The sequence below is a fragment of the Musca autumnalis genome, unplaced genomic scaffold (assembly GCF_047663935.1).
Source record: "Musca autumnalis isolate F117 unplaced genomic scaffold, ASM4766393v1 scaffold_3, whole genome shotgun sequence".
Taxonomy (NCBI): domain Eukaryota; kingdom Metazoa; phylum Arthropoda; class Insecta; order Diptera; family Muscidae; genus Musca; species Musca autumnalis.
In genome coordinates, this window is record NW_027411866.1 from 157,941,854 (window position 1) to 158,086,032 (window position 144,179).

At 37.3% G+C, this 144,179-nt stretch overlaps 1 protein-coding gene across 13 annotated transcripts; it reads right to left on the reverse strand.

The window, feature by feature from the left end:
- Positions 1 to 39,131: 39,131 nt before the first annotated feature.
- Positions 39,132 to 119,341, reverse strand: ewg (DNA-binding protein Ewg). Of its 13 annotated transcripts, none has more exons than XM_073975108.1 (8): positions 119,020 to 119,341; positions 74,050 to 75,157; positions 73,179 to 73,421; positions 69,028 to 69,501; positions 67,793 to 67,924; positions 67,567 to 67,711; positions 60,096 to 60,223; positions 39,132 to 39,458 (listed from the first exon to the last, which is right to left on the reverse strand). In XM_073975108.1, the coding sequence occupies exons 2-8, from the start codon at positions 74,827 to 74,829 to the stop codon at positions 39,261 to 39,263; spliced, it is 2,100 nt and encodes a 699-aa protein (XP_073831209.1). In that variant the 5' UTR covers positions 74,830 to 75,157; positions 119,020 to 119,341; the 3' UTR covers positions 39,132 to 39,260. The 13 variants fall into 13 exon arrangements, with proteins under 13 accessions (XP_073831209.1, XP_073831210.1, XP_073831204.1 ...); XM_073975109.1 differs by having other exon boundaries at positions 73,185 to 73,421; positions 119,020 to 119,337; XM_073975102.1 differs by lacking the exon at positions 39,132 to 39,458 and having other exon boundaries at positions 58,169 to 60,223; positions 73,278 to 73,421.
- Positions 119,342 to 144,179: the final 24,838 nt, after the last annotated feature.

Below are 144,179 nucleotides of genomic sequence, written 5' to 3' on the forward strand. Positions count from 1 at the left end.
AATACCAAATTTCAGCCATTTCGATGGGATATGGGGGCTGAAAGTTGTTTACCCCGACGAAACTAAATTCTAAATTTCAAACTTCAAAATACGGAAAATAGAGAGTTAACGCTCTATGGGGGCTATATGAAGGCGTGTACCCATACCGACAAATTTCAGGTGGAAAGTTTTATACCCCCAACGAAGACTAAATACCAAATAAGAGCCATTTTGATGGGATATTGAGGCCGCAACCTTCAAAACACCGAAATTAGGGAGGTGCCGTCCTATCTGGGATATACAAAGGCGTGGACCTATACCAACAAATTTCATGTAGAACGTTTTAAAGCCCCAATGATGACTAAATACCAAATTTCAACCATTTTTGGGTAATAATAAGCAACTACCTTCAATATACCGAAAATCGGGAGGTACCGTTCTATGGGGTTATATGAAGACTTGGACCTAAACCAACAAATTTCAAGTTGAAATTTGTATGCCCCAACGAAGACTAAGTTCCAAATTTCAGCCATTTCGGTGGGATATTGAGGCCACAACTTTCAAAATACCGAAAACCGGGAGGTACCGCTCTATGGCGGCAATATGAAGGCGTGAACCTATATTGCAAAATTTCAGGTTGAAAATTTAATACCCCCAACCAAACAAAAACTAATTACCTTCCTTAAAAATACCGAAAATCGGGTGGTAGCGTTCTATTGGGGCTATATGAAAACGTGGACCTATACCAACAAATTTCAGGTGGAAAGTTTTATACTCCCAATGAAGATATAATAATAAATTTCAGCCAATTTGGTGTGATATTGAGGTAACAACCTTCAACATACCGAACATCGGGAGCAACCGTTCTATGGGGGCTATATGCTGACGTGGACCTACACCAACAAATTTCTAGTGAGAAAGTTGTATACCCCCATGGAAAACGAAATACCAAATTACAGCTATTTCGGTGGGATATTGAGGCCTACTTACTTACTTACAGAACATTTGTTCTATAGACCGAACTAAGAAAAGATCTCCTATCCTCTCTGTTTTTCGCTTCGCTTTTTGGAATACCGCGCCTTTTCATTTCTTCATCCACTTGTATGCTCCATCGAAGCTAAGGCCTGCCGATTCTGCGTGCACCGCCATGTGGCATGTATTCATACGCCTTTTTAGCGGGTTCATCATCGCTCATTCATGGTCCGTAGATCTTTCGAAGAATTTTCCTCTCAAACACAGCAAGAACTGCCTTATCTGCTTGCGCAAGTACCCATGCTTCGGAGCCATATATTAGCACGGGTAGTATCAGCGTTTTGTATAGTGTTATTTTTGTTTGACGGGATGTGGCTTTGTTTTTAAATTGCTTACTTAGACCATAGTAGCATCTGTTGGCCAATACAATTCTTCTTCTTATTTCACAACTGATGTTGTTTGTTGTGTTTATGCAGTGCCGAGGTAGACGAAGTCTTTAACTACCTCAAAATTGTAGGTAACAACTTCCACAGTTGGTCCGAGCTCTATGGACGCTTTGCGCGTCGACACCATCTTTTCGCCGTTTACCGCCAGACCCACTTTCGCAGATTCTGCTTCGACCTTCCTAAAGGTATCAGTTACTTCCTTTACTGATCGTCCCATGATGTCTATGTCATCAGCATAGGCAAGTAACATGTGACTATTGGTGTAAATTGTGCCATTTCTTTTGACATTTGCATCTCGTATTACCTTTTCCAGCAAAATGTTGAATAGGTCACACGAAAGGCTGACTCCTTGTCTGAAACCTCTTTTGGTACAAAATTCTTCGGAGAGGTTCTTTCCAATTTTAACTGAGGACCTAGTATCAGTTAAAGTCATCTTACAAAGCCGGATGAGCTTTGCGGGGATACCAAATTCAGACATTGCATGGAATACCTTGGATCGGAGGGGACTGTCGAATGCTGCTTTATAATTGACAAAAAGGTGAAATGTGTCGATCTGCATCTCTTGGATCTTCTCAAGGATTTGCCGCAGGGTAAATATCTGATCAATGGTGGACTTGCTAGGTCTAAAGCCACATTGGTATGGTCCAATTATTTCGTTGACCATTGGCTTCAGTCGTTCGGACAATATCCCTGACACTATCTTATAGGCAATAGGGAGAAGACTTATGCCCCTATAGTTAGAGCAAACGGTCTTACCTCCTTTCTTGTGGACGGGACACTGGATGCTCAGGTTCCAATCGTCGGGTACGCGTTCTTCCTGCCAGATGGTGCTATCTAGCTGATGCATACACCGGTTCTAAACAGCTCGGCTGGTAAGCCATCGGCTCCTGCTGATTTATTATTCTTCAGCCGGTTGATTGCTGTTTTTACCTCATCTTGGCCGGGTGGTATACTTTCTATACCATCTTCTGGGATTGGATCTGTGGTGTCATCGTCTTCGCTACTATTGGATACCAGCATATTGGAGAAATGCTCCTTCCATATCCTGAGCACGCTATCTGTATCTGTTACCAGATTACCTTGTTGGTCTCTACAGGAGGATGTGCCTGTACCAACGCCATCTGTTTGATGTTTCACTCTTTGGTAGAATTTTCGGACTTCATTCTGGCTCCTGTACATCTCGATTTTTTCACCCGCCCGCTTTTCCATTTTTCTCTTTTTCTTGCGGAAATTGAGCGTGTAAAAACATTTAAATACCTTGGTGTCCTAATAAACGACAACTGGAATAATTCAAATGAAATCAATCGTCGAGTGGAGATGGCTAGAGATACCTTTTTCAAATATAAAACCGTGCTAACAAATCATGACATAAGCTTAGCAACAAAGATAAGATTTGTGAAATGTTTACATTTGGTCAGTGCTACTATATGCAGTCGAAACCTGGACTATTAAAAGTGCAGATGAGAAGAAACTCGAAGCTTTCGAAATATGGATATATCGACGAATTTTAAGAATACCATATACTGCACATATAACAAACCAGGAAGTTCTTCGAAGAATGAACCATGACAGACAACTCCTGCATACTGTTAAATCGCGAAAAATCTCATACTTAGGTCATCTAATGAGAAATGAAAAATACAAATTTATACAAAACATTATAAAAAGCAAAATAGAAGGAAACCGAAACAGAGGCAGGAGGGAGACATACTGGCTAAAAAATATTCTAGATTGGACGGGATACAGAGATGAAACCAACTTACTATATGCCGCTAAAAATCGAGAGCTTACATACACTTAGATAATATCTATATTTTGAAATATATTTTTGAATATGTAAACAATAATATTGTATGATCGCTTTACATCCGAATATCGGATACGCAAATAAAGAAGAAGAAGCAGCACGACACTCCTGGTCATACCATGAATTCCTTTGTGGAGGTCTCTGGAATCCAAGTATGGATTTTGCGGCTGTTTGCATGGAGTGGGCAATATTTTGCCATTGTGTTGTTATGTTATCGGGACAAGGAGTGCTCTCATTAAGCTATTGGGCCCGTTGATTGGAATATGCTGTGGCTATCTGTTGTGTTTGCAGCCTATCGATGTCCAACTTCCGCGTTGTGTCTGTTCGTGCTTTATTTGCAACGTTTAGACGGGTACGTACCTTTGCTTCAATGAATGTCTTCCATCTATCACAACGTGATCAATTTGATTTCTTCTTCTTTGATCTGGCGACAGCCAGGTGCCCTTATGAATATCGAGATGATTAAATCTGGTGCTCAAACTACCATGTTTTTGTCGCTGCGAAGTCTATAAGCCTCATACCATTGTCAGATGTTTTTGCCGCTGCGAAGTCTATCAGCCTCATACCATTGTCAGATGTTTCACTGTGGAGACTGAATTTCCCGACTGTTGGGCCAAAGATATTCTCCTTTCCAATTTTGGCATTAAAATCGCCTAGTATAATTTTAATCTCATTGGCAGGGCAACAACGGTCATTAGTTTCTTCTAAGCGCTCGTAAAATATATCTTTGGTCTGTTCGTCCTTGTCTTCAGTGGGAGCATGAGCGCAAATAAAGCTGATGGTGAAGAATTTTGCTTTTAATCGAATTGTAGCGAGTCTTGCATTCACTGGGGTGAAGCTGGAGTCCAGTTGTTTTAACCTCCGACCAACTACAAAACCGCAACCAAACTCATGTTTTGTGTCTTGGCAGCTATGAAACAGTGCGTCACCTTAAGGTGTTGTTGTCACGTCTTTCACAATCCATCTTATTTCCTGTATGGCAGTAATGTCGGCCTTGTACTTTTCAAGTACATCTGCCAATGCGTAAACTGCACCTTCTCTATACAGAGTGCGAACATTCCAGGTGCAGATTCGCAGATCATGGTCCTTAAAACGTTTGCGGGGGTCGTCAACTTTTGAGGGATTTGTTTTTCTTTTCTTTCGTTTTTTCATAGTAGGCTGTTTTTTCTAGGGGAGGGTTACTAACCCAACGCCCAAACCCAAGTTTTTAACGTTCTTATGGGTGAATGTTACACCCAATATTTTGAGGGGGTAACTGGTCGTAATCAGTCACCTTAGACCATTATGTTAGGGCGCAGCTAAATAATTTCCTATTCCTCATATGGACGAACAGCTCTATGTCATCTATGAAGATATTTAATCACCGACCCTTATGTAATCACCGACCCTCCAAGATCGTACAATCATCCGCATACATTACAAATTTTATGTCATCTGGAGGGTGTGGAATATCAGAAAGGTAGAAGTTAAACAGTATTGTAGATATTGCCCTGACTTAGGGGACTCGCTGTTTCACACCAAGGGTCTTTGAATGTTTATTTCCCAATTCCACGAACGACTGGCGTCCACATAGTTGATTATCCAACATTTCAATCATGGCTTGTTGGCTATGACATCGAACAGCTTGGCATGGTATGGATATGGAAAGCCTTCGATAGGTCAAGAGCCACCATAACTGCGACCGAACGCACAATCTATTCTGGTTCCGTTCTAGATTGATATGTGTATATATGGGGTGTAATGCTGTTGTGATACTGCGGATATTCCGGAATCCATGCTGTGATTGGGAAACTGCTGCTACTTGTCATGGGTAAGAGCAATGCCTTTGGAATCTTTACAACTGGCGACAGGAAAGAAATACGCGATACGATTCGCCTATGCTGCTATCCTTGCCTGGCTTCAGTAGCTGAACCAACCTGCGAACTATCCACATTTCTAGCACAATATAGGTTACTAACGATAAATTGGGACACTTGCCAAATACTCAACTCCGAGCTTATTCAGCATTACCATTGAGCTTCCGTGTGGGCCCAATAATTTGTATGATTTCGCGTTTTGGGTGACCTCTGCAACAGCGCTCATCGTAAATGGTGGTGGTTTCTGCTCTAGTGGGAAGGGTCTTATACGGCGTACCACACTCCTCTCTATAAATTGCAGAATAGAATAACACACGCACATCTTTCTATCTCTCACTGTCAATACGTTGAAAGTAGCAGCCGTTCTCTACCCTTCAATCTCGGATTCGAGAGTGATTTAGCTGTTGTCCAAAATTTGTTCAATCCTCTACCAAGGTTGTATTACTTCAGGTGGTCTAGCCACTTTTTCCGCTTATGCTCGGTTACCAGTCTGTTGACTTTAAGAATAAGTTTCCTAACTCTTGAGCTCTCTGAAGCGGTCATTAGTAAATTTTCGGAACATTTGCCAATCAGCTTTTCCATGGTTCAGAGATGAACTGCGGTCAGAGTTTTTAAAGTCGGATGGTCTGTTAACTGAGACGATAATAGGGCGGTGGTCTGAGACAAGGGAAATTACACGTTGCCAGGACACATGATTTATCAGATGCCACAATGGTGATGTTTGTTGTGGCAATCTTGTCCTCGTAAAAGCGTCTTCGTTGACCATGCAAAATGTGGAGCTTTCAGTTTGCTCGGCCAGCACTTTACAAGTCTGGTTCTTGTCTAGGATGAAATGCCAAAGTTCATATTGGCTTACAAAGGCGAACTAATATCCGGCCATCAACTATACCTGGACAGTCTCACACTTTACTGCTACCCCCATACATTCCATGTATAGGTCACTACAGTCGAGCTCATCCGAGATGTACGGGGCAGACTGGTGTATAAGGAAGACAAATTCCTCATCCGCCGCTTCTTGTACGATCCTTCCGCAAAACGATGTAACCAACGCAATTTTGCAAGCAACAGGTACGGTGGGCATTGTTTCCTTGATTGCGACTTTGTTGAGGTGACGGCGCCTGGTCTAAGATTCCGTCGAGTCAATCTGGAAATAAGATGGAAACAATCGAGGACACGTTGGGGCTTTTGATGAAGACGCATTTCCCGCCGAGCACTGCGGTACACGCAGGAGTGCCGGTAGTTAGGGAAGATGTTACAGACGAAGCAACAGCAAACTTAGAAAACGCAAAGCCACTAAATTCGTCTCGTCCAGAGTTAAAAACTGGGGCAAAAAATGCCCACTTATCCCTATGGAATAGAGAGGAAATAGCCTAATAAACCTATTACTGCTAGGTAAGGCAGAGTTGAGTAGGCTTACAGGTGTCCTTACAGGTAACCTGGGTTTACAAGCTCATCTGCACAAAATTATTTGTGCAGATAACAGCATATACAGGGCATGCGGAGAAGATTACGAAACAATGGAACATTTTCTCTGTCAATGTCCCGCTTTCGCAATCATCAGTTCCCAGTTTTTAGGGAACGACACAATGCCAGATCTTAATCAGATAATGGTAAACGACCTGAAACAATTAAGGGATTTTGTCACATAAATCTAGTCTAGAGCACACAACAGGCCTATTTCTGGCTTAAGTGTATGTCCACCAGGGGGCATTTGGCGATTACTCGCCCCTCTTTTCAACCTAACCTAACCACAAATGCCTAAAAATTGACTATGGAAACATCCAACGCTTCTCTGCCTCTCCACCAAAAGTCAGCCTTGTGGGAATTTTAGCTGTTTATACCCCCCACCATAGTGAAGGGCATAATTAAAGTTGTCATTCCATTTGTAACACATTGAAATATTCATCGGAGACCCTATAAGTATATATATTCTTGATCCAAGATGATTTAACCATGCCCGCCTGTCCGTCCATCCGTCTGTAGCAATCAAGATAAAGCTCGCAATTTGAAAGATAGAGCTTTATATGTCGGTATAGAAGTTTCTATTACTCCTAGGATGTTTGCTATAAAAATCCACGTTCCATCCATATAGCCCTCATAGAACTGTAGTTCTCAGCATTTTCGGTATTTTGGAGGTTTTTGCAGGTTTTAGCCTCATTATCACACCAAAATGGCAGAAATTTGGTATTTAGTCTTCGTTGGGTGTATAAAACTTTCATATAGCCCCCCATAGAAGAGTACCTCCCGATTTTCGGTATTTTAAAGTTTGTGGCCGCAATATCCCACCGAAATGACTAAAATTAGGAATTTGGACTTCGTTGGGGGCATACAACTTTCCACGTGAAATTTGTCGGTATAGGTCCACGTCTCCATGTACCTCCCAGTTTTAGGTATTTTGAAGGTGGATGCCTCAATATCCCACCGAAATTATTGAAATTTGCTATTTAGTCTTCGTTGGGGGTAAAATACTTCCCACCTGAAATTTGTCGGTTTAAGTCCACGCCTCCATGTAACTCCCATAGAGCGGTACCTCCCGAATTTCGGTATTTTGAAAATTGTGGCCTTAATATCCCGCCGAAATGGCTGAAATTTGTTATTTAGTCTTCGTTGGCGATATTAACATTCTCCCCAAAATTTGTCGGTATAGGTGCACGCCTTCATATAGCCCCATAGAACGGTACCTCCCGATTTTCGGTATTTTGAAGGTTGTGTCTTCAATATCCCACCGAAATGGCTGAAGTTTGGTATTTAGTTTTCGTTGGGGATACAAAACTTTCTCCCTAAAATGTGTCGGTATAGCTCCACGCCTTTATATAGCTCCCATAGAAGAGTACCTCCCGATTTTCGGTATTATGAAGGTTATGTAGGGTTTTGGGTAGGGAAATCCCGCACCGGGAATTCCCGGGAATTCTCGGTTTTTTGGTTACGGGATTTTCTCGGGAAACAAAATCATATTTCCCGGGAAATCGGGAAATATATTTTCACATTTGTCACAACTAATATTGAATTAATGAAAAAACTATGCCATTCACTTTTATACCATAGCCCAGCAAAAATACTCATTACAAATTGGCCTACTTTCTCATTATTTTAACACGGGTATGTCATAGGGAGTAAGTACTTATTTTTTGGCACTTAAAAGTAAATAAATAAGTAGTTACGACTTGAAGCAACCAGGGAGTAACTACTTATTTATCTACTTTTTAGTGGCCAAAAAATAAGTACTTACTCCCTATGACATGCCCGTGTTAAAATGAGAAAGTAGGCCAATGAGAAAGTAGGCCAATTTGTAATGAGTATTTTTTCTGGGAGAATCAGAATTCGAATAGATTTTACAAACTTAGTTTAAGTTCGAAGATGGACCATATCGGTGGTCCATTACTTCCTGTACCTTCCCCACAAAAGTTTAACAATTATCGCTAAAATGGTGCGCACCACAACTCTCGAAGGGAATAACCGAATCGGTCACAATTTTGCATATGGTAATATTAGTTCCAAGTATACAACGGGTTCCACACAAAATTCGGAAAAAGTGAAGTTAAAGAGCTCCTCTCGGATCGATTCGATTTTTTTCAGCTGTTTGTGTTTACGGCCCCTTTTACAACGGTACACATTTTGTCGGACGGCAAGTTAATACTTCCTGAGATAATGCCTTAAAAGCTCCATGAAACCTTGACGGCAACAACTAAAATGGAAAATTGGCAAGATAACTCCCGCAGGAAGTTTCTGATTGGTTCTGGTTTCATCTAGTCATGTATCAGGTTGGAATGTGGATTATATGGGTCCAGCCCTTCGGGTACCTTCAACACAAAATTTAGGAAAAGTGCAGTTTAACAGCTCATCTCGAATCGTTTCGAAATTCTTTCCAATAAATTCTACTTGAAGGCCCTGTTACCACGGCGCAACTTTTATTGGGAGGGCAAGTTCACTCTTCCTGAGGTAAAGGCACAAAATCTCAAAAAAGCCTGCCGATACCAACTACATTGGGTAGTACGTATGATAACCGTCGAAGGGTGAAATCTCCCACACTCTCTCTTTTAAATGTTTGGCAACATGTTTTGTGTGCGACCCTATTTATAACGGTATTTTCTTTTTCGGGGCAAATCCATATTCCTAAGAAATTTACTCAAAAACTCAAAATGCACCTATAAACGTCAGAAGTATTGCGTTTGCTTCTTTTCTTTAGGTTCGAGGCTGAGGGTATATCTCAGTCGGAACAGCTGACTGATACTTTCTTTCTTGTTTCAAGAAATCTTAAGCATAAGAATAAAACATACGATTTTCGAGGTCCATAAACATGGCATGGAATTTCTGATCAATAACTTCATTTTATGAGCCAAATCACATTCCATTGAGCGATTTCATTAGCTTTGAATAATGGAAATGGTAGGTGTGGGCAAAATCCGGGCAATACGGTGCATTTTTCTATATTTTTTCGTTTTTAATCGATAGAGTGAAAACGTGTCATCCATTTTTGAGCACGCAACTCTTTGAAAATATTGAATTTCATATAAGTTACTATGGGAAGATAAAAAAAATTAGGGAAATATTGATCCACTCTCTTTTTTAAAAATTTCCCGGGAAATCCCGGATTCCCGGGAATGGCGATTTTTTGATTCCCGTTTCCCGGGAATGATAAAAACCGGGAAAACCCAAAACCCTAAGGTTATGACAACAATATCCCACCCAGATGGCCGAAATTCGGTATTTGTTCTTCGTTGGGGGTATACAATAAGAGGAAGAGCTTAGTACTTTCATAAACGAAAGGTTGCTAATTGTTCCTATTCATTTCAATACAGTTCCTTGTGGAGGGTGTAAAACGTTTGGCCCGGCTGAACCTAACACGCTGCTACTTGTTTAATGTTAACTTTATCTATACTAAGAATGTTATAGTATTTCCTAACACATTTCGCTTGGTTTCGGAACACTATTAAAATATTCCCCGTAAATGCAATCAAATGTGAAAAGCTTTTATTTCGTTCTTACATCAACCATCATACCACCATCCATCCACCAAACTTTACGCTCGCCCTCGCTCTAATGAAATTACCCTCATAATTTAATTTTATTTCGTCGAACAATTTGAACGACACCACCAAACAAAGTGAAAATGACCATCAGGCAGCTGCATTCCTTCACGCATTACAAATACAAATTGGCAACAATTGAACTTTGGCAATTTCGACAAACTCCTGTTGCAAACCAAAAAACCACTGAGAATCGCCATGTGGGGGCATGATTTTTTGAGTAATTTGAAGCTACTGCAGCAAATATCCGTCCAAAGTGAATAAAAATAAATTTTTAATTTCTTTTCGTTGTGTTCTGCAATTTGACAAAATAATCAAATTCTAAAAACCAATAATTTACAGTTAAATGGCGATTTCATAAATTGTTGATTTTAATGGAATCGATCTAGTGTGAATTTTATCACCCATCGCCATTAAATGCATAAAAAATTCACAAAGTGGAAATTGCAGTAAACTTGAATTGGAATTTTAAATCTCAAATGTTTGTGATTTGATTTGATTGTTTATAGTTTTAATGGATAAATTGTTGAAATGACAAAAAAATATTTATGTACACTTTTTGACATTTCAATTTAGATGAAATTTCTAATAATCTGTTTAAAAAGAAAACAAGTAAAAAGTCGTTAAGTTCGGCCGGGCCTGTCCACAATTTTAGATGCAACATTTTTTCGACCATTGATACCACAAATGAATAATTTATTATCTAATCTAAAAGAATGTACTTACTTACTTACTTAGCTGGCCCATTACAGAACATTTGTTCTATAGGCCGAACTAAGAAGAGATCTCCATTCCTCTCTATTTGTTGCTTTGCTCTCTGGAATACCGCGCCTTGTCATCTCATCATCCACTTGTTTGCGCCATCTATTCCTTGGCCTGCCAATTCTGCGTGCACCGCCATGTGGCATGTATTCATACGCCTTTTTAGTGGGTTCATCATCGCTCATTCTTTTGATATGGCCTAGCCAACGCAATCGCTGCATCTCGATACGTTTAACAATATTGATGTCGTTGTATAGCAGATACAGCTCGTGGTTCATGCGACGTCGATATTCACCGTCAACGCAGATTGGTCCGTAGATCTTTCGAAGAATTTTTCTCTCAAACACACCAAGCACTGCCATGTCTGCTTGCGCAAGTACCCAGGCTTCGGAGCCATACATCAGCACGGGTAGTATCAGTGTTTTGTAGAGCGTTATTTTTGTTTGACGAGATGTGGCTTTGTTTTTAAACTGCTTACTTAATCCAAAGTAGCATCTGTTGGCCAATACAATTCTTCTTTTTATTTCACAACTGATGTCGTTTGTTGTGTTGACGGAGGTGCCGAGGTAGACGAAGTCTTTTACTACCTCAATATTATAGGAACCAACTTCCACAGTCGGTCCGAGCTCAATGGACGCATTGCGCGTCGACACCATCAACTTGGTCTTCTCACCGTTTACCGCCAGACCCACTTTAGCAGATTCTCCTTCGACTTTTATAAAGGTATCAGTTACTTCTTTTACTGATCGACCCATGATGTCTATATCATCAGCATAAGCAAGTAACATGTGACTATTGGTGTAGATTGTGCCACTTCTTTTGACGTTTGCCTCTCGTATAACCTTTTCTAGCAGGATGTTGAAGAGGTCACACGAAAGGCTGTCTCCTTGTCTGAAACCTCTTTTGGTACCAAACTCTTCGGAGAGGTTCTTTCCTATTTTAACTGAGGACCTCGTGTCAGTTAAAGTCATTTTACAAAGCCGGATGAGCTTTGCGGGAATACCAAATTCAGACATGGCTTGGAATACCTTTGAGCGCAGCGGACTGTCGAAGGCTGCTTTATAATCGACAAAAAGGTGGTAGGTGTCGATCTGCATCTCTTGGGTCTTCTCCAGGATTTGCCGCAGGGTAAATATCTGGTCAATGGTGGACTTGCCAGGTCTAAAGCCGCATTGGTATGGTCCAATAATCTCGTTGACCATTGGCTTTAGTCGTTCGCACAATATCCCTGACACGATCTTGTAGGCAATAGGGAGTAGACTTATGCCCCTATAGTTAGAGCATACAGTCTTATCTCCCTTCTTGTGGACGGGGCACAGGATACTCAGGTTCCAATCGTCGGGTACTCGTTCTTCCTGCCAGATGGTGCTAACTAGCTGATGAATACACCTTATCAGCGTGTCGCCTCCGGTTTTGAACAGCTCGGCTGGTAAGCCATCGGCCCCTGCTGCCTTATTATTCTTCAGCCGATTTATTGCTGTCTTTACCTCATCTTGGCTGGGCGGTATACATTCAATACCATCTTCTGGGATTGGGACTGTGGTATCTTCGTCGTCTTCGCTGCTATTGGATACCAACAGATTTGAAAAATGTTCTTTCCATATCCTGAGTACACTATCTGTATCAGTTACCAAATTACCTTGCTGGTCTCTACAGGAGGATGTGCCTGTACCAAAGCCATCAGTTTGATGCTTGACTCTTTGGTAGAATTTTCGGACTTCATTCTGGCTCCTGTACATCTCGATTTTTTCACACTCCCGCTTTTCCATCTCTCTCTTTTTCCTGCGGAAAAGACGTTTCTCCTCTCTCCTTTTCTCCCTGTATCTCTCTCGTGCGCTACGCGTTGCTACGGATTGTAAAGTAGCCTTATATGCCGCATTTTTCTCTTCGGTGGCAGCACGACACTCCTCATCATACCATGGATTCCTTGGTGGAGGTCTCTGGTATCCAAGTATGGATTTTGCGGCTGTTTGCATGGAGTGGGCAATGCTTTGCCATTGCGCTGATATGTTATCGGGATGAGGAGGGCTTTGATTAAGCAATTGGGCTAGTTGAGTGGAATATGCTGTGGCTATCTGTTGTGATTGCAGCTTACCGATGTCTAACTTTCGTGTTGTGTCTGCTCGTACTTTGTTTGCTACGTTTAAGCGGGTGCGTACCTTTGCTGCAACAAGGTAGTGGTCCGAATCAATGTTTGCGCCTCGGAACGATCGTACATCCAACACGCTCGATGAATGTCTTCCATCTATCACAACATGATCAATTTGGTTTCTTGTTTTCTGATCTGGAGACAGCCAGGTGCCCTTATGAATATCGAGATGATTAAATCTGGTACTGCTAACTACCATGTTTTTTGCAGCTGCAAAGTCTATCAGTCTCATACCATTGTCAGATGTTTCACTGTGGAGACTGAATTTCCCGACTGTTGGGCCAAAGATATTCTCCTTTCCAATTTTGGCATTAAAATCGCCTAGAATGATTTTAATGTCATGGGCAGGGCAACGGTCATATGTTTCTTCTAAGCGCTCGTAAAATATATCTTTGGTCTGTTCATCCTTTTCTTCAGTGGGAGCATGAGCGCAAATAAAGCTGATGTTGAAGAATTTAGCTTTTATTCGAATTGCAGCAAGTCTTTCATTCACTGGAGTGAAGCTGGATACAAGATGTTTTAGTCTCCGACTAACTACGAATCCACAACCAAACTCATGCTTTACGTCATGGCAGCTATAATACAGTGCGTCACCTTTAGGTGTTGTTGTGACGCCTTTCCCAATCCATCGTATTTCCTGTATGGCAGTAATATCGGTCTTGTACTTTTCAAGTACGTCTGCCAATGCGAAGACTGCACCTTCTCTATAAAGAGTGCGAACATTCCAGGTGCAGATTCGCAGATCATGGTCCTTAAAACGTTTGCGGGGTTCGTCAACTTTAGAGGGGTTTGTTTTTCTTTTCTTTCGTTTTTTCATAGTAGGCTGTTTTTTCTAGGGGAGGGTTACTAACCCGACGCCCAAACCCAAGTTTTTAACGTTCTTATGGGTGAACGCGCGGCACATGTTAGCTCACTACCTTTAACGGGTGTTAAAGGCAGTTCCCCAGGTGACACCACGGGGAGGTCAGTGTCCACTTGGGATGAAAGAGGGACCAAGATAAATCCTGGGCTTTGCCATGTTAAAACCGGTCAGGACCGTTCCTTGGTATCTTCCATCCCCTACGTCACCCAATCTAAAAGAATGTGTTTACCCAAAATGTGGACCTATCTTGATAATTTTTGGTGGACAAGTATTGCAACTGTAGGAAACCTCAAATGTCAAATTACGGGTATTTCCGTCAAACAAAATAGCTAAGACCCTTAAAATACTGAAAATCAGGGGTACGGCTATATTGGGGCTATACCAAAACATGGACCTATGTTGACAGTTTTTGGTGGTTAAAAATTGTACCTAAAATCCTCAAAATTCCGAAAATCGGAAGGTGCCGTTATATGGGGGTTGTACTAAAACATGGTCGTATGTTGACAATTTTTCGTTAGTAGTGTTGTGACCACTAAGAACCTTGAATGGCAAATTACAGCTTGTTTCGTTAAAAATTTTACCTTTATATGGGGGCTATACCAAACATAGACCTATATAGACAATTTTTTGCGGAGTGTTGTGACTATTGTGAAGCTTAAATGTCAAATTCTAGCTGTAATTGGTTGAAAATTGTAGCTAAGATCCTCAAAATACCAAAAGTCGGGAGATACCGTTCCTTACGGCTATATCAAAACGCGGACCTATGTATGTTGTCGATTGTTGTCTATTTTTGGTTGAGAAGTTTCATGACAGCAGAGAACCACAAATGTCAAATTACAGCTAGTTCGGTTAAAAATTGTAGCTAATACCCGTAAAATACGAAAATCAGGGGGGTAGGGTTATATGGGGGCCATACCAAGACATGGACTTATTTTGACGATTTATACTGTAGATGTTTTGTGACCACTGAGAACCTCAAATGTCAAATTACAGCTATATAATTGTTCCACAAACAAAGCTTCGTTTTCCTAATAATTGTTCCACAAACATCCCAGATGGGACAAGGGAGACTTCTCTCATATCAATGAGTGCACCCCGATTCATATTTAGCTCAATGATATGGGACCTACAGTTTATCGCCGAGTCCGAACGGCGTGTCTTAAGACATCACTTGTAGAGAAGTTTTACATGGCTGAAATACTCAGGAAATGTCGCCAACATTACTGAGGGGTATTTTGCCACCGTTGAAAATTGTTTGATGTTGCTTGGCCGGGGAATCGAACCCACGACCTTCAGCGTGCAAGGCGTGTGTGCTTACCATTGCACCACGGTGTTTAGGACCTCCTCTCGCATTTTTCTTGCAAACGGTTGCGCTCAAGGCCTATTTTCAAGTTTTTTGAGTGGCAAGTCCATACCTCTTTAGAAAATGGCCCGAAAGCTGTAAAAAAAATCCTGGTACGTACGCCAACTCTCGAACCGAATATTGCGTTGGTCCACACTTTGCTATCGTAATATTTCTTCGAATAATAGATGAAACTCGAAGGTGGTGCTTACAGGTCAACTCCTTCCGGTACCTCCCCCACAAAAGTTGAAAAATATTCGCTAAAATGGTACGCGCGATATCTCATGAACAAAGTAACCGATTTGGTCCAAACTTTAGATTTTAAAATAGTTTGTCCAAACTTAGTTTATGTTCAAAAGTTGGCCAAATCGGTCCTCTCCTTGGGGTACCACACACACACAAATGTTTAACATTTTTGTTTAAGTACGGTTAAGGGTCTGTTCGGGGATCCCTGTTTACACCGATATTATGTTTTTCGTGAGCAAGTCTATGTTTCCTGATATAATGACCCAAAAGCTCTAAATTATATGGTGACGAACTGAAATGACTGGTAGGCGCGATTTCTATCGAGAGGAATGACTCCCAAAATAAGACCCACTTCCATTGCTTTGGTACCTCCCCGCCAACGTGAAGTTTGGCCGGCCTTTACATTATTATTAAGAGAGGCGGAATTTAATCAACCCCAGTTCTGCCTTATCCATCTGTAAATAATCCAAGCTCTGCTTGTCAATCGCCATCTTCTTAATCCGGCAACCACCCTCCGGGAAGGAGCAGAGTACCTTCCAGTCTCCAGTCATAACTACAAGGTTCTGTTTCTCTAGCAGTTTTAGGAAACCAAGCTATCTTTTTTCTTGCGGAAAAAACGTCTGATACCACACCCGTATTGGAAAAAGAGGCGCAGTTTACGGAGCGAAAAATATGAAGGAAAAAACGTTTCTCCCCGAAAAAGAGTCGCAGTTTACGGACCGAAAAATATTAAGGATGTTCTCTGAAAGTACACTACAGACATTTACATCTTGTCGGCATTAAGGTGGAATGAAGAATATATTATAACATTACCTATGCTTGATGCATGACAAACATCACATCCTCCGACCTTCAATATTTTGGTAGATCATGTAGAGGGTAGAGGGCTTGGAGTCCTGACGCGGGCTTGATCTGTTAGCCTTCGGGTGTGGAGGAACCACTCCTGACCTACCTCTCTTCATCAACTTTTATTGAACCGTGTTCTTTGGTGGAGAAGGGTTGCGTTTGGTTATCCGGTGCTGAGGTAAACTTCCCAGCACTCTGCATCCTTGTTTGTGATGGGTTTGTTTCATAACCTTCGACTTTACATCCTTCAACTTCGAGCATATTCTGCCCGTTTGATGGCAGACCCTCCCTTTAAAGAATCAGATATGGGAGATTGAGCCAAATTAACATCGCTCCCGATGTGGGTTTTAGAGACTATTGAGGCGATGTTGACGTTGGACTCAACATGTCCTCTGTGGACATCGGTATGATAGAGCTTGTTATGATCAGGATTTCTCTTGGGTAGGTGAGATTATTTTCTTTCGAATTTGCTCCTTTAGATTGATCTTGATCAAATTACACGCTCTCATGGAGATGGACGAGGATTCCCTGCATACGAATTTCCTAAGGTGATGTATCGACCTTAGCCATTCGATTTACGATAGTAATTGAGGTAGTCGGAACATTATCGGTCAATTCCTTGGTCGAGATTCCTTATTAAAAGTGTCCTGTCTCAAGTTTTTCTCCTATAAACTGTTCTAGGCCTCAACAAAACCGCTACCCCGACACAGACTCAAAGCTTCTGTGCTGCAACAAGGTTAGTGGTAATCGGCTTTACTTAGCCAGACTATTCCTCAACAATTCAAGGTTGAAAACCCCAAGTCTGTGCCCTTCCTACTGTCCCGTCGTTCGTAGACTGGATATCTCCAGTCCTCGTTGGAAATCGATTTTTTGTTTTAAGTTTTTTGCCAGAATTCATAAAATGTTTTAGTAGTTGGGGGGTTAGAGGTCCACCATGAAAAATCTTTACTAAATCTTTACTGTCCCAATGATCGCAGAGTCAGGAGCTGACACTGGAAGTTAACAGGTTGGTCGGCGAACATAAGCGGAACAAGTGGTTAAATCATCTGAAGAGCCGGTATAAGTGAATTGTGGGCAACGGTTAAGTCAATCCACAGTTTTCGAACACCCCGGGAATGACAGACGACGAGGATGAACCACAACAGTCTACAATGGATGATGTTGCGAACGCCATCAGGAATGCTAAATCATCCAAACCATGGGATCTCCATGGTTATGCTGAAACAGCTGGATCAGCCGGGAGTGGAGTATCTCACTAAAGTTCTCAGCTTGACCCTAGGCACCCTCATTGTTCCTGAAGTCTGGAAAATGAGGAGGGTGGTGGTCCCGCTACTGAAGCCAGGCAAGTATGTCAGCAAAAGTGAATCGTACTGTCCGATTTCGCTCTTGTCGCTATTAGCAAAGACCCTTTGAGGCCTCATTCTTCCCCTGCCTCAGAAATACCTCTCCAGTTGTCGATTCCGTAAACGGCACAGCACGACAACAGCGCTGCACGCCATCTCCACACATATTTTTCATGCACTTAACCAGGGACCGCCGTGCGATAGAACAATGATGGTGGCGCTTGACTTATCAAAAGCCTTTGATACTGTCAGGCACTCCACATTTTTTGAGAATATTGGATAGTCAATTATATGTGTGGACGCCAGTCGTACATGGAATTCAGGAACAAGAAGTCCAAACCCCGTAGAGTGAAACAGGGAGTTCCCCAACAAGGATACCAACTGTTCCGTGGTAAAAATCGCTACAGCTACATACGCACCATAGGTCTGTGGCGATTTTTACCTTAAAACAGTTGACATTCCTGCTTAAACAGTGGTTTTTGTACGTCAAAAATCACCACAAGTAGCGGGAAAACCACCAACTTGGCACCCCTGTTCCCCAAAGTGGGGTGATATCTCCCGAACTGTTTAACCCTCCAGACGGCATCGAGTTCGTAACGTATGCGGATGATTGCCCGATCCTTGCGTCAGGTTCCTTCCCTGTTAACATCTGTGAGAGACTGAACTCCTAATTAACCTAACAGCAACAGGGTGCCTCTTCGTGTCTTCAGTGGACCATCTACATGACAGATTCTTCCAGTACAGCAACACAATGAGATGCTTTCGTTGCAGTACTTCCTCGGGTATTACGGTGAGAGCCATCCCAACCACCATATGGTGGGTAGGCCCGACACACTCAGGCACATCAAGAAGCATCTTCACGTTCTGGCGATGGAGGTACAACGATACAGGAGAGAACCCCTATATCAATAAGCATATCAAGTAGGCTTGAATAGCATTCACACGGACGCAGTTGCTGATGCCATAAGCAACTATAGTGTGAATAAAGTCCTCGGAGTTCATCCCCATCTATCGCAGCTGAGGAGCGTCAGCTGCCACGACAAACCAGAGTAGTTTTGGCTCAACTACGCTCGGGATATTGCAATCGCCTAAACTCCTATAGGACAAAGATCAATAGCGCCGTGCAAAACATCTGCCCAGCATACGGCTTGGGCCCGCACGACACACTGCACTTTTTCAACTGCACTGCCAGACCTACTAAATTAACTCCAGTAGATCTGTGGAGATAGATCCGGAGCCAGATTGGGCAGGAAAATGAACATACAAACATATAAAATACGGTTACAACAACAATCGAGTAAACAAGGAAATCCAAAGATTCATTCTTTTCACAGCAGATAACTTTAACTCGCCTATAGTAGCGGCACTACCCATAGATCTAGAACACAATGTCTCGGAGATTTACCATCAAGGTCAGCACTATCGATAGTGTAACTCGAAGTTCGTCTCGACCCATCTGTCGTTGGTGCTCTTTCCAGCACTGCTACCCAAGCTTGTGAGGCTATCTAAGCAGTAGTATCTTTCCGACTCTCAGTATTTTGGTGGCAGGTAGAGGAGGTAGAGGGCTTGGAGTCCTGACTCGGATTGGATCTCTTAGCTTTCGGGCATACCTCAACTTGTCCATTGATGTTGGTTTTGATTGAAATAAAATTACCAGGTATAAAGTCCGGTGCTGAGTCAGTCTTCCCAGTCGCAAGAATAATTATTTGTGTTATGGATGGCCGATTAGTCTCCTTTGGCCTCACATCTTTCCCCTTCGAGGTGACAGATTCTCCCTTTGAAGAGGTTGAGATCAAAGGGGATGAATCACATATTGGAGATTGAGCAAAGTTAACATAGCTCCGATGTTGCCTTTAGAGGCTATTGGGATGAATGTTGACGTTGGGCTCAACTTGGCTTCTTATTCTTCTTCATCTTACCTTGGAGGTGGTGGGCATCGGACATATCTTAGCTTCTCTCTCACACATCGAAATGGACGAGGATTCCCTGATGTATTCCAAAAGTAATACATCAACCTACGTTATGCTCCCGTCCTCTTAGCCAACTGATTTACGATACTGATTGAGGTAGCGGGGACATTTTACGTCTATTCCTTGGTCGAGATTCCTTCCTTAATAGTGTTATGCTTCGGAAGGACAGTCCTTTATGATACTATACGAAGCTGGCTTCATAGGGCTGGTTCTTTGTACTGAGGCCGAGGCCAGTTTACCGACAAATACAGTAGTCCTCCGATACACTGTCGTCGGACGCAGCAGAACCTCTACTCTGACTGAGACTCACGGCCACTATTTGCTCCAGCAGGTCTAGTAATTGTTAGCTTTGTTCAGCTAGACTATCCCCCACTACTTTTAGGTTGGGTACTCCAAGTGTTTCCCCTGCCGAATCTACAGTCTCATCGACCCTAGTATATTTTTCCCGTGTATTTTTTTCCACAGGCAGGTCATGTTCGAAGATGGGCTTTATTGGCACACGTTTTGGTACAGCCCCATATAGCGGTACCTCCCTATTTTCGGTATTTTGAGGATTTTAGCTACGTTATTTTTTACCAAACTACCTATAATTTAAGATTTGAGGTTCCCAGTGTCACGAACCATCTCCACCAAATATTTCAACATAGGTCCACGTTTTGGAAAGACATCCCGTCTTTCGGTATTTTGGGGATTTTAGCAAAAATCTTCGCTGTTTGAAAATTTTGCCTATTAGGGCGAAGATCATTTTTTAATTTTTTCTCTGTGGAATCGAGTGAAAAAGGAAAGCCGAAGATTCGAAACCACACAACCACCACTATGTGACATGCATGTTTCGCCTTTGGTAGAGGCTCTTCAGACATATCGGCTGTGGAGAACCTTCTCTGCAATGCTTCAAATAAATTTTATACAACAACAATGGTTATTTGCCCATTTAGTTGTGCTTTCATGACAAACGCTTAGCGCTGCCTTTGAAAGTAATGAGTTTGACTCTGAACTCTAACACGCCGTGACAACACCTTTTTTCTTGTGTTTTTCAAGGACGTGGGTTTAAACCCCAGCCTGGCTCAGCTGATTTTATTTGTTTGAAAATTTTGCCTATTAGGGCGAAGATCATTACATTGCTCATTACTTTCAAAGGCAGCGCTAAGCGTTTGTTATAAAAGCACAACTAAATGGGCAAATAACCATTGTTGTTGTAAAAAATTGCATTTGAAGCATTGCAGAGAAGCTGCTCCACAGCCGATATGTCTAAAGATCGTCTACCAAAGGCGAAACATGCATGTCACATATTGGTGGTCGTGTGGGTTCGAATCTTCGGCTTTCCTTTTTCACTTGCAAAACTAAACGGTCGTTAAGCTCGACTCCAACGAGAAATTAATTAAAAAACATCTTCTCTACCAAAAATTGTCAATATAGATCCATGCTTTCGCATAGTTCCTATATAACGGTACCTCCCGAATTTCGGTATTTGGAGGAAAAATAAACTTAATATACACTCCATACTATGGTGGAGGATATAAAAACAAGGGGTAAGTGTTGATTGGCAGGTAAGTGTTCGGAAAGATACACATCCGTTGGATGCAATACGTTTATTCAAAAATATTTTATCATATGCTATGAAATCGTTTTCACTTTACTCTATCCCCTGGGACTCATACTCATAGCATATTTTTGGAATTAGGTATTTAGTAATGTTTCTTTAGAATCTTATTTAATACTTTTTCTCTTTACTATGTACCTTCTTTATTATTGGCAATTGTAGTTAAATTTCCTTCCAGGAAATTGTTCATACCCTCCACCAAACGATAACAACAATGACCCATTATACTAATCCACATGCAGATAATGTGAGAATCAAAATGAACTTTTATTGCTTTAGAATGGCACAAAACAAGGAGAATATTTAAATAACACTCGGCATATTGTCGATATCGTCTTTCAATGACAACGAAAACATACAATACCTGTCAAAAGTAATTCAAAAAGTTGATCCTGTCGGTGGGTTTCCTTTTCGTTTTATTTTGGCTTTACATAAAGGATTTTCTCATTAAATATTATGTGAGAAAGTACATTTATTGCGTCGAAAAAATAATCTTCGAAAGATATTCATATGCTAATGATTTCCAGTATCTACCATACACACATGTACATACTCGTATGTATATGTTGAATCCTTTAAAGGTCACACATGTACATATGTATGTATGCCTCTGACAGGTGGTAATAATACATTAAGTCAACATTATATATTCATATGATTTTATGATAATGGTGGAAATTTTAAGTTAATACCCCGAACAGCCAAAATACAAACCAACCTACAGCATATCCATTTAGATTAATATCTCATCTTGCATTAGCCCACTTCGATTCGATGGGTGAGAGAGAGAGGCTTTATTGGCATCTGAATATCTGTTTGGAAAATTCATTCACATTGAAATAAGCATAAAATGACAGAAACATGTAGAGGAGATTTCAAAGGTATTATTAATACAGCCGAGTATTATGTTCAGTGTCGCATGTGACATGTATGGGGGCCCCTTTAGTAACCACTTACATATCTGGCAGTTTAAAACAAAAACAATTAAAAAAGCATTAAGTTCGGCCGGACCGAACTTTTTATACCCTCCACCATGAAATATTCTGAACTATAATGGATTTCACAATTTTTGATAGATACATTTTCATCCACTGGGAATCTTATATGCCATAGGACACCCAATCTTACCCCGATTTCCTAACTCATTTTTTGAGTTACAGACAAAAATCGGTAAAATTAAATCGCAAAATTATGATTAAAAAGTTAAAATAAAAGTTGACAGTACTCTTGCTATCGGGAGGACTTTACGACTACTTTTTCTTGGTCGCTAGCTTACTTATTATAAGCATTTTAATTGTACCGATTTTTTGTCGGTAATTGACGTAGGGGATGGAAGATACCAAGGAACGGTCATGACCGGCTTTAACATGGCAAAGCCCAGGATTTATTTTGGTCCCTCTTTCATCTCAAGTAGACACTGACCTCCCCGTGGTGTCACCTGGGGAGCTGCCTTTAACACACGTTAAAGGTAGTGAGCTAACATGTGCCGCGCGTTCACCCATTAGAACGTTTAAAATTTGGGTTTTGGCGTTGGGTTAGTAACCCTCCCCTAGAAAAAAGCAGCCTACAATGAAAAAACGAAAGAAAAGAAAAACAACCCCCTCTAAAGTTGACGAACCCCGCAAACGTTTTAAGGACCATGATCTGCGAATCTGCACCTGGAATATTCACACTCTTTATAGAGAAGGTGAAGTTTACGCATTGGCAGATGTACTTGAAAAGTACAAGCGCGACATTACTGCCATACAGGAAATACGATAGAACGGGAAAGGCGTCGCAGCAACACCTAAAGGTGACGCACTGTATTATAGCTGCCATGACACAAAGCATGAGTTTGATTGCGGATTTGTAGTTGGTCGGAGGTTAAAACAACTGGTCTCCAGATTCACCCCAGTGAATGAAAGACTCGCAATTCGATTAAAAGCATCAGCTTTATTTACGCTCATGCGCAAACAGACCAAAGATATATTTTACGATCGCTTATAAGAAACGTATGACCGTTGCCCTGCACATGATATTAAAATTATACTAAGCGATTTTTATGCCAAAATTGGAAAGGAGAACATCTTTGGCCCAACAGTCGGGAAATTCAGTCTCCACAGTGAAACATCTGACAATGGTATGAGGCGGATAGACTTTGCAGCTGCAAAAACATGGTAGTTAGCAGTACCAGATTTAAGTATCTCGATATTCATAAGGGTACCTGGCTGTCTCCAGATCAAAGAACAAGTAATCAAATTGATCATGTTGTGATAGATGGAAGACATTCACCGAGCGTGTTGGTTGTACGATCATTCCGAGGTGCAAACATAGACTCGAACCACTACTTTGTTGCAGCAAAGGTACGTACCAGATTAAACGTAGCAAATAAAGCACGAACAGATACAACGCGGAAGTTGGACATAGGTAAGCTGCAAACACAACAGATAGCCAGAGCATATTCCACTCAATTAGCCCAATTGCTTGATGAAAGCACTCCTCGTCCCGATAACATATCAGCACAATGGCAAAATATTGCCCACTTCATGCAAACAGCCGCAAAATCCAGATACCAGAGAGCTCCACCAAGGAACCCATGGTATGACCAGGAGTGTCGTGCTGCTACCGAAGAAAAATGCGGCATATAGAGCTACTTTACAATCAGTAGCAACGCGTAGCACACGAGAGATATATCGGGAGAAAAGGAGAGAAGAGAAACGTCTTTTCCGCAAGAAAAAGAGAGAAATGGAAAAGCGGGAGTGTGAAACTGATGGCTTTGGTACAGGCACATCTCCGGTAGAGACCAGCAAGGTAATTTGGTAACTGATACAAATAGTGTGCTCAGGATATGGAAAGATCATTTTTCCAAACTGTTGGTATCCAATACTAACGAAGACGACGAATGTACCACAGATCCAATTCCAGAAGATGGTATTGAATGTATACCGCCAAGATGAGGTAAAGACAGCAATAAATCGGCTGAAGAATAATAAGGCAGCATGAGCCGACGATGGCTTACCAGCCGAGCTGTTCAAAACCGTAGGCGACACGCTGATAAGGTGTATTCATCAGCTAGCTAGCACCATCTGACAGGAAGAACGAGTACCCGACGATTGGAACCTGAGCATACTGTGCCCTATCCACAAGTAAGGAGATAAGACTGTATGCTCTAACTATAGGGACATAACTCTTATCCCTATTGCCTACAAGATAGTGTCAGGGATAATGTACGAACGACTAATGCCTATGGTCAATGAAATAATTGGGCCATACCAATGCGGCTTTAGACCATTGCCCAGATATTTACCCTGCGGCAAATCCTGGAGAAGACTCGAGAGATGCAGATAGACACTTTCCACCTTTTTGTTGACTACAAAGCAGCCTTCGACAGCCCCTCAGAGATGGTCTGTCTACAATGATGACGTATATGACATACATTTCTGACGTATATTACATACGTCGGAAACGTCGTAAACCTAGCCAAACAAACAAGGTTTTTGACAGAATAAACAAACGAATTTTATATCCTAAAAATCGATGTTTTTCCATAATAATAAAACTCATTTTATTATTATTTTTTGAGATCCTATTTTATTACAAAATAGGCATATAAAGATTTCACTCTAAAATGTACATTTTATATATATTTTTTATATTATATGGGCATTATACATATGTTTGTTTATTACTTCACCCGCAAATTCTTTGAATCTACGTAAAGTAGTGGTAGTGTTCGGAATATATTGTAGATGGCGTACTAAGTGCGCAATCCAATTTATTGTTCAATTATTTCAGTTATTTTAAAAATTAAAATATTAATAAAAATATGCTGTTATTTTCAAAAAGGGTACGGACCCTCTTCAATAACAAAGACAGGCTTGCAGAATTAATATTAAGTGAAAAATATGATGGTAACATAAATTTTTTGAGGTTTATGACATTTACTACTTTTTATACGTTTTCTACGGGTATATGACGTTTTCGACGTTTACAACTTTCTTACAATCGAAAACCTAAAAAATCGTCATACAGACCATCTCTGCAGCCCCTTCGTTCAAAGGTATTCCAAGCCATGTCTGAATTTGGTATCCCTGCAAAGCTCATCCGGCTTTGTAGAATGACATTAACTGATACTCGATCGTAAGGTGAAATAGAAAAGAACCTCTCCGAAGAGTTTGGTACCAAAAGAGGTTTCAGACAAGGTGACGGCCACTCGTGTGACCTTTTCAACATTCTGCTGGAAAGGTTATACGAGATGCGAAGGTGAAAAGAAGTGGCACAATATATACAAACAGTCATATGTTACTTGCCTATGCCGATGACATTGACATCATAGGTCGATCGGCAAGGGAAGTAAGGAATCTGCTAAAGTGGGTCTGGCGGTAAACGGCGAGAAGACAAAGTTAATGATGTCGTCGCGCAATGCGTCCATAGAGATCGGGCCAACTGTTGACGTTGGTTCCTATAATTTTGAGGTAGTAAGGGCTTCGTCTATCTCGGCACCGCCGTAAACACAACCAACAACATCAGTTGTGAAATACGAAGAAGAATAGTGTTGGCCAACAGATACTACTTCGGACTGAGTAAGCAGTTTAGGAATAAAGCCACATCTCAAGTCAATAAAAACCACGGTTTACAAAACACTTATATTACCTGTGCTGATGCACGGTTCAGAAGGCTGGGTATTTGCGCAAGCAGACAAGGCAGTCCTTGGTGTGTTTGAGAGAAAAATTCTTCGAAAGATCTATGGACTATGCATTGACGGTGAATATCGACGTAGTATGAACTACGATCTGTATCTGCTATACAACGACATCAGTATAGATCAGGGACGTGCTTCTTTGCTTAGATCGTATAGTGAGGGCGCCCACTGAGTTGGTTTTGCATTTGCTTCTCTCTCTCACGTACAGTGTAAATAAATGAAAACAAACAAAAACATAATGTGGTTGTTGCTTTTTTCACTTATACGTTCATATATGTCTTCGCTTTGGTTGTCGCTGGTATAGATAAACGTATCGAGATGCATAAGAATGAGCGATGATGAACCCGCTAAAAAGGCGTATAAATGCGAGCCACATGGCGGTGCACGCAGAATTGGCAGGCCTAAGCTTAGAATGAGCAAGCAAGTCGATGAAGAGATGAAAAGGCGCGGTATTCCAGAGAGAGTTGGAGATCTTTTCTTAGTTCGGCCTTTGGAACAAATGTTCTGTAATGGACCAGCTAAGTAAGTAAGTAACTCAAAAAATGAGTTAGAGAACCACACTACTATATCTCAAAAATGGTAAAACCTATGAAAAAAAACCTAAAGGTCAGTCTTGTAGAGAATTTTCACAGCTACAACATTTTCTTTAGACTCATTTCGATACAACTTGCGGTTTCCAAGCAAAATCGTGAAAACCTAAAAAAACCCTAAAATTGTGAATTTTGATCGCGATTTATGGACATTGCTGTTTCAGAATCCGCGAAAACTTCCCATGTGTAAGCGGTCTTCATCAAAAGTTAGTTAAGGCGCACTGAGTATGATATTGTTTTATAAGGAGGCACTGACTGTGCATTACCTCAATTTTAACTTCTATATCTCAAAAACGGCAAAACCAACGAAAATATCATAAAGGTCAATCCTGTGGAGAATTTTCACAGCTCCAACATTTTCTTTAGACCCATTCACATAGGACTCGCGGTTTCCCAGCAAAATCGTAAAAACCTAAAGAACCCCTAAAATGTGAACTTCAATCGCGATTTATTTAAAAATCCCTCCGGCGATTTTTCTTTGTTTCTTGATATTTCTCATCTATGAGCATTGTAGTTTCAGAATCTGCAAAAACTCCCCAGGTGTAAGCAATTTCCATTTAAATTTGGTTAAGGCACACCGTCAGGGCTTCTCATAGGAGACTAATACGTCCTCTCATAGAAAACCAATTGAAGGTTTTCTCATAGAAGACCAATAGAAGGAATTCTCGTGGGAAACTAATAAATCTTCTAAGAGAAAACCAATAGAAGGTGTTCTCATAGAAGACCAATAGTTCTTCTCATTGAAGACCAATAGGACTTCTCATAGAAGACCAGTAGGTCTTCTGATAGAATACCAGTAGGTCTTCTCATAGTAAACCAATAGATGTCTTCCCACAGAAAGCCAATAAGTCTTCTCACAGAAGACTTATAGGTCTTTTCATAGAAGACCAATAGGAAGACCATTCGATCTTCTCATGAAAGGCAAATTGGTCTTCTTGAAAGACAAGTCGGTCTTCTCATACAAGACCAATGGGTCTTTCTATGGAAGACCAATAGGTCTTATCATAGAAATCCAATTAGTCTTCTCATATAAGACCAATAAGTCGTGTCACAGAAGGTCGATAGGTTTCCTCATAGAAGATCAATAAATCTTCTCACATATGACCAATAAGTCTTATCCTAGAAGACAAAAAAAATCTTCTCGTAGAAGACCAAAATATCTTCTCTTAAAAGACCGATGCGTCTATCTTTGCAACCCTAAAGGCCCTTTAAAAAGATTTTCGCTTCCCCATTACCGCATTTTTCAATGTTTTCCCCAACATTAATATGCACATATCTGAAAATTAGAGTTGGGCCATCTAGTTCCTAGTTCCTGGTACTAGTTCCAAAGCGTATGAGTAACATCATTAATTATAACGTGTGATAGTAAGTATACGCAGTTTGTTCAAAGAAAAAAGGTGGGCCATTGGAACTGCGAAGTGAACGAGATAGTTCCATATAGTTCCTTTGGCCCAACTCTACTGAAAATACAATAATGTAAAGCCGATAATTTAATGTTGATACGGGCGCGTACTACTGCCCATCTCCATCGACAAACAGTCCACAATGCAAAACCAAAAATATCCCTTACCCATGATTATATTCGAATCCTCTGATGTATTTTTATGTGGATTTCCAGTAATATCTGCTTCTCTTGCCTTCTGTGAAGTCGATTAACATGACAACTCAAAGCGAACAAATAAACACGCGTGTATGCCAGAAATACGAGTACGTCAATTTCATTGATTGGATTGCAGCACTAATGTGTGGTGTTCCATATTTGAATGTGACACAGGAAGTTTTTAACAGACCACATCGACATATGTATCTATACGGTTACATTAAAATTTATTGCATGGTTATAACGATCTAGCCTATTTTCGTGTTTGGCTAGATGGAATTTTGCTTTTGAGATTTTAGTAGCAACTTATAATCACAATTTAAATTATTATTAGGAGGAACAGGGTGCTATAATAGATATATGATTTGAGGAGCATTAACGAAGTTAAAATTTTAGTAGCAACCACGAGGAACAATTAACGTGGAAATTTAAATATATTTAAGTACTACAATGGAACATATTAAAGATGAATATTTTGAGATTGCGTTTGTTTGGAAATACAAATATTTCCCATAGTATCCCAACATACCATTTTGTATCATTTTATAAAATACCAAAACAAAAAATATTTATAAAAATGTTCTGCTTCTACAGGAGAAGCCTACAATAAGCGTACATATTAAATATTTTCCATGGGATACCGTTTAGATCATTTTCTAGTTATTACACATGCAGTTTAAAACTTTTTTGTAATATTATCTCAAGTAATTTTATTATGCTGGGTTGTCATTTGCCATAGAAAAAAAAATGTGTATTGAAAATTGTCATTTCAATAATAAAAACTCTCTTTTTTAATTGTGTGAGTGAGCAAATTGACACACACCGACAGCAGAAGGGCGCCCTTTGAACAGCCCTAATCTAAAACTTTTTCAAAAATGTCTTCCAAACCTAGGGCTCAATCCTTGGTCTGTTCCAGTACTGCAAGAATCTACTAACTTTTACTATTTTTTTCGATAACATAAAGGAAAAAATGTTGTCGTAGTAAAAAATAGTAGCTTCTTGCAGGTTCTGGAACACAGCATCTGTTTCTATGAAAATGTGAAATGAAAACTTTTATAAAGGAAAAAAACTGTCAAATGAAAAAAATTATGAAGGAAATATTTTTCATTTTAAATGTTCATAGAACAAGAATCCAGCCCCTAGTTTGGTTACTAAATGATTTGGTATAGCCCCACATTACGATACCTGGAGATTCCACGTATTTGGAGCAAACTCGTGATACAAAATCAATATTTATACCCATGTGGTAAGGGGTATTATGTCTTTGTGCATTTTTTTTTTATTTATTGAAACATTTTGTAAAGTAAGCCTGAAGGCCAATTAGTTTTACAATATTCATAAGAAGAGTTCCTACTCCAACATACAAAAGGAAACGAGATATACCCATAGTTCCTTCTAGGGATATACATAGAATCACTTTCTGAGTCGATTTATGCATGTCCGTCCATCCGTCCGATCGCAACGTACATTTATGTATTATCCGATCCAGCTGAAAATTGGGGAATATCATTTTTTAGCCATCGGAAGAACGCTATTTCTTTTAGTGAAAATCGGTTCAGATTTAGATTTTTTTTCCTTTATTTATTCCACTTGGGAACATAGGGCATTTACAAGAAAATTCCATTCTACTCTATTATGACAAGCAGTTTTAATCTCTTCCCATGACTTATTGATATGTCTTATTTCCAGGGATAACGTTCTGCGCCATGTATTTCTGGGGCGGCCCGGTCTTCTGGAGCCTTGAAGATTCCAATCCAGTGCGATTTTGGCAATGCTTTCTGGGCCTTTTCTTAGCGTGTGTCCGATCCATTTCCATTTTCTCCTGGTGATTTGACGCCTAATGGATTCTTCATTTGTTTTATTCCACAACTCTGTATTTGATATTTTATTCGGCCAGAATACACGAAGACATTTATTTATGAATGCTTGGAGTCTTTGTGTTACTGCGTTAAATAGTAGCCAAGTTTCACTTCCGTATAGTAATATTGTTTTAACACATGCGTTGAATATGCTGAGATTTGTTCGAAGTGATATTTGGGACGATTTCCATGTTTTATTAAGTCGACCAAATGCGGATCTAGCCTTGTTAAGTCTATAGTTTACATCGACTTATATTCCTCCTTCCGCATTCATAAAGCACCCAAGATAGCAAAATGAATTGACATACTCTAATGGTTGATTATATATTTTTAGTTGGTTGTCCGATGTGTTATTTATACGCATTGCTTGTGACTTTTTTATATTAATTTCTAGGCCAACTTCTTTAGCGTGAAAAACGAGGTCATTTAATTTGTCTTGCATGTCGTTGAATTTGTGCGACATGAGACAAATGTCGTCAGCATAATCAAGATCTTCCAGGTGCGGTGGAAAGTCCAAACTATTCCTCTTTGAGCATATTTTATCCATCACCACGTCTAGTACAATTGCGAATAACAGTGGAGACAGGGGGCATCCTTGTTTCACCCCCGCGTTCGTAGTGAATGGATCGCTCAACGTTCCGCAATGTTTTACTTGCAGGGTTGTGTTGCTGTACATCGCCTTAATTATTTGTATAATTTTTTGGGGCACGCTTTTCATTTTTAATGCTGTCCAAATGGCACTTCTTTTGATGGAGTCGAACGCTTTACGGAAGTCCACAAATACCAAATATAGTGGAGTTCTCCATTCCAAGGACTGTTCTATAATGACTCTTAGGGCGTTCGTCTGATCTACGCAGCTTCGATGTGGGCGGAATCCGGCTTGTTCATCACGTAATGATTTTTCAATGCTCTGCAGTCCATTGTTTATTATAGTCGCTATGATTTTATAGATAGTGTTAAGCAAAGTTATCCCGCGCCAATTATCGCAAACCTTTAGGTCGTCTTTTTTGGGTAACTTTAACTGGGTAACTTTCTGGTAGTGTCTCATTTTCCCATGCTTCTAGAATATGCGGGTGTATAATTGTTGCTGATAGCGTAGCATCAACTTGTAACAGTTCTGGTGGTATACCGTCCTCTCCTGGAGCCTTGTTCTTTTTGAGTTTGTTTATAGCTGTTGCAATTTCAGCTATATTTGGAGGGTTCGCGTCAATGGTTTCATCATCGTTCTGATTTGTTTCCATATTTTGATCGCTTTGAACATCGTTCTCTTCAAAAATGTTGCTGATTGATTCAAAGTGTTGTTTCCACCGATTTTTTTGTTGATCTACATTGGTTAATAGTTTTCCGTCGATGTCTTTAACAGCTTGGGCATAGTTTGATGACTGATTTGTCATGCGACTTATAACTTTAGCCGCTTTATTATTTTTAAGTGCGCTCTTTAGTTTTATTTTAAGTGTTGCTACCACTAGCTCGTGGTCGCTGTCAATATCTGCACTGCGTTTATTTCGCACATCGATCAGTGAACTTCTCCATTTCCGTCGTATACATACGTGGTCTATTTGGTTCCGCGTGTTGCCGTCTGGCGATGTCCATGTATATTTGTGTATTAGTTTGTATGGAAATAAGGAACCACCTATTGCCATTTGATATTTCTGACAAAGTTCTACAAAGCGATCACCGTTATTGTTTCTTGTGCCTAGGCCGTGCTTTCCCATTATATGAGCAAGACCGTGGTTTGAGCATCCTATTTTGGCGTTAAAGTCACCAGTCAGTATCAGCACGTCTCTGGATGGTATAGAGATTATTATTGCTGTAAGTTGTTCGTAGAATGCATCCTTCACTGAATCGTCTGAATCTTCCGTAAGCGCGTAGCATTGAATAATTGTGACATATTTTCGAATATTGCTGTAGAAGCGGGCTGTTATTATTTTATCTGAAACAGCTTTGTATGAGTGTAGGGACTTTCTCATTTTTTCGAAATTATGAAGCCCACTCCGCTTTCACTCTTGTCCGCTTTCCAACTATAGATAACCATATTTCCATTGGCCGATGTCATTTCTCCGCGCCACCGCATTTCGCTTATCCCAAGGATTTCGATTTTAAGCTCCAGCATCTGCTTCTCCACTTGGGTGAGTTTTGAAGATTCTCTTAACGTCCTGACGTTCCATTGTGCAATTCTTATCCTGTTCCGTGTTCCAAAAGTTGTCATCGGTGTTTGGGGTGTCGTTTGCATATTTCTTGTAATTGTTTCATTAATCGTGTAAGTTTCGGGCAAGCGATTAATTATACCACTGTGTCCTATGATGGTACCGGGGCTGCCGGTTTTTTTTTTAGCCACCATCTTGGCTTACATTGGTGCACGTTTATATAACGAGGCGCTTGATGCAAGACCGACGCCCGCTGTTAGATCCACAAGCCGCTCCTCCTGGAGTACAGACGCTAATTGTAGTGGTGTGGTCAGTTCCTCCGCCGTAGTAGTAGTATCTCGATATTACTCCTCCATCGTTTACTTCCCACGTTGTGGATTGTTCTTAGCTTCGGCGTTCACCTTCAACCTTACCGGTATCGCTATCAAGATCATCATACCCCGCCGGTATCGCTATCAAGATCATCACGCTTACTAGACCTCCCCATCGCGTTAAGGTGACAATCCCTCGGGGAGGTCAGATTTAGATATAGTTCCCATATATATTTTCTTACGATTTTAGGTATTTGATGTACGAAACACGCTATATATGTCCGATTTCAATGAAATTTGGAATGTGTGACGAAATTCAGTCTAGAAATAAGTGTGCCAAATTATATCGAAATTCGTACAAGTTTGGATGTAGCTCCCCTATATATTTTAGACCGAATAGAGGTATTTGATGCACGAAACAAGCTTTATATGTCCGATTTCAATTAAATTTGGAATGTGTGACGGTGGTTGGTACAGAAACAAGTGTACCAAATTATATCAAAATTGGTTCAGATTTGGATATAACTCCCACATATATATGTATTTTCGGTCGGGTACCTCCCACACACAATCCGGAAAAAGTGAAATTTAGGAGGTCTTCTCGGATCGTTTTGAATTTTTTAGCAGGTTGTCCGTGCGGCCCCCTTTACGATGGTACAATTTATATTGCATGAAAGCTCTAAGAAACCCTGATTTCACCAACTAAAATGGCAAATCAGCAAAATAACTCTCGCAGGGAGTTTCTGATCCAAACTTTGCATATCGTATTATTTCATCCCAGTCATATATTATGTTGGAACATGGACTATATCGGTCCCGTCATTCGGGTACCTCCCCCACAACATGTGGGAAAAGTGCAATTTGAGGACTCGTCTCTGATCTATTTAAAATTTTTGGAAAATAATTGTTTTCACGGTCCCTATTTCAACGGTACAATTTGTTTCCGGAGTAAATTCATACTTCCGGAGATAATGGCCCAAAAACTGCAAAAAACGCTGCCTGCACATACAAAAATGACTAGAGTGCAAAATAACACTCAAACTTTAATTTAATATTTCGTGTGACCTTCGACTTATAGTGTCTACAAAAAATTGTCTAAGGGCCATTATTATATGTGTTCTTTTACTATCTGATGGATTTAAAAACGCAAAATTATCCAAATTTGAGGCAATAAAAATATAATTTTTATATTGAAAGTTAATTCGAAGAAGCTTCTCCTTGAAATTCAATCATCACTTTTAACTTTAAGTTAACCGGAACGCTATAAATCTGTTCGGTAAATCCAAACTATAACAAAAGAATACTTATAATAATGGGGGTATAGCTGATAAATACAAATTTGAAAAATCATTGCTTGAGATTTTTTGTCGAATCACATTAGGTTTGTCCTTGTACTTTCTCAGTAAATTTTATTCAGTAACTTCTTTTTAGAGAGCATTTTATACTCTTTCAAAGGAAAAAATTAAAAAAGTAAAAAGACAACATTCAGTACAAATTTTCAATTTGAATAATATTGACGATTATGATATTTGAATATTTTAAACATTTGACAACTGCTAAAACTACAAAATGTTACTGAACAAAATTCCTTCAGTAAAAATTATAAGTTCTCAGTAATAAAAATTTCAAAACCTGTCTCTCAATTCATTCTCTCTTACTGAACATTTGTGAAAAAAGCAACATTCAGTAATAATTTGTAATAATTATGGGTGACGTAGGGGATGAATGATACCAAGCAACGGTCCTGACCGGCTTTAACACGGCAAAGCCCAGGATTTATCTTGGTCCCTCTTTCATCTCAAGTGGACACTGACCTCCCCGTGGTGTCACCTGGGGAACTGCCTTTAACACCCGTTAAAGGTAGTGAGCTAACATGTGCCGCGAGTTCACCCATAAGTACGTTAAAAACTTGGGTTTGGGCGTCGGGTTAGTAACCCTCCCCTAGAAAAAACATCCTACTATGAAAAAACGAAAGAAAAGAAAAACAAACCCCTCTAAAGTTGACGAACCCCGCAAACGTTCAAAGGACCATGATCTGCGAATCTGCACCTGGAAAGTTCGCACTCTTTATAGAGAAGGTGCAGTCTTCGCATTGGCAGACGTACTTGAAAAGTACAAGGCCGATATTACTGCCATACAGGAAATACGATGGATTGGGAAAGGCGTCACAACAACACATAAAGGTGACGCACTGTATTATAGCTGCCATGACGTAAAGCATGAGTTTGGTTGCGGATTTGTAGTTGGTCGGAAGTTAAAACATCTGGTCACCAGCTTCACCCCGGTGAATGAAAGACTCCCTGCAATTCGATTAAAAAGCAAAATTCTTCAACATCAGCTTTATTTGCGCTCATGCTCCCACTGAAGACAAGGACGAACAGACCAAAAATATATTTTACAAGCGCTTAGAAGAAACATATGACCGTTGTCCTGCCCATGACATTAAAATCATTCTAGGCGATTTTAATGCCAAAATTGGAAAGGAGAATATCTTTGGCCCAACAGTCGGGAAATTCAGTCTCCACAGTGAAACATCTGACAATGGTTTGAGGCTGATAGACTTGGCAGCTGCAAAAAACATGGTAGTTAGCAGTACCAGATTTAATAATCTCGATATTCATAAGGTCACCTGGCTGTCTCCAGATCAAAGAACAAGTAATCAAATTGATCATGTTGTGATAGATGGAAGACAAACATTGATTCGGACCACTACCTTGTTGCAGCAAAGGTACGTACCCGTCTAAACGTTGCAAATAAAGCACGAACAGACACAACGCGGAAGTTGGACATCGATAGGCTGCAAACACAACAGATAGCCACAGCATATTCCACTCAACTAGCCCAATTGCTTAACGCGAGCACTCCTTGTCCCGATAACATAACAACACAATGGCAACATATTGCCCACTCCATGCAAACAGCCACAAAATCCATACTTGGATTCCAGAGACCTCCACAAAGGAATTCATGGTATGACCAGGAGTGTCGTGCTGCTACCGAAGAGAAAAATGCGGCATATAGAGCTACTTTACAATCAGTAGCAACGCGTAGCGCACGAGAGAGATATCGGGAGAAAAGGAGAGAAGAGAAACGTCTTTTCCGCAAGAAAAAGAGAGAAATGGAAAAGCGGGAGTGTGAAAAAATCGAGATGTACAGGAGCCAGAATGAAGTCCGAAAATTCTACCAAAGAGTGAAGCATCAAACAGATGGCTTTGGTACAGGCACATCCTCCTGTAGAGACCAGCAAGGTAATCTGGTAACAGATACAGATAGCGTGCTCAGGATATGGAAGGAACATTTCTCCAATCTGCTGGTATCCAATAGTAGCGAAGACGATGATACCACAGATCCAATTCCAGAAGATGGTATAGAATGTATATCGCCCGGCCAAGATGAGGTAAAAACAGCAATCAACCGGCTGAAGAATAATAAAGCAGCAGGAGCCGATGGCTTACCAGCCGAGCTGTTTAAAACCGGAGGCGACGCGCTGATAAGGTGTATGCATCAGCTAGCTAGCTCCATCTGGCAGGAAGAACGCGTACCCAACGATTGGCACCTGAGTATCCTATGTCCCGTCCACAAGAAAGGAGATAAGACTGTATGCTCAAACTATAGGGGCATAAGTCTTCTCCCTATTGCCTATAAGATAGTGTCAGGGATATTGTGCGAACGACTAAAGCCAATGGTCAACGAAATAATTGGACCATACCAATGTGGCTTTAGACCTGGCAATTCCACCATTGACCAGATATTTACCCTGCGGCAAATCCTAGAGAAGACCCAAGAGATGCAGATCGACACATTTCATCTTTTTGTCGATTATAAAGCAGCATTCGAGAGTCCCCTCCGATCAAAGGTATTCCAAGCCATGTCTGAATTTGGTATCCCCGCAAAGCTCATCCGGCTTTGTAAGATGACATTAACTGATACTAGGCCCTCAGTTAAAATTGGAAAGAACCTCTCCGAAGAATGTTGTACCAAAAGAGGTTTCAGACAAGGAGACAGCCTTTCGTGTGACCTATTCAACATTTTGCTGGAAAAGGTAATACGAGATGCAAATGTCAAAAGAAATGGCACAATTTACACCAATAGCTACATGTTACTTGCCTATGCTGATGACATAGACATCATGGGACGATTAGTAAAGGAAGTAACTGATACCTTTAGGAAGGTCGAAGCAGAATCTGCGAAAGTGGGTCTGGCGGTAAACGGCGAAAAGACCAAATTGATGGTGTCGACGCGCAAAGCGTCCATAGAGCTCGGACCAATCGTGGAAGTTGGTACCTACAATTTTGAGATAGTTAAACACTTCGTCTACCTCGGCACTGCCATAAACACAACAAACAACATCAGTTGTGAAATAAGAAGAAGAATTGTATTGGCCAACAGATGCTACTATGGTCTAAGTAAGCAATTTAAAAACAAAGCCACATCTCGTCAAACAAAAATAACACTATACAAAACGCTGATACTACCCGTGCTAATGTATGGCTCCGAAGCATGGGTACTTGCGCAAGCAGATAAGGCAGTGCTTGGTGTGTTTTAGAGGAAAATTCTTCGAAAGATCTACGGGCCGATTTGCGTTGACGGTGAATATCGACGTCGTATGAACCACGAGCTATATATATAAGCTGCACAAAGACATGAATATAGTTACACGTATCGAGATGCAACGATTGCGTTGGCTAGGCCATATCATGAGAATGAGCGATGATGAACCCGCTAAAAAGGCGTATGAATACATGCCCCATGGCGGTGCACGCAGAATCGGCAGGCCTAAGCTTCGATGGAGCAAACAAGTGGATGAAGAAATGGAAAGGCGCGGTATTCCAAAAAGTCAAGCGAAAAACAGAGAGGAATGGAGATCTTTTCTTAGTTCGGTCTATGGAACAAATGTTCTGTAATGGGCCAACTAAGTAAGTATTACAAATTATCAAGTACGCAGACACACTTAATATATGTACGATTTTATTTAATTACTATGAGGTTGTAAAAACGGTTATTTTTTATTATTTATACTAACTTTATTTGACTTTGTTAGACACATCTTCCCATCCTGTTCAATATTAAAAATATGTAGTAGCAAATATTTTTGAGATTAATAAATTTTTATTCAATATTTGGTTATATGTATGTATTATATTATTCACATTGCTTTTAAACTATACATTTAAAATTTAAATAATTTATTTTATATATATGAGTATTTTGAATACAATTTACAATAAATTAAATTAAACCGTAAATACTTATTTTCAATTAAGTGTTGTTGTTGTTTTCTTGACTAGAAGGATTACTATATTTTGCACATGTTTTGTCTTTTTTAAAATGTTAAAAAAATGTTTATAATATTTACTAAATATTTATATGTTTTATAGGTAGCATTCTCTTTTTTAATACTATATAATGTACTTATTTTTTTGTATAATTTCAGTGTTTAAAAATATATATTCAACACTAAGGGTAAGGTAAGTAGAAAAATGTTTCACCTTTTAATTACATATATAATTAATGTTTAATTATATAATATATGAATACTTATGTTTAGCTAAAATATTATATATCTAATGAAAACTAATGAGATTTCTATGTTTAATTTTACAACATTTAATTATGAAATAAAAAAAATCTAACACTCAGTGTTGAAGGGACTAGAGAAATCATGTTTGAGAAAACAAAAATCACAAAATTAAAATTGTTACATAAATAATAAAATGTGTCATATTATACATTATATATTGCGGTTTAATTATGTACATCAATTTGTTTTTTTACTATAAAAATCATACAAATTTGCAATCAAAACGTTGTAGTTTTGGAGGAGGGTGTTATTATACGTAAAAGCAACGTAATAGGCATTATTTAATTCCTCGTGACTAGTTAATGAAAATACTACAGCGACTTTTTATGTAATTTCACGCCTAATTGCAATTAAATTTAGTAGTTTTTTTTGTACAATAGAACATAATAGCAATTATTTATTCATATCCATGTTGCCTTATGTTTTTGTTGTTGTTTTTTTAATTAGCATTTTAAAACAGTTTCATCATTAACATGATTGAGCATTTTATTATTTATAAATTTGATGTATGTTCTATAAAAAAATATATGGAAATTAAAAAAGCTAACAATAATTGAAAGCTTCGGTCCATGGTATGTGACTTGATAAAGATTTTTTAAATATATGCCATGACCAGCTCTTTATCCTGACTATACAAGACCGAGACAAACCCATATCCAATCCTGTTTATATAAAAATTAATATAAAATAACAGAAAAGAATAAAAAACTATTTTTAAATATAGTCTGGACAAAATCGAGACAAAACCATCTCTATTAACCCTCATTTATAAAAATAATCTATAATATAAAATAATATATAATATGAAATAACATAAAACGATAAAAATGAATATTTTTTAATATAACAAAAAATTGTAAACAATAATAACAAAATTGATACGTTGATGAAAATAATACGTTTCTTAAAAATAAATAAAAATCATTCAGGTACTTAAAATTAGACAAATATACACACATACCCATACACAAAAGTTTTCAAATAAAATGGGTTTTGAGATCTTTTGAAATACAAAATAAATTTCTTAATTTACAATAAAAAACTATTATAAACTCGGGTAACTTTGCATATTATTTTAATTCGGTTCCTCGATACGGCACCATCACTCTCCACCTCTCAAAATCTATACTACCTTCTTCCTCTTCCTTTCCATTATTACATCATTCAATTTGATATTTGTATAAATTGTATATTTGGTGATGTTTCTATGGTTGTTGTTCCTGCCGTACCCGTTGACGCTGTCGTCCTTAATTGCTGTGCCATCGTTTTGGCAAACGCCGTATTCTATTGCTCCATTATAATGGTATCATCTGCCTTTACATTACCGCTATTAATTGCTTCCATGGCCTTTGACAGTAGTGTAGCATCCTTGAGACTAACAACTTGTAAAACTTGTGGCTGTTCGCCGGGTGCACCTTGTATCATCATTTGATGCATGCCGGGTGAAATGTTAATTGTTTCCAATTGATCGCCGTTTTCAACCTGCAAATGACAAAGAATGAATAATGTTTAGTTGAAGTCTTTAAAATTTGTCATTTGATATGTTTATATTAAAATTTAAATTAAAATTGTTTGCTTATCTAAGGGCATAATTTTCTTCGCCTTTAAATAGGGGACGTTGGTCGGTCCATTGCAGAGAGAGAACAATTCCAAATAATTCCATGAAAATGATAAATTCGTAAAAAAAAGCCAAAAGCGAATAAAAACATAAGAAAGGCTGGAAATGATTTATAACTGAAAATACAAAAATAAAACAAATTAAAAAAAAAATTAAGAATTGGGATGGTCGGTTCGAGCCGACCATTTGTTATTCTACACCACTACATACATACAAATGTACATGTACTAAGATGGTTTTAACTCAAAGCAAAAAATCGATATCGAATTTTTTTAGGCGGCACACCCTAAAGTTTTTAGTTTTGTTACATTTTAAGATTGTCGAAGTTTCAGCACTGGGTCCTCAATGTTTCCATTGTAATTTGTATGGGCCAAAGACGAATATTCACGAAATCGTTCTATAGATCACTTTTATTGTCCCATCGATGAAAAAATTGACCAGTTCTTTGTTGTGGCTAAAAAACTAATCCTACAAAAATTGTGAAAATCGGCTCGGATTTTAATATGGGACCATGTAAACTTTGAGATCCGATATCGACTTTTTAAAGCCAGCCTAATGTGTACATATAATATGAAATTGGCTTTTATTAAAGTTCCTATGAAAAATAGGCCTGTTAGTTTGGGCCCAGTGGTCCCGATATCGATCTAAGTTGTTGTAGCAATGCAAATATGTTCGTTCGTATATCTTTTCAATTATCTGGTTCTGGTTCCTCTCAGGAGCCAAGTGAGTGAGTTCAGCTGGGCAATTAAACAAATGCAGCGTGTCGTGCGGTTCCAATCCTCATTCTGATGGCAGGTGATGGCTGCTTCATCCACTCGTGTTTGTTTTGGCAGCTGACGTTCTACTGCTGCAATTTATGGGGTGTTCTCTGAGTATGGCATTCAAACTGCACATTTAGCCTGTGCCTTTGGAACTTTCTCTCACTTTCTCTCCAGATCATGAAGATCCCTCCTGATGTTCTTGTATGGGGGAAGCCTGTCTACCACCCAAGCAGCTACCGCATCGACAACATCTAGTTGTGCTGATGTACCGGTAAAATCTTCGTTTTCTCATGGTGTCATCCTGTTGAGGTCCCCAGGGCAACATTCTGCTATATAAGAGAAGGTTTCAGCAATGTTCAAAGATGAGAAAAATCCAAAAAAAAAAAAAAAAAAACAAGAAAAAATCGCTGGAGGGATTTTTAAATAAATCGCTGTCGATGGTCACATTTTTAGGTTTATTTTATGTTTTTAGGATTTTGCTTGGAAACGGGACTAAAGAAACTGTTGTGAAAATTGTCACCGCTACATTTTCTTAGTCCCATTTCCATACATACGACTTGCCGCTTCCAAGCAAAATTCTGAAAACATAAAATAAACCTAAAAATATAAACATTGACTGCGATTTATTTTAGCGATTTTTTCTTGTTTTTGAATTTTTTCATCCAAGAGGTGTAAGCGGGTTTCTCTTATAGGTGTACCCTGCATGACATTATTTTATAAGGAGACGATACAGTCAATACATTGTCCCAATTTGAGCTTCAATATCTCAAAAACGGTAAAAACTACGAAAATACCATTGAGGTAAATCTTGTAGAGAATTTTCACTGCTACTGTCACTGATCCCATTTTGATAGGGCTTGCGGTTTCCAAGCAAAATCGTGAAAACCTAAAAAAGGCCTAAAAATGTGAACTTTGAAAGCGATTTATTTAAAAATCTCTCCGGCGATTTTTTTTTTTCGATTTTTCTCATCTATGCACATACAGAAAGGTAAAGACTAAACTGTTCCGGAGATATAACTCCGTCTTGGGGAACTCCCTGTATTACTCTACGGGTCTTATGATTCTTATTTCTGAATTCTTCAACCTACTGGCGTCCACACATATAGTTAATCATCAAACACGCTGCTTCTCATCATAGGGAGGCGTAATGCCTTTAAATTTTTTACTACTGGCGGCAAGAGGGAGATCGGCCTCTACGATTTAACCCTTCTTTTTACCTCTTTGCCTGGTTTCAGTAGTGGGACAATTCTGCCAACTTTTCAGGCTTCTGGTTCATCATTCCTTCCCGGCTTCGAAATCACTCTCATTGTCCACAATTTACATAATCATGTACCAATGTTACATTGCTCCAGGTGTGGTTTATCAACTTTTTCCGCTTATGCTCGTCTACTAGCCTCTTGACTTCAAGAGTAAGTTCCCTAACTCTTTGATGTTTAGGATTCGTACGACGAATCTCATCATCACGCTCATTTGCGAGTCCCGTCGATTCTGCTGGGAAATTTTGTCTGATTTCGGGTATTCGACCAGTAGATATGTGGCGAGCGGCTGCAGGCGTGATGATGTCCCGAAAATTTCTCTCAGCTACTTGAGTATCTGAGTGAATGGGCAGTTCTCCAAAGCGGTGATTGATAAAAAGTACGATGGTCAGTGGTTATGAAGTCGGGTAGTCTGTTAACGTTGACGATGAGCGGAGGGGGGTCTGCGGATTGCCAGGTCACGTTAATTACACTATGCAACACTGAAAATGCAACTTCTAGGTTGCATTTTTTGAAAGTACATATTTAGACTACAAAAACCCTAGTAGGGTTTTGTCCCGTCAGATCCAGTTCGGATTTTATGGCCTCATCTAAAACGGGCTAAATCTACACTTTTTTCCATTTATTAGGCCTTTATCTCAGAAACGAATAGGAATTTGGCCTTGCTGTCTTTAACAATATTGTAGCCCTAAACTAGTAGAACTTATCTTTTGAGGAAAGCACATAAGAAAAACTCCATCTAGGGCATCAAAATCTATAAAATATAGAAAATTTTACATAATTGCTGAAATTCTGGTCAGTATCGGCTAAGCTAATGGGAGTTGAACCAAGTAACCTTTTGCAAAAAACTTCCAAATAATGTTCTCAACAATTCTTCAGAACATTCCGAAACTCTAAAATGCTTACTTCATGTTGCTTCAGGGGTATTGTGCATCATATCTTTTACAACACGTATTTCAAACACAGTTCACACCAACAGTTTATTCTCGCATTTCGGATTTCACCACATTATTGACATATTTATTAAATCATCGTTGAGAAATGTACTGAAAACAACGGGATAGAGGCATTTTACAAGAATGACATATGCTCTGAAGAGTTGTGTATTACATTCTAGGGAATATTTTTCCAAAAGAAATTATTCAGAAAAAATTAACGGTTTTGGAGATACTGTGAAATGTATAAAAATTTTATAATTTTTGCATATATTTTGAAATTTGCGGCAATAAATGTAGTTTTTCGAGTTCATTATTTCTCCAAATATTTTATTCTTGTCTTTATCTACAAATTTGCTTCAGAGATCAGAAGAAGATTCGCATTGGTTTCGAATTTCTTTAAAAACTCAATATTTAACCATGTTTAGATGGGGCCATAAAATCCGAGCTGGATCTGACACAACAAAACCTAACTAGGGTTTCTTGTCATTTGGGTCTGTACTTTCAAAAAATCCTCAGTTCGAATTGTTTGCACAAGATCACCTTAAAAATGTTGCACAGTGTTATCAGACCAGTTGCCACAATGGTGATGTCTGGCAAGCTGTGGCAATCTAGTTTTGTACTCACTACCATCATCGGCGGTAAGTAAACATGACGCACATCTTCCTCGACACTCACACACTTTACTACTACCTTCATAAATTCCTGCGTGGGTACTAGAGTCAATCTTAAGTGAGATAGTTTGGTACGGGACAGACTGGTGTATAAGAAGGCAAGTCCACCCCTACCGCTTCTTGTACAATCCTTTCGCAAAATTTTATAATGATCGCAACTTTACAAGGTACAGGTGATGGTGAACTTTGTTTCTTGGATCGCAATGACCATGATGTTCTTTCCGTTCATAAAGTCTATGAATTCGCCGACTTTGTTTCGGAGACGGTTGTAATTGAATTGCAGTAACAATGCATCTTCGGGGCGCCGAACAACAAAATGTGGTCTTAGAAGCTGCATATGTTGTAGTAGCACGAAAACTACGCAGAAGCATTGGTTTGATGCTGGGTTGTCAGCCGCTGGCCGAAACACCATGGTTTCAGGTCAATCCGGTACGAAAGAACCCGCTGCCGTGGGCGCAATAACCAGCAACTCATTTTTAGTTTTCCTGGAGGCGACTAAGACCAAAAAGTAGACTCAGAAGTACATCCATTCCATACATCTCACCGATGTTGACATATGGTGGATGCGGATCTGGCAAATGGAACTGATCCGGAGTTTTATACTGTACCGGCACGAAACAAAAGAGCTCGTAGGAGGAATTCCGGGATACATTGCCGCTCCAATGATGAAAAAAATGTACGTATGAGGTGACCCTTGGCTGAAGATTCCTCCAAATCAATGCGGTGTTTAGAACCGGTCGCTGTGGTATTGGTACACATACATAAGTCAGAATGTATAGTCTGGAAAACAAATAATTGTGCCTTCATTAGAGGGCCAGTGAGGAAAAGGAGAGAAAACGATACCAAAGCGGGTCCTAAACTACACTTTTGGGAATAGTTTTGAAAATTTGTGTGCGAGGTAGTCATAGGTGTGAACCGATATAGTCCATATTCGAACCTGATTTATGTCTACATAGATGAAATATTAAGAGAAACAAATTTTGGATCAAATCAGTTGATTCGTTCGAGAGTTACTATGCGCATCATTTTAGCGAAAAATGTTACTTTTGTGGAGGAGGTACCGGAAGGATGTATCGATATGGCCCATTTTCGAACGTGATCTAACTTTGATCAAAACAATACTAGTGTCAAAGTTTGGACCAATTATGTTGATCTGTTCTAGAGTTATTGTGTGCATTAATCAACTAGGGAGAAAGACGGACGGACAGGTCTAAATCGACTAAAAATTGCCTGAAACAGATTTCGTACAAAGATGTCTAAAATCATTATTTCGTGAGGCATATTTTTGATGGTATTAAAGTCAATATACCCTCGCGTTAGGCTAAAGTCTGAGGTTATAATTAATGGATAATTTTGTATAAGTAGTGGTGTGGAATACAAAAAAATACGTTTTAAAATATTTTCAAAAATGTCTACTTACAAAAAACCAAGGCGTGGGAAACAAAAAATAAAAATGTAACATTTAATTCAAAATCATGTTTTTGGTTTATTTACATAAATATTTAGTTTAATTAAATTGAAACATAAGAAGAAGAAAAAACATTTGTAATAAAATTAAAACATTGTAAATTTACAATAAATATGTATATGCGTGTAAAACACACATACGGTTATTTGTGCTAGTGCGTGTGTCTAATACAAGGATTCCATTTGAATATTACAAAACTAATTTATGCAAACAAAAACAAAAAAAGTATTATGAAATTAACATAAAAATCTATTTTGCTGATGATGCTGCATTTACAACAAAACAAACTGTATTCACACTCTCACACACGCACAAATTTCTATTTGAAAAATAAATGAAAATTTAATTAAATCAAATATTGACAATAACCAAAAAAAAAGAAAATAATTACACATGACATAGCATGGGTTTTTGTTTTTGGTGGATCATCTCTAATCAATCAAACAAATAAAATAACAAAAGAAATTATAATTTAAATATAATTAACTACTATATATGCAGATATTTTTTTATTTCATGTATCATTTTAATTAGATACAAATTAAAATATATGTATTAGCTTGTTGTTACAACAACTAAAAAGGGGTTTAATTAAATACTAATAAAATTTACATAAAAATTAATTCTAAACATTTAAATATTTTTAATATTTTAATTTGTTTATAAAATGGGGCTAAGATAGGTGGGTTTCTTTGATTTCCATATTTTGGTGTTTTAATGTTTTTTAAAAACAGAAAATTATTGCAAACAAAAATTACTAAAATTGCACATTCATTAACATTTAATTTAAAATAAGAAAAAAAAACAATAACAAAAATCATTTTTTATAAAATTCAACTAAAAAATAAAATTAAAAATAATTTTATAGCAAAAAAATGGACATTGTTTTTTGGTTTATAGCACATGTTTGGTTTAATTAGAAAAAGTTAATAGAGGTTGGGCAGATATTTTATTAAACTTGGAAAAATAATAATAATAAATAATTTTGTTGTAAATCTGAAAGTAATAAATTCGAACAAATTCCAAGCTTTTGCGAACAGATGTCTAAGATCCATTCCTAAAGCGAAGTGGTCTAAAACTATAACGAATCTGTGAATGTGGTTGTTAAACCAATAAGAAGGATTCGAAAAAGATTTTATATCATATAATCCGTTATCATTGATTAAATAAACGCTTTGATTTTCGATTTTCAAACTCTTTTTTTAATTAATTCATCAATATTGAAAACTTTTTAATAAAATATAAATATGTTATTTGCCCAACACTCTATCAGCAGTTCTTATGAAAAAAAAAAAATTAATTATATCACTACAAAAAATATATAATAATCAACGATAAAATTAAAAAATATATAGTTTTTTAAAACAACAAATAAAAATTAATTATAAAATATTGGGTTTTTTTGGTTCAAATTTTCATTTTTTTACTTTTCAGGTTAGGATGATTGTAGTAACATGTATTATTTTTGTATTCATTCCATTTCAATTCATTAAATGAATATTTTATATATTTTTTCTTTTAAATTATAAATATATTTAAAACGATTTGTATGTATGTAATGAATTCTATGTTTTATATAGGGTGTTTTTATTTATTTTGTAAATGTTAAACATTTGTTTATTTGTATTTAGACTTTGGTTTCAATTATTTTAGCAATATTTTTCGTTTTTTTTTTTTTGGTATTCAATTAATTAAAAATGGCAAGTTATTTTTAACATTAAAAATCAATGTTAATGTTTTACGTATATTGTTGGCATTTGGGCCTGATGTCTAACCTTTAACAGCAGCATTAACAGTAGCAATTATATTTTGAATTTCTATTAATTTATATTTGATTTTAATTTAAAGAAAAGAAAAAAAAAAATAAATATGAAAATGACTTCACCATTTCCCAAGCCAATCAATATTTTCCAGCCCAGCAAACAATATTAGGAACCAGAAATTTTGTGTATGAGGCACCCAAAAAAATTGAAACGATATAATCCATGTTCGAATCTGATCTGATGGGTTTGAGAAATATTATAATAATTGTTCCACAAACATTCCAGGCGGGACAGGGGAGACTTCTCTCATATCAGTGAGTGCACCCCGATTCATATTAGTTCAATGATATGGGACCTACTGTTTATCGCCGAGTCCGAACGGCGTGTCTAAGACACCACTTGTAGAGAAGTTGTACAAGGCTGAAATACTCAGAAAATGTCGCCAACATTACTGAGGGGTATTTTGCCACCGTTGAAAAGTATTTGATGTTGACTGGCCGGGGAATCGAACCCACGACCTTTAGCGTGCAAGGCGGGTGTGCATACCATTGCACCACGGTGGTACCGGTGTGAGAAATATTACAATGTACAAAATATGGACCAAATCAGTTACTCTTTTCGAGAGTTATCGTATGCACCATTTTAACGACAAATGTTAAACTTTTGTGGGGTAGGTATTGGAGGGTATCTTCGAATTTGATTTGAAGTTTGGACAAAATATTACGAGGAGCAAATTTTGGATAAAATCGGTTGATCCGTTCAAGAATTCTTCGTGTGCACCAGCCCGACAGACTGACTGATGGACAGCGCAAAATCGAAACCGAAAATCGAAAGTTACCGTTCTATGGGCGCTATATAAAAACGTGCACCGACAATTCTTTGCAGGAATGTTTTGTACCCCCAAAGGAGACTAAGTACCAATGTTCGCCATATCCGTTGAATAATGTGGCAGAACGGTAGGTACCGTTCTATGGGAGCTATAACAAAACGTGGTCCTATACCTACAATTCTCTACTAGAATGTTGTATACCGTTCCATAGGGTGTACATGAAAACATGGGCCTATACCACCTAAACCAAAATATAAAGCCCTATCGTAAAAATTGCGAGATGTATCTTGAGTGACGTAGGGGATGGAAGATACCAAGGGACGGTCCATGTATCTTCGTAGTCCCTCTTTCAGGATTTATCGTAGTCCCTCTTTCATCTCAAATGGACACTGACCTCCCCGCGGCGTCTCATGGGGAGCTGCCTTTAACACACGTTAAAGATAGTGTCCGAGTATGTGCAGCGCGTTCACCCATAAGAACGTTAAAATCTTGGGTTTGGGCGTTGGGTTAGTAACCTTCCCCTACACGCAGAGAAAAAATATTTTTCGCTTTTGTTGGAACAAAAATATATGTTTTGGTTCCATAAATGTATTTGTTTTCTTCAAACATTGTAATCCAAATCCAAAAATACCATCTTTTGTTCCAAACATAGAAAACAAAAACAACTTTCGAATTTCCGCAATATTGTTAAAATCGTTAACAATACGGATTGTAGGAACTATCATAATCTAATTTTGTTTACAAAAAGTATTGTCAATACAGAAAACCAGCCCAGAAATTTTTGATTTGAGTGCATATACTTCTCATATACACTTTTCGCATAACTTGGATATAAATGTCGCGTATAATATTGCAATCATTGATGAACACAATACATGGTTTGCTGCATTGGCTGACAACAAAGACAAACAAAAAGCCACAAGAACCCACCACAACATAAGGAATAATTAAACACCATAACAAAAATGAAAAGAAAATAAGAATGAAACAAAACAGAAACAAATAAAAACAAGAGTCTCACAAGTACATACACACAAAAACAAAGGTAAAGGCAGCATGTCATACAAACACACCACAACTCACCAAAATTGTTTTTTCAACACGGCACCGAATAGCGAGAGAAGAGAAACAAATTTTCGAAGAAAAGAGAGAAATATTGTTCAGTTGACACAAACTATTTTTGGATTTACAATACTACATGAGGAATCCAACAATATGTTAACAATACATATTTTGCTCTTGGAATATTGTTGGATCAAACATATTTTTTTCTCTGCGTGTAGAAAAAAGCAGCCTACTGTGAAAAAACGAAAGAAAAGAAAAACAAACCCCTCTAAATTTAACGAAACCGCAAACGTTTTAAGGACCATGATGTGCGAATATGCACCTGGAATGTTCGCACTCTTTATAGAGAAGGTGCAGTTTACGCATTGGCAGATGTATTTGAAAAGTACAAGCCCGACATTACTGCCATACAGGAAATACGATGAAATGGGAAAGGCGTCACAACAACACATAAAGGTGACGCACTGTATTATAGCTGCCATCATGACACAAAGCATGAGTTTGGTTGCGGATTTGTAGTTGGTCGGAGGTTAAAACATCTGGTCTCCAGCTTCACTCCAGTGAATAAAAGACTTGCTGCAATTCGATTAAAAGCAAAATTCTTCAACATCAGCTTTATTTGCGCTCATGCTTCCACTGAAGACAAGAACGAACAGACCAAAGATATATTTTACGAGCGCTTAGAAGAAACCTATGACCGTTGCCCTGCCCATGACATTAAAATTATACTAGGCGATTTTAATGCCAAAATTGGAAAGGAGAATATCTTTGGCCCAACAGTCGGGAAATTCAGTCTCCACAGTGAAACATCTGACAATGGTATGAGTCTGATAGACTTTGCAGCTGCAAGAAACATGGTAGTTACCAGTACCAGATTTAAGCATCTCGATATTCATAAGGTCACCTGGCTGTCTCCAGATCAAAGAATAAGAAATCAAATTGCTCACGTTGTGGTAGATGGAGGACATACATCAAATGTGTTGGATCGTTCCGAGGAGCAAACATAGATTCGGACCACTACCTTGTTGCAGCAAATAAAGCACGAACAGATACAACGCGGAAGTTGGACATCGATAGGCTGCAAACACAACAGATAGCCACAGCATAATCCACTCAATTAGTCCAATTGCTTAATGAAAGCACTCCTCGTCCCAATAACATATCAGCACAATGGCAAAATATTGCCCATTACACGCAAACAGCCGCAAATTCCATACTTGGATACCAGAGAGCTACACCAAGGAACCCATGGTATGACCTGGAGTGTCGTGCTGCTACCAAAGAAAAAATGCGGCATATAGGGCTACTTTACAATCAGTAGCAACGCGTAACACTCGAGGAGGGTATTGGGAGAAAATGAGAGAGGAAAAACGTCTTTTCCACAGGAAAAAGAGAGGAATGGAAATGCGGGAGTGTGAAAAAATCGAGATGGGGTGCCACCGTTGTGCAATGGTATGCACGCCCGCCTTGCGTGTAGAAGGTCGGAGCTTCGATTCCCCGGCCAGGCAACATCAAACATTTTTCAACGATGGCAAAATACCCCTCAGTAATGTTAGCCACATTTCCTGAGTATTTCAGCCTTGAAATTTTTCTCCACAAGTGGTGTCTTAAGGGGTGCCACCGTGGTGCAATGGTATGCACATCCGCCTTGCACGCTAAAGGTCGTGGGTTCGATTCCCCGGCCGGGCAACATCAAAATTTTCAACGGTGGCAAAATACCCCTCAGTAATGTTGGCGACATTTCCTGAGTATTTCAGCCATGTAAAACTTCTCTATAGAGTGGTGTCGTAAGACACGCCGTTCGGACTCGGCGATAAACAGTAGGTCCCATATCATTGAGCTAAATATGAATCGGATGCACTCATTGATATGAGAGAAGTCTCCTTTGTCCAGTATGGGATGTTGTGGAATAATGTTTTTTACAATAGCCAGAAGAAGTCCGAAAATTCGACCAAAGAGTGAAGCATTAAACTGATGGCTTTGGTACAGGCACATCCTCCTGTAAAGACCAGCAAGTTAATTTGGTAACTGATACAATTAGTGTGCTCAGGATATGGAAAGATCATTTATCCAAACTGTTGGTATCCAAACAGTAGCGAAGACGACGAATATATCACAGATCCAATCCCAAAAGATGGTATTGAATGTATACCGCCCGGCCAAGATGAGGAAAAGACTGCAATAAGCAGAATGAAGAATAATAAGGCAGCAAGAGCCGATGTTCAAAAGCGGAGGCGACACGCTGATAAGGTATATGCATCAGTTAGTTAGCACCATCAGACAGGTAGAACGACGATTAGAACGTGAGCATCCTATGTTCTTGATGTACGTGCTCATCAGACATTTTAAATGGTGCCGGAAACCTTTTTTTTGCTTGCGGCACATTTCTCCCAAAAATAATTGTACCGTTATAATATGAACCGCGAGGACAATCTAATGCAAAAATATTCAAAACTATCCGACAACTGGCCATAAACTGCACTTTTGCGAACATTTTTGAAAATCTGTGCGGGAGGTACCCGATGCATGTCAGTGCGAAATATTACAAATTGAAAGTGCCGACCAAAACGGTTACTCCCTTTGAGAGTTAATGTGCCCACCATTTTAAGGAAAAATGTGGATGAGGTACCGCCGAGGTAGTCGGCCGATGTGGCTCATCTTCAAATTTGGAAAAAATTACAAGGGGAAAATTTTAACCGAATAGGTTGACCGGTTCAAACCGAGGACAAAAGAACGGGCAAGACTTAATCGACTCAAAATTATCTGATACGGATTTTATCAGATGAGGCATATTTTAACTAAAATTTTGAACATTGGCAAGATGTGGACCAAATCGGTTGATTTTGTTAAAAGTTGTCGTGCGCACCAGCCCGAGAAGTAGTCATACAAACAGGTACGGCTAAATTGACTCTAAATTGTCTGAAATGGACTTTGTCCAAGGATACTTGGGGTCTGAAACCATTAAAGGCTTAGGGTATAACAATTATTAGTTCATCTATTCCGAACTTTTTATACCCTCCGCAATAAATTACATTGAATGCAGACTTTCGTTTGGACAATGTGGCTAAAATCTTTAAAATTCCCAAAACCGGAAGGTACCATAGTACCATATAGTGGCTATATGAAAACGTGGACATATATATGTACCCCCAACGGAGACTAGATAAGAAAATTTTGCCATACCGGTTGGGTAAAGTGTGGTAAATCCAAACTGTTGGTATCCAAACAGTAGCGAAGACGACAAATATACCACAGATCCAATCCCAGAAGATGGTATTGAATGTACACAGCCCGGCCAAGATGAGGAAAAAACAGCAATAAACAGGCTGAAGAATAATAAGGCAGCAGGAGCCGATGATCGGAACATGTACGCGACACGCTGATAGGTGTATGCATCAGCTAGTTAGCACCATCTGGCAGGAAGAACGACGATTAGAATGTGAGCATCCTATATCCAGTCAACAAGGAGATAAAACTGTGTGCTCCAATTACAGATCCTTAAAAATACCTGCTGTAACAAAACGTGGACCAATATAACCCATTTTCAATGCCTAACATCCTAAGAACAATATCTATATCTATACCAAATTATAAGGCCTTATTTTAAATATTTCGAGCTCTATGTTTATATTAATATACAGACGGGCGGAGAGACATACAAACGGACGAATAGAAAGAATTTAAATACTTTATAGGTAGGGTCTCCGAGCAATATTATGATATGTTACAAAAGAAATGACAACGTTAGTTATACCCTCCATTTTATAGTGGAGGCTATACACAAAAAATGTATACTTGGCCTCCTAAAATGTGTAGTTTTCGTTGGAAAATCACAGAACTCGAGCGTCGAGTCGAGCGTCTCTATAACGTCGCAGTTGGGGACCGACGAACTACTATGTTATAGAGAAGTTCGATATTGATTGCTTGAGTGGAGTATTCCCCCATTGGCTCAACTTCAGTTATTACCCTCTATTACTGAGAGTAATGTTTTTCAAAACGAACTGACAGTGTTTAATTTTTTTCTGTTTCTTAATTTATAATAATATTTCAAATAACGTGTCTAACTAGAATAGAACATCCACGAAATTATGCCCTCTTTTAACAGTGAACTTAACTTCAACTCATTTTCAAATATGCCCGTAAAGACCCCTTCCATTTTTTTCATTGGAATATTTTTCCACTTTTAATATTCATGAAACAAAACAATAAACCAGTCAATTAATTATTTTGAATAGTTTGTATTGTGTAATGGTTAAATTCGAAACAAAAGAGCTTTACAATGCTGATAGATGCTCTTTTAATTTACACAATTTTCCGTTGGGTTAGTGGATATCTGTGTGTGGCTTTCTCTTGAAAAAAAAACAAAGGATTTTGACTCACAAACCACCTTCTTCCTTCATTCCTACCTATGAACAATGAGCGGAAACAATGGTACCTAACTTTCAAAATAGGAAAAAAACAGCATAGTGTTCAGAGGTTTAGCAAATAACAGAAGGAACTTAGCAGCAAAAGGGATCCGATGTTTTATTGTGTAGTGCAAAAACCCAACTCATTGGTGCATATAAAATATGAAATTATCAAACGAATTGTTTAGCTGCTGCGGAAGAAGGAAAACAGCATTTACATGTTGGTTGGTTGCCTGGCTGCTTAGTTGAGAGAATCTGACTAGTCGCCATAGGCTTTGCTGTTTATACACAATGCCTTAATAGCTCTAAATACAAAGTGGGGTTGGTAATTAAACAACTAAGCCTTGCTGAATAATTCGCTTTGACTTTAAGAAAATATGGAAATTTTTTCTGGTTGGCTAAGCAAAGGTAGACTATTGTGGGATAAAACATAGGGGAAAGTATTTAAAATACTTTTGGTCAAGTTTAAACAGTTTTAGTAAGTAGCAACTACTTACTAATTTTATTCGCTAATTCATTGTTTTAATGCTTTCATTTTACAAAACATTTTTTTTTTCAAAATCCGCAAAAGGTTTAAAAATAAAAAAATAAATAAACTCTATTAATGCCACTGTTACAGGTTACATCTTTGTTAGACAATTTAAAATTGTCTTAAAAAATATTAATTTTTTTAAATTATATTTGATAAAATTAGAAAAAGATCTATTTTTGGTATTAATTTTTTTCAATTAAAAATATTTTTTTCTTTGTTTTTGTGTTTGGTTTTAACTTTGGTGACTAGATGTATGATATAATGATGATGGCGAAGCATGGCTTATGAATTTTATATGTATGTTTGTATATGAACAATTCTTATAAAATATTTTAATGTGACGATTATAAATTGACACTTAAGAGCAATTGCGTCCCTCATAATCGTCATTATTGTATGAATGACTAATCCACCAAATAATATTAATTATAATTAATAATAACAACAAAATTAAGTAAAGCTATTTTTTTAATAAAAAGTTTTAAACTTAAAGTCAAGAACAAAAAATCATATTTCAGTTACTACTATTTTATGCTACATATTTACAAACATTTCTAATAACAACTACTTTACATATTTGCGAGTGTGGTGGCTATTCAAAAACAATGGGGGAATTTTTTGGATAAAAAACAAAAAATGAAAAGAATGTACAACAAGTAAAAGGTAGCAAGTCAACTTTGCCGACAGAGTTATACCCTCGGTTTCAAAAAACAGACAGACCTAATCAACACAGTGTAAACAAAATAAAAATAAAGTATTGTAACAAAGACTACAAAGAAACTTTAGTGCGAGAGATGTATAAAGGGATGGCACTAAATATTGGGTAATTTTGGGGCACATATCTCAGGAAGTATTGTCTTCCCCTAGGAAAATAATACACCAAGACCTCGCTTTGCGTCGTAGATACGTTCCAAAAAAACACGACTCAAAGTGAAACGACGCAAAGCGAATTAAGATTTTCTATGGAAAACCATGTTAAGTTCGGAGATAGGTTCTAGGCTAGAACAACACTATTTTTTCTTATGTCCACAATTTTAGGTGGAAAAATTCCTTAAACACTAGGAACCCTAAACGCCAAATGATAGCTATTTTGGTCTAATTCGGCCAGAAAATATAGCTAAATCAGTCAAAATGCTCGGGCGGTATCGCTTTGTGAGGGCTATAACAAAACGTGGACCAAGTCAAGTTTCTACATCACTGGGAACACTATATGGCAAATTAAGCTAATTCGCTCTGAAAGTGTCGCCAAAAAGGTAAAAACAACTGAAATTGGGCGGTACGGTTATATGGGGGCTTTACTAAAACGTGGACTGATGTAAGTTCAGACCAAAATTTTGTGGAGGGTATAAAAAGTTAGACACTCAAATTTAAAACAACGCAACATCGAAAATCGAACGACGCAGAGTGAAAATTGGTATTAACTAAGCAACGACGCAACTTCGAAAACAACGCAAACTGAAACGACGCAAAGCGAGGTCTTAGTGTATAAAGTAGTATTTGTGATTATGATGCTTTCGATATACCTCCTACGGAAGGGAGATATTAACTTTGAAATAAAACGTTGGTCTTTTTTCCAAATATTTTTTTTCACATTCCGACCCCTGAATAATATCCGACCATTATCAAAAATCACAAGGTTTTTTCCTCTGTGGGACCCCCAATAACACCCAAAATTTCGTGACGATCCAATTAAAATTGCGACCTGTAGCGTGATTTCCAAAAAAGTGGAAAAATGGGATGTATTACCGACTATTGCGATATCTCCATTATTTGGATACCTACGCCAACCTGCTTTACATCATTGTAATGATGGGATTTTTTACTTTAATTGTCAGACTTTGCTTTTGGAAGGTCCCGAACCAAAGCTGTGATATTCGTCATTATTATTAAAATCGCAAAAATAAAAAGTTGGGTTATATTAGCTAGCGGCTAGCGGATATATTCGTTGTTTGATCACATACGAGAACCTACTTTACATCATTAGAAAGTTGATATTTTCTACTTTCATGGCCAGGTTCTGCTTTTGGTATACCCCATACTGAAGCTGAGATATTCGCTTAGGAAAAAAACGTTGTCTTTTTCTCCAAATAAGTTTTTTGCCCATTACGACCCCTAAATATTATCCGACCATCACCAAAATCAATAGGCTTCTTCATCTGTGTTACCCCCATTAACCCTCAAAATTTCGTGACGATCCGATCAAAATTGCGACCTGTAGCGTGATTTCCAAAAAAGTAAAAAAATGGGATGTATTACCGACTATTGCGATATCTCCGTTATTTGGTCACCTACGCCGACCTAGTTTACGTCATTGTAAAGAGGGGATCTTCTACTTTCTTAGCCAGGCTTTGCTTTTGGAAAGTCCCCAACCAAAGCTGTGATATTCGTCATTATAATTAAAATCGCAAAAATGAAAATTTGGGTTTTATTTGCGACTATTGTGATATCTTCGTTGTTTGATCACCTACGAGAACCTACTTTACATCATTAGAAAGGTGATATTTTTTCAGGTTTTGCTTTTGGTATACCCCGTATAGAAGCTGAGATATTCGCTTTGGAAAAAAATGTTGTCTTTTTATCCACATAAGTTTTTTGCCCATTCCGACCTCTAAATATTATCCGACCATCACCAAAATCAATAGGTTTCTTCCCCTCCGGGACCCCCATCAACGTCCAAAATTTCGTGACGATCCGATCAAAATTGCGACCTGCAGCGTGATTACAAGGTTTAGATGGACAGACGGGCAGACGGACGGACGGACGGACACACATAGCCAGTTCGACTCAGCTCGTCGAGACATTCATTATGGTATAAGTATGGGTCTACGACCATTATTTCGATGCGTTACAAACTTTTTGACCAAAACCAACTTATAATAATTATCCTCGAACTGATTTTAAAATTAATTTTTTTGGGGGAAGTACCCTAATGTGTTGTCCGATATAACCTTCTTGGAACTTGATGTACGTGCTCATCAGACATTTTAAATGGTGCCGGAAACCTTTTTTACTTGCGGCACATTTCTCACAAAAATAATTGTACCGTTATAATAGAGACCGCGAGGACAATCTAATGCAAAAATATTCAAAAGGATCCGACAACAGGTCATAAACTGCACTTTTGCAAAAAAAAAAAATTGAAATTCTATGTGGGAGGTACCCGAATGAGTGCGCCAATATAGTCCATAATTGAACCTGAAATATTACAAATTGGAAAGTGCCGTCCAAATCAGTTACTCCATTTGGGAGTTAATGTGCGCACCATTTTAACGAAAAATGTGGATAAGGTACCGCCGAGGTAGTCGGTTGATGTGGCTCATCTTCAAATTTGGACAAAATATTACAAGCGAAAATTTTAATTGAATAGGTTGACCGTCTCAAACCGACAGACAAAAGAACGGATAGGACTAAATCGACTCAAAATTGTCTAAAACGGATTTTATCCGATGAGGCACATTTTAACTAAAATTTTGAACATTGGTGCGGGAGGTATCCGAAGAAATTGGCCGATATAGTTCATCTGCAAATTTGATCTATATATTCGGATAAATTATTACAAGTGGCAAAGTTTGGTCCAAACTTCGGTTGATTCGGTTGAAAGTTGTCGTGCGCACCAGCCCGAGAAGTAGTTATACAAACGGACACGGCTAAATTGACTCTAAATTGCCTGAAATGGACCTTGTCCAAGCATACTTGGGGTTTGAAACCATTAAAGGCTTAGGGTATAACAATTATAAGTTCATCTGTTCCGAACTTTTTATACCCTCCATCATAAAATTACATTGAAAGCAGACTTTCGGTTGGATAATGTGACTAAAATCTTTAAAATTCTCAAAACCGGAAGGTACCGTCCATATAGTGGCTATATGAAAACGTGGGCATATACCGAAAACTGTTTCCTAGAAGGTTTGGTACCCCTAACGGATACTAAATAAAAAAAAATTGCCATACCGGTTGGGTAAAGTGTGGAAAATTGCCGAAAATCGGGAGGTACCGTTTTATGGGAGCTACATATATCCGCCCGACAATTCTCTGCAGGAATGTTTTATGCCCCCAACGAAGGCTAAATACCAAATTTCAGCAATTTCGGTAGGATAATGTGGTAAGGCCCTTAAAAATTCCGAAAATCGGGCGATACAATTCTATGATTGGAAGGGCTAAATCAAAACGTGGACCTATACCCACAATTCTCTGAAGAAATATTGCGTACCCCTAGCGAAGATTAAGTACCAAATTCTTGGTATAATAATTTTGAATAATGTGGCTAAAATCCAGCAAAAAGTGGTTTTTATAGTACTTTTTGGTAGTCGTAACTACTTACAAATCCCCCTACTAACCCATTATTTTAACAAGAGCATGTCTCATTGCATTGCTAGTTATTCTGTAACCACTAGAATAACTAGTTATTCTATGGCCACTGGAAATTGCAAAATAAGCTATAAACTAAACAAAATATCACATTTTTATTCTGTTTTATTTTAATTTATTTTTATTTTATTTTTATTTTATTTTATTTTATTTTATTTTATTTTATTTTATTTTATTTTATTTTTATTTTTTTTTTTTATTTTTATTTTATTTTTATTTTATTTTTATTTTATTTTTATTTTATTTTTATTTTATTTTTATTTTATTTTTATTTTATTTTATTTTATTTTTATTTTTATTTTTATTTTATTTTTATTTTATTTTTATTTTATTTTATTTTATATTATTTTTATTTTTATTTTTATTTTTATTTTTATTTTTATTTTATTTTATTTTATTTTATTTTATTTTTATTTTATTTTATTTTATTTTATTCTATTTTTATTTTATTTTTATTTTTATTTTATTTTTATTTTATTTTATTTATTTTTTATTTTTGTTATTTTATTTTATATTATTTTTATTTTATATTATTTTTATTTTATTTTTATTTTAGTTTATTTTTATTTTATTTTGATCTCTGCTGGATCTGATCATGATTTGTAACCAAACACACTATACACTGTGCTATGCGTACGAACATTAAGGATTTTTTAAATGCTTACTTGTGCCCTAACAACTGTTATATTGTCATTACTTAGTAAGTAGTGAAGTAAATAGTTTTACTGTTACATTACTTTGTAATGGGTTACATAATGACTAACGGGTCCGAATTTTTGCTGGGAACCTTCATAATACCGAAAATCGGGATTTACTGTTTAATTGGGAGTTACATCAAAAGGTGGACCTATACCGTCTTATCTCTGTAGGAAAACTTTATACGCATAACGAAAACTATATAGGTACCAAATGTAAGCTTTTTTTGTTGGATGATGTGGTAAAATCTTTCAAAACGGGTTCTATCTTCTAAAAGAATTTAAAGCAATACATTTAACATCCATTGATACATTCCTTTCATTTTCCGCAATTTACCAAACTAAACCCCCGCCTTCACATCCTTTGCCAAATCGTTTAAATCAATTATCCAATGATTCAAGTTTAATGCTTTTGGAGACATCAACACTTAAAAGGCGATTGCCAACACGCACATTACCCACACTACACACACCTACAATACCACCCGCACCACCACCACCACCACCCGCTCTACTACTAACAGCAACAATCGTAGGATTTGTATTAGCAGCAGCACCACCATTACTTCCAACACAACCACTGCCATTATCCTCCTCTCCACCTCCATTGACTGAGGGGGTGTCATCAACAATTTGTATATTTAAAAGGCCTTCGGCCGCGTTGACACTATGATTATGATTTGTAGTGCCACCATCATTTGCCGAGTGCAACAATGATATTGCTGCAGAGGATGTAGAAGTGTTGTTGATGTCAACACCTTCCTCCAATTTAATGGGTACAACAACTTTGCCCAGATTATGTTTACGACGTTTATGACCAGATTTTAAATAATTGTTGTTCGTGTTTGCAGCAGTATCTGCAATAGTGGAGCCACCATGACTACGTCTACGATGTTGTTTATTACCACCATTAGAGCTAGTGGTAGCAACGCCCATACCAGCTGTTGCCGCAATTATAGCTGCCGCTGCTGGATGATGATGATGTTGTGCATTGTTGGGTGCAGTGGCAACAACAATTGGCAAAGCTGTGGCAAACTTTATTTGACCATTATTATTGGCATTGACATTGATGTGGTTATTGTTTGCTGTTGTTGCATCATTATTGTTGAGCAAATTAGCAGCTGCTGCTGCCGTTAAATTCAAATGGGCCGGATTGGCGGCAATAAAAACTTTTGCACCGGCATTTTGTAAAACATTTGTTAGACTTTGTTGATTTATAATGGCCTGGTGATGTTGTTGTTGCTGCAGATGATGGTGCTGAGACTGTTGCTGTTGTTGGCATTGTTGCGGTTGTTGTTGTTGTTGACTAGAATTGTTTGTTGCTGCAGCTGCTGCTACTAAACTCGAGGCATTTATTATTTGGCAACGAATATTATGATTGTTGTTATTGTTATTTGTACTACTTGTATTATTGTTGTTACAACTACTGCTATTATCACTGTTGGCACTACTACTATTATTATTGTTGTTGTTGCTATTACTATTGTTAAAATTTAAAGTCTGGACCAAACCACTATTGGCTAACAACCGTTGAGCAGCAGTTGCTATGGGCGATGCTGCCATTATTGAATAGCATTGAAATTGCTGGGGCGCTACGGCTTGAACACCCGCCGCATTAGCACCAACATTAACATTGTCATTGCCATTTCCACTTGTCTCATCTTCATTTCCTCCATTATCACTATTACTATTGTGATTATTACTAGCACTACCATTATTATGATTATTATTATTGTTAGAAGCATCTACCTGCATTGGTGTTATACACACTGTGCCATCACTGTTTGTGTGAATCTGTTGTATGTTGGCCATCATGGATTGATACATGGATGCTGAGACGGGTACTGTTATCATATTGCTGACCGATACTGGATAACCTGAAATGAAAAAGAAAGAAGTTATGATTTTATATATTTAATCAATTAATTTAATATCGTCACCATAAATGCCGGAAGACGTAACCCACAAAAATAAAACTTTACAGGAGAAGCAAAAAACGTTATAAAATGAAAACGGTGTTATAAAATATCGAACATTTTTAGTATCGTGTTTTAAGACAGAGAAGAAATATATTTTTGGAAAAAAACTAAATTTATTTCCAGAATGCTAGAAGCTGTGTGGATTACGTCTTTTGGTATTGTATTTTTCTGAAATGTCAAACGACGTAACCCACAATTTATTGAGTATACATTTGAAGAAAGTAGTATAAATGAAACATTATAATTAAATTAGAACTAGTTTATTGGCCTACGCGGCTAAGCGAACTTTTAACTAGCAATCTGGCGGTGTTGGGTTCAATTCCCAATCTTAACGGTGATATTTCAATGGATCACAACTGTATATTCCAACCAGCACTGCAAATAATGTTGAGTGTTCCTTTCCTCCAAAGGATTAATTCATTAGGACTATGATTAGTGACAATGTCCATTAGGAGCACGTAATGTATTTCAAGAATACTTTACCTACAAATTTTTATAACACTTAAATAGCCCAGTCAAAAAAGACATGCGTATAAGAGGGAAACAGCAAAAATTCCCATAAAACTGGATTTTGGCGGAGAGCTAGGATTTACCATTAGAAGCAACGTCCAAGAAGTCCTCATCGATCCCATGTGAGCAAAAAAAGTTTTTCGGGGACAAAGGTAATTTTTGGAGGCATTATTCAGTTTTTATTTAATTTTTCTCAGAAACGCTAAGACTTAGCAAAAGCCGACTAAAGTAAAAGTTGTAGATTTAACAATTATCTACATGAATGGTCTTTATTATTTGCCAAAAATACCATTTTTGAGATATCGCGATCTAAACGCCAAATAAAAATTAGCGGCGTAAGTACATTTTTGGGCGAACGGGTGACAATAACCACACTATGTGTTAGGTATTTCCGGATCCACCACCAGTGAAAACTATATTTATCCGTAATCAGCGCAACAAACCCTACCTTCGTTCCCGTTGTGCTTTCGATTACACATGTGGGTTAAATGGGCTATTTTTGCATAAAATTACTCTAACATGAAATAACTCTACTCAACACGCTCCGATTTTGTTGGAATTTGTTTTAAAAGATAGGTATAATTTCGCTCTTCAAGGAAACATATATTTTTTGGGGAAGCAGACCCGGTTACTTCGGTTATTTTAGCCGGTTCGCTTGTCTTTAAAATAACCACTTACTTTTTTGTTGTTCTTGGGAGGTTTATTTAAATCATGGCATAGGTCGGTCTTCAGATATAATCTTCAATTATACACTTTAATCACTTTCTTATTAAAACTTTCGACATGTTACCAAACCTGGGTTTTGGCTATGACCTGCGTATAATGGGAAATATCCAAAATTCCCACAAATCTGAATTTTAGGGCAAAAAGTTATTCGAGTTACAAAAACCGCCTAAAGTAAAAGTGGTAGCTTTAAAAATTTGCAACAAGAATGGCCTTTATAATTTTTAAAACGGAATCCCCAGTAATGAGATATCGTCATCTGAGAGTCAAATTAAACATACAGGGAAATAAGCCGCATAAGAGTCGAATTAAACATATAGGGAAATAAGCCGCATAAGAGAGGAGCCGGTTAAAATAACCACGCCATGTGATATGTATTTCTATAAGCTTCCAAACGACACCAACTTTGTAGTAATAGGTTCAGTAAAACCGGGTCTAACCCGGTTTTTGAATCCGGACTTTCGGATCAAATAACCGGATAACCGGATCCGCCCCAAAGGAAATTATACATTTCCGTAATCAGCTCAAAATACCCTCCCTCTGGCATTATAATTGCTGCAAAAATCAAAGACTAAATTGTTTGTACTGCTGTTTAATATTGAAATAATGTGGGTTACGCCTTTTGTGTTTTATGAAAATTACAGTATGCTGTTACGTCTTTTGGCATTTCTTGAATAGGATCGCTATTTTTAAACGAAGAACTTTGAAATTTTGCCAGAGCATGTATTTTAGCTTAATGTATCAGATTCCACCAAAAAACGAATTTCGATTTTCATGTCGGTTACGTCTTCCGGCATTTATGGTGACGATATGTAGAATGGCGACATCGACGTATCCAGGGAGGAGGGACGGGGGAAGCTAAATACCAAATTTTCGGTTAGATAATGTGGCTTCAACCTTAAAAATATCGAAAATCGGGCGGACTCGTTTCCTTGCAGCAATATTTTATAACCCTAACTAAATATCAAATTTTAGATATTTGCGTTGGATAATTTAGCTAAAACCTTCACAACACCGAAAATCAGAAGGTACCATTTAATGGGCGCTATATCAAAACGTAGACCTGTACTTTTGCGCGAATGTTTTATTCTATTAGCGAAGACTATACATACCAAATTTTAAATTTGGCTAAAACCTCCAGAATACCGAAAATCAGGAGGTACCGCTCTATGGGGACTTTATCAAAACGTGGACCTTTACCGACAATTCTCAGTAGTAATGTTTGAAACCCTTAAAATAAGGTTATAGTTCGCTCAGCTACTTCGGTTGAAAAAGGTGGTTAATACCTTCAAACGACCGAACATTGGGTACCGTTCTGTGGGGGCTATATGAAAACGTAGACCTGTATTTACCATTCTTTGCAAGAATGTTTCACACTGTCAACGATGACTATATATACCAAATTCTAATCATTTCGTTAGGATAATGAGGCTAAATGCTTCCGAATACCGACATTTGGGTTGTACCGCTCTATGGGGGATATACAAAAACGTGGACTTGTACCGACCATTTTCTGCGGGAATATTTTACACCGCCAACGAAGACTAAATACCCACAATCCCACGGCAGCGGGTTCTTTCGTACCGGAACAACACAAAACCAATGTTCCGGCCAGCGGCTGCCACCTCAGTGTGTACATGTTCGTATTTGTTTCGTTTTTCTGTGTTGGGAGCAGCATATCCCGGAATGCCTGCTCCGAATTCTATTGGTCCGAGCCGGGACGGAAGAAAACCCAGGACCAATATATCTGTGCTCAGTTTGTCACATTCGCATCTTCACCCACATCCAACCTTCGGTGAGATGCAATAGATGTCAGGAGTGGGTGCATCTAAGGGGTTGCTCTGGACTCGTCCACGTGAGGGACTACGACAGGGACTATGTTGCTGCATGCTGTGTGAACACAGTTCCCAGTGAGTCGTCGTCGGATTACGAGACTCCCTCGTCGTCTGATTACGAAACTCCCCCGCAGTCCCCTCGACAACAACCGCACACGCAGCCTTTAACACCAGCCGTTGTTGTCCCAATCCCCGAAAATGCAGCCTTTTTGCAATTGAATTGCAATGGACTCCGAGGTAAGATCGAGGAGATAGTAGATTTTATGAGTCGGAAGAACATCAAGGTCGCGGCGGTGCAGGAAACCAAGCTGAACAACAACCACAGCTTAGAGCATTGTGATGGTTACAATGTTCTGAGGAAAGATGGCACCAGAAGTGGAGGTGGGGGATTGGCTTTCCTATTGCACCAGTCTGTCCAATCTATCTCGCTTGAGCCTGTCTCTAATGACCCATACATGGAATGTATGGGGGTAGCAGTCAGGTGTGGAGCTGCCGAGATAGAGTTGCTAAATGTATACATCCCGCCGAGAAATAGCTGTATCCCTGATTATAGGCCTGACATTAGCCCGCTCTTGCAAGGTCATAATCGTCCTGGGGGATTTTAATGCTCATCATGAGATGTGGCATTCGGCCCTCGGAAACGACCAGAGAGGTACAGCGCTGGCTGAGCAGATTGATAGCTCTACGTTTTACTTTTTTACTCTACGCCCCTACCAGAATTAGAGGAGAGTGTCACAGTTCGCCTGACATAACCATCGTGTCACCTGGTCTGACAAATGACGTTACCTGGCAACCCGTCATTTCCCTTGGATCAGACCATTCCCCATAATTGTCTCCATTAGCAGACCACCCGACTTCATCACCTCTGAACGCCGCACGTTCGTCAATCATAAAAAAGCTGATTGGCCGAGTTTCAGAGAGTTCACCAATCACCGCTTCAGAGAATTGCCCAATCCTTCTGATGTTCGGGTAGCGGAAAGGACGTTCCGGGACATCATCGCTGCTGCAGCCGCTCGCCATATCCCTGCTGGTCGAATACCCGAAGTAAGACCAAATTTCCCAGCAGAGGCGACGGGATTAGCAAACGAGCGTGATGAGCTTCGTCGTATCAACCCCAATGACCCCAGAGTCAGGGAGCTGACACTGGAAGTTAACAGGCTGGTCGGCGAGCATAAGCGGAACAAATGGTTAAATCATCTGAAGAGCTGCAACATTGGAGCCGGTATAGGTGAATTGTGGGCAACGGTTAAGTCACTCTCGAACCCTGGAAGAAGGGAAGATAGGACCTCAGTCACGTTTGGCGACGTTACGTTGACTGACCCGAAGAGGTGCGCAAGTAATTTCAATCGACAGTTTGTCGAGCATCCCGAGAGTGACAGGGCGAAGAGATGAGTATTACGTCGCATCAGATCTCTTCCTGCCGAGGATGAACCACCACAATTTACAATGGATGATGTTGCCAATGCCATCAGGAACGCTAAATCATCCAAAGCGTTGGGCCCTGAAGGAATCTCCATGGTAATGTTGAAGCAGCTGGATGAGCCGGGAGTCGAGTATCTCACCAAAGTCTTCAACTTGTCGCTAGCCACCCTCGTTGTTCCCGAAGTCTGGAAAATGGGCAGGGTGGTCCCACTGCGGAAGCCAGGCAAGGATGCCAGCAAAAGTGAATCGTACAGACCGATTTCGCTTTTGTCGCCCGTAGCAAAGACACCTGAGGCCTTGATCCTCCCCAGTATCAGAAATAGCTATCAAGTTGCCGATCATCAACATGGATTCCGTAAGCAGCACAGCACGACAACAGCGCTGCACGCCATTACCACATATATCTGTAAAGGACTCAACCAGAGACGGCCGTGCGATAGAACAGTGATGGTGGCTCTTGACTTATCAAAAGCCTTTGATACAGTCAGGCACTCCACGCTGTTTGAGGACATTGAGCAGACAACCCTCCGGCCAAGCTTGAAACGTTGGATAGTCAACTATATGTGTGGACGCCAGTCGTACGTGGAATTCAGGAATAAGAAGTCCAAACCCCGTAGAGTGAAACATAGAGTTCCCCAAGGTGGGGTGATATCTCCGGAACTGTTTAACCTCTACCTCCCCTGTATTCCGCCCCCTCCAGACGGCATTGAGATCGTGACGTATGCGGATGATTGCACGATCTTGGCGTCGGGTACCTATCCTGATGACATCTGTGAGAGACTGAACAACTATTTAACTGATCTTACCACCTTTTTCCATTCGAGGAATATGCAGATTTCCCCCACAAAATCTACAGCCACTCTGTTCACCACATGGACAGCGCAGTTTGGACGTAAGTTGAATGTCGTGGTCGACGGTAGCAGAATTCCGACCACAAACTGCCCTAAAATTTTAGGGGTCACATTCGACACTACATTCACGTCGTGCGCACACGCCCCAGCTATCTGCGACAAGTTGAAAAGTAGGAACAAGGTCCTCAAGTCCCTGGCCGGCAGCATTTGGGGTGCAGATAATTCTTTACCTTGTTGACCACATATAACGCGATAGGTCGGTCTGTGGTAAGCTATGCGGCTCCAGTCTGGTCCCCGAGATTGTGTGATTCGAACTGGAAAAAGATTCAAACTTGCCAGAATGCCGCCCTGAGAACAGCGACAGGGTGCCTCCTCAAATCTTCAGTGGACCATCTACATGAGGAGGCAAAAATTCTTCCTGTAAAGCAACACAATGAGATGCTTTCGTTGCAGTACCTGCTTAGATGTTATCGTGTGAGCCATCCCAATCACCATCTTGTGGGTAGGCCCGGCCCATTCAGGGAGATCAGGAAGGATATCCATGCTCTAGAGGGAGAGGTCCAACGATACAGGAGAGAACCCCTAGATCAACAAGCATATCAAGCAGGATTGAATAGCATTCACACGGACGCAGTTGCCAAGGCCTTAAGCAATTATAGTCTGAATAAAGTACTCGGAGTACATCCTCCATCTATCGCAGCTGAGGAGCGTCAGCTGCCACGACAAACTAGAGTAGTTTTGGCTCAACTACGCTCGGGATATTGCAGTCGCCTAAATTCTTATTGGGCGGAAATCGATCGCGCCGTGCAAGACATCTGCCCAGTATGCGGCATGGGCCCGCACGACACACAACACCTTTTTAACTGCCCCGCCAAACCTACCCATCTATCTCCAGTGGATCTGTGGCTACATCCCATCGAAGCAGCCACTTTTCTGGAACTGGAGATAGACCCAGAGCCAGATTGAACAGAGGAACGAACAAATAAACATAACAAAAAACACTGTTACAACAACAACAACTAAATACCCAATATCAGTTGGAAAATGTGTAAATGAAAATTTTCAGCCATTTCGGTGGGGTAATGCGGCTGAAAGCATCAAAATACCCAAATCGGAGGGTACCGTTCTATGGCGGCTATATCAAAACCTGGACCGACATAGCCCATTTTCAATACAAAACAAACACCCTTAAAGAATAGAAAATGTTTTACCAAATTATAAAGCTCTATCTTAAATATTCAAATACAGAAAAGTCATTACAATTGGCCTGCTGTGAAAATAATCATCAGATTATGCGTCAACAGGACCAAACCTGCTGTTAAATGATTTAGTCCTGCAATTATATGTCTCCGTCCTAATGATGTGTCAATGAGACCAAATCTAATGGAAAAATGATTCAGCCCCGTGACGATACCCATTTGACCACTTTCAAATAAACATGTTTTGAATGATTATGTCCAAAGAAGATTAAGACCAGGAAGTCTGTAGTGAGTCAAACTGCGTTTCCAATTTATATCTATGCTCTTGGGATATTTTAACCCATTAACACAGAAGGGGTGTTTACCGACTTTGTATAAATCAGTCCTTCCTGTATATCTGATATTGCCCACTGTCACGATATATAAACTACTTTCTTTTACTTCTTCCTACTTTTTTGGCTTCTTCGTTTTTTTATACTATTTTATCTTAAAGGTACTCTACCTCCTTATCTTATATCTTTTGATGACACAAGTGGCTACACGTTTCCTAACCTAACCTATGGATCCATCATGTGTGTACCAGATTTATCTGTTGGTATCACTTTTATCTCTTCTTCTGTTAAACTTGCCTAAGATCTGTACCAATCTATTCGAATATTTCTCCTTTCCTTGTTATACTTGAATACTTTAACAAAACTTACCTTGACCATCTTCAGTTGTTATGTAAATTTGTCCATCTTGGGCAACAGTGGCTTCAGTCAAATCAACGGTCATATTTTCATGACCATTAACATCGGCAAGACTTTGGACAGTTTGTATGGTGGCACCACCTTCACCTTGATGCAGCTGCAATAAAGTAAAATAAGATCAAAAAGATGATAATAATTTTATTATCGATGCGTTTGTATGGCTATAGTAACTACTTACCGTTGCAACACCCTGAACTTGAGCTGTTGTACCATCTGGTAATGTTATAATAGGATTATTTGGATCAACTTGTATCAGGGAAACAGTGCCATCGGCATTTTGTATGGTGGATAATACCGTTTGTGTGGTATACTATAAAAAGGAGAAGATATATAGAGAAAAGGGAAAACTTTAACATCATGACACATACAAGCTTGTAGTTAATAAAGTAAAATAAAGCACAAAACATAACAAAGCAGAAAAAAATTGTTAAGAAAATCATCAGCATAAAAAATCAAACACAAAAAGAAAATGCAATAGCAATAAAAACAACAAAAGTTCTGATAAAAATATTTATTAAAAAAAAAGAACATAAAGCAATACAAAAGGGGCCATACAACGAAAAAACATCGAAGAAAAAACTCCATAAATAAACAAAAAGTAATAACAAAATAAAGCAAAGAGGTGAAAACAACTTTTTTGTCAACATTTTTTTGAGAATTTCTCGTTGTAGTCATCTTTTCAATTTCGAAGAAATAAATCTTTTTTGTACCGTCCTCAAGAACGGATGAAAGGATTCGATTGAAATTTTACATTTTTAGTATAGCACTCATTGAATGGACCTAAATGTACCTAAGAAATTTCTTTAAAGTATCCATTCACCTGAGAAATATTTATGGCCAATTTCTAAAAGGCGAATCGAATCAAAATTCATTCAATTTACCACCAAACTCATGGAAGTTTTTGTATTAATTCGAACGAATTTTGTGTCGATTTTTTTTTCTAGAAACAGGCTAAAGATTAATTTAATAAGGTTATCCAGAAGGTGAGTTCAGGCCTTTAGGCCTACGTACATAAGCTGCCTCGCCTGGTTGCCTTACTTGCTTCTGATAAAAGAATAAAAAAGAAAAGGGCAAACCAGTTCGAAATTTGCTCGGCCTCCTTCCTTTATTCTTTTATTTTTATGTCACAAATGAAGCAGGAAAGCAAGGCAAACAGGCGAGGCAGCTTATGTACCCAGGCTTTAAGTCTTCATTTTCTGTCAAACGTTTTTTTTGACAAAAATCCACCAATGAAGCTAATGAAGGCCTGAATTCACATTTTGTATCACCTTCATAAATTCGCCTTGAACAGGCCTTTACTTTCGAAATTGCAAAATAACAACAACTTGAAATTCACAAAAAATCATTGACAAACTTTTTAAACTGAAACTCAAAAGAAACGTTTCGAAATTCGAATTTAAATTTTGTACGAACATCAACATCTCCCAATGTCATGGGTTCTATGCAAACTTGGGCATTTGTTATGGTCTGAGCGGCATTCGTTGTTGTGTGAATTTGTTGATGTTGTTGCTGCTGCTGTTGATGATGTTGCTGTTGTTGTTGTTGATGATGTTGTTGCTGCTGCTGCTGATGATGTTGTTGCTGCTGTTGATGATGCTGTTGCTGCTGCTGTTGTTGCTGATGATGTTGCTGCTGTTGTTGCTGATGATGTTGCTGTTGTTGTTGCTGATGTTGTTGTTGCTGCTGCTGTTGATGATGTGTTGTAATCTGTTGTATCGGCGCCGGGCACAATTCTATTTTTGTAGATGCTGGCAATCTGGCTGTTGTTGTTATATGTTGATCATTGGTACTCTGTATAATTGTCGGTCCCGGATTATTGGGATTGTGGGGATTTGTTGTGGTTATAACTGTACCCGAACTATTTATCTTAACCACATTTACTTGTTGCTAAAAAAACGATTTAGGGAAGTTGTTTATGAATATTGTGGGAAATGTTGAGCAGAAATTTTGTGTGGTTACCACAGGCAGATAAGCATTAAAGTTTGAGGTTATGAGCAAAAGGCATAAAAATAAATACTAAATTAAAAAAAAAAAACTAGACGAATGTGAAGGGAAATTTTAGAGAAAACATTGTTTTTATCTTTCCATATATTAGAAAATATCAGGCGGATTTTAAAACGTGATATAAGCCCTCCAAGACTTTTTCGGCTTCTTTACAGAAAATTATGTTGAAATACACCAAGACCTCGCTTTGCGTCATTGATACGTCCCAAAAAACACGACTCAAAGTGAAACGACGCAATGCGAATCAATATTTTCTATGGAAAATCATGTATAGTTCGGAGATTGGTTCCAGGGTAAAAACACACTATTTTTTCTTATACCCACAATTTTAAGTGGAAAATTTACTTAAACACTAGGAACCCTAAATGCCATATTATAGCTATTTGGTCTAATTAGGCTAGAAAATTTAGCTAAAGCAGTCAAAATAACTGAAATCGGGGGTAGCGTTATAAAAGGGCTGTAACAAAACGTAGGTCGATGTAGCCCATCTTCGAACTTGATCAAAGTTCAGACTAAATAAACATGTGTCCCCTACCCCAAACCATTCGGAAGATTACAACAACAAACGGACGGGCGCACCTGACTAAATCAACATAGAATTTTACGCTGATCAAGAATATATCGCAAATAATTATTTCAATTCATCACAAATGGGAAAAACAGACTAAATATATCCTCCATTCTATTGGGTACGGCATAAAACAATTATTCTAGGCCGGCATTTACGAAATCCACTCGATTTCAAGTGTCAATTCCATTGCTTAAACGTCAAGTGAAATCCAATGGATTTCAGACGACATATCATTTGACGTATACACGAATGAAGTCTCAAAGCGAGGTCTTGTGTACCACAAATGACCTTCAGTTACCCCATATGATGTTTCCAAACGGCGGTATGTCAAGTTGGTGACAGGAAACTTTATACTGACTCTGTACGTTTTAAATCAGGCAATGCCGGGCGGGCAAATAATTGCTATTTTATGGAAAAATAAGTCAACAGTGGGTATCTTGGTCTTAATCAAATACAGATGTGTTCCATTCAAATAACATCAGGTTTGTCATGTTTTAGGTCCGAACCAAAACTTCAGAAGGAACTCAATTGACTTGATCCGAGAGACGTTTCTCATTTCAGGCAGAGATTGGGAAAGCTTAACGCTTTCTCTACCGAGAAAAGGGCTTTTCGCTAGGTTCGTCTTACCAAGGACATTTTTGACAATTTCGGAAAATTCGATTAAAGGGAAAAGTGTTCTTATTTACCAATACGTTTTGGACTAATCGACCGTACTATTCCCCCAAGACATGTGAATATCGTATATTTGTGAAAGACATGCCGATTTAGTGAGAAAAAAGGGAAAGATTAGGAGGAAACGACTAGGTTTGTTTTGGATGGTGGGCTTTTACATGGGAATTCAGACATAAAAGGCACTAATTGCTTCTTTAGCTTAGACATCTACAATAAATGTCGAAAGGAAGCATTCAAAGCCAGTGGCAGCCAAGTATAGAAAATTATCATAAAATCCTCTATCAGCGGATTTAGTATATGGTGAAAGAGATAAGGCAAGGAAAAGAGAGATTCATAAAGCTTTTGCATTTGTAGATTTCTTCCGAATTCGAAAATATTTCTGAAAATTGTCTCAACAAAATTGTATAGGCTTAGAATGAACTTTAAAGACTACTCTAATGTCTAATTGGTCTGATTACGCTAAATAATCTTCTGTCTCCAATCATTTTTAAGGCGTATTTCAAAGGCAAGGCTAGAAAGAATCATTAGAATGAAGATCAAGCCTACTGTTAAATAATATGGTCCAGTGATGATATCTGTCCAATATATGTCCATAACAGCCCGGCCTTCAGCTTCATATGAAAATATAGTGGCGAAGACGCAAACAAGGTCACGGCCAGCATGTCGTTGTTGTTTTCCTAGAAGACCACTGGTAATGCGTCTCACCCATATACCAAGACAGCTTGCTTATTAACCCATCTAATACTTTCATTCAAATCATTTATAAGCCTCAAAGCAAACGGAACATCAGCGAGTATCATTAATTGTGAGTAGAAGGTAATCGAAGGATAATTATCCATTCTGATGATGTGCCTACAAAACCAAATTCCTTATAAAAACGATTCGGCCCAGTGACGATACCCATCTAACCCCAAACAACTGTTTGAGCAAACTTGTCCTCATTTTCATATGAACATCTTCGGGGTGATGATAGCTCAAAGAAAATAAATACTAGGAAGTCAATTGGTGCAGTAAAAATTGGTGTACCAACTATATGACTAATTTCGGGCATACTCGATTAATTGCCCTAGCTGAAAATTCTATTTTCACCTCATCCAAAAAGTTGGTACAGAATGGTATGGTTATAGATCTCACGATTGTTTACATTCGTTGTCTGATACAGAAGTTAATACATATGATAATTTGTGGATAACGAACCATAGAGCAGCGGGGAAGTGGGGAAGAAACATTACTGATTGAAAGATAAAGTCAGAAGGATATCTTTATAACTGATTCAATAAGGTTATGAGTTGTTAGGAAAAGGCGCCCATCTGGGAAAAGTGATCCTATCTCATGGGTGAATGTGAATACGACAGACTTTGATAATCAATACTATTTACAAACTGTGCGACTATTCTCTGGTGGAACCAAAACGGAGAATATTGCTATGGAAAGATCTGTTGTGAATAAGGCAGTGCTATTTTTCAGACAGTCCACAAAAACAGTTGTGCCTGATACCTTGACCTTGTTTTGTAGACTCCTAGCCTTTTACATAATGTGAGGAAAGTCATCCTCTTCCGTCTCTCCTAGCCTGTTACAGAATGTGAAGAGAAAACTATCTGAAGAAAGGTATCCTCTTCCGCTATACATGGTGCCATATGGATTTCTTTACACCTTTCGGGCTATTTTCTCAGGAAGTCTGGACTTGCCACTGAAAAAATTGTACTGTAGTAATAGGGGCAGCGAATACAAATTGTTACAACAAAAATCAAAGAGATTCAAGAGCAGGTCTTAAACTGAACTTTTTCGAAATTTTAGTGTGTGATGTATCCGAATATTGGAACCGAATACTGGAAAGTATGGACCATAACGGTTCTGTCTTCGAGAGTTATCGTGCGCACCATTTTAGCAAAAAGTTTTGAACTTTTGTAGAGGAGGTACCCGAAGGGGTGGACCGATTGAGCCATCTCCGAACTTAAACTAACAAACATACGTATGAAAGTATGTATACCTTCGTTAGCCTAAAGGCTGAGGGTATAAGAAGTATAAAAATTGAAGTCAACTAGTACTAATACACATCCAACAACATATTGAATCCAGTTCAAACCCCACAAGGCTGCGAAGTTGCGATACACTTCTTTCTTAATGGTCCACAAGCAAAATTAGCTACAATATTTACATGCAAAAATATTGTCCAATTTTAACTGGGACCTCGCCCACGTGCGAACAATTCCACTTTAATTTCGCAGACTTGTTATCATTTTACATTCCCCCGTTTTTTCTTTATAATTCTTACCCAAAACAAGTTGTGTGTAATAGTAAAAAAGTTAATATTTACCCTTACATTAGTTGTTGTTGCATGATTAGTTGGAGCATTTGTTACAGTTTGTATAGTAGTGGTAGTATTATTGTTATTATTGACAGGCTGTACAATCACCTCTTCTTCCTCCTCTTCTTCTTCGTGTGAGATCAATTGTGAGACTTTATCATCTTCATCGGCAAATGTGGGTAACAAATCTTCGCGGCCATGATATTTATAACAGTTGATGACAATTTTACGTAATGCATGGGTCCAGGAAATCTAAAGTAAAAAAACGAAAAATTACAATAGATTCAAAAAATTAAAATTCAAGAAAAAAATTAGTGTCTGTTTCTTTAAGGTAAATAAAAAATGAAAACGAAGTAAAAACTTATTACATTAACCCCCATTATTATAAGTCCTCTTTTGTTATAGTTTGGATTTTCCGAACAGATTTACAGCATTCCGGTTAACTTAAAGTTGAAAGTGATGGTTGAATTTCAAGGAGGAGCTTCTTGGCATTAACTTTTAATGTCTCCAAATTAGTTTATTTTGCGTTTTCAAATCCATCAGATAGTAAAAGAACACATATGTATGTGTAATAATGGCCCTTATTCTAATAAATGCAATAACTCTAAAATTACAAAAAACTAATGGCCTGTTTCACTAACACGAATCGAATTCAAATTCGTTCGAACTACTCCCAAACATTTGGTTATTGAAAAATAGTTGATTGATTTTTTTTTTTTAATGTCAAACAATTTTTTTTAAATAACAGGTGTTTATTAGTATTCGAACGAATTTGAATTCAAATCGTCTTAGAGAAACAGTCATCCATAAAGTTTGGTTCTCTTTCGTTCGTTTTCATTTTCATATTGACATCAAGAAACAAAACCCTAATATACATTACCTTTTGTTTATCATCTTCTGATCTTGCATCCATGCGCACATTAGCCCATGGTAATTCTTTCGGCCACCATGGTGGTCTTGTGGCTTCACGACCCCAACCAGGTTTACCCCGGCCAGTTGAATATTTCAACATCAGTGGTATAAAAGCTCTCAGCTGGGCTTGGGTCATTTTTTCTACCGGTGTTGGTATACCATCAATAATCAGAGGTGGCAATTCAAATAGCGATGGATCTTCTTGTGGTGGGGGTGGTGCCTGCTGGGCTAAAGCATTTTCCAATTCATCCATAACAATATTCTTAAGATTACGTACAACATCTTCCAGAGGTTTAGCACCAAATACCTTATAACTTGTATTGGGTTTACCGGGAGTGGCAACCAAGACCACTGCCTGTTTACCAACACGTCCTGTAAACTCATAGATTATGCCACGCAATTTGCGTAGCAGTCTATTCTGTTGTCGTTTACGCACCGACGGATTCGTTTCGAACGAATGTTGCCTTTTGCGCTTCTTCGATGATGCTATGGCAGCAGCGGCTGCAACTCCCACAGGTCCGGCAGCAGCCAATTGATTAGCCAAATCATCTTGTACGGCAGCTAATTCATTTTCATCAAATATACTGCCATCACTGCTAATCAAATCATCATCGTCATCATCTGAGGCCATACTATCGTCGAGCATTTCGATTTTATATGTGGTCTGATGTTTTTGGCCATGATTTTGTATACTCTCCACTGCGGCTTGTGTGGCATTTGAAACTGTTGATATTGTGGTAACGTTCATGGTTGGATGTTAGATTTTTTTGTTAGAGTGTGGTGAATTATTAGTAGCTTAATGAAAGGGCCCAATTATCCCCAATAGAATTGGTTAAGCCCTTTCCTCTATGGTTTGTTTGGGGTTTATATACACCCAAACTCTTTGGTTTCGTTGCTTAAAAATTAATACAAAGCGTTTCTTTCTTTATTTTTTATTGGTGTTATTGCACTTTCTCCTTTTCCAGACTATATAGATTTCTCCGGCTTATTTTAGTTTATTTAGCAAAGTGTGTAGAGAGATAGTTAGACAGAAGTAAAGATGTTGGCGTAGAGATATTTTTGTTAGAGGTTTCAATCTGTAATAAGAAAACAAAAGTGTTTTTAAAATTTATAAATATATATTTTTAATATTTAATAATTAAATTATCAGATCTTTGAAATCAAATTTGGGATATTCTTGGACTTTAAATGCAAACTCTGCAGCTTTTCATAATTTTTGGTAATTAATGTTATGCTGAGATATGGGGAAAGAATCTATGTGGAATGTTTTTTAACAATGAACGTTCAAACTCAATTATGAATTGAAGGTCGCTATCGAAAAGAGATATTTGGAGTACTTGAGAAAATTATAGTTTCAGGCTTGATCTGAACCACATAAAAAAAGTTAGGACTGACAAGGCAGCTCACCTGTTAGAACTATTAGCTGGTTCTATCAGTGAATTGTGGATGAAAAGAGGATGTTGGAGTACTTGAGAAATCTATTTTTCAGGTTTGAGTTGAGTCACATGAAAGAGGCATGAAAGGCCTGACTTCAAGGCAGTTCACCTAATAGACCAAGTTGATATTGTTCATGTAGCTGCCCTACAATTGTTACAGAACTGATTGGTATGACAATTGCGATTATTATATTCATCGATATATCTATCTAATACCGAAGAGAACGCAAAACATTTGTTGTGAGTAGTGGGTTTCTGATGATACCCATACTCCCTAATAATGAACTCACCAAAAAGTAATAGATTCTTTAAACGTGAGTTGAACACTGATAGATTACAGATTCCTGTTTGAAAGCATTTATCAGCATTTCTATTGATATCCTCAAAACTACTGTTCATTATACCCTCAGCCTTTAGGCTATGAAGGGTATATACTAGAGTTGGGTCATCTAGTTCCTAGTTCCTGGTACTAGTTCCAAAGCGTATGAGTAACATCATTAAATATAACGTGTGATAGTAAGTATACGCAGTTTGTTCAAAGAAAAAAGGTGGGCCATTGGAACTGCGAAGTGAACGAGATAGTTCCATATAGTTCCTTTGGCACAACTCTAGTATATACACTTTCATACGGTCAAAATGTGCCTCATCGAAATAATGGGTTTAGACCCCAAGTATGTTTGGACGAAATGTGTTTCAGACAATTTGGAGGCGATTGAGCAATGTCCGTCCGTCTGTCTGTCTGTCTGTTTGGCTGGCTGGAGCGCACGATAACTCTCGAAGGGATGAACCGATTCGGTTCAAATTTTGGCTTTCGTAATATTTTGTCCAAACTTAGTTTAAGTTCGAAGATGAGCTTTATCGGTCCACTCCTTCCGGTACCTCCCCTACAAAAGTTCGAAAATGTTCGGAAAATTTGTACGCACGATAACTCTTGAAGGGTGTAACCGATTTGGTCCATACTTTGCCCATCGTGGAGCGTGTACCAGACTTAGATCAGGTTTTAATATGGACTCAATCGGTCCACTCCGTCGGGTACCTCCCACACAACATTTTGGAAAAGTTCAGTTTAGGAACATCTCTCGAATCGCTTTGATTTTTGCCTTAGCAACTTGTATTTACTGCCCTCCATACGACGGTATAAGTTTCATCAGGGGCAAGTCCATACTTCCTGAGAAAATAGCCTGAAAGTTGCAAAAAAAACCCTATGACACCGTGTGAGGAGGTTGGAGGGCAAAATAAGTCTCGAACAGGTCTGCCGATTCGGTCCAAAGTTTGGCCTTAGTAATATTTTGTCCAAACATAGTTTAAGTTCGAAGATAAGCCATATCGGTCCACTCCTTCAGGTACCTCCCCCACAAAAGTTCAAAAATGTTCGGAAAAATTGTGCGTACGATAACTCTTGAAGAGAGTGGCCGAATTGGTCCATACTTTACACATCCTAATATATCTACCAGATATAGATCAGGTTCAAATATGGACTATATTTGTCCACTCCATCCGGTACCTCCCACTCAAAATTTCGGATACATGTTCACTTTAAGACCTGCTTTCGAATCACTTTGATTTTTGTTGAAGCAACTTGCATTGCTGCCTTAATTGCGATGGTAAAAGTTGTTTCAGGGGCAAGTTCATACTTCTTGAGCAAACATCCCTGAAGTTCTAAAAACCCCTATGGTACCATATATAGTGGCTGGAGATCCATTCTTTTTAGTATCTCCTCCGCAAAACTTTTGATATTAAATCCTGATCAACATTTTTGTCAGTTCAAACGCCCAAAATTCTTAAAACTCCCTAAATACATGCGTTTTTTGGAAAAAAAATTGTTTCAATATACACAGGCTGAGGGTATATCTCTGTCGGCAAAGCCGACTGATACTTTTTTACTTGTTTTTAATTAATTTCTCGTTGCAATCAAGCTTAATGACCGTTTATTATTCCCTACACCACACTGTGGTAAGGGGTATTACGTCTTTGTGCATTTGTATGTAACATACAAAAGGAAACGAAAAAGACCCATAGTTCCTTTTGGGGATATACATATAATCACTTTCTGAGTCGATTTATGCATGTCCGTCCGTCTGTCCGTTTGTCCATGTATTTTTGTTCGCAACGTAAAAATTGGGAACTACAATTTCTTTAGCCATATGAAGAACGATATTGTTTTTGGTGAAAATCGGTTCAGATTTGGATATAGCTCCCATATATATTTTCGACCGATTTCACGTATTTGCTGCACCAAACGCGCTATATACGTCCAATTTTGATGAAATTTTGAATGTGTGACTGAATTCGGTCTACAAATAAGTGTATCAAATTATATCGAAATCGGTTCAGATTTGGATATAGCTCCCATATATATTTTCGGCCGATTTAACGTATTTTCTGTACCACACACGCTATATATGTCCGATTTCGATGAATTTTGGAATGTGTGACTGAATTCGGTCTAGAAATAAATGTGTCAAATTATATCGAAATCAGTTTAGATTTGGATATAGCTCCCATATATATTTTCGCCCGATTTCACGTATTTGCTGTACCAAACACGCTATATACGTCCGATTTAGACAAAATTTGGAATGTTTGACTGAATTCGGTCTAGAAATAAGTGTCCCAAATTATATCGAAATCGGTTCAGATTTGGATATAGCTCCCATATATATTTTCGGCCGATTTCACGTATTTTCTGCACCAAACACGCTATATTTTTCTGATTTCGATGAAATTTGGAATGTGTGACTGAATTCGGTCTAGAAAAAAATGTGTCAAATTATATCGAACTCGGTTCAGATCTGGATATAGCTCCCATATATATTTTCGGCTGATTTCGCGTATTTGCTGCACCAAACACGCTATATAAGTTTGATTTTAATGATATTTGGAATGTGTGACTGAATTCGGTCTGGAAATAAATGTGCCAAATTATATCAAAATCAGTTAAGATCTGGATATAGCTCCGATTTATATTTTCCATACTCACAGTGGTGTAGGGTATCATATAGTCGGCCACGCCCGACTTTGATCCTTTCCTTACTGGTTTTTGCAAGTGAAAAAGGAAAGCCGAAGATTCGAACCCACACAACCACCACTATGTGATATGCATGTTTCGACTTTGGTAGAGGTTCTTCAGACATATCGGCTGTGAAGCGGCTTCTCTGTCATTGAACTTTTCTGCTTTCAAATGCAATTATTTTTTTTACAACAGCAATGGGTATTTGCCCATTTTGTTGTGCTTTCATGAATGCTAACACGCCGCGACAACACCTTTTTTCTTGTGTTTTTCAAGGACGTGGATTCAAACTCCAGCCTGGCTTAGCTGATTTTATTCATTTGAAAATTGAAAATTGAAATTTGTTCATTTTGTTTGCTGGGTTTTGTATTAGATACCGGGAGCAGGTGTAGTGACACATACCACTACACCTGCATAATTGACAATATTAGAGACCCGCCCACACTTGTTTTTTCATTCAATTTTTAAAATAAAAATCACTGTCACTGTGCTGAGCTGTGCGAGAATCACCTGTAAATAGTTTATCTTTTCTTTATGGGCTCTATAAACAAACAAAAAGCTCATGAAAAATATTTTTATGAGATTTTTCACAAAATAGCAAAAATGTAATAACATTTTAATTTGGGTTAAGGTTGGTAAGAGATGCGAGAAAAGGCGAGCGAGCATTAGAATGAATGAAGAGAGCAACAAAAAACAACTATTCAATGGAAAATTGTATCACGGATGAAGTGTGGAATTTGATGGATGTGGATGAAGGCAGTTGCTTTTAAATCTAATTAGAAACCGCAATCTTGTGGACCTCTTTTACAAGTTTTAGACATTTTTATAAACACACTTAAAATATTTGAGAAGATTTGAAGATATGGTCCAGGCATAAATAAACACTTATAATTTCTTTTCTTCCTTTTTCCAGTACACTTTCAAGCACATTTTTACTCCAGTTGGAGTAAAATACGATCTTTGAACACGTCGGAAAACGTTGGCAAATATTGCTATGCGAGAAATGTAGTCCTTGGGAGTCAAATCAGAGCTGGATGTTATAAACGACGCCATGTGATTCATTGATTATTTGATTAAGGTATGATAAAAGTTCGAGGCACATTTTTTAAAACCGATTTGAATGAAATTTATTATATTGAGTTCTCAGCAGACCCAATTTAGAAAGAAGAATTTTTTGTACAGCTATAGAGAATTAATTATCAGTTAGTATTGTGGCGCATCAAATAGTAAGACCACTATCGGAGACGTCCTTAAATAAATAATATAAAGACCCTCAGATAATTCACCCTGTAAGTTAGTTAGTTGATTCTGGGCCCATATGGGTTTTCAGCCCCATTAACTCTAGAAGGGGAGTTACAATTTAAATTTTTGGTGCAGGTTCATTCAGGAAAATGATGTTAGGAAGGAAAACTAAAGTCATCCCTATGATTTGGACGGTCAAATTTAAATTTACTTAAAAAATGTTTTATTTACCTAAAGTGGCTCTATTATTTCGCACACCTCTTTACAGGCTCTGCCCTGGCTAATACAAAGTCAACCCCCAAATTGGAAAAATGTTGACTGAATTCTATTTATGGGATAATGTACCACTATAAAAATGCAAATTGCGCCATCAAACACTTTTCAGATGTAATTTAGAAACGTTTAATGCATTGTAACTTCAGTGGCTCTATTATTTCGCACACTAGTGTATCTATTTATATCACTACTCTGCAGCAATGTTGTATATTCCCAACGAAGATTATATAACGAATTTTACCCATTTCTGTAGGATAATGTGGATAAACTTTGAAAATATCGAAATTAGGCAGGTAATGTTGTATGGAGGGAGGCTATATCAAAACATGGTCCCATACTGACAGTTCTTTGCAGGAATGCCATAAATGTCCAACAAAGACTATATACCGAATTTTACCCATTCCTGTAGGATGAATGCGGCTAAAACCTTGAAAATATTGAAATTCGGGCCCGTCTTTATGAAAACGTGGACCTATACTGACAAATTTCTGGGAAAAAGTTTTATAGCCTCGAAAAATACTAAATATCAGATTTCAGACATTGCGGTAAGATAATATGACTTAAACTTTCAAAACACCGATGATCGGAAGCTACCGTTCTATGGTGGCTATATCAAAACGTGGACCTATACTGATAAATTTCTGGGGAAAAGTAGTGCAGCCCCAAAGAAGACCAAATACCTTGGCTAAAACTTTGAAAATACCGAAAATCGGACGGTACCGTCCAAGGGGGCTATATTAAAACGTGGACACTATACCGACAAATTTCAGGGAAAAAGTTTTGTAGCCTCGAAGAAGACTAAATATCAAATTTCAGACATTTCGGTAAGGTAATGCGACTAAAACTTTCAATATACCGAAAATCGGTAGGTACCGTTCTGTGAGGTCTATATCAACAATTAGACCTTATTTGAGAAATTTCTGAGCTAAAGTTTGTATCTCCAAAGAAGACTTGGAGCTTTGCAGAAGATCAAATTCAGTGAAGACTAAATATCAAATTTCAGACATTTCGGCGAGATAAAGGGGGGTAAACCATTCAAAATACCGAAATCAGGAGGTAGCATTCTCTGGGGACTATACGAAAACGTGGACCCTATACTGGGAAATTTCTGGCGGAAAGTTTTGTAGCCTCAAAGAAGACTAAATATCAAATTTCAGACAATTCGTGCGGCTTAAAAATTCAAAATACCAAAATCGGAGCTTTGCAGACGACCAAATTCCGTCATTTTAGTGGGAGAGTGAAGTTAAAAATACCGAAAATCCGGAGGTACCGTTCTATGGACCCATATCAACACGTGAACCTATACTGACAAATTTCTAGGAGAAAGTTATGTAGCTTCAAAGAAGAGTAAATATCAAATTTCGGACATTTCGGTGAGATGAAGGGACTAAACCATTCAAAATACCGAAATCAGGAGGTACCATTCTCTGGGGACTATACGAAAACGTGGACCCTATACTGACAAATTTCTGGAGAAAAGTCTTGTAGCCTCAAAGAAGACTAAATAAATAATATCAATAATATCAAATTTTAGTCATTTCGGTGAGATAATGTGGCTTAAACCTTCAAAATATCAAAATCTGAAGGTACCGTTCTATGGTGGCTATACGAAAACGTGGACCGTATACAAACACATTTCTGGGATAAAATCTTGTAGACTAAATATCAAATTTCAGACATTTCGGGGAGATAAAGGGACTAAAACATTCAAAATACCGAAATCGGAAATCGATACTGTTCTGTGGGATCTATATCAACAATTAGACCTAATTTGACAAATTTCTAGGAGACAGTTTTGTAGCTCCAAAGAAGACTTTGGGCTTTGCAGAAAACCAAATTCTGTCATTTTAGTGAGAGAATGTGGCTAAACCATTCAAAGTACGGAATCGGAAGGAACCATTCTCTGGGGACTATACGAAAACGTGGACCCTATACAAACAAGTTTCTGGGAGAAAGTTTTGTAGCCTCAAGGAAGGCGGAATATCAAATTTCAGACATTTCGGTGAGATAACGGGGCTAAAGCATTCAAAATACCGAAATCAGGAGGTACCATTCTCTGGGGACTATACGAAAACGTGGACCCGATACTGAAAAATTTCTGGAGAAAAGTTTTGTAGCCTGAAAGAAGACTAAATACCACATTTCGGTAAAAAAAAGTGCCTAAAGCCTTCAAAATACCGAAAAGCGGGAGGTACTGGTCTATAGGGACTATATCAAAACGTGGACCGATATAGCCCATTTTCAATACTAAACATCTTAGAAGCAATTTATAAAGCTCTATATTAAATATTGGGAGCTTTATCTTGATTTCAACAGACAGACGGACGGACATGGTAATATGGGTATATTACATATTTAGATGTGTTACAAAGTCCCCACGTATTGGTATACGGTAACAAAATGTTGGAGTATTATACCTATAACTAAAGGTCTTGCGGAGCAAATACTACAATTCGACCGAATCCCAAAAGTTACTCTCCATTAAACAATAGACAATAATTTATACCTAAATACTCCAAGATTATGATAAGGTTTTATCCTGTTAAGTATATAAAGTCTAATCATTTTTTTGGTTTATAAGACAATTCGTTATATGGAATTATTCGTTATATAAACACCAACCGAAAAATGGCCTTAATATAGATTTCAGAGTAAAAATGTTGAACCTTTATGGGGGGGGGGGTACCAAACGAGTTGACCAACATAGTCCATACTCGAATTTTATGCATGTTTGAGAGAAATATTACGATGCGCAAAGTTGCTAATGAATCTTTTCATGGTTTTCAGAGCTTTCTGTCCATTATCTGAAGAAGTATTTACCTGGCGAAAATTCAGGACCAAAAGCAACAAAAATATAAAATTTACTTGGACCATTTCGATTAGTAATTTCAAAAGTAATCGTGCACGCCAGAGGGACGTAGTTCTAGAGAGGTTCAACTGTAATTACAGTTAAGCACAATAGGTTTGTTCCAGAACCTACAAATATATTTTTTCTTGGAACAAGTCTCGTTAAGGGGCACCTCTCGGATCGGGCTGAAATTTTCACAATAGGTAGTCCATGGGACCCTGATCACAACTATATATATCTTTCCAGGGGGAAGTCCATACTTCCAGAGATATGGGTCTTTCGGGAAAGTACTACTTTAACACCATTACTTTATTTATGGGCACCTCTCGGATCGAGCTGAAATTTTCACCATAGGTAGTCCATGGGACCCTGATCACAACTATATATATCTTTCCATAGGGAAGTCCATACTTCCCGAGATTTAAGTAGCCGGCCTTCGGCCGGGATTTAAGACTTTCTCCTATGGACAGGAGCCCACCATGGTGGACGTCCGAGCTCTCAAAGTTAAGAAAACAATCACGAAAAGCTTTCAACGTCAGCTACCAAAGCGGATCCTGGCAGCCATACAAGGATAAGCTTAGGGAATATAAAAAAGCAATATCCAAAGCAAAAAAGCAATCCTGGATTGAATTCTGCGGATCTCTCGACAGCACCAAAGATACTGCCAGACTAAGCAAAGTTATGGCAAAGGGTCACTCAAATCCCACCTACATAAAGAGAAATGACGGTACCTGGTCAGAAAACTCGGCCGAATCTCTTGAAATTCTTCTTGCAACGCACTTCCCCGGTTGCACGAATAGTACTAACGAAGAGCAAGCCAATACAGCTATAAATACAGACAACACTGAAGCCGGAAAGATTATAAGTCCGAGTAAAGTTACATGGGCTATCAATAGCTTCTCTCCCTACAAATCTCCGGGGCCAGATGGTATTATACCAAAAATGCTTCAAAGCGCGGAGAGCTTAATTAACCCTTGGTTAGTACACATCTAGAGTAGATGTCTTTCCCTAAACTACGTTGCTACGAGTTGGAGACAGGTAAAAGTTGTTTTCATACCGAAAGCTGGAAAACGTAGTCACGAAAATGCTAAAGACTTTAGACCCATAAGTCTCTCATCATTTCTGCTTAAAACACTCGAAAGGCTCATTGACGTGTATATTCGAGAAAAGATGGAGAACTCAAACAACATATCTTCAAGTCAACACGCTTACCTTAAAGGACGCTCGACAGATACAGCCCTTCACGAAGTCGTTAGGACTATTGAGATGTCCTTGGAGCACAAACAATGCACCTTAGCCGCCTTTTTAGACATAGAGGGCGCCTTCAACAACGTTAGCACCTCAGCAATAGAACAAGCTCTATATAACTTTGGCGTGGAACCATTCATCAGTGGTTGGATAACCACCATGCTGCAGAGTAGAGTCATTAATGCCGCACTGGGAAACAGCACGCTGTCAAAGCACGTAAATCGAGGAACTCCACAGGGAGGGGTGAAATCGCCACTGCTTTGGCTCCTTGTGATTAATGAAATCCTAAGCAAACTTGACCAAATGGGGATTAAGGTGGTTGCTTATGCGGACGATGTGGTAATTCTCGTCTCCGGTTTATTTCCGTCCGTGATGAGTGACATCATGAGCGGAGCCCTGAAATCACTGGATACTTGGGCCACAAGAAGTGGTCTGGGAGTAAATCCAGGGAAAACTGAGATGGTGATATTTACTACAAAAACCAAATATGCTTTCTTTTTTTTTTTTGTTTTGCCTTATTAAGGCGAAGGTCATTTTTAGAGTGATATTTGAATTAATTCTCTTTCGAGTTGAGCTATTTAGACCTAATAGGTACATTGAAAAATTAGGAATCCACCGAAGTCCCACACATTCAACCACTATGCTACGTTTCACGGGTGGTTAGACCGATCATCAGGCATATTGAATGGTGTTTTTTAGTGGGTGGACGAAGGCTAAGCTTGGAGACTAGCATTTATATCACAAATCATTCGAAATTTGTATATTCGAATTATTTATTTATTTTAATGTTAGTCATTTAATTCCAAACCTTTCCTATAGTCCGACTTGGCTGGTAACCCTATTATGCTTTCACCAATCTTCCACGACTACGAGGTCAAGAAATACCCTTATCAGATCACGCCAAATACCTAGGCGTTATCCTTGATTCAAAACTATCATGGAAACGTAATATGGAACATCGTGCTCATAAAGCAACCGTTGCATACTACACATGTCGCAAAATGTTTGGGAGCCGCTGGGGCCTCAAACCCAAAATGGTGTTATGGATGTACACCAGCATAATAAGACCAATACTCACATATGGAGCACTAGTTTGGTGGCCAACAGTGGGAAAGAAAACAATTCAGAGAAAACTATACAGTATTCAAAGATCCGCATGCATCGGGGTGACAGGGGCAATGAGAACTTGTCCGGCTGAAGCCCTCAATACAATGATGCATATACTGCCAATAGATCTACACATCAAAGCAACTGCGGCCTCCAATGCTGCAAGGCTACGTGCTCTAGGCATGTGGAGAGATAGAGCCTACGGACATGCCTGCGTGCTTCTCAAACTACCAAGAAAAATAGCAACCAACGCTGATTACTGTACTCCTGCAATAACCTTTGATCAGCCCTTTAAAGTTCAATTTCCAAGCAGGAAAGAATGGAACAATAGTACACCACTGAGGGGGTACGACATCAATGTATACACGGACGGCTCTAAGATGAACTGTGGAGTCGGCTCTGGTGTCTACTCGGAAGAAGCAAATATATCTACATCAATAAAGCTACCAGAAGATTGCAGTGTTTTTCAGGCAGAGATACTGGCTATTAAGGAAGCTTGCAAAATACTTCTACAGCATCACTCACCAAACACAATAGGAATTTTTGTCGACAGTCAAGCGGCGCTCCTAGCATTGAGTTCAAATATCGTCACATCAAAGCTGGTGAAGGAATGTAAAGAAGAACTCGCTGAGCTAGGACGTCTGACCAGAGTAGTTCTCATTTGGATCCCAGGTCATAGGGGTCTTGAAGGTAACGAAAAAGCAGACGAACTAGCTAGAGCGGGATCTGCCTCTAACGAACTCTCAAGGGCGTCAGTCGCAACACCATTGGGAGTAGTTAAAGGGGATATCTTCAAATACTATCTTTCACAAGCTGAGATCAGATGGGACAAGACTGAAACTTGTAAAATATCAAAATCTACATGGCCACACTACAACATCAAACGTACAAAGTTCCTGATCAGCCAAAATCGACGGAACCTGGCAAGGCTAATTGCGGTACTAACAGGTCACTGGGTCATTGGTAATCACGCAAAGCGTCTACATATTCCATACAATGACTACTGTCGCAGCTGCGGAAACGAAGAAGAGGAAGAAACGGTTGAACACCTCCTCTGCTCCTGCCCTGCACAACTGCAAAAAAGACTGAAAACCCTGGGACGGCCGTTCCTGCACGATCTTACCGAGATAACCGAACTAGATCTGGGAGACCTTCTGAGGTTTCTCACTTCATCAGGCTGGATATAAATTATCAACACAACAAACATAATAACAGTCTCTACACGAGTGGTGTGGTTTTCAAAACGGTATATTTAAAATACTAATTGAGGCTATGAAGGCTATAGCCACCACGTAAACCAACCAAACCAACCATGGACAGGAGCAAAAGTGGGCTACGCGAACAAAAGTTTCTCCAAAATTATAAGTTTTCTTTAAGTAGCCGGGATTTAAGACTTTCTCCTATGGACAGGAGCAAAAGTCGTAAACGCAATCAAAAGTACTCACCACGAGCTTTAGAATGATACCCAAGTAAAAATAGTAAAATGTCAAGACCCATATCTCGGGAAGTATGTACTTCCCCCGGAAAAGTTATATATCGTTGTGATCAGGGTCCCAAGGACTACCTATGGTGAACATTTCAGCCCGATCCGAGAGGTGCCCATAAATAAAGTAATGGTGTTAAAGTAGGCCTTTCCCGAAATGTCAAGACCCATATCTCGGGAAGTATGAACTTCCCCCGGGAAAGATATATATAGTTGTGATCAGGGTCCCAAGGACTACCTATGGTGAATTTCAGCCCGGTCCGAGAGGTGCCCCTAAACGAGACTTAAGCCTTTTTCTTTATCATGGTAATCATGAATATTTCTCTCGGAATTTTTCCGCATGGAAAATATTTTAAAAATGCGTAATTCTTCAAAAATCAATATTTTAAAATGTGGAAAACTACTAGAATCAACTAATTATGGACTATTCTAAATATTCCCTTTTTGGATGTAAATACGAAAGTAAAAAATTTTGAAATTGGGTAATGGGAACAAATTCCGCACGGAATTTTTATTCATGATCGTCCTGTACATATTTCAAAAGTTTTAATTCGTATGCCAGGTCATAGGTCAACCCCTGGAAAGTTTCAAAAATTTTCACCAACTCTGTTTCCTTCCAAATGTAGAAAGGTTTATTTACTATCACACCACTGTGCGACATAAATATTTCTATTTAGTATTTTGTATTGTATTGTATTTTTCATAGAATAAATATTACAATATTCCCTTGTTCTACAGTTTTTCGTTAATATATTTGTTATTGTTGTTGTATTTATTGTTTATTTGCTGTTTGGATGGTTGGTTGGGTCTGTAGCGACGACGACGACGTTGATAACGAAATGAGGTCATCCGAAGTCGGTGCACTTAATTACGGCATGACAATGATGATGATGTTGATAATAATTCTAGTTGGACTCAGCATAAAAATTTAAATCACATAAAAGATTTGCGCTTGCGTAAACTATTTTTTCACAAAGTGGAAATAATTTGAAATTTTCAATATTTTACTATAATTTGCATTATTATTTTTTTCCATTACACTTACAAAATACATTTTCCATCACAATTATTTAATTAAATTTTATTCACTTAAAATTAGTAATGTTTTTGTTGTTAAAACTTTTTTAAACAAAAGTATTTTTGTTTAATTTGGTTTTTTTCAAAAACTTTAACGCAATCGCATTGCCGTTGTGCAACCGAAAAATCACTTCTATACTTCAGCGAACCACCCCACCGACTGAGCAGGAGCACAAGAGTTTTCCCCGTCTGCGTCGTCGTCGTTGACGTTACGAATGAATAGAGAGAGAAGAAAGAGAGCGAGGAAGAACGAAAACATAAAATGTACAATACAAAGATAAACAATAATAAAAATCAATACAAAAACAACTGCGACTGCTGCTGCAGCAATGACAGAAGAACAACATCAGCATATAATAGTCAATCATGTCCGCCTAGCTGACTGGTGGGCTGAATGGTTGGGCTTATCGCGCACACCATACACGCGAGAAAACAGAAACGAACAACAACCCACCCAGCAGCTAGGCAAGCAAAAAAACTCACACACGCAGAGGCAAACAAACTCAGAAACAGAACGACAAACCAAACAAACAGCAACGAAAAGTAAGGAAAAATAGTCAAAACAACTACCACCATCAGCAGCAGCAATGAGCTTTTAACGTTCTACCCCAATAATATGCAGGCAACACCACCACCCACCCCTACTATCAGATGGCAGAGAGTCAGTCACTTGAATCATTTTCCACCACCAAGCAAGGACTGAAAATAATACCACCTTTATCACCTTATTTTCCCCCAACCGACCGACCGACCAACCAACCCTAGTTATACCAAGTTGACACCCAGGGGGTGGTTTTTGTAATATTTCCCTTTTCATTGTTTTGCACTTGCTAATCAAGCCGAAAACCCCAGGCGTACAATATCATTTACATCCATTCGAACTGAATATTGTTCTTCGGTATGCATACACGAGACAACGCATGCACTGCACCCTTAACATTTCTATTCGCACTGACTGACTGACTGGCTGTCAGGCTGCATAGATCTTAGAGGTATTTGTTATTATTTTCATCAATTTCTAAATAGATTTGGTTTAAGCTTTTCATTTTATACAGATACAGACGCAGTGTGGATGTAGAAAAATAACACCCTTTATACCTACTATTATTTTTTTTTTTTTTTTTGTAATCGTAGCATTTGAAGGATAGTGTTACCATAGGTTTTCCACCAAAATTCGATTAAAAAAGTGTAAGATATAATTAGTTGGACTAGAGTCAAGCGGAATGAATTTAACCGCTCGTTTTTAACAGTTTTGGAGGAGGTATTATAAAACAAAGGACCTAATAATGCCGTTTACATAGCCAACCAACACAATCCACACCAATGAATTCTTCATTCTTTCATTCAAAACAAGAACGCTTTTTGGCATGGTAGAACAAAAAAGGTAAGGTAAATACTACAACAAATACAACTCAACAACAACCACATAGAAATTTGTTTTTGTTTGTAATATTAGTGTCACCGGTACATACAAACAAAATAAGGAAATGTCTATAAATTATTGGAATTTAAAAAAGTAATAATTTTTCACAATTGATTGAATATGTTGGAAAACATGAATGAAAATTCGTTACATTTTCAATTTGAATGTTTCCATATCATTCCACTAAATGCATCATTTCTCACAGATAGTAGAATTCTTGCAAAAATATTTGGGATCGCTAGAAATTTATTGAAAAGAAGAAGCTGTTTCAATCTTTTGTTTTTGAAATCAAAGAAGCACATTTTTATTAGGGTTTTATTTTTTTTTTTTAATTTAACAAAATGTCACACATATTAACAAATGTTTTATCGCCTCTATAAGCGGGTCGTCGTTCGGACTTGGAGGAGGTTACATGTCATTGATATGAAGAAGTCTTTATGGGAAATAGTTTTTTTCGGAATGATATATTTTTTCCTCAAAAAATATATATCCCTAATGTACATCGAAAATAGGAATAAATCAATTAAATGTCGTAATGAATTTATTTATTTACTGCCTAGTTCACTCAGCTGGGTATTGCTGTTACCTTATATTGTTCTACCATGGCTATTCGGTGTTTTTTTTTTTTTTTTTTTTTTTTGAAGCTTCGTTTGTCTTTGAAAGTATTGACTTTCCCGAGAATAAAATTTTACCATCGCTAAAAGAGATTGATCTATAATATTCCACTGGCATATCAAAATATTCAATATTTAGTAACAAAATTGCTAAATATTTTTTGTCAAAAACATTCCTAAAATATTAATATTACTAGCAAATACCCGCTACTTCGTATGCGGAAAGGGAATAAAATATAAATAAATAATATTTTATATGAAAAAAAATATTTCAAAATGGAAATTCTATCTTAACCTTTTACAACAATAGCGTACATTCAAACTTCAAGGTTCTACTTTCAGCGGTTTCGAACGCTAATAGGCCCGTACAATTTTCGGTATTCAAAATTGCCATAGAAATCCACATTTTCTATATCTACATATCGACTTTGGGAATTTTAGAAATATAACATACCTATATTGTCCCATTTTTAAGGTAGAATTAGACGTGACATAGCCATTACGCCACAACCATAGATAACCATAACCCAATTGGTTTCTTGATTTCAGTACATTATTTAGAAACCGCCTTCGGTGAACATAAAATCAATGGAACAATATTCATTTTTCAAACTCAGGGCTTTATCTCAGCAACGTCCTTACATAATTGCAGATTTTGTACGCATTTAAAAACTCCTTACTTAAACAAAAACATTGACCCTTATACAAAAATTTGGAATTCAAATCCAATCCGTTTATACCATACCAAAGTGGTACCAAATGTAATACTTTTCCTACACTTAGGTTTAAGTTTCAAAAAAGAACCTATTTATATCCCAATCGCACTTTACTATTCGAGCTTTATCTGTTCCCCTAAAACAAATTATTGAACTATTTAGAACTTATCGTATAAATAAAAATCAAAAACTACTAAGTAACAACTCTATCCATTCTCCCAAACTCAAATTGTACTTAATTTTGTACCATATAATACAATTCGTAAACTTATGATTCGAATTTCCTAAAATCCTTTGGAACATCTTTCTTACTCTTCATTAGTAACCCTCGTTCCAAACTTCAGGATTCCAGCTCAAATTCAATATGTATTTATTACTTTATATGTATTTAGTACTTTTCGTAAGCTTATGGTTTGAATGTACAAAAACATATTTGTTGCTCTTCATCAGATACCCTCTTTCCAAATGACAGGATTCCAGCTCTATCCGTTAACCCAAATCCAAATTGTACTAAATTTAGTACTATTTAGTAATTTTTCACTTTGGTCCATCTTTGTTAATCTTCATCAGTGACCCTCATTCCAATTTTCAGGATTCCAGCTCCATTCTATCACCCAAATCCAAATTGTACTAAATTTAGTACCATTCAGTACTTTTCGACCTTTGGTCCATCTTTGTTACTTTTCATCACTGAGCGCATTCCAAATTTCAGGATTCCAACTCTATCCGATCACCCAAATCCAAATTGTACAACATTTAGTACCATTTAGTACTTTTCGTACCCATAAGTACTAATGTCTAAAACTTATTTTATCCTACAATCCAACAGTAATCATAATTCTAAATTTCAGTATTCCACCTGTCTCTGTCCACCCAAATCCAAATTGTACCCATCTTAGTACCATTTAGTACTTTTCGTACTCATAAGTACGATTTTCCGAAACTACCTTAATTCTACAATCTAAGAGTAATCTTAATTCCAAATTTCACATTTCCAGCTATATCTGTTTACCCAAATCCATGTTGTACTAAATTTAGTACCATTTAGTACTTTTCGTACACATAAGTACAAATTTCCTTAACCATTTCCTTATGTCAACACCACCACCCAAACTTGATTCCCATACCAAATTTCAAGATTCTAGCTGTATCCATTCAAAATATACAATTGGTACTAAATTTAGTAAATTTTAGTACACTTGTAGTTGGAATTTCCAAAAACACTTTGTTACACCTTTCTAGGTCTCCATCAGTTACCCTCATTCCAAATTTCAGAATTCTAGGTCTTACCGTTTGCCTGATACAAAGGGTACCATATTTAGTACCATTTAGTACTTTTCGTACACATAAGTACGATTTTCCAAAACTACCCACATTTCGTTTTCAACAGTAGTCTGAACTCCAAATTTCAGGTTTCCAGCTCTATCCGTTCACCCAAATACAAATTGTACTAAATTTAGTACCATTTAGTACTTTTCGTACGAGTGCGTATTTCCCAAATCATTTCCAATTTTAAACAACACTTTCCAAGCTTGCTTTCCATACCAAATTTCAAGATTCTAGCTATACCCGATCAAAATATACGATTGGTACTAAATTTGGTAACTTTTCGTACACTTAGAGGTCGAATTTCCAAAAACCCTTTGGTACATCTTTCTAGCTCTCCATCAGTTACCCTCATTCCAAATTTCAGAATTCTAGCTCTTCCCGTTTGCCTAATACAAAGGGTACCATATTTAGTACCTTTTAGTACTTTTCGTACACTTCTAGTTCGAATTTCCAAAAACCCAGCCTTATCTCACCCCTACACACCAACATCAACCTACACCCAAAATTTCAACTTTCTAGCTTCAGCGGTTTCGTCTGGGCGTTGATGAATCAGTCAGTCAATCAGTCAGTCAGTGAATACCTCACCTCACTGCTCTTTTATATATATATACTAGCAGACCCCGGGTCCGCGTTACTGGCCCGTCGTAATGAGATTTAATGATAACTTTTCATAGCCCGTTTAGACTATACCCTTATACGATGATTAAGCACATTATCTCGATTTAAGTGCTTAATCCACGCAAATCCACTTTGATGACCATACAAAATTAAATCAACTCAAAACTTGGATTTGTTTTAAATCAAATGTTAAATCGAAATATTTTGATATACAACACTGCTTTTTGCTCCTAAAAATGCAACTATTGCAGTCTGTACCAATATTAGCAACTATGTTCATGTGTCGTTTATTTACTAGGGTTATGACTTTTGGACCTTTTTTCTAAAAAATGATTTCCTGTAGCGAGAGTGAATGAACTTTTGTCAAAGTGATTCGATAGCAGGTCTTAAAGTGAATTATCCGAATGTGGGAGTTACCGGATGGAGTGGACAAATATAGTCCATATTTGAACCTGATCTATATCTGGTAGATATATTAGGATGTGTAATGTATGGACTAATTCGGCTACTCCCTTCAAGAGTTAACGTACGAACAATTTTTCCGAACATTTTTGAACTTTTGTGAGGGAGTTACCTGAAGGAGTGGACCGATATGACTTATCTTCGAACATAAACTAAGTTTTGGCAAAATATTACGAAAGCCAAAATTTTAACCGAATCGGTTCATCCGTTCGAGAGTTATCGTGCGCTCCAGCCAGCCAGACAGACGGGCGGACATTGCTCAATCGACTCCAAATTGTCTGAAACACATTTCGTCCAAACATACTTGGGGTCTAAAACCATTATTTCGATGAGGCACATTTTGCCCTTATGAAAGTGTATATACCCTCGTTAGCATAAATGCTGAGGGTATAAAAAGGGGACCGGCGATTTTTTTTTTTTGTTTTTTGATTTTTCTCATCTATGAACATTGTAGTTTCAGAATCCGCAAAAACTTCCCAGGTGAAGTAAGCACCTTCCATTTAAAGTTGCTTCAAGAGCACCGTGAGCTGTATTGAAGAAAAGTGGAACAAATAGTTTCGTTTCGTTTATAAAGAATACTAAATACCAAATTTCAGCAAGTTCGGTAAACCAATGTGGTTGACCTTCAAAATACCGAAATTCGGGTGGTACCGTTCCATATCAAAACGTCGATTTATACCTACAAATTTCTGGCGGAAAGTTTTTAGACTCAAAGAAGACTAAATACCAAATTTCCGATATTTCGGTAAAACCTTCAAAATACCGAAAACCTTCTTGATTTTCGGTATTTTGCAGGTGTTATCGCGGACCTATACTGATAATTCTCTTCTTGAATTCTTATAGCCCTATATAAGACTAAATAACAAAATTCAGACATTTCAGAGAAATATTGAGGCCACAACCTTCAAAATACCGAAAATCGGGGGTACCGATCTATGGGGGCTATATCGAAATGTGGGCATATACCTACGAATTTCAGTCCGAACGGCTTTTATGTCCAACAAAGACTAAATACCACTTTTTAGCCATTTCCGTATGTTGGTGTGGCCACAACATTCAAAATACCGAAAATCGGGTGGTACCGTTCTTCTATTTGGGCTATATTAAGGGGTGGACCTATACCGACAAAATTTTTGGGAGAACGTTTTATACCCCCAGCGAAGACTGTGTACCAAATTTCAGCCATTTCGGTGGATCATTGTGACCGTAACCTTCAAAATACCGAAAATCGGGATGTACCGTTCTATGAGGGCTATATTAAGGCGTGGACCTATACTACAAATTTATGGGGGAAAGTTTTATACGCCCAGCGAAGACTGAGTACCAAATTTCAGCCATTTCGGTGTGATATTGAGGCCACAACCTTCAAAATACCGAAAATCGGGAGGTACCGTTCTATGGCGGCTATATGAAAGTGTGAACCTATACCGAAAATTTTCAGGGGGAAAGTTAGTTTTATATCCCCAACGAAGACTAAGTACCAAATTTTAGCCATTTTAGTCACATAGTGAGGCTAAAACCTTCAAAACACCGAAAAACGGGTGGTACCGTTCTATGAGGGCTATATGAAGACGTGGACCAATACTGACAAATTTCATGTGGAAAGTGTTATACTCCCAACGAAGACTTAATACAAAATGGCAGCCATTTGAGTGTGATGTTCAGGCCACAACCTTCAAAATGTGGGAAATCGGGAGGTACCGAAATTCATAAAATATACATAACAACGGGAAACATTGAGCTTTGGCTGTAAATTTATGGAAATCGGTTCAGTAGTATTGGAGATATAACAAATTAAAAAAATACAGGCGTGGTCGCGTCTTTAGGCCCCAAAGAAGTACCTAAATTTTATATTAATCCGTAAATTTTTAAACCGATACATGCGTAAATTTTGCAAATATATAGGGGGAGGTAACACGCTCCCCTAGTTTTTGCAAATTGAAAAAAGAAAGCGTGGTAAAATTGTCTTTCCATAAAAACCAATGAACGGAAACAAACAAAACGATTCCCGTACCAATCACACAAAGCCACAAACTTTTTAGCTTCTCTGTATCGTTTCATTCTCACAACCAAAACAAAAACACAAACTTTTCAATGTATAAAGATGGAAACTGTACGATTGCTGTAATGTAACTTCGGCTATGCTTTGCCGAGTTGTTTCATTCACCACCGAAACGACAAGTATTTTTGGGAAACGTTTGCCGTGCGTATTGTCAATGGCACACTCAGACACACACACACATGTGATTGCTTAACAACCCTAAGTTAGCATCAGCATACCACAGTGAACACAGTGAATTTTATCAACCACCAAACGTTTTTGATTTATTAACATGTGTTTAGTACTATTCCGTTTTCTATCTGCTCTTGTGGAGTTGAGTACTTTTCGCTTTTCGTTTTGTTCGTACTCACGAATGTAAACAAAACGAAACTTAACAGCGAGCTCGGCCAACGAGGGTTATGTTTCGTTTTGTATTGTTCCTATGGAAAATACGAAACGAAACGATTGGAAATTTTATTTAAAGTATTTTTACGTACTCTGATAAAAACCTAAGTTGGGTTATGGCTTGATTTGATTTTTATTTATAAAGACCTGAAAGTAACAAAGGCTATAAACATTTCTGAAATTCCGCGTTGATACGGAGATATACCATCACAATCAGAAGTACCTCCATAAAATTAGATTTTTTATGCAAATATCTATGAAATGGTAACAGATAATATCTCCAAATTTTGGATGTGTGAAGGAAGGCGGATACTTCAAGTTTTGGGTGTGGGTTGTTGTTGGTGTGCAGGGGTTAGATAAGGCTGGATTTTTGAAAATTCGAACTAGAAGGTTACTAAAAGTACTAAAAAGGGTTAGAAAGATGTACCAAAGGGTTTTTGTAAATTCTAACTACACGTGTACGAAAAGTACTAAATTTAGTACAATTTGGATTTGGGTGAACGGATAGAGCTGGAATCCTGACATTTTGAATGAGGGGCCACTGATGGAGAGTTACAAAGAAAGGTTTTGGAAATTCGAAATATAAGTACAGTATAGCCTCGATAATCCGGACACCACATGTTTTGGCGATGTCCGGATTATCGAATTGTCCGGATTACCGAGTAGTCACAAAAACACATAATTTGTAAATTAAAATCATTAATATCGGACGTTTACTAGATAATAACCTGACATTTTAAGTAAACGAATTCATAATAAGCAAATATTACGTGTTGCGAACATTTAAAACAGTCTACCAAATTTACTTCTTTATTTTACTCCTTCAGCGTAATTTAGGTGACATTTCCAATACACAGGTTGTCTAAAACTTCTCCATAATTGTATAATTTTTTAACGGATATAAACTTTGTAGCCCATGTGCAAATAATGATTTTCAGTGCTCTTGGGATAACAGCCTCTTAGGACTTGAGATATAACTTCAAACTTTAAATGCGCTCATCTCATTATGGTGAATATATTTTAGCCATTTCTATGAACATCAGCACCTAACTTTATCTCGACGTCGATACCAAAAAAAGGATATTGTTTAATATATATGTTACAGCCTTCAAATAAGACAATGGAATTTAAATCTATTGGTGGTATAATTACTAGAATACAATACAACGATCCGTAGTTGTCTGTGATTTTGTACATCAAAGATTGAAAATAAAAGGAGTCCATACGTTTTTTTAAATAATTTATTGAAATTTCTATACAAGAAGTGCGATTCTCCAACTCATTTTTTGGTTTACTGAAAAACCGGTAAAATTAAATTGCTTATAATTTCGGTAATTAATGATATTTTTTAGTAAGTAAGTTTAGTGGTCGCTAAGTTCTGCATACTGCAAGAGAGCTGCCAAATTTTATTTAAACTATGCATTCATCAATTTGCTTTTTAATTTTACCGATTTTTGTCGGTAACTCAAAAAATTACTTAGATAATCTAAAAAAATCTAAATCTTAAAACTATGCTATCAATCCCAAACTTTCTCACTAATCGCATGCCTAATTCCTTTAGAGGAAAGGAACACCCAACATCGATTTTTAAGGAAACTAGGCTACTCAACACTAGGTTTAAAAAATTGTTGCTTATCGTCATCCATCAATGGTGGAAGGGTAGAAAATTAGTCGACAGATTCAAATAGTTAATTTCATATGGAATGTATAACTGAGTCAACAGTGGCTGGCCAGAAAGACAAGATGTGGACCGAAAAATTTGAAAAACTTAACTTTTCTTATTTATACACCAACTGATATTGATAAGAACTAAAACGTCAATGAATTAAATAAAAATCTAATGCTCGAGATAGGAACAAATATTGATGTCCGGATTATCGAGGTACGAAAAATATGAGTTGTCCGGATTACCGAGTCTACAGTGTAAAAAATTCTAGTGTCCGGATTACCGCGTTGTCCGGATTAACGAGTGTCCGGATTATCGAGACTATACTGTATACGAAAAGTACTAAATTGTATTAAATTTTGCACTTTGGTGAACTGATAGAGCTCGAATCCCTAAATTTGGAATATGGGTCACTGATGGAAAGTAGCAGAGAAAGTTGTTTGGAAATTCTAACTGTAAGTGTACAAAAAGTACTAATTGGTACTAAACTTAGTACAATTTGGGTGAACGGATAGTGCTGGAATTCTGGAATTTGGAATGAGGGTCACTGATAGAGAGTAACAAAGAAAGATTTTTGGAAATTCGAACCAGAGGTGTACGAAAAATTCTAAATGGTACTAAATTTGGATTTGGGTGAACGGATAGAGCTGGAATCCTGAAATTTGGAATGAGGGTCATGATGGAGAGTAAAAAGGCAAGGTTTTTGGATATTCGAACCATAAATGTACGAAAAGTACTAAATGGTACTACATTTGGTACAATTTGGATTTGTTTCTACAGAAAATTTCTAAAATTACAGTGGCGGCCATATAATTAAGAACGACATCGTATTAAAAAGTATTTGACTTGCTACGTTCCAAATATTTGAATATTTATATGGAACAAAATTTGTAAATAAAGTACACGGTAAGCACTTTCAAATGAAGCAAAAACATGTTTTAATTCTCCCTCGTTTATACGAAAGAAACCACGATTTATTAAAATAGTCATAAATAGACCTGGCCACATAATTAAGAACGATATAAATAAAGGTTACTTTAAGGTAATTTTCATACACAATATGTGAATATATCGTTATGTATTTTAGAAATCGGTTACTTTGAATAATTTTTAGTATCAAATGTCCTTCAAAGGTACATATTATTGAGTCTAAGTTTGATAATTAAGGCATACCTAAGGTTTTCCAAAAGTTGCCCATAATTTGACGAATTTATTTTATTTTTGGGATCTAAAGCCACAGTTTTGGCTTCCCCTCATCCCCTCTACGACGCTCTGAAGGATACCCTATGATCGGCGCTTATTTACCCTTAAATTGGCTTTTATCACACTTGTTTGAGTCCTTTATGAGGGAATTGTCTGGGAAATAGTTTCGTAAGAGCCATTTCCACCTTAGAAAGCGGTAGGTTTTTTGTCTGCAGGTAGTAGACAGGAAATGAAACAATAAAATAACGTCTATACACAAATTGGAAGAATTCCAGACCGAATATAACATTTATTAACATAACGTTTTGAATGCTCGAATTCCACAACAATTTTGTGTATGTACATCAGGCATTAGTTTATACAAAATTTTTATTTTCATCCATAAAAATTATTGATTTGACTGGTTTTGATATTAATATGAGCTTCATTGATTAAAAAGTCTTACATAACTATGCCTACTACACCCACAAAGACATTGTGCAATGAAGGCTTTCAAAATATTTAACCTTTCATTTTTGTTCGGTGTACCGTTAGGCCAATTTTTTGTACAAAACGAAATTATTGTTTTATTTGCTGTCTACTACCTGTAGACAACAATCCTACCGATTTATAAGATGGAAATGGCTAATACGAAGCTATTTCCCAGACAATTCCCTTGTAAAGGACTCAAAGAAGTGGGGTAAAACCCAATTTAAGGGTAAATAAGCGCCGACTATGGAACGACAATCATAGGGTACCGTTTGAAGCGTCATCGAGGGAATGAGAGGAAGCCAAAACTGTTGCTTTAGATTTCAAAAATAAAATAAATTCGTCAAATTATGGGCAAATTTTGGAAAACGTTAGGTATGCCCTAATTATCAAACTTAGACTCAATAATATGTACCATTGAAGGACATTTGATACTAAAAATTAGTCAAAGTAACCGATTTCTAAAATACATAACGATATATTCCCATATTGTGTATGAAAATTACCTTAATGTAACCTTTACTTATATCGTTCTTAATTATGTGGCCAGGTCGATTTATGACTATTTTAATAAATCGTGGTTTCTTTCGTATAAACGAGGGAGAATTAAAACAGAATTAAAACATTATTTGAAAGTGCTTACCGTGTACTTTATTTACAAATTTTGTTACATATAAATATTCAAATATTTGGAACGTAGCAAGTCAAATACTTTTTAATACGATGTCGTTCTTAATTATATAGCCGCCACTGTATGTATTTTCCAAAATGGGAGAACATTGTCGTCTTTAGGGGCACACCACGCACGCGTCTTCCAATGATTTCCTTAGTTTTAATATGTTTACTATTGAATCTCATATAAAAATTTAACATTTAAAATTTAACATCAGTAACGACCAAAAATATGGGTTTTGCCAGCAAAATCGATTTCTTTACCACTGTGTGTCATTTTAATTTCATTGCTTTGATTTTTCTCCGTACTTGTAAAGGATAAATGTTGTATTTCCATGCGTAAATTGTTGTTGTAACCGTCCACTGTGCATTCAAAATACATCGTTTTTAAAACAAAACAAAAAACACCAAATTTGCCTTAAACAGAAATAGACAGACAGACAGACAGACATGCATAATTAGGGTCACTACACTTTACATTACAATATTGTTTTGTTTTGTTTTTAATTTTCTATTTCTAAATCGACGAAAAATATGACCACCATCAGCAGGCATAACAACATGCCTTGGAAAAATCAACGTGAATGTACCGAAAGAAAAGTGGAGGAGATTTGATGTTATGATAAGTCTAATTCGAATTCACAAATCCATTTTCTATTTCACAAAATCTATTTTTAGTCAATACGCGCATACGTATATATTCGAGAAGGAAGAGGATTTGTTTAATGTTAAAAGAGCACTTCTCTTGCAATGTTGTTGCTGTTATTGCTTTGTTTTTCGTTTAGTATTTAATTTTTTCTAATTGTACGGTTGTGGAGCGGCTTATTGCCACTTATCTGTCTCTGTGTGCTCATGTGCGCCTCTTAGATAAGTCTAATATGAAAAGTATTTTTATTGAGATCATACGACGAAGAAGAAGGGTAACGAATATTTTTGTCTATATTTTTTTTTTATTACAAAATCTCTCGGAGGCATTGCGCTTTGAAGCGTTTATTTTAGAATGCGTGCGTTTGTACTTTTTTCAATTTTTCGATAGTGCGTCGGAGCACGGAATGGTTGCGCCGTGGCCAATAGCATGATTTCAATCGATTTTTATCTCCTACTGCGCGCTCTCGAGTAAAATGAGTGCGCCCCACAATAAAGAAATGCGCACACACCAAAATGGGCAGACTAAATGCCACCTTCATAGCGCTGATAATTCTAATGTTTTTGATAGATATCGTCATATTGGCATTGAGTGAGGAAGGAGGAGTACGTGGTGTGTAGTACACACTGTGTACCTACACATTATTTACGTGTGGTATGATTTTGTGAAGTTATGAATTATTTTGAGGTACAAAATATATTGCATGCGATAATTTTGTTTTGTTAAAGTGTCGTATCATTGGGCTTGCCGGCTGAGATATGCCCTCAGCCCGTGATATAACCAAAAGAAGTAAATCCAATATGAGCTGGTTTTCCCAAAACAAATCTTTTACTCCTGATGATTAAAAACATATTGCTTTAAAATTTAACTGGTTTCAATTCGTTGAAATTTGACTTTGAAATCTCAGTTGCCGTGTCAGGCCAGAAACCTTCTAAGGATCTTCCAGGAACAAACATCTTCAAAGACAAAAGACCCGCTAAATGAAACAGAAACCCTTCTATTGACAGAAAGGTCATCTAGAGCAAAAACCTTCTAAAGGTTTTCTATGTACAGAATACCTTCCTAAAGTCTTCTAGAAACAGTAGACCCTGGAAAGGCATACAAGGTCTTTAAGTGACAGAAGACCTTCTGTCTTCTAGGAACAAAATACCTTGAAAATATCTTCTAGAGAATGAAGCCTTCTAAAGTTCTTCTAGGGACTGAAGACTTTCTAAAAGTCTTCTAGGGATGAAGACTGCCTAAACGTTTTTTTAAGGACTGATGACTATCTACAGGTCTTCTAGGCTCAGAAGTCCTTTTAAATGTATTCCAGGGACTAAAGACCTTATAAATGTCTTCTAGGGACTGAGGATCTTCTAAAGGTCTTCTAGGAGCTGAAGACTTGTAAAGGTCTTTTAGGAACTTAAGACATTTTAAAGGTCTTCTAGGGCCAGAAGGCCTTCTAAATCTCTTCTAGGGACTGATGACCTTGTAAAGGTCTTTTAGGGACTGACGATATTCTAAAGGTTATCAATCTAGGGACTGAAGACATTCTAAATATCTCCCAGAGACTGAAGATATTGTAAAGGTCTTCTGGGGGGTTTAATTCCTTCTAAAGGTCTCTAAGGGCCAGAAGCCCTTTTAATGGCACTCTTGGTACTGAAAACCTTTTAAGTGGCTTCTAGGGACTGAAGAATTTGTTAAGGTCTTCTAGGTACTGAAGACCTTCTAAAAGTCTCATTGGGACTGAAGACCTTCTAAAGGTCTCTAAGGGCCAGCAGTCCTTTTAATGGTATTCTAGGTACTGAAGACCTTATAATTGCCTTCTAGGGACTGACGACATTCTAATGAACCTTTAGGACCAGAAGGCCGTGTAAATATCTTCTATGGACTGAAGACCTAGTAATGGTCTACTAAGTACTGACGACCTTCACAAGGTCTTCCAGATTCTGAAGACCTTCTAATTGTCTTCTAGGGACTGAATACCTTCTTAAGGTTTTCTGAGGTTTAATACCTTCTAAAGGGCCACAAGTCACAAGGCCAGCAATCCTTTTAATGGTATTCTAGGTACTGAAGACCTTCTAATTGCCTTCTAGGGACTGAAGACCTTGTTAAGGTCTTTTAGGTACTGAAGACCTTCTAATTGTCTTCTAGGGACTGAAGACCTCGTGAAGGTCTTCTAGGGACTGACGACATTCTAAATGCCTCTTAGGGCCAGAAGACCTTTTAAATATCTTCTAGGCACTGAATACCTAGTAATGGTCTACTAAGTACAGAAGTCCTCCTAAAGGTCTTCCAGGGACTGACGACCGTCTAGGGACTGAAGACCTTCTAAAAGTTTTCTGGGGTTTAATACCTTCTAAATGCCTTTTAATAGTATTCTAGGTACTGAAGACCTTCTAATTGTCTTCTAGGAACTGAAGACCTCGTTAAGGTCTTCTAGGCACTGAAGACGATCTAAAGGTCTTCAAGGGACTGAAGACATTTTAAAGGTCATCTAGGGAATGAAGACCTTCTAAATCTCTCCAAGGGACTGAAGACCTTGTAAAGTTATCCAGAAGACCTTTTAAATTTCTTCTAGATACTGAATACCTTCTAAAGGTCTTCTAGCGACTGAATATTTTTTGATGGTTTTCTAGGGAGAGAAGTCCTTCTAAATGTCTTCTATAGAGTGCAGACCTACAGGTTTTCTATGGACTGAAGACCTTGGCAAGGACTTCTCGGTACTGAAGACCTTCTAAAGGTCTTCTAGGGGCTCACGACAGTTTAAATGTCTCTTAGGGCCAGAACACCTTTTAAATCTCTTCTAGAGACTGAAGACCTTGTAAAGGTCTTCTAAAGACTGACGGTTTAAAGGCCTTACAGGGACTCAAGACTTTCTGATGATGACCTTCTAAAGGTTTTCTACGGTCAGCAGTTCTTTTAAAGATATTCTAAGAACTGAAGAGTATTCTAGGGACTGAAGGCCTTGTTAAGGTCTTCCAGGTACTGAGGACCTAATATAGGTCTGTTAGGGACTGAAAGCCTTCTCAAGGCCCTCCATGGACTGAAAAGCTTTCAAAGGACTTCTGGGGACTGAAGACATTTTAAAAGTCTTCTAGGGCCAAAATATCTTCTTAGACCTTAAGACCTTCTAAAGGTCTCCTAGGGACTGAAGACCTTCTAAAGGTCTCGTAGGGTTTGAAGACTTTACAAGGGTCTATTTAAAAGGCCTCTTTTATGGACTCAACACCTTTGACTATCTTCTTGGAATTGAAGACCTTCTAAAGGTCTTCTAGGGCCAGAAGACCTAAAGGACAATCTAATGGTCTTCTAGCGACTGAAGAGCTTCTAAAGGTCTTCTAGGGACTAAATATATTCTAAAAATCTTCTTCCCACTAAACGCCTTCTAGAGGACTTCTAGGGACTGAAGGCTTTCTAAACTATACACCTTTTAATGGTCGTCTAGAAACTGATGACCTTCCAAAGGTCTTCTAGGGACTAAAGACCTTCTGAAGGTCTTCTAGGCACTAAACATGGTCTTTTAGGGACTAATGACCTTCGAAAGGTCTTTTAGGGACTAATGACCTTCGAAAGGTCTTTTGGGAGACTACAGACCTTTTAAAAAACTTCTAGGGAATGAGAATCTTCTAAAGGTCCTCTAGGGACTAAAGCCCCTCTAAAGGTCTCGAATGGTCAGAAGAGTTTTTAAAGGTATTCTAGAGAACTTCTAGGGACAAAAGACATTCTCAAGGTCTTTTAAGGACTGTAGACATTCTACAGATCTTCTACGGACTATAACCCTTCTTCTTCTCGGGGACTGAAGACTTTGTAATGGTCTTCTAGAGACTGCAAATTCTCAAAAAGTCTTCTAGGGACCGCAGACATTCTAGATGTCTTTTAGGAACTAAACTCATTCTAAAGGTCTTCTACAGACTTAATACTTTTTAAAAATCTTCTAAATTCAGAAGTCCTTTTAAAGGTATTCTAGGGACTGAAGACATTCTAAACGTCTCTTAGGGGCAGAAGAAAGGATCGATACGTATCCTAAAAGGAGGACATGGACTTAAGCAATAGTAAGCCCGTTGTGCACTCTAGATTTGGAACTCAGTTCTATTAACAAAATCCCTTAGCTTTCTTCGTCCATTTGCCATGGTTAAATTTATTAATTAAATCTTAACAGTGACATAGAAAATGTTGCATGCTCTGTGCACGGTCTGCATACCTTATTTTGGCCTCAGTGTATTTTATATAGGTGCGATAATAAACCAAGTTGTCCTGTAATGTCCTGTAGTTACTTAAAATAATTGTAGGAATATAATGTTTTATCCTACAATATTTAGACGTTAATGATATATTTCATTGCCAGCCCAAATGCTCTATGGACAATAAGAACTGGAAATTTATTAAACAACTCGACCCTTCTATACTGACATACTTAAAAGAAATAAATTTCAAATCAATGCCCTTTTTTTGTAAACACTCAAAGAATCGAATGTATTTTTTTATTTAACCCAAGGTGTTGTAGTCATCAATTTTCCCCTCTCATTACAATAGCAGAACTCAAACGTATTAATATTGTTTTTTTTCCAATAAGCAGTCGTCTCGAGAGGGCAAAAGAGGTAAATGACTGAAAGTAAAGTTGCTAGAGTGTGCGTAGAATAGCACCCCCCGCTCTGTCACTGCTCTTGCTGCACTTGTGCAAACACAATGTTACGTTTCCAATCATAAAAAGAAGAGAAAACATAAAAGTCCAATTGGAACTGTACTTGTAAAAGTAAAAACAAAATTGAAAAAACTCCAACTCACACAATACCCATAAAGGGGTTGTTTTTCTACAGAGGGGGTTGTTTGGGAAAAAGAGGTCTGTGTGAGCGCGTGCCCGGCCGTATTCAACGATTTATTAGTAGATTTTTAACTATAACAAGATAAAGAACATGTAAAACAGCGTAAATTCAGATGGCCAGAATGTTTATAACCTCCAACTTTTTGACAACATATAGAGTCCACAGTTATCTTGAATGCATAATAAAGACATGGATTAAGTGGTCGAGGTAGTAACCAAACTACGAAAAAAAACGAAGAAAAGGACAAATTAACCCCTCTAATGTAAATAGATAACCACGCAGAGCGAACTCTGAAAATTCTATCAAAGATTGAAATAACAAATTGATGGTTTTGATGCAGTCACAATCTTGAGGGTTGTATATGTCACGCATACGATACCATCCGTCTTGCAAGATTACATTAACTGGCACACTTTCTCAATTCATATATGTGCAATGGAAGGAACCTCTTCGAACAGTTCACTACCAAACGCAGTTTCAGACAAGGTGATATTCTGTCATTTGATCTTTTTAACATCCTGATTGGGTTGTTTGAGAGAAACAATTGTACGGGTTAAACTACATTGATGGTGAATATCGACGTCGCACAGTGCACACTGGTCCCAACCTGCGACAAAAATAGAAAAATCGATATCAGCAAATCTCTGGGACAATTCAGCAAATTGTCTCTAAACATATCATATTTTAATATTCCAGCACTGTTTTTGTACTTTATAACGGTATTTAACAAAACAAAACAGAAGAAGTTGACATTTACGTTTGATTTTTTAAAAACTTTAAAAACATCAGTAAGTCCCAATTTACATTGGGCGAGTTTACTTGCGGCAATTGTCATTTTGTAGATGAGAGAGGTGAGGCATATGGTAACCCTTTGCCTCTCAGCACCCTCTCTCACCTACAAACTGACAATTGCCGCAAGTAAACTCGCCTAATGTAAATTGGGACTAAGGTTGTGACTTCTTACAAGGCAAGTAACTCAAAATTGAAAGGATAAAATTATTTTTTTCGAAATGGAAGTTTTAGTACAAGGTTTTCTAATTACTTTCACATCAAAATTTGTACACATTATTCGCATAAAATGTGCGGCAAATCACATTTTTTATAATACTTTTTTGTGGATTTTTTTCCAAGTCCTAAAAATTGATGTTGAGTTTTACTAACTTCGCCACTTTCCAAATTTTTTGAAGAATGTACAAAATAGTGTCCAGTTTACAAAAAATTTGGTTCCAGCTGCATTTTCGTGTGTGACATTAAAAATAGTGACGATGCCTCAGGTGGTTTTAGTGAAATGCCGTATTACTGTATTCTCAGTTGTTTCTTTATTTCGTGATTTAATTGTTTGTTTTGTTTTTTTTTTTTTTTTTTCTTTAAAGATTTAGACATTTTTGTTTTGGGATGTTTTGCATATTTTTGATATATGTATGATGCTAAATATAATATGAAAAACAAGTAAAAATGCAAAGTTCGGTCGCACCGAACTTTATTATATCCTGACCTCAAATGGAATCATTTGTTTCCTTTTCTGTCCACGATATCAGTCGGAGACGTTTTTTGGCCACTAAGAACTCCAAATAGCAAATTACAATCAATACGAACGAAAAATGTAGATAAAAATCTCAAAATAACTGAAATAGGGAGGTACCGTAATATGAGGGCTATACCGAAACCTGCAGCTAAGACCACAATTTTTGGCGCAGAAATTTTTCGATGATTGGGAACTCCAAATGCCAAATTACAACCAATTCGGGCCGAAAATTTTGATAAAATCGTCAAAATACATGAAATCGGGAGGTACAGTAAAATGAGGGCTATACCGAAACCCTAAGACCACAATTTTTGGCGCAAAAGGTTTTTGATCATTGAGAACGCCAAATAGCAAATTAGAACCAATTCGGGCCGATAGTGTTGATAAAATCTTCAAAATAACTGAAATCGGGAGGTACCGTAATATGAGAGATATACCGAAACCTGGACCTGAGACCACAATTTTTGGCGCAGAAGGTTTTTGACCATTGGGAACCCCAAATACCAAAGTACAGCTAATTAGGGCCGAAAATGTAGATGAAAGCTTCAAAATACCTGAAATCGGGTGGTACCGCTACTTGGGGCTATAGGAAAAACTGGACCTATATTGATGAGTTTTTGGCTAAAGTATTTATACCCTACACCACTATGTGGGGAGGGTATTATAAGTTGGTTTTGCCCAAAAAGTTTGTAACGCATCGAAATAATGGTCGTAGACCCATACATATATATATATATATATATATATATATACCAAAATGAATGTCTCGTCGAGCTGAGTCGATCTGGCTATGTGTGTCCGTCCGTCCATCTGTCTATCTGAACCTTGTAATCACGCTACAGGTCGCAATTTTGATCGGATCGTCACCAACTTTGGAGAAAAAATCAACGTTTTTTCCAAAGCAAATATCTCAGCTTCCATAAGGGGTATATATAAACGCAGGACCTGCTAATGAAAGTAGAAAATATCACATTTCTAACACTGTAAAGGAGGTTGTCGTAGGTGGTCAAACAACGAAGATATCGCAATAGCCGCAAATTAAACCCAACTTTTAATTTTTGCGATTTTAATTATAATGACGAATATCACAGCTTAGGTTGGGGACTTTCCAAAAGCAAGGCCTGACTATGAAAGTAGAAAATCCCACCTTTAAAATTATATAAATTATGGTCAAATAATAGAGATATCGCAATAGTCGGTAATACATCCCTTTTTTCCACTTTTTCTGCAATCACACTACAGGTCGGAATTTTGATCGGATCAATGCGAAATTTTCTCATAGATAAAAGCATAATGATGTTGGTGATGTCGACAGTAGTCAAATATAAAATTAAATATTAATTATTTTGGTTCAATTCACATTAAGCCATTTGGTATAAAAGCCAGATAGGTGAAAACTTTACAGAGGTAGTGGTGTAGGGTATCACATAGTCGGCCCAGTACCGACTATAGCCTTTTCTCACTTGTTTTATTTAAGTTGTACTGACGATGTACTTAAATGCATTTCAACAAAATTGACATGTATTAATGAAGACATTCAGAGCAAAGGCGCTAAGCTATCCCAATTTTAATATTTGGAATTTTACCAGTCAAAAGCTTATGAACAGGGTTAGTGGTGTAGGGTATCACATAGTCGGCCCCGACCCGACTATAGCCTTGGCTCACTTGTTTTTACTTATTTTTAGCATATACTGAAAACATCAGATTGATCCGACGATTATAACAATTTTTGTCGCACCTTCCCATACAAGTGGGACCACTGTGCAGTGGTTCAAAAATCGATTTTCCTGGCTCAAAACTTCAATTTTTGTCGTCGCCAATTGTTTATTTCTATATTTAATTCGTATTAACATTTTGAAACTACGGACACTAAAAAATTAGGTCAAAATATAATAGGGTGCGGGCGCGGCGTACTCCGAAAGTAATACAAATTTCCCCCCATTTTGGAAAATATGTAATTTTTGCAAATTTTTGGTGAGAAATAGCTATTTCTCGAAAACTATAACAGATATTGTTTTTTTTTGTTAGGTAGGTAGAATTGAAAGTGATCTATTTTTTCTCAGGTACTAAATTTTAGTGAAATTCCAACTTTAGTGGACTAGAACTCTTTCGCAAAAAGATGCCTAAGAGTTTCCCCTTTAAGCCCATATATACTTTTGTACACATTCCGTCACTTTTTATTATTTTTTTTAATTAAAGTAAAAATTTGTGTTTTTATCTTGCGTTTTACGTTAGAATTATAGCTTTTTACACAAATAATAAACATTTCTTGAAATAAATGAGTATTTATATTACCCCCTGTTTTCTTAAAAAAAAATTTTCTTCTCACACGAATTGTCAAATTTGGTAGATCGATTTACTCGCCTAAGCGCAAATGTAGATAGCTGATTTTTATATGAGCAATTCTTTAATAAATATGGAACGCGTTTACGAAAAATTAGGTCTGCATGCCATCTGGCGGCAGAGCTATGGATGCCTAAATTGTTACGAATATAGACGAACGAACAAAAATTAGTTACAAAAACTGGAAGTTAGTTTTTTTTTAAACCGGGAGTAGTTTTTTTTTTTTTAATTTTTAAATAAAATGTAATTTTTTGATTTTTTAACAATTTTTGTGTTTAGTAATTATTTTTTTTTTAAATTTTTTTGTTTCCTTTTTTTATACCCTCAGCATTTATGCTAACGAGGGTATATACACTTTCATACGGGCAAAATGTGCCTCATCGAAATAATGGTTTTAGACCCCAAGTATGATTGGACGAAATGTGTTTCAGACAATTTGGAGTCGATTTAACAATGTCCGTCCGTCTGTTTGACTGGTGCGCACGATAACTATCGAATGGATCAACCGATTCGGTCCAAAATTTGGCTACCGTAATATTTTGCCCAAACTTAGTTTAAGTTCGAAGATGGGTTATATCGGTTCACTCCTTCCGGTACCTCCCCCACAAAACTTCGGAAATGTTCGGAAAAATTGTGCGCCCGATAACTCTTGAAGGGAGTAACCGATTTGGTCCACACTTTGCACATCGTGAAATTTCTACCAGACTTAAATGAGGTTCCAATATGGACTCAATCGGTCCACTCCTTCGGGTACCTCCCACACAAAATTTCGGAAAAGTTCACTTTAGGGTCATCTCTCGATTCGCTTTGATTTTTGTTTTAGCAACTTGTATTCACTGCCCCCCATACAACGGTACAAGTTTCATCGGGGGCAAGACCATACTTTCTGAGAAAATAGACTGAAAGTTGCAAAAATCCCTATGACACCGTGTGAGGTGGTTGGAGCGCAAGATAACTATCGAACGGATGAACCGATTCGATCCAAAATTTGGCCTTAGTAATATATTGTCCAAACATAGTTAAAGTTCGAAGATAAGCCATATCGGTCCACTCCTCCAGGTACCTCCCTCACGAAAGTTCAAAAATGTTCGAAAACAAGTAAAAAAGTATCAGTCGGCTTTGCCGACAGAGATATACCCTCAGCCTGTGCAAATTGAACCACTTTTTTCACAAAAAAACTTATGTATTTAGGAGGTTTCAAAATTTTGGTCGTATGAACCGACAAAAATGTTGATTAGGATTAAAGTTCAAAAATTTTGCGGAAAAGGTACTTAAAGGAATGAACCGACATAGATCATGGGGGTGCCATAGGGGGTTTTTACACCCTTCGGGCTGTTTTCTCAAGAAGTATGGACTTGCCCCTGAGGAAACTTGTACCTTCGTATAGGGGACAGTGAATACAAGATGTTACAACAAAAACCAAGGCGATTCGAGAGCAGGTCCTAAACTAAACTTTTCCGAAATTTTGTGTGGGAGGTACTCGAAGGAGTTTACCGATTGAGTCCATATTGGAACCTCATCTATCTCTGGTAGAAATTTCATAATGTGCAAAGTATGGACCAAATCGGTTACTCCTTTCAAGAGTTATCGTACGCACAAATTTTCCGAACATTTTCGAACTTTTGTGGGGGAGGTACCGGAAGGAGTGGACCGATATAATCCATCTTTGAACTTGAACTGAGTTTAGACAAAATATTACGAAAGCCAAATTTTGGGCCGAATCGGCAGATCCGTTCGAAAGTTATCTTGCGCTCCAACCACTACACACGGTGTCATAGAGGTTTTTGTATCTTTCAGGCTATTTGCTCAGGAAGTATGGACTTGCCCCTAATGAAACTTACAGCGTCGCATAGAGGACAGCGAATACAACTTGCGTAAACAAAAATCAAAGCGATTCGAGACCAGATCCTAAACTGAACTTTTCCGAAATTTTGTGTGGGAGGTACCCGAAGGAGTGGACCGATTGAGTCCATATTGGAACCTCATCTAAGTTTGGTAGAAATTACACGATGTGCAAAGTATGGACCAAATCGGTTATTCCCTACAAAAGTTATCGTGCGCACAAGTTTTGCGACAATTTTTGAACATTTGTGGGGGAGGTACCTGAAGGTGTGGACCTATATGGCCCATCTTCGAACTTAAATCGAATCTGGACAAAATATTTCGATACCCAAAATTTGAACCGAATCGATTGATCCGTTCGAGAGTTATCGTGCGCACCAGCCTGCCAGACAGACAGACAGACAGACGGACGGACATTGCTAGATCTACTCAAAATTGTCTGAAACGGATATCGTACAAACATACTTGGGGTCTAAAACCATTATTTCGATGAGGCACATTTTTGGTCGTATCAAAGTGTAAATACCCTCTTTAGCCTAAAGGCTGAGGGTATAAAAAACTGTTCGTACGGTAACTCTTGAAGATAGTGGCCAAATTGGTCCATACTTTACACATCCTAATATATCTACCAGATATAGATCAGGTTCTAATATGGACTATATTTGTCCACTCCATCCGGTACCTCCCACACTAAATTTCGGATAAGTTCACTTTAAGACCTTCTATCGAATCACTTTGATGTTTGTTGAAGCTACTTGCATTCGCTGCCTCAATTACGATGGTAAAAGTTTTTTCAGGGGCAAGTTCATACTTCTTGAGCACACAGCCCGAAGGTTGTAAAAACCTCCTATGGCACCATATGTATCTCCTCCGTTCTTTTTAGTATCTCCTCCGCAAAAATTTTGATATTTAGTCCTAATCAACATTTTTGCCGGTTCAAACGCCCTTTTTAAAGCCCCCTAAATACATACGTTTTTTGGGAAAAATTGTTTCAATATACAGAGGCTGAGGGTATATCTCTGTCGGCAAAGCCGACTGATACTTTTTTACTTGTTTTTATGGAATCTGATACATTAAGCTAAAATACATGCTCTTGCATGTATCTACCCACTGACCCGAAACCGTAGTGTTTCGGCCATCGGCTGCCAACCCTGCATCAAACCTATGCTTCTACGTAGGTTTCTATGCTGGTACAACAACAACAACGTTTAAAAACAACGATCCTATTCAAGAAATGCCAATAGACGTAACAGCATACTGTTATTTTGATAAAACACAAAAGGCGTAACCCACCTTATTTGAAAATTAAACAGCAGTACAAACAATGTATTCTTTGATTTTTGCAGCAATTATATTCCCAGAGGAAGGGTTTATTGAGTAAAATGTATAATTTCCACGGGGGGCGTATTCGGTTAACCGGTTATTTGACCCGAAAGTCTAGGTTCAAAATCGGGTTAGACCCGGTTCTGAACCGATTACTTAAAAATGGGTAACGTATGAAAGCTTATACCTATCACATGCTGTAGTTACTTTAACAGTTTTGCATCTTACTCGGCTTATTTCTCCATAGATGTAATTTGACTCTTAGGTGACGATATCTCAAGAATGGTAGCTTTTTTTCAAAAATCACAAAGACCATTAATTAATTTTTAAATCAACAACTTTTACTTTAGACTGTTTTTAATGGTCTTACAGAAAAAATCCATAACTGAAATAATTGAAGATGATGACAGAAGACCTATGCCCTGATTTAAATATGGAAAAAAATATGTTAACCGGACAAAAGGAAGTGGTTATTCGGAAGGCAATGCAAGACAAATGAAGCCCGGATGTAATGCAGGTCGTCTCGATATTGCTTATTTTTCCAAGAGAAAGAACGAACGAAAATATTCAAAATTTCAACAGAAAAAAAGATGCACGTAACCAGAATATTGAGGCGTTGATACGAAAACGTGTATATGCTCAAAATTCACGTCGTTCTAATACAAAGATGTATTCTTTGAAGTCGGATACGATTGGGCTGTAAGTTTGCAAAATATGGTCTTGTCAACCAACCCATGGTATAATAGATATAATGGGATAAATTCAACTGATTGTAGTAATCAAATAGGTCCAGAAAAAAACGCAAATTTTTTGTATTGGTTTGCTTGACAAAAAGATAGGAGATCCTGTCGAGTATTGGCTTGTGATCTGAGCAGTATAATCTATTTTAAAACTGATATCAAAGATGACTACCAGATTCTACCACAGAGAAGTTCCGGAAATTTTGGGGCAGTGAATCATCCTTAGATGTACACACAAAGGCTAAAATTGTCAAAAAAGAAAGTTCAACACCTGCAAGACTTAAAACGCTTAATTACAAGTGATTGTCATTACCTTTATGACAACATTCCTTATGAGAATTAAAAGTTACTTTTAAATTGTTACTGATCACTTAATTTGTACTAACTATATTTTGTCCATAAATTGACTCAAATACAGCAATAAACACAATATCGTCTAATACAATTGGAAATATAAGTAATTATAGTAACTGTGGGTTACGTCTTTTGGCATTTCAGAAAAATACAATACCAAAAGACGTAACCCACGCAGCAACTGAAATTCTGAAAAAGAAAACAATTAATTCGTTCGTTTCCCCGGCCAGGCAACATCAAAACACTTTTCAACGGTGGCAAAATACCCCTCAGTAATGTTGGCGACATTTCCTGAGTATTTCAGCCATGTAAAACTTCTCTACAAAAGTGGTGTCTTAGACACGCCGTTCGGACTCGTCGATAAACTGTAGGTCCCATATCATTGAGCTAATATGAATCGGGGTGCACTCATTGATATGAGAGAAGTCTCCCTTGTCCCTGGGATGTTTGTGGAACAATTATTATATGGTTAAAACCAAAAATGTTTTACAATCGATGAATCCGAGTTTCACCTATTCAGAATTCGGCAATTGTTAACATATTCTTGAGTGTTTTAGGAGGAATTCCATAATATTTGAATATTTTTCTGGTCAACTCTTGTAGCACAGTACCATTTTTAATTACTGTCTTGGCTACAATTTTTGTCCTTGTGTTCGATCGAAAATCTCAATGGTTTGGCTGCTATATGCCAAAATATCAAAAAAAACGTGCATTAAGAACTTAAAATCAAAATCGGGAGGCTCGATTTTCACCGTAGACCTATGCTCTAGTGGACTTTTTTTGCTCAGTTCAATCCCAGCAATTAGAAACGCGAAGGGCCCATTAAGGTTTTTTTCCTTCCATACAAATCGCCCCGGCCTACTTTAGATACTATTGACCTTTCCAATAATTTAGTTTTAATCTAAAACGAACAATTTTAAATGAATTCCAAATGTTAACAAAATCTTTATTTTATTTACTTTTTAAAAGCAATATTGGTAAAAATATTTATTATTTGTGTGAAAGTATGCTTTTTGTTATTTAAAATAAACAAGTTAAAAAGCATTAAGTTCGGCCGGGCCGAACTTTTCATACCCTCCACCATAAAATATTCTGAACTAAAATGGAATAATTAGTTTTCATTCCTGTTCCCAACTTTAAGTGGGTACGTTAAAATGTCAGATAATGTACTTAAAATGCTTCATTCGGGAGACCCTTTTTTATGGTGCCTATATCTAACTATGTATGTATGTTGACAATTTTTGGTGGGGTAGAAATTGGCAGGTACCGTTATATAGGTGTTATAATAAAACATGGGCCTATGTTGACAGTTTTTGAGCCTTTAATGTCAAATAACTCCTAATTCGGTTAAAAATTTTAGCTAGAATCCTCAAAATACCGAAAATCGGTAATATTATAACTAATTCGGTCTAGAAATGTGACTTAAAACGTCAAAATACTTGAATTCGGGCGGTAACGTTATATGGGGGCTATTCCAAAACATGGACCTATGCCCACTAGTTATATAAGTTTATTGAAACTTAAGAACCCTAAATGTCAAATTATAGCTAAATCGGTCTGAAAATGTAGCTAAAAACGTCAAAATACCGTAAATCGGGGGGTACCGTTATATGGGGGCTATACCAAAACGTGGACCTATGTCCACAACTTTTGTTATATAAGTTTATTGATACTTAAGAACTTTAAATGTCAAATTATAGCTACATCGGTCTGAAAATGTAGCTAAAAACGACCAAATACCGTAAATCGGGGGTTTTATGGGGGCTATACCAAAACGTGGACCTATGTCCACAACTTTTGTTATATAAGTTTATTGATACTTAAGAACCCTAAATGTCAAATTATAGCTAAATCGGTCTGAAAATGTAGCTAAAACCTTCAAAATACCGTAAATCGGGGGGCAGCGTTATATGGGGGCTATACCAAAACGTGGACCTATGTCCACAACTTTTGTTATATAAGTTTATTGATACTTAAGAACCCTAAATGTCAAATTATAGCTAAATCGGTCTGAAAATGTAGCTAAAACCTTCAAAATACCGTAAATCGGGGGGTACCGTTATATGGGGGCTATACCAAAACTTGGACCGATATAGCCCATCTTCGAACTTGATCTTCCGACGGCTAAAAAAATGGTATTCCCCAATTTTCAGCGAAATCGGTCAACAAATGCGACCTGTATGTTGCGAACGGACGGACGGACGGACGGACATGCATAAATCGACTCAGAAAGTGATTCTATATATATCCCTAGAAGGAACTATGGGTCTATCTCGCTTCCTTTTGTATGTTACATACAAATGCACTAACACATAATACCCCTTACCACATAGTGGTGTAGGGTATAAAAACGAACATTTATATACTAAAATACAAGGTGCCGACTATTGGCACATGTGATGCCGACTATTGGAAAATGGTGCCGACTACTAGCAAAAAAGCACTATTGTAACAAATTCGCAAATTTCACATGTGTTAAAAGAAATAATTCAACATTTCTTTACGTCATCGGAAAGTAAACTAAATTTCGAGGCAAATAAGCTTTATTTCATGGCAATTGGCCAAATTTTCTCGAAATGGCGAAGGATTAAAGTTAGGCAAACCCTTAAAGTGCCGACTATTGGTGCACTTACCCTACCTCAAATAAGAAATATTAAAATATATTTTATAACACCGTTTTCATTTTAAAACGTTTTTTGGTTCTCCTGTAAAGTTTTAGTTTTATCGGTTAAGTCTTAGGGCATTTGTGGTGAAGATATATATATATATATATATATATATATATATATATATATATATATATATATATGTAGGAATATACATGTAGAAATTTCTGCAATGGAAAACTTGCAAGTAATCGGTGGGGGAACTTTGTTAACGGTTAAGGGAAAGTGACAACACTTTTCTTAATATTTTTACAAGCTCTACTCGGCCTTCATTTACAGGATTTTCCATTGCAAATGTGGATAGATGATATATCTCTAGTACCGGATTGACCCGAAACCAAAAGTGTTTCGGCCAGCGGCTGCCAACCCAGCATCATATGCTGATACAGCAATAACGTAGAGCCACTCACTGTCTGGAACAACTTACTAGGTCTACAGCCATCAGACTTTGTGGTAGAGGAACAGATTGGAAAAAGTATCCTACAAATTAAATGATTAATTTTATGGAGCAGTAGGCCTATTCTGTAACTAATATCGATTGAAAAGTTGTTAAAATGTCTTTTGCTTTTGTAACAATTACAAAACAAATGAAACTGTTGTAAAATAAACAATCAGTAAAGTTGTTAAAAAGTTACGGAATAGTGTGCAGTTCACATCACGGACATTGGACAATACTTACGTTGCCTTGCTTATGCTTAAGGCCATGTTTATACTATAGCTTTTTGCAAGGTTAACATTCTTTATGAGGATTTACTTGAAATGTAAGCAATGGAATTGACATTTGAAACCCAGTGGGTATGTTAAATCCAGTTATATATAAACGTACCATAAGCTTAAAACGATAGCAGAGGTTTCCAACAATTGTAAATTTCATCCTTTTTCACTCGTCTTGCTCCATATAGTTTCGTATAATTTTTTTCTGGAAGATCTTTAAGCCCTATTCATCTTCGGATGGATTAAGTTTACACTAAATCTGTTACTCAAGTCGAGAGGTTTATTCATAGACTAATAAACGTAAAGACAAAGAAATTCTCACCTAAATTCTCTCACTGAGTGTGGATTGAGTCAGTTGTATATGCACTCAATTTTTAAAATGGCAATAACTATAAATTTTTAACTATTTATTCTGGTAAAAGACAATGTGTAGGTAATCTTGGTCGCATCTATATCCTCATATAAAAATATTCAATAAAATATTGCAATTTACACCAAAATATTGTGCAATTGAGTGAAAACGCTGCGCAGTTTCCGTAAGGGCGACACCTACAAAAAAACAAAGACATTAAAATTATTAACGGTTTTGAGCCTTAACATCAGGAAGTATGAATTTGTCCTCAGGACCGTAAGGACTATCTTTGTACAAATTTCGAAACGATGATAGGTATAATAAAAAAATGTGGATTTGTTAAATAAATTTGTTAATCGAAGCTAGATCGACTACAAATTGTCTTTCTTACAGAGATTTGGTTTTAACACATGTGGTGTCTAAAACGATTTTGATTATATAAAATGCCAACAACAACAATTTTTCCTTTATGATATCGAAAAAATAGTAAAAATTAGTAGATTGTTGCAGTTCTGGAAAAGACCATTAATTTTAGAAACTTTGAACGTCGAAAGGTGACTTCCAAAACAAACTTTTTCTATTCTGGCGCATTGTTATTATACTCTTATACCCATTGTATCCGAGATAAACGCATAATGTGATTCATTCATTGAAAAATGTTTTATTACTATTTTGCCGGGCGCAGTCAGTGACAGAGAACCAGTCAGGTGAATATGGAACAAACAATGTTTGAAACAAACAGCGCCAGCGCTGATCCTTTCATAGCATTAAATAATTACAAACATAAACAAATGAGTACCAAAAAGTTAACAAACTAAACCAAGACCGAGGAAACAATCAACTATTAAAACAACATCGCATCTCATGTGCATACGTTTGAATGTTGTTGTTGTTGGTTTTTGTTCATAAACACTACAACGTGGACAACCGGCAAATGTTTTCATAAATTAAGACCTGACATGTCAGTATGCCGTGCCGTTGCCGCCACCGCTGACACCTCTCCTCTGCCACCATTCCCGCCTGACAAGTAAATTTTACAGAGACGGAGCTTGCATTGAGCATGCATAGAAATGGGACATTCGCAATGGATGTATGTGCGGCATTTGGTGGCAAAGGCAAATTGCCGCGCATCAACTCATCAACCCATATATAATATTCCACCTATAGGTGGTCTATAGTATAAAGTATACTCCACAATCATCAAGCACACAAAGACGAAGACAGTCGAGGAGCGTCAACAGTTCTGGTTTTAGTTAAATTTTCTGTTAAATTGTTTAAACAAATTGAGCAATGGAAATATCAATTAGTTGCTAACAGTTAGCCCAACAGGGCGGGCATTTGTGTTGATTTTGATCCTCAGGAGATGTTTATATTAAACCAAGTGGCGTAAATAAAAGATAACGGTTACAAATTCAAAATTGATTCCTGTTGGCCAAGGAAACAAGGCAAATTTTTCATCGTCGCCAGCACAGTGTATATAACAGCAAATATCCACACACACATACAAATGTTTGTAATTGTTATCTAATACATATAACAAAAACGGCGATAAATGGATAAATTCGCCCCAAAAGGAAAAGAAAATTCGCAAAGAATCACGAATTGCAAATGAAAAGCTAAAAAACAACAAAACGAAAAACAACTTATTTTGTTTGTGTAATCAAAAGAAAATTTATACTCACATTCACACAATTGTAAATCAATCAAAAATTCTTCAAGTAATCACCAACCTCACACAAAGAAGCACCAAGGTGGGGGGTGGCTCTTTCGGATGGGATGGCTTCATACTTACAACATGGAAACCTACGAAAAACAATATAGGAGGGCGCTCCAAAAAAGCACCCCCTCCACAGACACATACATATTCCACTGCATATACGAAAAATGTTGTCAAGACAGACGGCGAAATGATGAAAATTCCAATTCCTTAATAGATACACATCAAAATTTCGATTTTTCACAGAAAAAGGAATCTTGGCCAGACAACATCTACAAAAAGGATAACTTGCATACATACACACACCAACACATATTCACATTTGCTGCAATCATGTATGGAATGGAATCATCATATAACCAACAGACCATTGCGCACTATTATCTTACAAGTTCCTCTCATAATTCTTATTAGAATTTCATATAATTTCCAATTAACATTTCATTGTACACTCCATCCACCACATGAAACAATGAGACATAAAAAAACAACACATAAAAATTTGTTTTTTGATAAATTTTCACGGAGCAAGTCCGTTCTGTCACGTCTGCGTGCCCAGATACGCACCTCTGACCTGCGTGTAAATTTTGTTGACAATATTTCTGCATCAGATTTTAACTCCATTTATAATTCTCGCTGCGCTTGTTGCACTTCACATTGCACTTTGTTCTTTGGTAAATTTTTCTAAAAATTCGATAGGTTTTTTACTAAAAAATTCGCTCAACATTTTCACGCAAATTGATGAAACAGAAATTTTTTCGTACTGCAAGCGAACAACACGAAAATGGAAGACAACGATTGGGTCGTCGTATTAAGGGGGTTGAAAATTTGTTTTTGGGGGGTTGGGGGCTGTGTGTTGTGTTATTTCGGTGGATAATTCTAAACGAGTGTTACCAACCGAATAGAACCGAATGAAAGATGTTCTAGTGTGGCCAACCGTTATAAAGATGTATGTAGTTAGTGCATATGTTACGTTAACGTAACGTTGTAAATTATGATGTTGTAAGGCGTAATAGTACGATTACACTAGAGTTGTTTGCCGGGTTAACCCACTTCATGAGGATTTATTTGACGTATGCGCTATGAAATTGACATTTGAAACCCAAACCCGCTGGGTTAATCCGGTAGTGTAACCGGTGTATAACATTACGTTTGAATATAACCGGATTTAACAACCCCGCTGGCTTTTAAATGTCAATTCCTTTGCGTATATGTCAAATAAATGCTCAATAAGAAGGTTAACCCTGCAAAAGGCTATAATATAAACGATGATGATGATGTAAGGCGTAATAGTACGATTACAGAGTTGTTTGCCGGGTTATGTTTGGTTTACATTTACGAAATCCACTCGATTTCAACTGTCAATTCCATTGTTTTAACGTCAAATGAAATCCAATGGATTTCAGATGAGATTTCATTTGACGTTTGAGCAATGGAATTGACAGTTGAAATCGAGTGGATTTCGTAAATGTAAACCTAGCATTATCCCACTTCGAGAGGATTTATTTGACGTTTGCGCTATGGAATTGACATTTGAAATCCAAACCCACTGGGTTAATCAGGTGGAGCCTAAAACGCCTGTTATGTTTGGTTTATAGCTCATTTAGATTAGCCATAAATCCTCGACTGGATTTAATAAATCCAGTACAAATCCCATTGCATTTAGATATACATTTTGGAGGATTTAAACGGCAGTCAGCTGATTTTTGTTCATAGCACAATTACCAAGGTAGATGCATCAGCCCATCTGATCGATTTTGCAACTTCAAACGAATTTTTTGTAAATTGATTTCGTCTCAAAAAAATCGTCAAATTACAAATTTATTGTTTAATACTGACAATGTTAGCACATTATGCTACTAATACTAACTAAAGGGCAAATAAAAGCTCTGTTTCTTTACGTTCAAGAATCTTCAAGTTTTACCACTTTTTACTCGAAAAGCGTTCCTTTACTTCTTACACCATGCAATTCATATGGGAGCAGGTTACATCTTTTACTACTTTTGCCGGTATTACCATTTTCAAAAGTAAAGGAACAGACCAAAAGAATTATTTTATCACAGTATGCCCATTAGGGTTATGACTTTTTGACATTTTTTCTCAAAAATGATTTCCTGTAGCAGGGATGAATGAACTTTTGCCTAATAATCACTACGCTATCGTTTATTCCATTGAAATATAAAAAAAGTTCACGCACAAATCGATTTTAAAAATATAATTTTCTGAAAAAAATGTATGAAATGAAAAAAAAAAATTTCAAAAATTATTTTTTGTTGCACGAATGAATAAATATAAGCCTACTAATAACTATAATAATGTTTATTTCATTCAAATATTAAAAAAGGTCATGCACAAACCACTTTAAAAAAATTTTAAATTTTTTGTTTTTTGTTAAAATATTATATCTTTAAATAAAAGCGATTACGACATTTTTACGATTCTCAGAAATGAAGAAAATTAGTGAGAAATAGATGTTATGTCAGTTTAATTATATCATGTGACTCTAAAGTTTATTTTCAATTGTATATCTGCTTACAGTGACTTCAAAAAATTGTCCATAATTTTGATAAATTCAAATTTTAAAATCATTTTGTGCGTGAGGTTTTTTCACCGAAACACCTTATAATTATTATTTTATGTAATCTTATGGCAAAACTCATCACACTATGATACAGGGATATGAGGTTGTAAAAAAGTCATAACCCTAATGCCCATCTAAAATAAATAAACCAAGGTAAATTTATAGAAGGTATGTGCATGAATTACAACAACTAACAAATTTACAAAAACAACATTGTTGGTATTGAAAATTAATTGTCAAAGAAAATATTGAATAATAGGGTCGTTCCAAAAATTTCCTCAGGAAAAACATAAATACATTGTGAAAATCCGCCAAAATAGAACAAATTTGAATGACAATGTAAATATAAAGCATTCAGAACTGTGGTAGGTCATTTTTACTACAAGTTTAGGAAGAAAAACAGTATTTTATGGAGGCAAATTTCGAAGTTTCAAATTTCATGAGTAGACCCTATTACATTTTGAAAACTAAATTTACAAAAAAAGTAAGAATACAGCTGATTGTCACTTCTACCTTCTATAAATGTACCTTGAAATAAACCAATTATTTTTTCGTTTAGACATCATAAATATTAGTCTTGCATGATTAAAATCAACTTTGTACATCAAAACAAATTTATTTGTTTCGCCTTGTTTAAAATTTTTCACATTTTAAATTATTTTTATTGTAGCAATTCACCGATGCATCTACCTTGTTTCTTCTGCCAGCTTGCAACTTTTTGTATTTTCCAGCAACATGTTGCGAAAAAACAGAGTTGTATACGAGGATTTATGCCGGATGTAAAACAAATCCACTCAATACGAGGATTTATTTTTGTATGGGAAATCTGGTAGATTTTGGCTGGATTTAGCAAATAAAACCTGATAATGCGCTAAATCCGGCTAATGATGTCATATCTAAATGGCATATTACATTCGGCGTCTTTTCGTGATTTCGAAGGCGTTTCGTGATTTCGCGCGGAATCAAGCAAAAATTATCATGATTTCGCATACAAAAATGAAATCATCTCATTTCGTGATTTCAGCGAAATCAACATCGAAATCACAGTACACATGATATACAACCCTGTTTTTGCCTGAAAAAGTACCAAAAGTTGCAACACTTTTCACGTATCACAATAAACAAGGTAGATGGTCAATTGCTGCAACAAAAAATTTTAGAATCAAAATTTTTAAATAATGTGAAAAAAATATTAGTTTACTTTGTTACAATGCTATTTTTCATTGGTAATGTTAAAAAACAGAGCGAAATGTCAAAAATTGCTTCCCCATACAAATTTCTTAAAAAATACGGGAACGAAAAAATGACGGAAATTGCAAAAACTGCAGCAAATCTATCAGCTATCGTATTTAGATGATAATGAACATGTTGCTAGTTTCTACTATGCCAAAATTGTATGGCAGAAAACAGGAGAATAGCGTGTTATTCGGCGCTATTTTTGTTTAAAGAGAAGTTCAAGTCTTGGTAGACTTCGGAGTACGGGAACGCATTTTTAGCACTAAACGGGAAAACTGCTGCAAGTACTGAACACAACTTTTATCTATCAACATTTATTATTATGAAGTCTCAAAGATAAAATCATTTTTTATTTTTTCAATTATTAGTACTGTTACGAATGTAACTGATAGGTTTAAGTTAATTTAGTTTAATTTCCGTTAATTTAAAAATTTGAATTGTAACGTAAAGTTTTTATTATGCAGTTACTTTATTTAAGCAACAACAACTACCATGTAGAACTCTCTTCATCATTCTAGTCATTACATTACCTTTTGTTAATGTTCTTTTGTTCGTTTTGCCATAATCATGTAATTATCGTTTAGTTTGTTACTTATTTTCTTGCATTTATTTGTTGTTGTAATTACGTCATTGATCATCCCCCATGTATGTGAGTCTGGTTGTTCGCTTAGTGCGAATGTGCGTCTGTGTGTTCGTTGTACATATTCGAGGAGTTGCCAGACATTTTCTAGAGGACTCTCGAACAGGGAGACTTTGGGATATAAATACAGGGGAACTGGCAATGACGAGTGAGTTGTGTTTTAAGCGTTGAACTGAACAGATCGGTTAAATAAGAGCTGCGTGCTAACTAGAGACTTGCTGTGTGCTTTGTAATTAAAGTCGGTTCTGAATAAGTGTAATAAAGTAAATAAAGCATTGTAGAAACGTAATCTAAAACGAACCCTGTTTTATTTGGTACAAATCGTATCGGGGAATAAAACAACGTCTACACGGAGATTAGTTAAATATAATTCCGTAACAGTACTATACACAATTAATACGATATATAGCATGGCAGAACTACCAGGTAGTGGTATCACACCAGCTGATCGAATATGAAAAGTCAAATCTCTTTATAAAAAAATTATTTTTGTTGTAATTTCCCCAACAACATAAAGAAAGTTTTGACATAACATATTCAAAATTTTACGATGCCACTACCTGGGTAATTGTGCCATGATATATAGATAATTTTACAATAATTTTCGAAATAAAGTTGTGAAGTTCTATATTGTCGTATAATTTTGATGACTAATTCAATTTACAACAACTTGTTTTGAAAATTCATGTTCGATCAGCTGCGCATATGCATCTACCTTGATCATTGTGATACGGTTGAAATCAACAATAAAATAAGTGTAAACACCGGGATGTATTTCAGGATTTCATGAAATCCAGTGGATTTTAGAGCGCAAGTGTAAACTTGGCATTAGACTATACACTTATAACATGTTTAAGAGCATTTTCTCGATTTATTTGATATATATTGTATAAAAATTACAACATAAATTGACTGGATTTGCTAAATCCACCATGGTCTAAACGTACTATTAAACACCTGTTTTAGTAAGACATGTGCTTTATTTCATGTATATTCAGTGGAAATGATGATATTTGATCAGATAAATCGTTTGGTGTAAACATGGCCATTGACAGTTCACTTTGGTTACGAAGTTTACACCAATTTAAACACATAGGAACAGATTCATTTGTTCTCATTTCACAACATCTTTCGATGTAGTCCAACAGAATGTGTGTTCGTTTACTTAAAATTTGTACAAATTGTTACTGGATGTTGTTCGTTTACTCTACTGTACGATGCAAAAGACCTTAGCCGATTACAAGAAGTTACTGAACTTGTACAAATTTGTACAAATTGTTGGGTAAACGAACACACCTAGAGTGTTGAAAAATTCACTCCGTTCGATACATTTTATAAGCAGTTGCATTAGAGATCCCTAGAAAAAAACAAGCTGTGTTCCTTTACTTACCTGAGGTTACCATTTTTGCCATTTGTTACCATTTTTAACCTGCAAAGCGTTCCTTAACCCCGAAAAGTGGCAAAACTGGAAGCAATTTTTAAGAGAGTGAGAGTGGAGAGAGAGCGAAAATGGCTTTTTCTTCTACCACAGGCTACCAGCAAAATTTCTGCAGGTAAAAATGGCAGAACTGATTTTTCGACTTTTGTTTGACGAATTTTTCACAATGAAAAAGAAAATGACCGAAAACCGGAAGAAAAAGTCGAACACTGACAAAACTAAATTAAAAACTGTGAAATAAAAGACGAAAATCGATTTTTTATGTTTGTTTTTGACATTGCTGCCGGATCTACCATTTTTCCGTTCCTTTACTTTTCTGGTAAAAGTGTTTATGAGAGAGCAATTGTGACACTTTTCTCTTTTACCACCCTTACTATTAAAAAAGTAAAGGAACAAAGCTACAGTTGGTTGATCCCTACCCAGCGTTAGTATTTTTTTTAAAGACAAAAAAAGAATGTTAAAGTTTCTAAGAATTTGTTATAAAATAAAGAAATACAAGCTAAACACGAATTACCGAAAATCCACGAGACGGAAATTCATATTGAAAGCTGAACTAGTGATGGGAAGGCAACATAAAAAACCTTTTGGATGATGAAGCAAAATTAGGGTTGTATAAAATTCAGAGAAGGGGGAAGTACATTTATGGGTACTTTACACGATATGTTATTTTACATACGTGCTGTCACTTTGCATACACATTTTGTATATAAAAAGTGACAACCCATATCTAAACAAGTGAGGAAAGGCTATAGTCGGTACGGGGCCGACTATGTGATACCCTTCACCACTACCTCTGTGAATAATCTTTTCACTCGAAAACATTTCTTTTATGGAGATACGAAAGTTTTCACCAATCTGGCTTTTATACCAAATGACTTAAGGCGAACTGAACCAAAATAATTAATATTTAATTTTATATTTGACTACTGTCGACATCACCAACATCAATAGGCTTCTATCTCCGACCTGTAGTGTGATTGCAGAAAAAGTGGAAAAAAGGGATGCATTAACCACTATTTCGATATCTCTATTATTTGACTACCTACGCCAACCTACTTTGCATAATTTCAAAGATGGGATTTTCTACTTTCTTAAGCTGTAAACAGATAAGCTGAAAACAGATACAACGTTTGATTAAAGTTTTGCGTTGGGCGTCGAGAAAAAAACAACAACAACAGGGCGACGACGATACCAAAGTCCAGCGTTTATGTGTTTGCCGGCATATATTTCAAATGAATTTGAATTTTTCGGCATCATGCCCAACAGTGTAAAAACGGCCAAAACGACACAAAACTTTACCCAAACGTTGTATCTGTTTACAGCTATACAACGTTTGGGTAAAGTTTTGTGTCGTTTTGGCCGTTTTTACACTGTTGGGCATGATGCCGAAAAATTCAAATTCATTTGAAATATATGCCGGCAAACACATAAACGCTGGACTTTGGTATCGTCGTCGCCCTGTTGTTGTTGTTTTTTTCTCGACGCCCAACGCAAAACTTTAATCAAACGTTGTATCTGTTTTCAGCTTTATTCAGACTTTGGTTTTAGAAGGTCCCCAACCAAAGGTGTGATATCCGTCATTATTATTAAAATCGCAAAAATGAGAAGTTGGGTTTTATTAGACTATTGCGATATCTTCGTTGTTTGATCACCCACGAGAACCTACTTTACATCGTTAGAAAGGTGATATTTTCTACATTCATTGTCAGGTTTTGCTTTTGGTATACTCCTTATAGAAGCTGAGATATTACCTTTGGAAAAAAACGTTTTCTTTTTTCCAAATAAGTTTTTTGCCCATTCCGACCCCTAAATATTATTCGACCCCTACGAAAATCAATAGGCTTCTTCCTCTTTGAGACCCTCATTAACCCTCGAAATTTCGTGACGATCCGATCAAAATTGCGCCCAGTAGCGTGATTTACAAAAAAATGGAAAAATGGGATGTATTATCGAATATTGCGATATCTCCGTTATTTGGTCACCTACGCCTCCTAGTTTGCATCACTGCAAAGGTTGAATCTTCTACTTTCATAGTAAGGCTTTGCTTTTGGAAAGTATCCAACCAAAGCTGTGATATTCGTCATTAGAGCTAAAATCGCAAACATGAAAATTTGGGGTTTATTTGCGACTATTGTGATATCTTCGTTGTTTGATCACCTACAAGAACCTACTTTACATCATTAGAAAGGTGATATTTTCTACTTTCATTGTCAGGTTCTGCCTTTGGTATACCCCATATAGAAGCTGAGATATTCGCTTTCGAAAAAAACGTTGTCTTTTTATCCACATAAGTTTTTTGCCCATTCCGACCCCTAAATATTATCCGACCATCACCAAAGTCAATAGGCTTCTTCCCCTCCGGGACCCCCATCAACACCCAAAATTTCGTGACGATCCGATCAAAATTGCGACCTGTAGCGTGATTACAAGGTTTAGATGGACAGACGGACGGACGGACGGACTGACGGACGGACACACATAGCCAGATCGACTCAGCTCGTCGAGACATTCATTTTGATATATATATATGTATGGGTCTACGACCATTATTTCGATGCGTTACAAACTTTTTGGCCAAAACCAACTTATAATACCCTCCCCACATAGTGGTGTAGGGTATAAAAACATATCGTGTAAAGTACCCATTAGTTGTGATTAAATCCCAGCAAAAAGTTTGCACCCGCGGATGCAGTAGAATCACTACAAGTGTACAGTACATTTGCCGTTGGAGTACATCTTTTCATATGAATTCATTTATGAATTTTACAAGAGAGCGCGCAGCTAGGATGCACTCCATTTTGCTTCCACAGCATACAGCTAATATGCACTCCGTTTTTCGATCCGAATCACAACTTATTATGTAGTCTTTTGGATTGAATTTAAAGGCACTTTTCGGATTGTGTTTTTAATAAATCCAATGATGCAGTAAAAATGCATGCTATTGCGAAATATCCCAGAAAAAATAAAATGCATTTATTATTTGTGTAAAAAAAGAACTTTATTATATAAACATAACTTAAAAAAAGTTTCGATTAAATTCAATCACAATTGAGTGTACTTCCTCCGTTCTTCATTTAATCCAAGCGCAACTGATTTTGCTTCGTCATCCTAAAGGGTTTTATGTTGCCTTCCCATCACTAGTTCAGCTTTCGGTATGGACTCTAACTCCACTCCATTTAAAATTTCCGTCTCGTAAATAACCACAAAAATGTTCGCACCTTTAAGGCCGCGGCAAATACGGTCCGTTATGCGTCGCGTCACGCGTTAAAAATAACAACCACATGAAAAATGTGTAAGTGATGCCAAGTTTGTTCTTGAAGTTTTCATGTGGTTGTTGTAACGCGACGCTCAACGTACCGTATGTGCCGCGGCCTTTAGTTAGTATTTTTTTTATTTTATAACAAATTCTTCGAAATATATTCACACTTGTTTCTCTTTTGAAAAAAATATGTCGGCAGCGACGGGTAGGGATCAACTAACTGTTTTTGTTTTGTAGGGATCTCTAAAGCAACTGCTTATAAAATGTATCGAACGGAGTGCATTTTTCATAACTCCGTGTGGACAGCATCGAAGGATGTTGTGAAATCATAACTCCAATTGCTGGGTATTTAATGACGATTTTTATAATTTGCCCTGCAAAAATTTTGGAAGTTGTGCATGTGGAGTTATGATTTCACAACATCCTTCGATGCTGTCCACACGGAGTTATGAAAAATGAACTCCGTTGGATACAATTTATAAGCAGTTGCTTTAGAGATCCCTACAAAAAACAGTTGGTTGAACACTACCCGCTGCTGGAGAAATCGTTTATTCTAAGAATAAGAGTGAGTGCATACATTACTAAGAATTTGTTATAAAATAAAGAAATAAAAACTTAAGTTGCGAACATTTTTGCGGTAGTTCACGAGGCGGAAATTTTTAATGGAGTGGAGTGCAGTTGGAGTCTATGTCGAAAGCTGAACAAGTGATGGGAAGGCAACATAAAAAACCTTTAGGATGATAAAGCAAAATCAGATGCGCTTGGATTAATTGGAGAACGGAGAAAGTAAACTCAAATGTGATTGAATTTAATGGAAACTTTTTTAATTTGTGTTTATATAATAAAGTTGGAACAAATTACATCCATGAATAAAATAAATTACAACTAGGTATCATCAAATCCTATCCAATTCTTTTAAACATTTATGACAATGAAAAAGCAAAAGATGTTCTTTAGTGATCCAAGATTTTTAATATGATGATGACGTCGTTTCTTTTGAATATTAATTTTATACATAAACGAAATATTATTTTACTAGACCACAATACATATTATTTATTTTATAAAAATGTATTAATAAAATATTGTGGTTTCCAATTTTAAACCGCTTAATGTGAATCATAAACAAGAAATTGTATTTGAGACCAGTAGTACAAGGAAATGGACGATTTATTATAAATTTGTTGTGGGCAAAAATAATGTAAGACTATATTATAGTACGTTTATATACATATAACCGGATATAACAAACCGACTGGGTTTAAAATGTCAATTCCATTGCTTATATGTATTTCAAATAAATCCTTATAAAGAAGGTTAACCATACAAAAGGCTATAATATTTCGCCTCGTCTATGCTTTTGGTATACCAATCTTCATATTTCGACAAACTACCATTTCAATCAGTAGTGGGATTCTGTAACTCGTTTTTGCTGTTATCGATAATTGTCGGTAAAATTAAAATGCTTATAATTTCGATAATTAACGAAATTTTTCGGTAAGTTAACGATGAATAAAAAGTAGTCGCTAGCCTCTACCGACACAAACAGTGATGCCAACTTTTCTTTATGTTTTTAGTCATAATTTTGCGATTTAATTTTACCGATATTTGTCGGTAACAGCAAAATGAGTTACAGAATCCCACTACAGAACAGTTTGATTGATTTGAAACATTGCAGAATCCGAATGCAATTCAGTCTCCACAATGAAAAATCTGACACCGGAATGAGACTGAAACATGTGGCAAAAACGTGATTGTTAACAGTACCAGATCTAAAGGCCAGTAGTGGGATTCTGTAACTAATTTTTGCTGTTATCGATAATTGTCGGTAAAATTAAAATGCTTATAATTTCGATAATTAACGAAAATTTTCGGTAAGTTAACGATGAATAAAAAGTAGTCGCTAGCCTCTACCGACACAAACAGTGATGCCAACTTTTCTTTATATTTTTAGTCATAATTTTGCGATTTAATTTTAACGATTTTTGTCGGTAACAGCAAAAATGAGTTACAGAATCCCACTACAGAACAGAATCAATCGTCGCTTGCTTTGCCTGCCTCCCAAATGTCAAATTATAAGGGAATTCGGAACGCAGGCGGATTTGCAAAGAGGATCTGGCATTCCTTTATAATTTGACATTTGGGCAAGTAAGCTAGGGATACACAGTGAATTGCAATAATCGGGTTTTCGGTTTTCGTGGAAAACTTTAAACTCGATTTTCGGTTAGTCGATTATTTGAGAGGGTTCTAAAAGTCGACTTTCGATTAATCGTTAACCGCCGAAAACCGATTATAATGGAATATATTAGACCGTTTTCGTTGATGCGATCCGTTATGCTTATATGTATAAAAAAAGTACCGTCGATTATGCGGTTTTAGCACACCCAATAGTCAACTACGACTAATAGTCGACCACAATTAATAGCCGACTATGAACAATAATAGACTACGGGCCGTAGTCTACGGCTAATGGTTGACTACGAATAATATGTGTGTTCGTTTACTCAAAATTTGTACGAATTGTTACTGGATGTTGTTCGTTTACTCTACAGTACAATGCAAAAGACTTTAGTCGATTACAAGAAGTTACTGGACTTGTACAAATTTGTACAAATTATTGAGTAAACGAACACACCTAATATTGACTCCGTCTTCCGAATGTCGACTAAAGCTGAAAACAGATACAACGTTTGATTAAAGTTTTGTGTCGTTTTGGCCGTTTTTACACTGTTGGGCATGATGCCGAAAAATTCAAATTCATTTGAAATATATGCCGACAAACAGATAAACGCTGGACTTTGGTATCGTCGTCGCCCTGTTGTTGTTGTTTTTTTCTCGACGCCCAACGCAAAACTTTAATCAAACGTTGTATCTGTTTTCAGCTTAAGAATAATAGATTATACGGTTTTCGCAAAGTCAATAGTCGACTACGACTTTTGGAAATTTTTCGGTTAATAATCGATTAACCGAAATCGATTTTACGTATCCCTCAAGCAAGCAAAGCAAGCGACGATTGATTCTGTTCTGGCCTTAAGCATCTCGACACTCATAAGGGCACCTGTCTGTCTCCAGACCAAACAGTAATAGCTATATTACATTACGTGTATTTCATGTGTATGTTCTGAATTTTTTGTCCTCGTGTAATTCTTTGTGTGTGCGAAAAATGACGTTTTACATATGATTTATAATTTTTGCTATTACACCAGTATATGTTTTTTTGTGTGACATAACCTATAAATGTAAACAAATCCTTTATCAAATCGATTTATTTAAGTTTCTTTAAGAAATTATTTCTTTCATCAAATTTAGCAAATTTCTGCTTTCATCAAAACAAACAAATCAGCTGTTTTCTATTTATTGTACATACAAAAATAGGAAGGGCTCTAAAACGAAAAAGTTACACATGGGTTCACACATCATTTTGATAGATGAAATTTTTTATATGGATCACACTATTGGTCTGTTCCAGAACTGCAAGAATCTACTAATTTTTAATATTTTTTTCGATAACATAAAGGAAAAAATGTTATCGTAGTAAAAAATAGTAGCTTCTTGTAGGTTCTGGAACAGAGCAGATGTGTACAACATGTAGATGTAAAAAATGCAAAACATACACATGAAATACACGTAATGTAATATAGCTATAAGAAATCAAATTGACAGTCAACCAAAAAAGTCTACATACATACACTCTATAAATCTCGAGTTTTAAGGGTAAAGAAGCATTTTTATGAAAATCCAAGTACATAGTTCTATTTCATATCCCTAATAAACAGTATTACATAAAACAAAACTATATTCCATAATACGAATAACGGTAAATTCTATAAACATTAAAAAATTAATAGGGAAAAAGTGTACATACACCCAATGAAATATTAAGATTACCGTAAAATTTATGGAATAAGCAATACAAGTTTTACATTTTATTGCTTTATAGAATGTCTCTGGTTGTCTATGACATACATACATATTTTAGACAAAATAGGAACATATTTGTGGATTAGTTGCCGTTATTTAATGTCAGACTTCGCGTATAGCTCGTTAAGGCGGACCCTTGCAGATTTCTTTGAGGCAATCACGCAAGAGAGACTGATCGCCACATATGTACGATATCTTCAGTTTGACAGTTTTTTTGATCAAAGGTATTGCAAGCTATATTACAATTTGGTATCTCCGCAAAATTCATACGGCTTTGTGAGATTACAGAGCTGTCTAGCAAATTGATAGGTCCACATTTTACACGGTGAACGAAAACGCTGCTACGAGGATAAGACGAGATTGTCAAGGCTAGACAGACATTACCATTGTGGCATCCTGTCTGATAAATGACGTGGCCTTGCAACCCGTCGTCATTATACCCTCAGCATTTATGCTAACGAGGGTATATACACTTTCATACGGGCAAAATGTGCCTCATCGAAATAATGGTTTTAGACCCCAAGTATGTTTGGACGAAATGTGTTTCAGACAATTTGCAGTCGATTTAGCAATGTCCGTCCGTCTGTCTGGCTGGTGCGCACGATAACTCTCGAACGGATGAACCGAATCGGTCCAAAAGTTGGCTATCGCAATATTTTGTCCAAACTTAGTTTAAGTTCGAAGATGGGTTATATCGGTCCACTCCTTCCGGTACCTCCCCAACAAAAGTTCGAAACTGTTCGGAAAATTTGTGCGCACTATAACTCTTGAAGGGAATAACCAACTTGGTCCATACTTTGCACATGGTGATATTTCTACCAAACTTAGATGAGGTTCCAATATGGACTCAATCGGTCCACGCCTTCGGGTACCTCCCACACAAAATTTCGGAAAAGTTCAGTTTAGGACCTGCTCTCGAATTGCTTTAATTTTTGTTGCAACAACTTGTGTTCACTGCCCCCCATATGACGGTACAAGTTTCATCAAGGGCAAGTCCATACTTCCTGAGAAAATACCCTAAAGATGCAAAGAGCCCCTATGAAACTGTGCGTAGTGGTTGGAGCGCAAGATAACTCTCGAACGGATCTGCAGATTCGGTCCAAAATTTGGCCTTCGTAATATTTTGTCCAAGCATAGTTTAAATTCGAAGATAAGGCAGATTGGTCCACTCCTACAGGTACCTCCCCCACAAAAGTTAAAAAATGTTCGGAAAAAATTGTGCGCACGATAACTTTTGAAGGGAGTAACCGATGTAATCCATACTTTGCACAACCTAATATATCTACCGGATATAGATCAGGTTCGAATATGGACTATATTTGTCTCCTCCTTCTGGTACCTCGCACACAAAATTTCGGATAAGTTCACTAAATTGCTAGGACGATATCACTTAAATTGGGCAACCAATTTGGTCCAAACTTTGGATCTCCTAATATTTTGTCAAAATTTAGTTTAACTTCTAAAATGGCCCATATCGGTCATCCCTAAGGGTACCTCCCCCACTAAAGTTCAGCATTTGTGTCTTAGCGCAGCTAGTTCCTAATCGACATTTTTGTCTGCAAGTTCAAATGTCCAAAGAGGGCCACAAAATGCAGAAGAGACCTTAAATAATTCGATCTGTCCGTAGGTGAAAGTTTCACTTCACTTTGGCTGAGGGTATATATCTGTCGGCAAAGCCGACTGACACTTTTTTACTTGTTTTGCTTAACTTAGACCACCTTTTTATCACCCGATTGACCGCCGTACTTTTCTAAACCATGGAAAGGCAAGAGTTCTGATAATTTACCAATAACCGCTTCAGAGAACTGAACATTCCCTCAGATCCTCGCAGCTGCGGCCACTCGCTACATAACTGCTGGTCAGATTCCCGGAATCAAATCAAATTTTTCAGCAACCCGGACTAGCAAATGAGCATGATGAACTGATCGTCGTTCGAACCAAGAGTTAGGGAATGAAACTGGAGGAATTTTTCATACCCTCCATAAATTTTATTGAAAGCCGATTTATGCCATTTCAGTGTGATACTGAGTCTAAAAGCTTGAAAAGAACGGAAATCAGGCGGTACCGTTCTATGGGGCTATATAAAAACGTGGACCTATACCGAAATATTCATGGTGCATAGTTTTGTAGCCCCAAGGAAAACCAAGTACCAAATTTCAGCCATTTTGGTGGGATAATATGGCTAAAACCTTCAAAAAACCCATAATCGGGATGTACCCTATATCAAAACGTGAACATATACTAACAAATTTCTGGTGGAAAGTTTCATAGGCCCAACGAAGACTTTCAGCCATTTTGGTTAGATAATCTGGTTAATATCTTCAAAATACCAAAAGTCTGAAGGTACCGTTCTATGGGGGCTATATCAAAACGTGGATCTATACCGACAAATTTTAGGGAAAGAAATTGTAGCCCTAAAGAAGACTAAATACCACACACATTTCGACGAGATAATGTGGCTAAAACATTAAAAATACCTAAGATCGAGAGGTGTTCTTCTATGGAGGCCATATCAAAACGTGGACTGATATAGCCCATTTTTAATACCAAACATCCTAGGAGTATTAGAAACTTGTGTACCACATTATATACTGCGAGTATCTTGATTTCAACAGACAGACGGACATGGTTATATCGGCATAGAATCTTAAGCTTATCAAAAATATATATTGTTATTGCAATATGTTACAAACGGAATAACAACGTTAATTATACCCTCCATATTTTGATGGAGGGCATAATAGCTTTGTTCCTTTACTTTTTAATGGTGAAATTCGTAAAAGAGAAAACTGTCAAAATTGATGAAAATTGCTCTCTCATGACCAGTTTTACCAGAAAAGTAAAGGAACGAAAAAATTGTATTTTCTTCTTTTATTTCACAGTTTTTTATTTTGTTTTGTCAGCGATCGCTTGTTTTCTTCAGTTTTTGTTCATTTTGTTCTTCATTATGAAATAGTCGACAAACAAATGTCGAAAAATCAGATCTACCAGTTTTTACCCGAAGAAATTTGCCTGGTAGCCTGTGGTAGAAGAGAAAGGCATTTATGCTATCTCTCCTCTCCCTCTCTCTTCAAAATTGCTTCCAGTTTTACCACTTTTTGGGGTTAAAGAACGCTTTGCAGGTTAAAAATGGTAACCTCAGTTAAGTAAAGGAACATAACTAATATGCATGTTAGAACAAGAAAAGGTAGCAGCAATACCCAGCTGACTGAACTGGGTTGTAGTGTTAGTGTCAAATTCCATACGACATTTTATGTATTTATTTCTATGTTCGATGTATATTAGGGATATATATTTTTGAAGAACAAATTTATTCATCAGAAAAAAAAACTATTTCCCATAAAGACGGCTTCATATCATTGACATGTAACCTCCTACAGGTCCGAACGACATGCCGCACACTAAAACACCGCTTATAGAGGCGGTACAATATTTGTTAATATGTGTGGTGTTTTGTTAAACTTGAAAATAATAAAACCCTAATAAACATGTGCTTTTTTGTTTTCAAAAGCAAACAATTGAAGCAGCTTCTCTTTTTTCAATGAATTACCAGCGACCCCAAACATTTTTGCAAGAATTCTACTTTCTTCGAGAAGTTATGCATTTAGTGGAATGATATGGAAACATTCAAATTGAAAATCTAACGAGTTTTCATTCATGTTTTCCAAAATATTCAACCAAATGTGAAAAATTATTAGTTTTTTAAATTCCAATAATTTATAGACATTTCCTTGTTTTGTTTACAAATACAACTGACAGTAACGTTACAAACAAAAACAAATTCCTTTGTGGTTGTTGTTCGAGTTGTATTTGTTGTAGTATTAACTTTACCTTGTGTTTGTTCTACCATGACTAATATGTAACAAGTAACAAGTAAGAAAAGCGTTAAGTTCGGTCGGACCGAACTTTTTATACCCTCCACCACAAATTTCAGCCATTTCGTTGGATTAATGTGGCCACAACCTTCAAAATACCGAAATGCGGAAGGTACCGTTCTATGGGGGCTATATGATGGCATGGACCTATACCTACAAATTTCTGGAGGAAAGTTTTATCACCTAAAGAAGTCTAAATACCAAATTTCCGCCATCTCGGTGTGATAATGAGGCTAAAACGTTCAAAATATCGAAAATCGGGAGATATTGTATTATGGGGGCTATATCAACACGTGGACCTATATAAACATTTTATGGTAGAAATGTTTCTTAGCCTCTGGAAACACAAAATACCAAATAACAACCAATTCTGTGGTCAAATGGGTCTAATACATTCAAAATATATTAAAGTGACGCGTACTTTATATGGGGCCTTATATGGGGGCTATACCAAAACGTAGACCTATATAACCCAACTTTGGTAGGAATATTTTTTGGCCTCTGGAGACACAAAGTACCAAATTACAACCAATTCGGTGGTAAAATGGGCCAAATATCTTAAAAATTCCTTAAAACGACGACGCGTCACGCGTCATTTTGTATGGGGGCTATACGAAAGCGTGGACCTACATAGCCCGCTTTCAATACCAAAAGTCCTACGTAAATATAACATATTTTCCCAAAATTTCATCAACCTACGTCAATCCGTTCGGACGCTAGAGTGATTTCCACAGACGTACAGACGGACGGACATGGCTATATCGATGTAGAATTGCACGCTGATCAAGAATATATATACTTTGTGGGGTCTACAATGATTATTTCGAGTAGTTACAAACGTAGTGACAAACTTAATATACCCCCATCCTATGGTGGAGGGTATAAAAACATTAAGTTCCCTCCCTTTTTAACCTCCACCATAAACTATTCTGAACTAAAATGGAATAATTAGTTTCCTGTCAAATGTCAAATTTCAACTGGTTCGGTTAAAAATTGTAGCTAAAATACTCGAAATACTGAAAATTGCGAGATACGGTTCTAAAAGGGCTACACCAAAAAATGGACCTATGAGGACGATTTTTCGTGGAGAAGTTTCGAGACCACTGAGAATCTCAAATGTCAAATTTTTTTTTTTATTTATTTTCTTATATTTGAATCGGTGAAATTACATAACAATAATAATGTGGCCTCAGCGCCATATAGGCCTAGTTGAGGCAAGCTGGCAATTTAGTACAAATTCAGCTTCTTTGGTCAAAAATTTTAGCTAAAATCCTCAAAATGCCAAAAATCAGGGTACCGTTGTATGGGGGCTATACCAAAACGTGGAGCTATCTCCAACATTTTTGTGCAGAAGTTTGTTGACCTCTTGAAACTCCAAATGCCATATTGGAGCCAAATTGAGCGGAAAATCTAGCTAAAATCCTCAAAATACCTTAAATCGGGAGGCACGGTTATATGGGGGCTATACCAAAACGTGGACCTATCTTGAAAAGTTGTAGTGGAGAAATTTCTTGGCCATTGGGAACCTCAAATCTCACCTAGTTCAGGTGGACGGACAGACAGAAATTGCTAGGTCGTCTTATACCCTAGACAGACGGCAACGTAAATTTGCATTAAGATGTGTATTTAATTTTAACCTGACAGACGACAGTTTCTGCATTTACGAAACAGCTGTTTGCTGGTAAACAACTGTTTTGTTGTTGTTTGCAATGCAAATTGTGTCTCAGAGCACGAATATGCTATACCTCCTACATGAATATGGGCTCTTTTTTACAGCATTGCCATATTGAAATACCTAAATTCAGTTTAAATTCCCTTTGATTTTGTGCTTTAAGAATGTGGATAATGCATTAACGCTGCCGTATGTCTAGGGTATTAGAATTTTATCCTGATCAAGAATATACATATACTTTATGTGGTCGCAAATGATTAGTTCGATGTGTTCCAAACAAAAAAAAAAACAAACTTAAGATACCAGCCATACTATGGTGGAGCGTATGAAAATGGAATGGACTAGCTATCCAATATCTCAGTTGTTTGACCATCTATGCTAATCTTCTTTACGTCACTGTAAAGCAAATGTGTTCTTCTTTGGCACGGCGGTGTCGATGATTTTCGGCAATTTACACACACACGACCCGAATGCACAGAAAGAGCGTACAAAAGAGAACAAATGTTTTGATTTGTTATTGTTTTATAGCTTGCGTGAATACAAACTTACTAACACACTGTTATAAGTTGCCAATATTTTGAATTTTCTCCGTTCTCTTTTTGGTCATGTCTGCTGTAAAGTTTAGATTTTCTACACTCAATGTCAGGCTTTGCTTTTGGTATTTATTTGGACCAGAAGCGGACCTCAGAATATTATCTGACTATCACCATAACGAATGGACTTCTTCCTCTCTGGGACAAACATTTCTACAGATCGTGTCGATCCGATCAAAATGCGACATGTGATTACAAGGTTTAGATGGACAGACGGGCGGATGGACACACGTAGTCAGATCGACTCAGCTCGTCGAGATATTAATGTTTGTATGTATATATTAATGTATGATCATTATTTCGTTAGTGGTGTAGGGTAAAATTTGAAATTTCAATTCTGCTGTACTTATTGTCATGAAGGACTACTCATTTTTATACCCTACACCACCTTGTTGTAAGGCATGGTAGAACAAATACAAGGTAAAGTTAATACTACAACAAATACAACTCGAACAACAACCACAAAGGAATTTGTTTTTGTTTGGAACGTTAGTGTCAAATATAAATGTAAACAAAATAAGGAAATGTCTATAAATTATTGGAATTTAAAAAACAAATAATTTTTCACATTTGATTGAATATTTTGAAAAACATGAATGAAAACTGGTTACATTTTCAGTTTGAATGTTTCCGTATCATTCCACTAAATACACAATATCACGCAGGAAGTAGAATTCTTGCCAAAATGTTTGGGGTCGCTCGTAATTCATTGAAAAAAGAGAAGCTGTTTCAATCTTTTGTTTTTGAAAACAAAAAGCACATGTTTATTAGGGCTTTATTATTTTCAAGTTTAATAAAATACCACACATATTAACAAATATTGTACCGCCTCTATAAGTGGTGTTTTAGTGTGCGACATGTCGTTCGGACCTGGAGGAGGTTACATGTCATTGATATGAAGGAGTCTTTATGGGAAATTGTTTTTATTTCAGATGAATAATTTTTTTCTTCAAAAAATATATATCCCTATTATACATAGAACATAGAAATAAATATATAAAATGTCGTATGGAATTTGACACTAACACTACAGCCCAGTTCAGTCAGCTGGGTATTGCTGCTACCTTTTCTTGTTCTACCATGGTTGTAAGGGGTATTATAGTACGTTTATATATAACCGGATTTAACAAACCCACTGGGTTTTAAATGTCAATTCCATTGCTTATATTTCAAATAAATCCTCAAAAAGAATGTTAACCCTGCAAAAGGTCATAATATAAACATGGCCTTATGTCTTTGTGCATTAGTTTGTAACATGCAAAAGAAAACGACATAGACCCATAGTTCCTATTAGGGATATACATAGAATCACTTTCTGAGTCGATTTACGCATGTCCGTCTGTCTGTCCAGGTATTTTTGTAAACAAATTACAGGTCGCATTTGTTGTCCGATTCGCATGAAAATTGGGGAAGATAGTTTTTTGGGCAAAGGACGAACGCTATTTCTTTTGATAAAAATCGGCTCAGATTTTGATATAGCTCCCATATATATGTATCTTCGCCCGATTTAAGGCATTCGGTGCACGAAACACTCTATATATGTCCGATTTCAATGAAATTTGGAATGTGCGACGGAATTTAGTCTAGAAATAAGTGTGCCAAATTATATAGAAATCGGTTCAGATTTGGATATAGCCCCCATATATATTTTCGACTGATTTAAGGCATTTGGTGCACGAAACACGCTATATATGTCCGATTTCAATTAAATTTGGAATGTGCGACGGCAATTAGTCTAGAAATAAAAGTGCTAAATTATACAGAAATCGGTTCAAATTTGGATATAGCTCCCATATATATTCTCGGCCGATTTTAGGTATTTGATGCACGAAACGCGCTATATATCTCCGATTTCAATAAAATTTGGAATGTTTACCGGGATTTGGCCTAGAAATAAGTGTGCTAAATTATATAGAAACCGGTTCAGATTTGGATATAGTTCCCATATATATTTTCGCCCGATTTAAGGCATTTGGTGAACGAAACAGGCTATATATGTCCGATTTCAATTAAATTTGGAATGTGCGACGGTATTTAGTCTAGAAATAAGTGTGCCAAATTATATAGAAATCGGATCAGATTTGGATATAGCTCCCATATATATTCTAGGCCGATTTTAGGTATATGATGCACGAAACGCGCTATATATGTCCGATTTCAATAACATTAGGAATGTTTGCCGGGATTTGGCCTAGAAAGAAGTGTGCCAAATTATATCGAAATCGGTTCAGATTTGGATATATGTAGCTCTCATATATATTTTAGACAGATTTGAGGTATTTGATGCATGAAACACGATATTTTTGTCCGATTTCAATAAAATTTGGTGACGGTGCACACTGGTCCGAAATCCAATTTTTCTGGCCAAAAGTATTTGTACGTCCTTTTTGTGTTGATATTTAGTTTTATTTTTAAGTACTGTCAAAAAATATTAATTCAGAATCATTTTCACCCTAAATTTCCACAGAACGTTAAAATACATTAGACAGGGTGACCCCTTTGTATGGGGTCTAAACTAAAACTTCAACCGATGTTTATAATTTTTGGTACGAAGGGTTTACATCTTCTAAGAAATCAAAATGTAAAATTACAGCGAAATCGGCTTGAAAATGTGGCTAAAATTGTTCAATTATCTTAAATTGAGGGTACCCTTATATGGGAGCTATACTCCAAAGTGGACCTATGTCAACAATTTTTGGTTGAAATTTTATCTGGACATTCAAAATAAAAATACCAAAATTTCAGGCAAATCGGTTCAAAATTGTGTTTCTTAGAATAAAGTTTGTACCAGCCGAATATGAAATATATTGAAATTTGATGTATCCTGAAAAAAATCTACTTCATTTATCGCAACGAATCGCACCTTGAAATGATTTTTTATTAAAGTATACACATCAAAGTAATTTTGATTTTTTTCTGGCAGCGACCACTAGCGACCAAAATTATTTCGACCCAGAACAATTTTAAAATTGAAAAAAAGTTATAATTTAATAGGGTTTCAGAAATATGTCGATAACTTTGTTCCTAGACCGAATTTTTTTTCTGTTCTTTTTGGAAAATTAATCTACTTACTTTCATCTTTCTTCTCCATATTTGAGTTTCACTTTTTACATGTTTCTTACTTCGATTTTATAACCCACAAATGATGACTAAATATTGCGCACTCAATTCGATAAATAACAGAGTATACAAATTTCAATTTTGACACTTTCTCGTCTAACGGTATATGCAAATTTGGAATAAACAATCAATGTTATTGTTGTTTTGGAGTGTTTACTTCTATATTGTGAAGAAAAAAACAAAAAAGAAGAATGTCAAAAAATTGACTTTTGGCCAAAGAATTCGCATTTGGGACCAACGTGCGGTGGTTAGTCTAGAAATAACTGTGCCAAATCATATGGAAATCGGTTCAGAGTTGGATATAGCTCACATATATATATTCGACCAATTTGAGGTATTTCATGCACGAAACACGCTATATGTCAAATTTTGATGAAATTTGGACTATTTGACGGAATTTGGTCTACAAATAAATGTGAACAAGTAAGAAAAGCGTTAAGTTCGGTCGGGCCGAACTTTTTATACCCTCCACCACAAATTTCAGCCGTTTCGGTGGATTAATGTGGCCACTACCTTCAAAATACCGAAATTCGGAAGGTACCGTTCTATGGGGGCTATATGATGGCGTGGACCTATACCTACAAATTTCTGGGGTAAAGTTTTATACGCCTAAAGAAGACTAAATACCAAATTTCAGCCATATCGGTGTGATAATGAGGCTAAAACGTTCAAAATATCGAAAATCGGGAGATTTGTATTATGGGGGCTATATCAACACGTGGACCTATATAAACATTTTAAGGTAGAAATGTTTCTTAGCCTCTGGCAACACAAAATACAAAGTTGCAACCGATTCTTTGGTCAAATGGGTCTAATACATTCAAAATATATTAAAATGACGCGTACTTTATAAGGGGTCTTATGTGGGGACTATACCAAAACGTGGACCTATATAACCCAACTTTGGTAAGAATGTTTTCTGGCCTCTGAAGACACAAAATACCAAATTACAACCAATTCTGTGGTCAAATGGGTCTAATACATTCAAAATATGTTAAAATGACGCGTACTTTATATGGGGCCTTATATGGGGGCTATACCAAAACGTGGACCTATATAACCCAACTTTGGTAGAAATATTTTTTGGCCTCTGGAGACACAAAGTACCAAATTACAACCAATTCGGTGGTAAAATGGGCCAAATATCTCAAAAATTCCTTAAAACGACGACGCGTCATTTTGTATGGGGGCTATACGAAAGCGTGGACCTACATAGCCCGCTTTCAATACCAAAAGTCCTACGTAAATATAACATATTTTCCCAAAATTTCATCAACCTACGTCAATCCGTTCGGACGCTAGAGTGATTTCCACAGACGGACAGACGGACAGACGGACAGACGGACAGACGGACGGACATGGCTATATCGATGTAGAATTGCACGCTGATCAAGAATATATATACTTTGTGGGGTCTACAATGATTATTTCGAGTAGTTACAAACGTAGTGACAAACTTAATATACCCCCATCCTATGGTGGAGGGTATAAAAATTATATCGAAATCTGTACTGATTTGGATTTATATGTATTTATATATATATGTATTATATGGATATATATGTATTTTACATATTGACAGTGGTGTAGGGTATTATATAATCGGCCCCGCCCGACTTTGATCCTTTCCTTACTGGTTTTCGGAGAGTGTAAGTAACGACGAATCGTGTTAGTGATGATTGGGCAGTATTTAGTCAAATGGGAGAAAATAGTTTAATGAAACATTTTGATTTTGAAGAATGAGGTTTACGCCAACAAATTAAAATGATTTTTAAAAAAGACGACCTGAGCTTTAATCGAAATTACGCACAACTTCAATATAGTATGTATTATTTAGTAAATGTCTAATGTCTCGTTTTTGCGAATTTCTCTTTTGAAGGAGTATACTCTCATAAAATGTAGGTAATCGCATGCTCGCACTATAGTCTTTGTGTATTTTTTATACCCTCACTTTATACGATGAATATATACCTCATCGAAATTATGGTTTTACACCCCAAACATGTTTGGACGAAATCCGTTTCAGTCAATTTGGAGTTGATTTTGTCCTGTCCGTCTGGCTGGAACGCCCAAACGGATCAACCGATTGGTATTGATATTTTGTCAAAAGTTAGTTTATGTTCGATGATGAGCCATATGGATTTACTCCGTAGGGTACATCGCTCAGAAAAGTTCAACATTCAAAAATGGTGCCTACGATAACCCTCGAAGGGAGAACCCAATTTGGTCCAAACTTAGTACATCGCAATATTTCTTCCAAACATAGATGAACTTCGAATATGGACTACATCGAACCACGCCTTCGAGTATCTCCAACACAAAGTGCAGTTTAGGAACACTTCTCGGATCATCATGACATTTTTTGCAGCAGGTTGTGCTTACGATCCCTTTTACAAAGGTACGTTTTTTTCGGATGCAAATCTATACTTCTTGAGATAAATTCCCAAAAGCTCTAAAAAACCCTGCCGGCACCAACTGATATGATTGATAAACACGAAAACATACGAATTTAACTTCCGATTTAGCCGAAACATTGGACATCGTTCTTCCGAACGTACATAAAGTTCCAAGAAGAAAAACTTTATCGCGTACCTCCCTCAAAATTTTAAAAATTTCCACTTACGAGGCAGTTCGGAAACTTCTTAGCCTAGCACAAAAAGCGCGGTATAAACAGAAAAAAGTTAAGTGTTTTGGAAACTTCCATCTCTGTTATGAACACATGTTAAATTTTGTTTCGATCTTGTTTGATATGGTGAATGTGTTAGGTGAAAGTGCTCCTTCATATGCAACAGTAAAAAATTGGGTTGCTGAATTTAAACGTGGTCGTACAAGCATTGAAGATGAACCACGTAGTGGACGTCCAAAAACAGCAACAACAACAGAAATTGTAGCCAAAGTGCATGATATGGTATTAAATGGTCGACGAATAAAAGTGCGTGAAATTGCTAATATGGGCATCTCAAATGATCGAGTCCATTTAATTTTGCATGAAGAACTACAGATGAAAAAGCTTTCTGCAAGATGGGTGCCGCATTTGTTAACAGTCGATCAAAAACGCATAAGAATGAACATTTCTCAAGCTTGTTTGGATCATTTTAAGCGAAATAAAATGGATTTTAAGAGTCGTTTCATAACTGTTGATGACACATGGGTCCACCACTATACTCCAGAGACAAACCAACAATCCAAACAATGAACTGAAGCTGGAGGAAGTGCCCCAAAGAAGGCAAAAACAATTCAATCGGCTGGTAAGGTTTTGGCAACGGTTTTTTGGGACTTCAAAGGTATTTTATTGATTGACTATCTGGAAAAGGGTAAAACAATAAATTCAGAGTACTATTGCAACCTTTTGGATCAATTAAATGTACAAATTCGAGAAAAACGTCCTGGCT

What these genes read in the sequence shown, in the direction of transcription:
- ewg (XM_073975096.1), bottom strand. Translation starts at nt 74,829, where the DNA reads ATGAACGTTACCACAATATCAACAGTTTCAAATGCCACACAAGCCGCA. An exon ending in CAGAAGATGATAAACAAAAG is followed by an intron (nt 73,422 to 74,049) that starts GTAATGTATATT and finishes TTTTTACTTTAG; the next exon opens with ATTTCCTGGACCCATGCATT. An exon ending in CAACAACAACTAATGTAAGG is followed by an intron (nt 69,502 to 73,178) that starts GTAAATATTAAC and finishes TCGTTTTTTTAG; the next exon opens with CAACAAGTAAATGTGGTTAA.